Source organism: Pteropus medius, unplaced genomic scaffold, assembly GCF_902729225.1.
Source record: "Pteropus medius unplaced genomic scaffold, Ma_sr-lr_union100, whole genome shotgun sequence".
NCBI lineage: Eukaryota > Metazoa > Chordata > Mammalia > Chiroptera > Pteropodidae > Pteropus > Pteropus medius.
Genome location: NW_024342473.1, coordinates 9,253,909 through 9,398,087, shown reverse-complemented (window position 1 = coordinate 9,398,087; position 144,179 = coordinate 9,253,909). Strand labels below are relative to the sequence as shown.

The 144,179-nt window shown below is 34.4% G+C and overlaps 3 protein-coding genes, 1 non-coding gene and 2 pseudogenes across 22 annotated transcripts in view; 4 read left to right on the top strand and 2 right to left on the bottom strand.

The window, feature by feature from the left end:
* MAP4K5 (mitogen-activated protein kinase kinase kinase kinase 5) overlaps positions 1–63,748 on the bottom strand; it is a 92,817-nt gene extending 29,069 nt beyond the window's left edge. The window contains exons 1-14 of one of the 7 annotated variants that reach the window (XM_039865151.1): positions 63,548–63,748; positions 63,068–63,284; positions 42,450–42,507; positions 25,588–25,678; positions 24,931–24,995; positions 22,205–22,260; positions 17,098–17,145; positions 16,978–17,020; positions 16,116–16,188; positions 12,550–12,681; positions 10,766–10,828; positions 8,565–8,646; positions 7,656–7,772; positions 3,110–3,188 (exon numbers count right to left, since the gene is read on the bottom strand). In XM_039865151.1, the coding sequence (XP_039721085.1) occupies positions 3,110–3,188; positions 7,656–7,772; positions 8,565–8,646; positions 10,766–10,828; positions 12,550–12,681; positions 16,116–16,188; positions 16,978–17,020; positions 17,098–17,145; positions 22,205–22,260; positions 24,931–24,995; positions 25,588–25,678; positions 42,450–42,507; positions 63,068–63,175 (1,015 nt within the window). In that variant the 5' untranslated portion in view covers positions 63,176–63,284; positions 63,548–63,748. Of the gene's footprint in view, positions 1–3,109; positions 3,189–7,655; positions 7,773–8,564; positions 8,647–10,765; positions 10,829–12,549; positions 12,682–16,115; positions 16,189–16,977; positions 17,021–17,097; positions 17,146–22,204; positions 22,261–24,930; positions 24,996–25,587; positions 25,679–42,449; positions 42,508–62,369; positions 62,391–63,067; positions 63,285–63,498 lie in introns of those variants that run through there. The other 6 variants (XM_039865149.1, XM_039865148.1, XM_039865147.1 and 3 more) reach the window with 6 other exon arrangements.
* On the top strand, positions 31,604–31,734 carry LOC120604769 (small nucleolar RNA SNORA43). The gene has a single exon (XR_005653417.1). It is a non-coding gene; the product is annotated as a small nucleolar RNA SNORA43 (small nucleolar RNA).
* Positions 63,749–69,811: 6,063 nt separating the features above from the next.
* Positions 69,812–106,973, top strand: ATL1 (atlastin GTPase 1). Of its 13 annotated transcripts, none has more exons than XM_039865156.1 (15): positions 69,812–70,069; positions 79,565–79,815; positions 81,749–81,883; positions 82,343–82,447; positions 84,133–84,183; positions 85,534–85,590; positions 86,375–86,431; positions 93,172–93,264; positions 94,346–94,484; positions 99,072–99,199; positions 100,294–100,350; positions 101,244–101,315; positions 102,531–102,962; positions 104,163–104,177; positions 106,127–106,973. In XM_039865156.1, the coding sequence occupies exons 1-15, from the start codon at positions 70,036–70,038 to the stop codon at positions 106,235–106,237; spliced, it is 1,737 nt and encodes a 578-aa protein (XP_039721090.1). In that variant the 5' UTR covers positions 69,812–70,035; the 3' UTR covers positions 106,238–106,973. The 13 variants fall into 13 exon arrangements, with proteins under 13 accessions (XP_039721090.1, XP_039721091.1, XP_039721094.1 ...); XM_039865157.1 differs by having other exon boundaries at positions 69,813–70,069; positions 79,568–79,815; XM_039865154.1 differs by lacking the exon at positions 69,812–70,069 and adding an exon at positions 70,212–70,266.
* A 590-nt stretch (positions 106,974–107,563) lies between these two features.
* Positions 107,564–130,414, bottom strand: SAV1 (salvador family WW domain containing protein 1). Its single transcript, XM_039865168.1, has 5 exons — positions 129,951–130,414; positions 126,380–126,823; positions 115,864–116,134; positions 112,895–113,038; positions 107,564–108,967 (listed from the first exon to the last, which is right to left on the bottom strand). Exons 1-5 carry the CDS (start codon positions 130,042–130,044, stop codon positions 108,766–108,768), a joined length of 1,155 nt encoding a protein of 384 aa, XP_039721102.1. The 5' UTR covers positions 130,045–130,414; the 3' UTR covers positions 107,564–108,765.
* On the top strand, positions 117,290–117,408 carry LOC120604637 (uncharacterized; annotated as a pseudogene).
* On the top strand, positions 119,462–119,573 carry LOC120604718 (uncharacterized; annotated as a pseudogene).
* Positions 130,415–144,179: the final 13,765 nt, after the last annotated feature.

The window sequence follows — 144,179 nt, the reverse complement described above, 5'->3', positions numbered from 1 at the left end:
AAAAGTATAAATATAGAAAAGAAAGTCTCATTTTTTAAATAGTAAAATTATGTATCTAGCAAATTCAAGACAAAAAAATTCCTAAAGAAAATGAGTTTCATAAATTTGGATTAAAGATATAGTAAAATATGAACAACATCCAATGTATCAGTTTCAGTGACTGAAAATAAACTGAGAGATTTCATTTATACTAGTGTAAATATTTAAGATGTTTTGTTTTAACATGTAGGTAAAGTCTTCCTTAAAAAAAATCAAATTCTGACTAGCCTAAAGTTACTGTAGTCATGACTCACTGTACAGCATGCCAGAGCCTTCAATGCCATTGTTTTGTGTAGGAGACTGGACCCAAGTTGTTTTGTTTGAAAGAAAATCCTGGCAATACCTTTGGGTGCATCTCTATGGCCTATGAAAATACATAGATAGGAAGTTTTCTATCATATAATCCTCATTTATCTGCAGGTTCTAACCATAATGAGATAACAGGAATTAGGCTTACTGTTCTGCTATAAACAACTACATACATGTAACACAATAAGAGTGTGTGTGTGTGTGTGTGTGTGTGTGTGTGTGTGCAAACTATAAGAAGCGACTATTCTGAGGCAATGGATAAGGCAGATAGATACCACGAGGTTTGAGAGAAGGGAGATACATGGTGGTAAGATCCACATTTACCCTGGCTTTTTACCTAAAGGCATTTTCCAAACTAGGGCACAAGGAAGTGAAACCCAAAGAGAGAGTAACAGTCTCAGTGAGGGCCGGAAACAAAGAATGGCATTTGAGGCTCTCGGGAAGTAGGAATTTGAAGGGCAGAACACCAGAAATGAGAAAGACGAATAAAGAAGGAGCTCTAGAAATGTGCTAAGAGGTCCCCTCAAGGCTTTGGTTGAATACTAAATTGCCCATGACCAAAGCTAAGTATGGCAGAAAAGAGATTAACAGTGCTGTGAGCTAAATGCAGATCCTGGTGATCAAACGATACTAGGAAAGATACCTGGTTTTCTACTCAGAGAAAAGATCTACCTAAATATGCTAGTAAAACCCAACACACACTTCGAAATGATCAAGTTGACCTATCAGTTAACTAACTCTTTAAATACTCTTTAAATAAAGAGAACAAAATCCAGACACTCAATGTTGTATCACAATATCCAAAATACAATAAACTACTAGAGAAGAAATAGGAAAATAGAAACCATAACCAGCTGAAAAAAACAAATAGAAATAGATTCAAAGATGACACAGATGTTGAAATTAGCACACAAGGACTTTAAAACAGCTATTATAAATATGTTTAAGAATTTAAGAGAAAAGGTGGGTACAGTAAGCAGATGAAAATTCTCAATAGAGAAACAGAAACTATATATGTATGTTTATTATATATCTATACCTATATACATCAATGAAAACAGCTAAGAACTTTTTTTAACTAGTTAAGCTGATTCTTAAAAGTTCATGTAGGGAAAATACAATAGCCAAGTATCATAATAAAAAAGAACAGCAACAAGATGTGTATGTTTGTGTGTGTGTGTTGCGGGGGCGGTGGGGAGTAAAAGGAAGAATAGTCCTAACAGGTATTAGACTTTAAAAGGTATTACAAAGACATAATAATCAAAAGTATGCTTCTGGCACATGACTACACATGTTAATGCAATAGAATTTCCAGGGTCTTAAAATACATGTGGTAATTTCATATATAATAAAAGTGGCATGTCAAATCCATTATTAAAAATATTAAGTTTTTAATAGCAATGAGATGAATGGGTAGTCATTTAGAAAGAAACTGAAGTTAAATACATATTTCATACCTTCTACCAAATAAATTAACATCTTATATATGACTTAAATATTGAAAATGAACTGTAAAAATATGAAAAACAGTAGGAAAATTCTTTTATAACCTTAACATCAGGAAGGCCTTGCTAAATATAACACAAAACCCAAAAGTTATATAAGAAAAGATAAATTAGACTACATTAATTGAATACTATACAGCTGCATAAAATAAAGACAGCTATATATTAAAATATCAACTTTACTACTTTTCTGCCTGATACTTGAAGCCCAGAGAATTTGCTTGGGATTATATAAGATAGTACAAGAACATCTGCAATCTTGGACTAACAAAAAGATAAAACTTTGAATTATTGGTTTAACTATGAATAGGCCAGATTTAAATAACTGACATGGGAAGAATATTCTAACTCTCCATTGACCTACATTTCCAATGCTGTATCCAGAAAGCTAGAAATACTTAGGTTCAAGAAAACTCAGACTTAAACAAAATGCTCATCTGTAATAATTCTAATTAGCCTAAATATTTAATAAATTACCTTCCTCCATTATGGTTTATAATTTTTATTTATCTTATTTTACTGTAAACTACTTTAAATTTCTTTTGAAGCAAATATGCATTTGTCAATATACCAATATTTAAAACTCCTTTGCAAATCTATTCTTCTAAATTACTGTGGCTAAAATGACAACTATTGTTGATACACAATTTTTTATGTCGATTAATTTATTGAATAAAAATTAGTTTCTTTTTTAAAAATATGTATTTTAGAAAAAAATTCATCTTCGTGTTAACTTGACTAAAAGAACTGAAACCAATTCAAAATGGCCAACAATAGCAACTATAATATATCAACTCAATGAAAAAAGATGCAACCATCAAACATAATGGTTATAAAGGGTAGGCTAATATGTGGAAAATATTTCTGAATATGTTAAATAAAATTTTATGTCTATTACAAATCAGCCATGTAGAAATACGCATGGAAAAACATGAAGGAAATTCAGCAAAATATTATATGTGGGTTGGTATTGGGTGATGAGGTTATAGGCAATGATGATTTCCTATTTTTTTCCTCTTACAAATTTTCTGCAAAGGACATATATTACCTTTATAATTAGAAAATAAAAACTATTTATTGTAAATCAAGGGAATTTCATTACAAACCAGAAAAGCAACCTTCATTTTAAAGGTATTCTGCTATGTTAAAGTATATAGCCTCTGTTAGTTTGAGATTTCATTATTCCATAAAACCCACAAGAGCATCCAGCTTAATCCTCCAAAACCACCAATTGAAAATGCATACCAAATACATACAATTTATTTCTGAAGCTGTCCGTTCAGCTCTGGCATTCCTGTTTGTAGATCTTATGGTATGACGAATGATTGCATGGGGCTGTGGATGTAAGCATAAAAAATTTCAATGATAAAGTTAAAAGGTCAAACTTTCTCTTTTTAATTAAATGTTCACTAATTGACAAACATTACTACCTACTAATAAGGTAAATTATCGGACAAACAAAAAAATACAATGAACACTAAGATACTTTAAAAGTTTATTTATTTATTCCATGTCTATACTATATAAAATATTGAAGATTCAAAGAAAGACAGAAGTTTTATCTTCAAAGAGCTTATAGTCTAGGAAGATAAGACACACAAATACTTATAAGATTAGAAAATGGTACGTGCCATTATTAAGAAGATTACTATTAACGCCCAGAGAATGGAGAAATGACTTCCACCTGAAGGCATATAGTTCTTCATGATAGAGCTGTAATCTGATCTGGGGCCTTGAAGGACAAGTAGATGCTGGATGTGCAATAATGTGGGAAATGCATTCTTGACAGTAGAAAGGAAATAAACAAAGTGAAGGAAGAAGGAAAGGAAACTGTAGCATATTTAGGGGAATTGGAATTGGTTATTGTTTGGTTGTAGTGAAGAGATAACAAAGCTGGAAAGATAGACAGGATGAGCAAAGGCTCTGAGTGTTAGGCCAGGCCTCTCAATTCTATTTCCTTAGCAAAGGTGTTTTTTGGAGATTTTATAGAAAGGGAATGGTATCACCAGAAATGGCTTTGAGATTAATCTGATAAAAGAGCATGGAGGGGAGAAATACTGGATGCTGAGAGACTGAGGAAGAATATTATAGTAAATAAAGTGAGAGTTTTTACCCGGTTTTATAAGTTCCTGATTCTTTTGAAATTATGCCTTCAGCTCAACCCCCATCTATCAAATTTTTGATGACTCTCATTCACTGATGACTCAGACAGTGACTCATATGTTTTTTTTCTCTGCTTCAAGACCCACCATCATACCAACAGACTTATTCTAGACTTAAGTTTTCTGATCTCATCTCCAAAGACATTCTCCCATACTTCAATACACTCTCTACTCCTAAGATCACACCCTGGACCTTTTCATCAGCTCTGATACACGAATTCAAACTACACTGTAAATTTTTCATCCCTTGAGCTTACTCTTATTTATTCCCTTACACTTTTTTTAATGTTCACACTGGAATCTCAAGCCCATTGATCCATTACTTTCTCATACTCCATCAGCATTTCTCCTATCTACATTTTTCTTCCTATCCAGGTTATATCTGGTGGTCCATAATTTCAAGCAATCTCTTGCTAATACCCTAAGTTTCCTTTGCCCCACACTCCTTCAGTACACTGGCAGGCCAAAATGACAACCATGGATGAATTAAATCAGCTACTTTTGTGTTTACATCTGGGGTACCAATCACTGCTGGAGGAAAATTACACAGCAGAACATACTGAAAATTCATTTCATCTGAGACTTCAGCTTTTTCCCCACAACACTTCTCTAGTCATTTAACCCATCCAATCTCCTCAACATACCTTCTCCACTCTTCAAACCCACCTATTTTCCTTCACACTTTCAGAAAATGACTTTGCCACTTCACAGAGAAAACAGAAGTCATCAAATAGAAGAATACTGTTAGCTACACTCTCAACCACCCTCTCTAATGCAAGAGAAGTGTTTCTTTATTCTCAGATCAAGTCCCTCTTCAAAATCTAGATCTCAGCCTCTCCTTCCTCTCAGGTACTTTGCCAATTCATCTTGCTTCTTGTGATTCTTCTATCTCTATCTATTGGATCCTTTTCATAAGCATTTAATACTGTTCGAACTTTTTTGCCCCACATAGAAAACAACCATCATCAATCAATCCCCCACCAAATCATTTCTCTCCAGCTATTGATCTATCCTACCCCTCAGTTTCCCAACTAAATTTCATAAATGAATTACTATACTTTATTTTTCGAACCATTTCAATCTAGTTTCACCTCAACTATTCTAAAATTATCTTTTTAAAGTAATCAAATGCCAACACCTAAATCCAAAAATTTCTTAACTTCTACGCATTATTCTCGCTGAAATTTTTCTCCTTAATGTTCTTTATCAATCCTTTGCCATTCCCCTTAGCCTACCTGATTCTTAAATTTTGGGAGAAATCTCAGGATGCTGTCCTAGGCTCTCTTTTTTTCTCATTTTACATATACTTGTTTTTGAGTGATCATTTACCCCTTAAGATACCAACTACATCTATGTCTAATGCCTCTCAAATTTGTATCTTTAGTCCAAACTTTTCTTCCCAAGGTATAACCACATAGCTCTAACTCCTTATGAGCCTTCTCTATTTGGAAGTCCTGTGCAACATCATAATTAGCATAAATAAAACTGAACTCATCTTTCTTACCAAATCTGATTTTACTCTAGTATTCCTAACTCAATAAATGGCACTTATATATCCATCCAAATGTTCACGTCAAAATCTAGAGTAATCCTTTTCTTATCCTCCGCCCTTCATTTCTTCATCCAGTCACCAACTCTCTCATATAATTCTTGAATTAGACCACTTTTCTCTATCCTTGCTCTATCATACTAATCTAAGACACCACTGTATCTATCCTGGATAACTTCAATATCCTCTTAACAGGTTTTCTGGAATGGAATCACCATTCTGAGTCAAAGAGATCTTTGAAAAGATGCATATTTTATTAGTTAACACCTTTATTCTTTAATGAGTTACACTGCCTTAGGCTAAAGTCAAAATTTTAAACATGGTTTAAAATGGCTCATGTCTAGTCCTGTAACTTTATCTCCAACTACTTCCTTCCTTGTTTTTGCTCTACCCAGACTAACTTATCTTTTGTTCAAGTACACTGTCTTCTCTCTTATCATCAGGCTTTTACACATGAAATTATTACTGCTGCTTAAAACACCTTTTGCTAGCTCTCTTCTTCTAATTCCGATTCATCCTTCAGCTTTTCAGCTCACATACGACCTCTACAGTGAGTCCTTCCTTGCTCCTATGATATGCCTCCATAGCACCTAATATTTCCAGTCTATACTAGTTATCACACTTATAAATTATTGTTTGTATTTCTGAATCTCCTTTGAGATTATACCATAAGTTCTTTTAAGGAAAGGACAGTACCAACTCTCATACGCCATTGTAGTCCCAACTGCCTGGCACAAGGTTTTATATTTCAAAGATTAAAAGTATGGTAATATTATTAAACAGAAACAGCGAACTCAGAAGGTAGAGTGGATTTGCAAATCCCAGCAAAATGGTGTGGGGGAATAAAAGAGTTTGGTTATTTACACGACCAGTGGAAGACTAATTGGGGAATCAAGTAATAGCCTATTCTAAATTTAAGCTAAAACAATTTAAATAATTTTTTAATTTTTAGGGGATTAAAATCTATTACAAGTCTGCAATTGATGATTTAAATAGAAAAAAAATCTATGTATGGCTGCTTTATTTAACATTTTCAATTCAAATTCATTAAACATTTAATAAAATAGTCATTGAGTACATGATATTCATTTTAGTACATGATAAGACTATGCTATATACTAAGCAATGATGTTTTCAAAGATTGTTTTATGACATTTCTATTAAATGGATTAATTAAGTGAGTAGGCCTTAAAGTTAGTTTGCCTAGATCCAAATCCTGGTTAGACTACTTACTAACCATATGATTCTTTCTTCTGCATTTTATCATTTGTAAAATGAGGACAGTAATAGTACCTATTGCAAAGGACTTTTCTGAGTATTAGGTGAGTTAAATGGAAATTACTTGGCCTAATACTTGGTACACAATGACTATCCAATGAGTATTAGCAGTTTTCATGACACTTATGTGGTATAATTTAAGAACATGAAGTAGAAAATTTCCTTCAATAAGTAATAACACATAAAGTTTAGTTCTATAGTCTTGCCAGAGGTGAAGCTAGAGCTATAAAAATAAAAGCATAAAAAGAAATAGATTCAGAGAAACACAGAAATAAAAAAGAATAATAAAAGAAAAGGAAGAGACACTAGTGAAAAAAATATAGTTGTGTTATATATAGGCATAAATAGGTACCTGCCAATAAGTATTGTTAAATATGACAAATAGTCAAAAAATAATTCTACAATATTTTCAGAGATAATAATTTTCAGAGAAGGCAAGCACAGTTATGAATAGCTCTACATGTAATTATATAAGAAATATTTTGAACAAATATTGGAAAGAATAAAATTTCTATAGGAACCTCAACTTAATTTTAAAAATTATTTATATTCTGTTATTGATCATTATAATAAAGAAACTACAAATTTCTGGAAAGAACTAGGATTCAGAAATGATTATGCTATGTGTATTATGCCAAAATTTAAAAAAAAAAGCTTCAACTGGTAATTATATGCAGGATAAGTGTAGTTTACATTGCTAATTAATCTTTGTAGCCAAATCTGTGGGTTTAACTACAAGACTAACACAGAAAACAAACTCCAAGGCCACATTAAACATTTCTTTTCAAATATTAGGTTGCAAACACTCTTTACCTCAAAGTCGTCATCATCTCCTTCAGTGTAATGTGCATGGTTGTCTGGATTGTTCACTTTGTCTAATAGTTCAACAGCTAGGGCCCTGGAAAGACCTGGCTGCCCTACAAAAGTGTGCTAAATAAAAACAAAACAAAACAACTTCATGAGTATGCTTTTACATCTATGAGTTGTAGAGATGTTATTTGTACTTTTCCATTCATAACTATCAGACACAAGCTTATGGGAGCCTACTAATACAAATAAATTAGACAACAAATTAGTAAAAATATTAGAGAATTTGTAATTGTATGTTATAAAATTAAGGAAACTTTGTGGGGTAAGCTTATAACGTGAATATACTAGGCTGTAAAATTACAACCTTGGCTATAACAATGATATTTATTACGTCATTATAAGAAAAAAGCTTGTGTATTCTACATTTGCAAACATTTAATTTGGCAAAATTATATTAATTTACAGACACGAAAATTTTATGACATTTAAAAAACATTCTTAGATTGCTGTAATCATTGACTTTTCTACTATAAAAGTATTTTACAAACACACATATAGCACATTCTATAAATTCACATTAGAAGCCAAGAAAAGTAATTAATTTTAAATGACAGCAACATTTTTAAGAGTTTCTTTAAGGCAGGGGTTGGCAAACTATAGTTCATGGACAAAGTCTAGTGCACTGTTTCTTTTTGTAAATAATGGCCAAACTGAGTAGTTGGAACAGAGACTGTATGGCCCAAAAAGCTTAAAATATTTACTTTCTGATTCTTTACAGAAAGTCTGCTGACTCTTGCTGTAAGAGATCACTAACATTTTAAAATTAAAAATCCTAAATACTTTTGTTTTAGTGATATGCCTAATTAATGCACAACTATAAAAAAAAATTCCCCTATAATATCAATGACTTACAGTCAGAAGTCTTTCAGCAGTTGGTCTTTTTTTGGGGTTTTTGGTTAGTGCTATTTTGACAAAATTGTGGAATGTTGATGACCTTCAAATAAAAAGAGATATGTACAAAAATATTTCACTTATATTAGTTTTTGGTGTTAAATAAAATTAACTTACAAATAGTTAGAAAGTCTGAAACATAATTTTTTCCTTAGGCCTTTTAACTCTATATAAGCCAAAAAACTAAACCCAAAGCACGGTATATTCCTTGAAAACATGTGTCAGTTTCATCTCTTAAGTAAAACGCAATTGGTTAACAGAATAGGAATGTACAAACTCTAAAAAATACAATAAAAAGTAGAAACACGTATGCGTATCATTTATAGGATTTATAATCTTGTGTTTTAAGAATTAAACTTAGGAATTAAAATGACTTTATTGACTAATTTATATAATATGTAAAGTTTTACTATACCAAAAAAGTTGGATGGCATGGAGGTAATGTAAGAGATTATCTAAAACTCTTAAAAGGTCACTGACTCGCTTATAAACCAGGGAAAGAGTTTTTCTTAGCAACCAGAAGAGTTTTCCTGCTATCTGCATTGATGAAGTGGGGAAAATAAAAAGACATAAATTAAAGGAACCATGTTTTGATTATTAATAGCAAAGAGGGGCATTTACACTATTGCCAAGATTCTACTGGAATGGGCAAGAACCAAAGAGAATAACTTTAGTCATTACCAATGACGGTAACCATACAGCAGTTCTCTTCAGAGAAATCAAATCACTGCAGTATATTTGGTGACTTGTGGAGGAGATAACGTGCAGTCATATAGTACCTGAGACTGGGGAAGGTACTCCAATGGTCATGACTGCTTTGGAATCTGATTGTGAATTCGTGGAGGAGATAACGTGGAGTCATATAGTACCTGAGACTGGGGAAGGTACTCCAATGGTCATGACTGCTTTGGAATCTGATTGTGAATTCAGCTGTTATAGCTAACAATCATTCATTCCTGAATGAATATTCAGTCATTCCTGGCATAAAGCCCTCTAGTTTCAGTTGCTTAGGAACTTGGGGTAACAAGGAATAGGAAGAAACCCATGTCAATACAAAATAATACAGCCAGCAGTAGAATATAGTCTTTTATTTCCACAGTGTGATTTGCCTTTCACTCCTGGCATAATCCCCAGAATGGCTTGGCTCCTAAATAATACCATGCATAGACAGGCTAATAAAAAATAAAACAGTAGTTTAGAACCTGTTTTGGGAATGGGCCTCTTAGGATCTGAAATAAGATATAAACTGTCTTCTCCAAAAAATAAATATACATATATACAGAATCCTGAGGTCCATAAACCCCAAAGAGATCTATGTACTCTACACGAAGAATTACTGAATTTAAGAACTTGGAGGAATAGTGTAGCAGTTAGCACATCTGCTTTACACACAGAAGGTCCTGGGTTCGCGCCCCAGTGCAGCCACGGTCCATGGTCTATAGCCATGCCACCCTGACCAAGCCCGATGTCTGATCTCAGAAGCTAAGCAGGGTGGGGCCTGGTTAGTACTTGGATGGGACACTAGCTAGGAAGACCAGTTGCTGTAGGCATAAATAATAATAATAAATAAAAATTAAAAAAAAAAAGAACTTGGGAACTTATTTCCGTAGTTTCTTCTATAAGATATATGGGAAGACATTACCAGAAAAATTCATTTCTATTTTTATCATCCAATTAAAGATGTTTGTATGAACCACACTGCTTTACTTTGTACAAAAAAGAAGAGATTAGGATGAAAATAAGTAATAATCTTTTTGAATATTAAGGAAGTAAGGTAGAGAAAAGTCAATAAGAATTGATTTTAAGTGTCATGGTGTCTGGGAAACCTTTCCATGAAAATCAACATGTAATTAATTAAAAAAATATGACTCTCTAAAATCTTTATGTATTTACTTCCAATCCTCTCCTCACCACACCTCTTAACCAATCTGCTAACACATAAGATGATCAGAGTTTTATGAGAGCAGTACATCATAAAGGAATACCAACCAGAAAAACCTAGGTCCTTGCCATAGCTCTGCAAGTAAATTAGACGTGTAACTTCTGGTAAACTGTTTACTGCCTCTGGGCTTTAGTTTCATCATGTATAAATTATAAAATAAGAGAACTGAACCTGGGTTCCCATCAACCATAAAATTCTACAAATCTATTATTTAACTTACCATTTTGTTTTGTCCTTTAGTTTCGGTGGTTGAAAATTACTTTTTGACATTAAGAAGAGGGCCCTGAAATTAAAACTTCAGTTAAAGATCAATACCAAAATACTTTTATTACTACACCTAATAATCTGAATATTCTGTAAGAAATTTATATAAGATTACCATATATTGGAGGCACTGATAAAAACTGGTATGAAATATGGAAATTAAGTTTTTATATTTTGAATAGCCTATGGAAAATTTTCCCTGGCTGTAGAGAGGATCTTTAAATTTCAAACAAGCTCTTATTCACGAGGCAAAGCTACCAAAAGTTAGAGAAGGGTTTTATTACCATACAGTTACATAACTAGTACTATAGTTCAAGTGCAAGGCTGCATAATTGTATACTATTATTCTGTTACACACATCTAACATTAAGTTGTATGTTTAACCAAAGATCTGCCTCTACAATTATTTTGGGTATATAGGCAAATCATATCCACTTCCTAGTCTGTTTTCCTTTTTAGACAATAATTTTCCACATTCTCTGATTATGAACAATACAAAAGTCAACCTACAAGAGAACTTTCTCTATGAATCTTCTTTTGACCCATTTTCTATGGGCTATGGGGGTAGAATAATGGAGGATTTAAGAAGAAAGTTCTAAAATGCTCTGTTTATTTCCTATAAAAGCCTTTCCAGGTTTCTAAACAAACTCTTTAGTCTTTTATTTTTAATATCAAAGATATTGTCTCTTTTTAAAAATTAAATGATTCACATGTAAAGAAAAATTGAAAAAGAAAAAAAGGTCTATGTTCCTACCACCCTAAGACATTATTTAAAATTTTCTGCTCTATTTTTTAATCTTTATCTAAATGTTAACTGATTACTACATCATTGTATTAGGTAATATTATGTTCTGCTTTTTTCACTAATAATCTATTTTCCATGCTGCTTTGGTTTTTAGATATGTAATAGCTGCTCTTACTGATAATTTGCTTACCAATTCACCAAAGAGTGGACATTTAGATTTTTTCCCTGTTATCCTGAAATGGATAATTCTTAGCTTGTTTTTTTCCTTGAATTATTTCCTAAGTATAATTTCCCAAGTGGTGGAATCGCTGAAACATGGGATGGCACGTACAAATGTCTAAATTATTTTCCTAAAGGTCTGCACTTAATCTATCATTTGTTAGGGGAACAAGTTTCCCATTCTGTTGATTTTCTTTTTGACTTTACACTATTTATTTTAAAAGTTTAAATTTTAGCCCAATTTATCTTTTCCTTGAAAATATTAAAAACCCTTTCAAAAGCTCTCACGTTTTTTTTCTAAGAGACAATATATCCTAAAATGTAAATGATTACTATACAAAGCATAGCTACCTCTTCATCATCCCTAAAGTAAAAATAATAATAATAATCAAATGAGAACAGAAATGAAACCTCATCTGCATTCTATCATTTATTCATAATTCCACTTAGGACAAAAAAAGAAAAAAGTTCGATTGATGGAAAAATGAATGGAAAAACTTTAAATAAAGACTTTTAAAATGATAACTGCTATATCCTAGTATGATTATTAAGGCAAATTGTTTTCTAGAAAAGCTTCAGACAGTATAGACAATTATTCCTTGTCTTAGGAACAGCAACGTAAGAGAGAAGGTTTTAAGAGATTATCCTAAAGTCCCTTATGACACTTTTACTATTTTAACATACTTGAAAATGAGTCTGGAATACCTAAGTTATCAGTATTTCACTCTCCCAGAAGACCTTATTAATAAGTGCATAATTGTAAATAGTGAGAACACCTCATTGGATGAAGATCAAACATAGGTGGCTGAAGTTCTCCAAGTTCAATTGCTGTTATTCCCACTGCCCAGATATCACACAGTTGGTTGTAGCCACCATTCTTTTCTACTGCTGCAACTTCTGGGGCCATCCTAGAAGGAATCAGCAAATATATCATTTTTATTTTTAAAAAATGATATAAAATCTGCTACTTTTGTGATAATCACTAGACTTCTTGTGCGGGGGGGAAGAGGCTGAGAGGTGTTCACTAGGAAAGAAGACACTTTACTAGGAAAGACTTATAAAGACTACGTACATACACAGAGACACACACTCTTTAAATTCATCTTGAATCCTCTCCTCTGAATACTAGTGTTCTGAGGAAAAATCATGCTGTTTTACTTTAGTTTCTGTTCCGTGTATCTTGTTATACAATACGAGGAGGAAGGGGAGGAATAACACTTAAATCCCCATGAATGTCAAAGGAGATGAGACTTAAGAATGAATTAGCAGGGAGCTAAGGGGATGGGGAGTATGGACATTTTAGTCAGAGGAAACAAGTATAAATGCAGGGAGATAGGGAGAGAGCATAGAACACAGAGAGGTGACACGACAGTGCTACTCACTGTATGATCTACAGACTGATATGGAGCATAAATTGTTTGTTACCAGTCCGTGATAAGTATAGAAATTGAGAGTAAGCATTCACTCTCATCCAAATACACGATTTTTTTGAGTATTTTATTTTTCATTTATTTTACCAAAGTATTAGTCTACGATGGATAGGAAGTTTTAAAAAAGGTCATTCACCACAGACAGTTTGAGAGAGTCAATGGTATTTGGAAAATGAACCTCAGCGGTAGGTCTAGATAATGACGGCCTACTGATTATATAAGGAAATTCAGACTTTATCATGGAAATGAAAGATTAATTATGGTGATAAATTTGATCTGAAACTCATGGCAACACGAAAGATAGTGTGAAAAGAGGGGAAATCAGAGTTAGGCAGATGAGTCAGAAGACTATTTCAAAAGTTCAAGGGAAAAAAAATAAAGGACTTTTCAAAGGCCGTGGCAGAGGGGACAGAATAAAAGAGGGTGTTGACTATAGAGACTGATTTGAGAATAAAATGTTTATGGATATCCAAGTAGAGCTATTCTCAAACAACTGTTGAATACATACAAGACTGAAGGTCAACTGAGCAGCTGAGTTTGAGTTATCTATTTGGGAGTCAGTAGTGTATTATGATAGCATCTGAAGTTATAAAGCATAGATGATACTGCTCAGGGGAAATATTCTTTTTTTTTTTTTAATCTTTACTATTGTAAAATTAATTTATATTTATATTGACTGTAAGGCAGAAGTTGCTTTTATATGCACTTAGGTTACAAACAGTTATATCACACAATGTCTTTCAACGTAGGTGTGGTTAAGGATATAAAATACTTATACTAAAATGCCAACAAATGTACATGCTATAATGCAAGTACTAATAAATAATAACGAGTAAAGGAGCAAAGAGAAGAAAATAATCACCATGGAGCAAGATGACTGAAGGCAAGTTTCAGAGAGGAAAGAAGCTGAGCTGGAACCCAGAGATATGGGTTTCATCTCCTCTGCCCACTAGAATCGGTCAGTGGTGGCTAACTGCAGCACCAAGTTGGCCAGGGCTGTTGCACTTCCTGGCTCAACAGAAAACAGAGCTGTGACCAATCGGTCTGTCATGGGTGAAGAAAGGCAGAGTGTATGCCACTCATCAGACAGGGCAGGACTTAAGATAAACACAAAAGACAGATATACTAGGAAGTAATAAACAGTATCTGGAATAGTCAGGGTACAAAAAAACTAATAATTTTGACTAGAGAAGAGTGTTCACGCGGGAGGGGGGGGCGGAGACAGTCACAGAAAAAGACTGAGGAGGTAAATAGGCAGGCGATGAAATAAATTTTATAGGTAATCTAACTCACCTATGTTTTATTTTAACTTTATTTATGTGCTATTTATTGGGGCCTTATTTCTGTTGTTAAAAGTGATGATGTGTCGACTGAAGAGAATTGGGAATATATGAAAAAATATGGAACAAGTTAAACATTATCCTACCCGAAGAGCCACTATTTCACATATTTTCATCCATAAATTTTAAACGCACACGTATCTTCTATAAAATGGTATATTGCATATGCTACTTTTATTGTCTTATATAATTAACATTATATCACGAGCCTATCCACTGACCATTCATCTTTTACAACACAATTTTTAATACCAACAACTTATTCCATTGATTTGAATGACTATACATAACTTCCTTAAATAATTCCTGTTGTATATACATATTTTCCCTCAATTTTTCATTATTTAAGTATTCTGATAAAGCTCTTCATATAGAAATCTGTATGTCTTTCTGATAAATTAATACAAGTAGAATTGGGACTAAAGAACATAAACATTGTTTAAGGTTTTTGAAAAACATTGTTGCTAAATTATCATTCAAAATTATTCTACCAATTTTCATTTTCACTGTCAAATATTTAGTGATAGTGATAGGTATTACCCATGATTCTAAATATTTTCCAATTTGATAGAAAACAATGTCGTTGTTTACTTAATTGCATTTTTGGTCATCATTGGAGGAAACATTTTTCATATTTTACAATGTCGTATATGTATTGTTTTAATAACTCTGTTTCTAAGAAAACACTCTTATTGGTTTATTAAGAACTTAATATGAACAATATTAAAACCTAGTTTGTTATATTTTAGCCACTATTTCCTGGTTTGCTACTTGCCTTTTACTTTTTGTTTAGGATGGTGGACATACAGCAGCTTTAAATTTTTATGCAGTTGAATCTATCCATTTTTTCCTTTCATGGGTTATGCTTTTATGCCAAGAAAGGTTTATTGATCTTTAAAAGCAGACAGTCACTGATATTTTTCATTTCACTTTTATATTTAACTACAAAATTTATTTTGAAATTAGTACAAGGAGCTACTTTAAATTTCTTTCCAAGTAATAAAGAATTCAACCTTTCACACAAACTTTAAATGTCACTGTTTATAATATTCACTAAATGATTTTATATTATTAAGGTTTATTACTAGGCTTTTTATAATTTTTCAATTACCTGTCTTCATTAATGAAAGCAGTGTTTTAGGAAGATTATTTTGTCAGTAATTAGTAGGGTGCATTAAGGTGGCTGGTGAAGACTAATGGTAGGGTAGGATGTGTAAGTTTTAACAACCAGAAAGTGGAAGTCCTAGATTAACAGCAATAGCAAAAAAAAAAAAAGGTAACAAATGACAAGAGATTGTCATATGAATCTTTCTTTTGAAAATCCAGATCTATGAGTCATCTTAACACATCACGCTAGAGATAGTAGGAATTATTAGCACTTTAACACAGGGAAAGCTGACCAATGAAAATGAGTATCAAAGTTCCCTAACCCCGTCAGAACTATGATAGCCTCAAAGAGTATGCAAATCTTCAGACTTTCAGTCAAATATCAATTGTATTACTAAGTAACAATACTGAAAACTAACCTTGAAGAAATGAAAACAATAAAATTCAATGTTAATAATGTCTTACCAATAAGGTGTGCCAATGAAAGATTTTCTCTTTGCAATGGTAGCTGTTATTTTTGCAGCTACACCAAAGTCAGCTGGTGGGGGAAAAAAGAACAGAAAATTTTAGTTCTTTTTAATAAAACCAATACAATTTCTAAGTTTTACCGTTAGGCATGGCATTATTAATAATTCAGATAATAGTGTTAAGGAAATGTATGTAAATTGAATATCTAAATCTCTTCTTGCTTGGTTTACAGTATATTAATTAAAAGAAAATAATTTATTGGCACTTTACTAGAATGAAAACATACTTCATTAAGACCAAAGCTAATAAAAATATTTTTAATACAAGCACAATGAAGTTAATTTGAAAAAAAAAAGCAAAAAACAAAACATCCATCTAGATTTCTTGCATTCTAACACAACTAGGCTACTATTTGGTGCTATTTAAAACAAGTCCCTTTTTCTATGCATAAACCTTTTTATTGTTAACATGGTTGTAAAAAACTAAATACACATATAGTTCATTTTTGTCACTTAACAGACCAGGGGATTTTAGATTTTACTCTTACTCTTCTCAACTATTAATTTTGATGACTGAATAATGTTCCATAAGTGGATTTATCACAGCTTAACATTTTTTCTATTGGTAGACCTATGCTTTCATTTTTTTCTGTTATAAATAATGTTACGATCAATACTTGTGTGTATAGAATTTTCATCTTTAGGATTAATTTTTTTAAACTGAATCTAAGAAGTAAAATTACTGAGTCAAAAGATGAACGCTATTGTGGCTCTCGATATGAATAAACTTGTATAATGTTAATTCTCATTAAAAAAATTTTTTAATTTGTAAAAAATATTAGGAACTTAAAATAACATACCTAATTTTATATCGCCATGATCTGTCAATAAAATATTTGCACCCTAAAACAAAAATACAATTTAGTTAGCATCAAAAATTCCAATAAAATTATCAATTTAAATGTATTAAATAAACTTACTTTTATATCTCTATGCATTTTGCCTTTAGTATGCAAATAGGCAAGACCCTGAAGTTAAAAAAAAAGTAATATTAGAAAAACTGCAAATTGACACCTAAATGTTCTTCTTGAATTCTTATCAACTAAGAAAAATGGAAATGTCTTTTTTTTTGGAGGGCGGGGGGAGGCCTACATGAGCTTCTCTTTACTAATCAATGTTTACTATAAGATTTCAAATTCATTTTCTGGTAAAAATCTGAAATATTTTACTGTAACACCATCACCACATTCAAGATAATAAACATAATCATTGTTCCCAAAAGTTCTTCCCGCAAACACTGATCTGCTTTTTCTTCATAAAAAAAAAAAACAAAAACATTTTTATCATAGGAAACTTCACATATAAAAGCTGAGTAACAATATAATGAACCCTTATGTACCCATCTATCACCTAGACTTACCAACTGTGAAATCACGGCCAATTTTGTTTCATCTGGACTCTCACATGCCACACACTCCCCTTCCACCACCATATCATTTTGAAGTCCCAGATTTCATACAATTTCATTCACTAAGGCAGTGACTTTATAAAAAATACATAACCACAATGACATTATTATGCCCTCCTAATGAATAATTTTTTAATATTATAAAATGCCCAGTATTCGCAATTGCTTAAGTGGGATCCAAACAAGGTTTACATACTGCAATTTGTTGATGTGACTCTTACTTCTTTTAATCTGTAAGATCTTCTGCTATTATCTTATTTTTTCCTCATAAATTTTTGTTAAAGTGCTGTTTATCTTGTGCAGTCTCCCAGGATTTGGATTTTGCTAGTTACATCCTAATGATGTTGTTTAGTATGTTCCTCTGATACCCTGTATTATTACTAAATAAGCACTTAGATCTAGGGCCTTGATGAAATTCAAGATTGAATTATTTTGCAAAATTAGTTCATGGGGGTGCTATATCAGTAAGAGTCCAGTCAGGAGACTGAAACAAGAGTTTTTGAACAGTAGAACTAAAAAGGCAGAAAGAGAGCACTAAGGTATTAAAAGCAGCAGCTACTGCATGAAGCTGCTGCCAACTCTAGGACTCAGGGTTGGGGAAGGGTGGTGGGAAGAAGCTGGAATTATTAATACTTGGAAGCCTGGAAGAAGAATCCTATGCAACTGAAATTCAGACCTCTTGAAAAAGATACACTGTTTAGCTAGTACTGATGTCCATGAGGAATTACACAATGTCTGGCTGTCTTTTAGTGATATTAGCAGTCATTGATGTTGATCTGCTTTCTGTCATTATAGATCATCTTTTAATTTTCTATAGATTTTTATAAACAAAACCATACTGTGTATTCTTTTTTTGTCTGCATCTTTCATTTACAATAATTAATGTACATTTCTTTGTTAATATCAATAGTTCATTATTACTGAGTAGAAGATCCATTGTACAAATATATCAAAATTTGTTTATCCATTTACCTGTTGACAGACATTTGGAGTATTGGGCTGTTTCCAGTTTTTGGTTATTATAAGTAAAGCTGCTATAAAAATTCATGTGCAGTCGTATGATTTTTTCCTCTTGGGCAAATAAATACCCAGCAGTATAATGGCTGGATCATACAAGTTAAATTACTGGTGACTGTCAAACTATTTCCCAAAGCAGCTGTACCATTTTACACTGAAACCAGCAGTGTATGAGAATTCCAGTTGATCCACATCTTCACCAACCTTCCTAAAGTTAGTCTTCAGTCTTTTCAATTTTAGCCATTCTAATTGGTGTGTAGTGGTATGTCACTTTGGTTTTGGTTTTAATACACACTTTTCTAATAACTAATGATGTTGAAATGATTTGAAATGATTTGTGAATGTTAATCAACATTGCATTCTAAACCCAGGATAAACCCAGCTTGTTCAAGATCTATTATTTTTTTTATATAATGTTGGATTGCCTTTGTTAACTTTTTACCTCCCTTTTTAATTTCTGCATCTATGTTTATGAAGGATATTAGTTTGTAGTTTTATTATCTTGTAATGTCTGATTTTGGCTTCAGAGCATAAATGATTTGAGAGGAATTCTCTATTCTTCAATTTTCTAGAAAAATCTGTGTAGAATTAGCATTATTTCTTCTTCAAATGTTTGATAGAATTTATAATTAACATCATCTAGCTTGGAAATTTTTTTGTGAGAATAGATGTAGCCCATTCAGACAATTTCTAATTGAGTTTTGGTAGTTTGTATCTCTCAGGGAAATTGTCCATTTCATCTAAGTTGTAGTCTTTATCGGCATAAAGCTGTTCATAACATTTCTTGGGTACTGAATATCTTTGTTATCCTTTTAATAATTCTACAATTATTCTGTCAAAATATTGGTAATTTGTCTTCTCTTTTTATTTTTTCTGATCAATATGGCTAGTGGTTTATCCATTTTATTTATCTCAAAGAATCAGATTTAGGTTTCATTGATTTTCTCATGTTTTCTGCTTTCTATTTAATTCATTTCCACTCTGACATTCATTATTTTCTTTTACTTTGGGTTTAATTTGCTCATCTTTTTCTAGTTTCTTAAAGTGGAAGTTGAAGATATTGATTTCAGACTTTTCTTCCTTTCCAAAAGAGGTTAAACACCTCTTTAGTGCTATAAATTTCCTTCTAAGTACTGTCTTGCAGCATCCCAGATTTTGATGTGTTCTTATTTTCACTTTATTTGGTTCAAAGTACTTTTTAGTTTCTCTTTTGATTTATTCCTTGACCCACGGGTTACTTAACAGTGCTTTACTTAGTTTCCCCATATTTGGGACATTCCAGAAATATTTGTTAATTGATTTGTAATTTAATTGCATGTGGTAGAGAGTACAGTTTGTATTCCTTGACTCATTTTAAATGTATTGAGACATATGTGGTCTATCTTAGTAAATGCTCTGTGGGCACTTGAAAAATCACATATATCCCACTGTTGACTAAAATGTCAGTAAGGTCAGGTTGGTTGATTGTGTTATTCAAGTCTTCCATATCCTTACTGATTTTCTGCCTATTCTGCAAAATTACTGAGAGGGGTTCTGAAATATCTGACTATAATTGTGTATTAATCTATTTCTCCTTACGGTTTTTGCAGGCTTTTGTGCATTTATTTTGAAGCTGTGCTATTAGGTAGGGGGCATAAACATTTAGGGTTGTTATGTCTTTTGATGAAATGACCTTCTTTAGTAATATTCTTTGCTCTGAAGTCTACTTTCTCTGATATTAACAGGGCCAGTCTGGCTTTGTTTTGAATAGTCAGTATGGTGTATCTTTTTATTTCCTTTTATTTTTGACCTATTTGTGTCTTTATATAAGTATTTTCTTATAGGCAGCATCTAGTTGGGTCTTGCCTTTTTCCATTCTAACAATCTCTGCCCTGTTTTTTTTTTTAAAATTTTAATAAAATTATGTATATTTAAGGTGCACAACATGATGATTTGATATACATATACATAGTGAAATGATTATTTGCATCAAAGTGGTTAACAGATCATCTCCTCACATAGTTTCTATGTTTTTTCTTTTTTTTTGTGATGAGAGCACCTAAATCTATCCTCTTAACATATTTTCAGTATTCAGTACAGTATTAACTACAGTTATCATCAGTAATCAGTAAACATACATGACTTCAACTTTATACTCTTTGACCAACATCTCTCCATTTCTCTTCCCTGCCTTTACCCAGTCCCTGGTAACCACCATTCTACTTTCTGCATCTGTGAATTCAACTTTGTTAGATTCTATAATAAGTGAGATCATACAGTATTTGTCTTTCTGTGCCTGGCTTATTTCACTTAGCATAATGTCCTCCAGGTTCATCTATGTTGTCACAAATGACAGGATTCTCTTCTTTTTTATAGTTGAATAACTTTCCTGTGTGTGTGTGTGTTTGGGCGCTCATGTGTGAGCACACACGTGTCATAATTTCTTTATCCATTCATTTCTTGGCAGACACCAGATGTTGAAGTTTGTCAGCATAATAGAATTTTTAAATTAGAACTAATCTTGGAGGACATTTCTTCCAAAAAGACTCATTTTATACTTAGGGAACTAGAAGTATAGAAGACATTATAGTCATATACCAGGGCCAGAATGCAAACTCAAGTTTTTCCTTTGTTTTTTACTTCCATTCAGTACTCTATTACCTACAGAAGCAATGAACTTTGCAAACTAAGATACGAAGAAAACTAATCTGGCAATAATTATCTGCTATGAGTGTATGATTAGCTTTGTATTTTATGTGGATTCGAAGAGTAGATTTCTATCTGAATATCATAGAAATATATATATACACACATATATATGGGGGGAGAGAGGGAAGGAGAAAGGGAGATGATTTATTTTCATATAGTAAAAATAGGATTTGGCATGGTATGTCTTTTAAAGAATGTGGAAACCAACTCTTCTCAAAATGACTAGAGCTTTCTCTTACATCAGGTCAATTTCTCAGTTTCTAAAATAGGAAAGAACATATAGAATGTCAATCTCACTGCTAATCTAGGAAGTGTAGGAATAGAAGCATCAATTAATAATTATCAGTTGTAAATTACCAAAATAAAAACATAAGCACTACTACTTAATCCCTCTTACTAATTTAAATGTGTAAAGTATATGAATAAAATTGTTAACTGCTAATTTTCTCAGTAAGTAGTCTATCAGGGCACTGAAAAAATAAATTGGGAGAAATGCTGCACTCTATACTCCTATTGAAGAGTCACAACCAACTTTAACATATTAAAAGCTCTCAAAGATCTAAAATAAAGTAATCTTTGCTTAATACCATGTTTAACAAGCTTAGAAAAAAAATTTTTGCTATCAATGACTCATATTAATATCACAGAACTAGAATTTCCAGATAATATTCTGGGTTGTTATGTTAATTTATTCTCTTCTGGCGAGAAATGGCAAAAGACCATGTATACCAGATCAGCTTAAATGAATTCCTGTGACTCATTTACAAAAGAAATAACTAGGCTTACAGAATTATAATATGAGAAGTTAACAGAAAAATTTGGTTTACTCTTATTCTTTTGGGCAGATCACCATTTTATAGTATTCTATTATGAAACCAGAACTGCCTTTCTAGCTACAGCAGCAAATGTAGTACCTGTAGAGTTTCTCTGCATACATAGGCTATTTGTAATTCTGATAATGGTCCAGTAACTAGAAAGAAAAAAAGAGACCACATTGTTACACATTTTAATACAACAGATTAAAAACAGTTTACTTTTAAAATGACAAACTATTATAAAATATCTTCTATATACATCACTGGGTGACCTCATCATAAGCATAAATTCTTATAATCAGGAAACAACAAAAAAAGTAAAGATGAGAATTAGAAATATACTTTAAAACTAGAAGATTTACTCCATAACAACTTTGGTCAGTGAAAATATTAGGCACCCATTATGTGCAAAGCACGTAACTAGGAAACACAGGATGTTCTATAGAAAGCATTGGACATGCTCTCAATCCTGAACAATTTTTCAAAATAAATCTGAGAAATTAGAAAAACATGTATAATTAAATACAGCTATACGAAGAAGTAGAGAACCATAAAGAGGTCAATTGTTGAAATGTACTAAAAGGCATCATATACTTTTTAAAAGGTCAACATATTATTTCTTTAATATAATTCTTTACTGTAGCTATCAGAACAGGAAGGCTTGATCTAGTACCTTATCTAAGAATTTAAAAAGTAAGAAGGTCACTTCTGACAACCAGCTCTCTCCCTATTATGAAATATAAAATATAAGTACCCAACCAGAGGCTTTGGAAATACGTCCAATACTATGAGAGAATATTTGAAATCTGGGGTGGCTATTTACTGACAGTGAAACTAAATCAGGTAATCTTGAGAGAAATATTTTATAGCATATTTTGTTCACTCGCTCTCTATACCTACTCAGGTAGATAAAATTTTGATTCTTAGTAACTTGATGGAATAGTAGTAAAAGAAGGAAAGCCACTTATTCTATTAACAGTTTATTATAAGTGTAACTGTTCTTAATTACTATGCTATCTAACATACTATTTTCAGAAATGGATACTTCTTAGATTCAATTTAATTAAACAAATATCAGGTTTTTATAATGGAAAGTAAAAATTTCATGAAGAAATAAAATTAATGCCTTAAAACAATTAAGTTTAAAATAGGTAGTAAAAAATGCCATCTATATAGTTTTATTTATCCATATTCTTGAGTTCTAACCCTATAAAAGTGTGAATGGAGAAAAATTATAATTGTTATATAAAAGCTATATAAGAGATAATTCTTCATAAAATCATAGAAAAAACTTTTAAATCAAGTAGCAAAGAGCTATTTCCTATCAATACCTCTTTAAAATTAACAATAGAGTATAACAGAACGGTCATTCTAGTATGGTACATAAGAAAATAAAAGACAACGCAATAGAGAATAAAACTTATTTTTCTTTTAAAAAAATGAAATTAGTTCTTGCTTTAAAAACTCTAATATTTTGTATATTTGTAATATTTATATGGCATTAAATATTATTTTAAATAAAAAGAGGCAGTGACCAGAGTTTAGACATTGGTCACAATTTTTCTGTCACAGGTTATATGTTGTGACAAAATTAGATAATTATTATTTTTATTAATTTATAATTAAATGATGCAACAATACATTTTCATTATAATTCAAACTTTTATGAGTCTCACTTCAATTAATGACTTATTAATTTGATATATATCCTTTTATTTTGCTGTACATTTACATTCATAGGCATACTTTTAAAAATATAATTTTAAAAAGTCTAAGTATGATCAATTATGCTATACATATTTTTTCATGATTCATTTTTTCCATTTAAAAAAGGCCTTGGAGAGATATACCCAGGTCAATATAAATAAAACTACTTCATCTTTTTAGTGCTTCATGATATTCCATATTATAGATGCAGTGTATATTTAACTAATGCTCTATTGGTCGCCATTTAAAAAATTCAACTTCTACAAGCTATAAATATTTTTTAAACTGGAAGAGCACTTATTTTTACATCTACTATGGCTGCATTAGTAAGTTGCACTTGTAAATTTATCAACTGCATGAAATTTGATAACATTGTCAATATAAAGATTTCAGCATAGAACGTTTAAAAATACTTCTTAAATGTTTAAAAATACATAATCCTTAATACATTATACAATGCATAGTGCAATGGGAGTTTTATTATCTCATATCCAGTTAAATTAAAGGTATTTTATGGAATCTATGCTTAGTCTTATAAACTCTAGAAATTATGAAAATTGTCAACAAAACAAATTGGAAGCTAAACTGTAGAGCTAAAATAAGAACTATTTCTAAATACTATTATGAGGTAAAATCATATTCAACTCAGAAAACTGCCTAAATTAAAAGAATGCTAAATACTCCGTATTTTTAAAAATATATATTTTTTAATACAGAAATATTATAGCAACTAAATTGCTTTCCTAGTTAGGTTAAATTATTAAGATAGATACATAATTTCCTTTTATGTGAGAGTTATCCCTCTCATTCCAATTCTTATTTACAAGAAAGTTCAGACAGTTTCATTTATAGGTAAAATTCTTTCTTCCTAAAGACTACATCTATAAAATAAAATTTGGACTGTTCAAGTACTGTTGAATTTCTCAGTTCAAGCTCCAGCAAATTTAACTGAATAACCAACAAAAAATTAAATTTTGATTTCTTTTATGCAATATTCTAGAATAGAAGAATGTAAAATAGTAAATCTATCTGTTAATATCCCTGGTTAACTAGACATATCAAACAACAATCATTAAAGTCAAAGTCAGTTTTAAAATATAAAGACAAATTAACAGTACCATGATAAATATCCTGAAGTGATCCACCACCACAGTATTCCATACAAATCCATAGTTTTTCCCGACTAATACGAAAGAGAAAGAAAATTGAATTAGCTAGTAATTCTCAATCACTGACATACCCTGAAGCCTTCACTCTTCAGCATACCAAGGTTTAGGATGGATTACAGAGTGTAACAGGAAATTGCCCTGCAATCTCTTTTCAAGATATAGAAAAGCATATTAACTTCAGCTTTGTTTCCATCTTATAAGAGTTAGAATATGATCCTTTTTATAAGCTAAAAGACTTACTTGTAATGACATTCATAATATTTCATTAAGGTTGCCAGATAAGGCATAACTGCATAAATGGAAGTGTCACTATTAATATTACAGAAAACCATAAGAAACCTGAAAAATTTTAGAACTTTAGAAAATATAATTTTAAAAATTTATATGAGTCTATGGCCATGAAACCCCAAACACGCCTGTCTGAACTCGGAAGCAAGCAGGGTTGGGCCTGGTTAGTACTTGGATGGGAGATCACCTAGGAAGACCCGGTGCTGTAGGCGAGGAAAAAAAAAAATTATATGCCTCAACAGCACTGATATGAAGGGAGGGAGAGTGGTAGCAAAGAAATATAAAATACAAAGAGAGACAGATGCTTTTATTTTTTACCTGAGATAACTCCCAAAGTAGGCAACAATATTGCAATGTTTACATTCTTTAACCATAAATATTTCTTGTTGAATCAAAGAAAAATCATCTCCTGAAAAACAAAATGATAATAATTTGGTTACCATGTTACATTTTGAGTCTCTACATATGGGAAAGAAGGAAAACTTTACAATAAATATTAGATAAACATTAGAGATGAAGAATTAGATATTCTTAATACTTCAATGGGAATGAAACAGGTACATTCGTTCTATAAAGCCAGAAGCCTTAAAAATGTACAAAATCTTTGAGCTCATAATTTCATTTCAAAAAATTTTTTCTTTAGATATGCAGAGATGGATGTTCCCTAGGGTGTGACTTAATAATGAAAGAATGGTTAAATAACTTATGATACAGTTATAGATATTATAATATAGATAAAACATGTTTTAATATGAAAATATGTTCATGATATACTAAGCAAAAAGAGATATTTTATATAATTATGTAAGTATATATGTATATAGGAAAAATATATCAAAAAGTATATAATGTTTATGTCTAGGTGGTAAAATTAAAAGTAATTTTGCTTCTTTTCTTATTTGCATTTTCCAATTTGTCTATCAAAAAGCTGTTTGAGTTGTTCAACTAGAAAATCTTATATTAAAATGAAATATTGGTTATTTATGGAAATTTTATGATTATAGGAATACTACCTAAAATAGTACTGTCACCACTAAACTTCCTTTTAAATAGAAATAGTGTTTATTTCAGTAAAAGGAGCTTATGAAGTGAGGCAAAATGACTGATGTGTATTATATAAAGGCAATATAATGTAGAAGTTAAGACATACCTGGATTCAAACCTGATGCGGCCATTCACTAGCAATGTAACTTGGACAACATAACCCTTCTGAGCTACAGCTGAATCTGTTCAGTAGCATCTAGATTAATTCTACCTATTTAGTTTTCTTATCTACCACTTTCCTAAACATTCTCTACATTTTAGTAATACCAAGCTGCTGGCCATTTTTGTAACAAATTTTATGTCTCCCATGTTTCTGTTTATGTGATTTCCTCAGTTAAGAACGGTGTGAGAAAGGTAATATACATAGAGCATTGAATACAATGTTTGACACAGAATAAATGCAAGGGCAATATTACTATATGCTGGAGAGGAGAAAGATTCAAACAAAAGTGTTCCTTATTAGGACATCATTGTTAGATACTGGTTTGAAATGGTCTTTTGACCATTACAAAATGAACCTAAAGCAACTCCAGGTTCAAAACCAGTGGTGTCCAGATAGGCTCTGGCTCTAACTTAAAGTCATCTTAGAAAAACATACATGGCTAAGAAGGAAAAACTGAGAAATTAGGTCTTCAAACAAAGGTCTCATACAAATCAGAGATATTTTTTCCAATCTATATTTCCAATTTTCAATTCAGAGTCAAAATAAAGCCCTAAATATTTTCTGCATGTCATAAAATACCTTTCAAAGAATCAATCATTGATGTGGTATATATATATATATATATATATATATATATATATATATATATATATGTAGTTTAATACACAACAAATTTATAATCACTTAGGTACTCTTTTCAACAGTCCTTTCATATAAATGTTAGTTGATAATCATTCAGTTAAAGAATATAGTGTGCTAACAATTTTAAAGAATTAGATAAACCAAATAAGGGTACAATTTTCCAACAATTAAAAATCTGAGTAAAAATCACTAAGAAAATCTAGCTTTTATTTATAAATTTGGAAAACATGTTTTACATAAATGGTTACATATACCTTTAAAAGTGCACCATACTTAAAAATTTATTTCAGCATGTACCAAATAGTTTCTAAAGAGTTAGAAAAAAAATTATTTCTTAATAGTCTGCTAATGGAAGGGGATCAATGGAGATCATCCAAAACAAATGTATGCATAGTGGTATATAAAAAATATCTGGAAGGAAAGAGGAAAAAACACCTCTTTGAGTGGGAATAGGACAGGAGAACTTTCCTTAGTAAAGCCTTTGAGTGGGAATAGGTCAGGAGAACTTTCCTTAGTAAAGCCTACACATAAATCATATCTTCATTATACTCTTAAACAATAAAATAATCTTGGAATGCTTTAACTCTATTACCTTTTCCTAACTCACATGCTTTTGTAGGCCAGAATTTTAGTTCTTTTCTAGAGCCTCACAAAACGCCATCTTCATTATCATTATTAGTTCACACAGGTATGTTGTCTTTTCAAAAAGATTTATTCATAGTTATCATTTTCTTTGCTTTTCCTTACTTTTTGCAACTCAGCCTTACCATCTGGGATCACATTCCTTTTTTTGATGTTTTAGAATTTGCTTTAGTGAGGGTCTACTGGTACCATATACTATTAGTTTGTCTGAAAATGCCTTTATTTAAGCTTTAGTGAGGGTCTACTGGTACCATATACTATTAGTTTGTCTGAAAATGCCTTTATTTAAGCTTCACTACTGAAATATATTTTCATTGATAATCCTTTTCTTTCAGCTCTTTGAAAATATCTATTCACTGTATTCTTTCTTTTTATCATTTTGATAAGCCACTCTTAAGTCTTAATACATTCTTTTCTCTGTACTTAATGTCTTCTTTCTCTAGCTGTTTGAAAGATCATTTGTTTTTAGCATTCTTCATTTTCACTACTATACATACACATGTGCATTTCTTTTTATTTATTCTGGTCAGAATTCTTAAATATTCGGTTTTTCTATCAGTTCTGAAAAAATTTTCAACATAAATACTTCAAATATTGCCTTTGCCCAATTGTATCCCTACCTGATGAGATCTGTTAGATCTTTTCACTCTGTCTTCACGTATTTTATATTCTTTCATATTTTTTATCTCTTTGCTTCTCTATGCTACATTTTGCATAGTTTCTTCATTCCCTCATCAGCTATGTCTAAGTTGTTACACATACTAAATTTTAAATCTGTAACTTTCGCTTCTGGAAAATCAATTTGGTTATTTTCAAATCTGCTCATCTTTAACAGTTTCTTTTTCCTCAATAATTTCAAATCATTCTTTTATTTATCTAATCAATATATAGAACATATAATTCCAAAATCTGATATCTTCATGGGTCTGTCCTGTTGGTTCTGCTGGTTCTTGCTCAGGCACCTTTACTCCTTGTGTCTTTTGTGATTTTTGACTCTGAGCTTTTATTTCTTGGAACTTTATTTGTGGGAATTCTCTGAAATTTGAGTTAAAGGTGAGAGACTACATTAGTTTCTGCTAGGTGTACTACCTTACAACAAGGGTCCCCAGCTCCCAGGCCATGGACTGGTAGTGGTCTGTGACCTGTTAAGAACTGGGCCGCACAGCAGGAGGTGAGCAGCGGGGAAGGGAGAGAAGCCTCATTTGTATTTGCAGTCGCTCTCTCCAATGCTAGCATCACTGCCTCAGCTCCATCTCGGATCATCAGACATTAGATTCTCACAGGAGCACCAGTCCCTGCTGCCAAAAAAGTTGGGGACCACTGCCTTACAAGACATCTGCAACTAAAAAATCAAGGTTTTTAAAGTCACAAACATAGTGTGACTCCAATTCAAAACAAGCAATATTTACTGACATTGTTTGCAGATGACACAATACCATATATAGAGAACTCCACAGATTCCACCAAAAAACTCTTAGAACTAATAAATGAATTTGGTAAAGTAGCAGGATACAAAATATTCAGAAATGGGTTGCATTTTTATATATCAAAAATGAACTATCAGAAAGAGAAATTTAAAAAACAATCCCATTTACAATTGCACCAAAAAAATAAAATACCTAAGAATAAATTTAACCAAGGAAGTTAAAACTATTAAGACACTAAAGAAAGCAACTGAAAATGATACACATAAGTGGGAGGATACACCGAGCTCATGGTAGGAAGAACTAACATTGTTAAAATGTCCATACTACCAAAAGCAGTCTACAGATTCAATAAAATCCCTATCAAAATACCAATGCACTTTTCATAGAACTAGAACAAATAATCCTAAAATTTATATTGGAACCAAAAAAGACCCTAAATAGCCAAAGCAATATTGAAAAAGAACAAAATTGGAAGTATCATGTTGCCTGATAGTAAGCTATATTACAATGCTTATGAAAATAAACTCAGTATAGATTAGAGACTTAAATGTAAGACCCGAAACCATAAAACTCCTAGAAAAAAAACACAGTCGATAAACACTTCAACATTTGTCTTAACAATATTTTTTTTGAATATGTCTCCTAAGGCAAAGTCAAAAGCAAAAATAAGTAAATGGGACTATATCAAACTAAAAACCTTTTGTACCAAAAAAGAAACCATCAATACAACAAAAAAGGCAATCTACTGGATAGGAGAAAATATTTGCAAATGATACATTCAATAAGGGGTTAATATCCAAAATATATATAAAGAACTCATATAGCTCAACATAAAAAAAAAAAAATCTGATTAAAAAATGGGCAGAGCAAAGCACAGAAGAGAAAATTCTCTAACGCCAGGACAAAAGAAGGATAAATCTCATCTCACAAAGAGACAGGACAAGAACATGAACTAACTGAGAGCATGCTCCTGCTGGAATGATTTGCTAACAACTGTAAAAATTTGGAGCTATACTGGAAATTTTCACAGATAAGTTACAAGAAGGATCCCAGTTGGTGAACGGATTTGGTGGAACCGGAGGTATCTTGTGTTACTGAGTTGATTTCCAGGGAATGTAATACCAAGGAGGGGACTATGAATTTTTTGACCTTGATGACTATTAAAAATGATAGTAGACATGGGTCCAGTAAAATGTGCCTCGCCCTCCAGCATCCAACGCAAGGAGCATATTTGTGATGGAATCCAAACAGATCCCTGCCTTATAACAGAACACTTCTAGAACTTAATCCATGACCACTGGATATTGAAACAAAACAAAACAAAACAAAACAAAACCAGACCCAGCCTTTCCCTTTGGTTTATCATGGTGTCAGAGTAGAGCCTACAACTAAGTACCTGCATGCCACTTTGGACTAATTTAAACAAGAATCTCAGTTTTTACTTTTACTTAACATTGAAATTGGTTGTTTTTATATTTTGTGGAAAAAATGGCACTTTTAACATTTATACATAGAAGCAAAAATACCTTAACTGTTATAAACCTTCAAAAGTTAATAGAAATGAGATCATACAGTTTTGTTTCTTATTCTGAAGAGATAAATTAAACTGCTATATTTCACAGTGACCCATTTACATGGCATTCTCAGCTTAGATTGCATAAAAAATATATGTGGTGAAATGTTGGGGGGAAAATAGGCAAAAGAACATGAATAGACATTTCTCCAAAGAGGACATACAGAGGGCAAATAGACACATGAAAATATGTTCAACATCACTGATCATCGGAAAAATGCAAATCAAAACCACAATGAAATACACCTCACGCCTGGTCAGAATGGCTATTATCAATAAAGCAACAAATAAACAAGTGATGGCAAGGATGTGAAGAAAAGGGAACCCTCATGCACTACTGGTGGGACTGTTAATTGGTATAGCCACCATGGAAAACAGTATGGAGATTTCTCAAAAAATTAAAAATAGAACTGTCATATGACTCAGCAATTCCACTTCTGGGTATTTATTCAAAGAAATCTAAAACACTAATTTGAAAAGATATAGGCACCCCAATGTTCATGACAGTATTATTTACAATAGCCAATCTATGGAAGCAACCTAGGTGTCCATCAATAGATGAATGGATAAAGAAGCTGTGGTACATACATACAATGAAATATTACCCAGCCATAAAAAAGAATGAAATCTTGCTATTTGTGACAGCATGGATGGACTTAGAGGGCATTATTATGCTAAGTGAAATAAGTCAGAGAAACACAAACACCATATGATTTTACTTACATGTGGAATCTAAAAACAAAATAAATGGACAAGCAAAACATAAACTCATAGGTATAGAGAACAAATTGATGGGAGGGGGATTGAGAGGATGGGTTAAAAAGGTGAAAGAGATGCTCTGCAGATGCTGGACCTGCTGGCACCACAGACACAGCTGCTGTGCTGCACCTATGATATTAGGGCAAAGAAGTAGCTATTTCTACACTCAGTGCCCAGAACAGTGGGCACTAAGAATGGTCTGTAGCCTAACACTCCTCAGAAGGAAAAAAAAAAGTGAAAGAGATTAAGAAGTACAAATTGCTGGTTATAAATACAGTTACAGAGATCCAAAGTACAGCACAGGGAATACGATCGATAGTTTTATAACTACATATGGTATCTAATGGATACTAGACTTAAAGGGGTGATCACTGTGCAAGGTATATAAATGTCTAATCACCATGTTGTACACCTGAAACTAATTTAATATTGTATGTCAACTGTAACTGAAAAATGAATTTAAAAAAAAGACAAGAAATATGTTTTGTGGTCCTGGCTAGAGGATGGCAATTATATTTCTAGCTTACCCAGATAAAAATCCATTTGGGGTCCCAGCATTTTGCAGGGTGATGACTCTTCACCTAGGATGGGTCTTAGATTTTTTCTCCTATCCTTTGTGCCATATGTGAAGAACATAAAAGGCAAGTCACAATTTTATTTGGTTCAAAACAGTTTCCTCAAGATTTGAGCCTGCCTCAAGGTCCTGCCTATTTCTCTAGGTTTTAGCATTTGATTATTCCTTACTTTCTTACAAGATACCTAATCTCTTAGTTTCCTCATCTACATATGAGTATATAATAAAACTGCAGAGGATTATTTTGAGAATAAATTTAATATTTCTAAGATCATATTATGTACCATATAAGTATCTGTTATTATTATTATTTCTATTGCACTGCTGTATTTTTAAAAATTTACCACAATAAAAAATAATTTAAAATGACATGTACTAATAACGTACTAATACATTTCTAAAGTTTATGTAATCAATGCTAAAAATAGATACGAAGGGAAAACTGATTTTACTGTACAGCTAATTAGGCATTTTTCAGAAAACCAATTAGTCCAATGCTCACTATTGTCAGGTAATTTTCAAATGTCCATGAAAATATAGTGACACTATGGTAGCAATCTTGTCAATTTGACAGTTCTGGCTAGCAATTAGGAAACATGAAATTGTTCCATTAAGCAAAATAAATATAGACTGTAAATAGAACAGTCATTTCTAACAAAACATTTTCTTTCAGATGTCTATTTTAGATTCTGAAAACTCACCTATCAGTTTTAAATTAACTAATTTAGAATCTGGCATTGAAGTTCATCTTTTTTATTATATAGTAACAAAAAATATCTTAATTTCAATTTTATTTTGTGTTCAAAAGCAAATTGGCATCTAACGGAAACAAAAGACCCTAGCATTACAAGAGATTTTTTACCTATTAAATAGCAGAAAATGTCTCTTTAGCCTTTAGTTTTCTGTATCTATTATTTAAAAACAATAAAAGGACATTTTTGGTGGTGATCTGTAGAAAATTAACATTTTCTATTAAGTCAGACTTGAACTTTCCATATAGTGAAGATAGGGTGCCAATTTTTTATTTTATGGATTATTTTTAAAAAATCAAGATTATTAGATTTTTTAAACAGAAGTAAATACTGAAAAGCAAGAACATAGCACTTAACCAGAATAGCTGACATTTGTCCTATTTGGCCAAAACTCCTACTTGGGGATTTCTTTCAAGAAAATTAACAAGGCAAACTAATGGCTGTTTAAATCTTTATAGACTTCTTGACTTATTAAAAATTTACTCTACTTTCTCTGCTTATAGTTCCAGGAAACAAGATGAGGTATTACAAAACAACTGAGAAAGGTTTTACACATCTATTCAGATATTTAAAGATTCTTGCCTATTTTGAAAACTGTCTACATTAATGAAATACATTTAACTTGTTATTTTATTTAAACATACTCAACTATTTTATGAATATTTCAAGTTAGCATTTTTAAAAACAAGCAAGCAAACAAGAGTGTACTGCAAGGACTCTGATGATTTACTTTCTCAAGAATCTTGTTCCTGTTCTGCTGTCGGCTGCCACTAGCTACAGACTTGTTTGAGCAAAATGAACATCTGTAAAATGAGTTAGAAGGCAGGCTGAAATTCAGACACAGACAGGAAAACATGGTGACAAACATCATCAAAATACCTGCCTGCTTTTCTAGGGCAGTTCTGATGTCTGACAAAGAGATGGAAAATGTAACTAAAAATAAAAATGGTATCACTGATAGTTTATTTTCAATACTAATCACTGGTAAGCCAAATTATTTGAATGTCACCATTTGTAAGATGTTGCCTATATTTAATAAGTATCTACTATTAAAATGAGATAAATCATTCTTGAAAATCATTTGCCTATGTATGTGAAGAGCAACAAAAGTAGAGGGAATGTAGTTAGCATTAATATGATGGCTAAGTGGAGGGCCAGGGGAGGGAGGGAGCAACTGGGGGGATCGTTTTATGAACATTATAGATGTCTAACTAATGTACTGCATACTTGAAACTAATTTAAATAAATAAGTTTATTTAAAGAAAAGAAAAAGAATAGGGACATAGGAAAGAAAGCTGACTCATTTCTTTTTCAATTATTTTTACGGCAAATTAAAAAAAATTCTCTGTGCTAATCTATTTTTATTTTTAACTCTAATGTTTACTTTAGAATTTTTATGAGTATTAGGAAAAGCCTGAAAAGCAATTTGTTTTTCAGTAAAATTTTAAATATAATTAAATTAAATTAAATTTCCAGGGGCAAGTCGGTAAATACAGAATAAAATTCAGGACTTTAAAATTACTATAAACTTTAATAATCTATTTTTAACTCGGGTGAAAAGTATTAAGTTTACAGCTGCTATTTCATTCACTTAAAAAAAAAGTCTTGTTTATATTTTGTCAGACAAAAGGCTTTTTCTAAGTCATATTGGCAAATAATTATCTTCTCATGTTTAAATACAACTCTAAACCAGTTCATCTGTTAAATCAATACAAGGAAACACTTCTGTATCACATTGGCTTTAGTGTAATTTTTTTAAAAGCTGCAGAGTATAGTTAAGAATTCATTTCTGAAATACATCTGTCTCCAGAATTATCTGAAGTATCTGAACCAAATGTTGGAAAAATTCTTTGGCACACCATCATATTTTTGACCTAAACATTTCTTTAAGTCTGTTTCAGAAATGTGAAAAACCTCATCAACTCTGGCTTTACTGAAAATGCTAAAAATCATCATGGTATAAAAATCTATGGTCATATAGGAAAAAAAAATTTTTTAAGGCAAAAAGAGAAAAAAAGAAAAAAAAAGAAAACAAATAAAATATAATGAGACGATGCAAATGAATAAAATCAGTCACTTAATGGAGGATCAATTCCTCAAATTCTAAAGCAAAGAGGATGAAAATGAATGAAACTATTTACTGAAAAGTATATATTTAAACTATAAGAAAAACTTATTTCTTGGGTAACTAATTTTATAGTTGTTACTAGTTTTTAAAATTATAATTATTATTAACCATGAATCAAAATCTAAAGATATCATAAATATTAAGGGTTTATTTTCTGAACATCACAGCTTAGAGAAGATATGCTATATTGGTGCCGAAATCAGGCAGAAGCACCTACAAGAAGAAAATTATCAGGCCTGCCTTACAGTTTTCTCTAACAATATTCAAGGGAGTAAATGTCTATAGATTTTTTGAGAGTGGAGAAAAATGTGTGAGCAATAATTTTATACCTAGTCAATTAGTCATTCTTATTCAAAGGCATTTATAATACTCCCTTGTACAAAGAGTGCCCACTATGTGCCTATTGTGTTCCAGGTGTTAAAATATAACAGTGAAGACAAATCACTGTTATCATGGATCTTGCATTCTAGGAGAGAGAGACACACACCTTAAACAAATATACATATATATGTGTGTGTATAGAAAGTATCAGGCAGTCACATGTCCTATGCAGAGAACTAAAATAACAAGGACCTGGGTGTCTACTTTAAATTAGGTAGTTGTAAATGGGTCTCTCTAAGGACATGACATTTAGGTTGAAACCTGAATGAGCAAGAGTCTTTTGAGCAAAGATCACAAAAAACAGTACTTTAGGAAGAATGGAAAGGCTACTTTAATCTCATACTGTTTAAATAAAAAGAAAATGGAGGCAGAGAATTTGAAAAGATACACAATAAACTCAAGAGAAGTAGACAGAGCAGATCATGTAGGATTTTATAAGCAGGGTTGAAAGTCTGAATATCATCCTAAGTGGGTTTGGAAGCTCCACAAAGGTTTAAGCAGGAGAGCACTATGATTTGTGTTTCAAAAAGATCACTCTGGTAGCTTGTAGAAACTAGATGGTAGCAGATGGGAGGTATGGGAGAGGAAACGGGGACAAGAAGGGTGGAGATGGTAATAAAGAGAAGTACTTGGATGTAGGATATGTTTTGGATATGGAGTTGAAGGAACTTGCTGACTGACTCTGGAGTGCAAATAAAAGAAAGAAGTCAAGGGCAAAGCCCACCAACAGTGGGCACTGAATCTATTTAAATATAAAACTAAATCTAAATTATCTGCATAACATATATTATAATTCTTTTTTTTTTTTTACCAGACAAAATACTTTTTTAAAAATTATTACTGGGGTGGTTCCATAGAGTAGTGGTTAGCATGTCTGCTTTACGCACATAAGGTCCTGGGTTCGAGCCTTAGTGGAGCCACAGTCCATATCCCTGGTGTGCCAGGCCCCGGATGTGCTAGGCCCCGGGTGCATGCTGTGAGCGCATGGGAGGAGAAGCCCCACCTTCAGAGATCCAGTTCTTAAGAGGAAATGACAACCAGGAGTGAAAGTGGGGGGGGAAGGTGTTAAAAAAAATTGTTATCATTAGTTTCAAGTATACAGTACCTTGGTTAGACATTTATATAGTTTATAAAATGATCTCTCTGATTGCTCTTTTTCTCCTCTGGCTCTCTATCTAGCCATTACATTAATGCTGACTGAATTCCCTATGCCATACATTATAATTCTTAAAATAAAAAATATGCAGACTAACATATGTTTATGTCCCAGTACAATCAAAAAGTTCTGAGGCTAACCCCGACCCCCAAATAAACTAACAAATGTCTTTAAATTGATGAAGAGGAGCTGAAGAGGCAAGGGGAGTATAAATATGTAAGTTCAACATTTTTAAATCCTGGAAGTAAATGACTATTTCATTAAGTTAATCAATCAAAACCACAAATTTAAGTATATTATTCAAAGTCTCACAAGCCATCCTCTGATAAAATTACAGACTGTTCCTTTCAAATTATCAGTAATAAAAATAAACTTCTAGCCATAATTTTTTAAAGCTTCAAAAAACATTAAGAACAAGAAATAAAAAACCCACAAGAACAGAAGATCAAACATCTCGTTAAACTATAACATAGTGATAGACTCATCTATTAAAAAAAGAAAGATTGAGACTGGGTTATAAAATAACACTCAAATACAATTTCTTATAAGAGAAACACCTAAAAACCAATGAAGGATTTAAAAAAACAGGAAGGATTAAAATAAAATGTTAGGCCCAAGTATAGCAGCTCTCCCTATTTGTTATATGTTGCATAAATGTAAAGAAAAAAAGGTAGACTGGCAATATCAATCTTGGACAACGTTACATTCAATGCCAAAAGGAAATCAAAGAATACTGAAAGTAACAATTCTATTGGAAAAACTATGAAAAATTAACAGAAAAAACTATCAGAAAAATATGAATTCTGTAAAACTGCCAGAAAGAAAATAAATCCAATAAAATCAATGACTTACATAAATATCAACAGTAACCAATTAGAAAGTTTAAGAGGAGGGGAAAGTACCATTCACAATAGCAAAAAATATCATAAATATGAAAATTTATATGGCAAAAGTTGTATTTTCCTGAAGACCTGAATAACAAAAAAGCCTTATTATTGTCAAAATGCCAAGTCTTCCAAATTAATCTCACAAGCTTTTTTTATCTTTGATAAAAATGATTTTAAAGTTCTCTTAGAAAAAAATTATGAAAACAGAAAGGAAATAACTGAAAAATAAAAGCAATGAAGATTATAAAATGCAATGAAAAGTTAGAGTAATCAAAAACAGGATAGTACTAAATTACAAATAGAGAGAAAAAAATCACTGAAACAGAAAATAAAACTCATGCTTACACAGAAATTCAGTTTATGACAATTGGGGCATTTCAAATCTATGAATAAAAGACAGAGTTTATAGTAAACAGCTTTGGAAAACTGTCTAGCAATTTGAAAAAAGAATAGACCTAGAGCTCTTCTTCACTCCTTAGAACAAAATCATGCCTAATGGAATACTTAAAACATTTAAGTACAAAGGAAGGACAAAAAGGAAAAAACGAGAAGAAATTAGAGTTAAATAGTTTTAGAATACCCTAGCAGAAAAGGCCTAAATATGAGAAAGAGAGGAATAGACATAGGAGCAAATTTATCTAAAATGAAAAAACAAAAAAACAAAAAACTTTCAAACAGAAAAGTACCATAAGCTGAGTATGAACATAGAAGACAAACTGGGGACAACTTAAGACATATAAAGTCATTATTCTTAAAGTGCATATGGCTTTAAAAATCAATAACATAAAAGGCAAATAACCTGACAGAATTGCACAGAGCACAAGTATAGACAATTAACAGAATATAAAAATAGTCAAACACTAATATAAATCATCAAGCATTTACTAAACTTCTATGTTATTCTTTTGGGAGAAAGCTTTTAAACATTAGTCAATCCTTCTATGAGAATGAACTCTACCAAAGTCAGCAGCTTTTACAAAGCAAGGCAGTAAGAAATTCCAACCTTTCAAAGAGGCTTAATTTATGGTCCCAGAAATTAATCCTTATGTGTTAAATAATAGCATCATATAATAATTTATTTTTTATGGTTTATTGAGAATTCAGAATTGTAGGAGTTAAAAAATATACTCATTAATTCATTATATGAACTATAATCATAAGTAGGCCAGACCCTCAAGTCAAAAAAGTGAAACGGTGCTATAACAAGCCCAGTGTACTCACTGAAGGCAGAGGATAAACATCTTTGTTTCCTCTGCAAATCCAGTCCATTCCTTTTCTGGACTATAATTGTCCCTTGAACATAAGTTGAATATTTGCTCAAGTGACTCCTCCAGGAAAGCAAATGCTTGCATAGTTCTATTCCTCCTATTTGTGTTAGTGACATTTTAGAGATCATTCTACGGGGGAAAAGCAAATAAAAACTACAGTGAGGGGGTGGCTCCATAGTGTAGAGGTTAGCACGTCTGCTTTACACGCAGAAGGTCCTGGGTTCATGCCCAAGGTGGAGCCATGGACCATTCCCTGGGTGTGCCAGGGCCCCCAGGTGCGCCAAGCCCCGGACACGCCAAGTCGCCCAAGTACACCCGGGGTGCCAGGCCCCGGAGGTGCCAGGCCCAGGGTGCATGCCACAAGCATGTGAGAGGAGACGCCCCGCCTTCAGAGATCCAGTTCTTAAGGGGAAACAGCAACATTTATAGGTCAGGGGTGGAAACTGGGGCGGCGGGGGGGGAATTAAAGAGGGAGAAAAAAAAAGCTACAATGAGATACCACCCCTTCACACCCATTAGGATGGCTGCTATAACAAAACAGAAAAATAACAAGTGTTGGCAAGGATGTGAAGAAATTAGAATCCTTGAGCTCTGCTGGTAAGAATCGTAAAATTATTAGGTGGAACTTAATAAGGGGACTCTAAAAGAGTATTATTATAACAATTTCTATTATCTAGGAAAAAAGAATACTATGCTACATCAGAAAGCTTATTCTTAGAGTGTTGAAGTATATGCTACCTCAGTAGTATCTATCTAATGAATCATACACATAATGATCAAAATATTATATTTGAAATGCAAAACCATCTTAACTGCTCAGATTAAGAAATTGTTTGCCTAATTATGGTCACACAATTACTCTACATGTCTAAGTTTATAAAGCAGCAAATAAACAGATCATTAACCATTCATCTATCTGGTCAAAAATTACTACTCCTCATTCCAATGAGGAGTAGTAATTTTCTTTTGAAAACTAGAAAAACACATAATAAAATTTACATGGACTCTCAAGAGACTCTCAGCAGCCAAAAGAACCTTGAAAAAGAAGAACAAAGCTGAATTTCCTCACATTTCCTGATTTCAAAACTTACTACAGAGCTAGAGCATCACAATAGTGTGACAGTAATACAAAGACACATGTAATCGGTTAACATGTTAGAAGAGCCCAGAAAAAACCCTTGCTTAGATGGTCAAATAATTTTTGATAAAGTTGCTAAGACCATTCAAAGGAGAAAGGACAGTCTTTTTAAGGAATTGTTGAAAACTGGATATCCATAAGCAAAAGAATGAAATTGGACCCTTACCTAACACCATATAAAAATTAACTCAAAATGGATCAAAGACTTCAATGTAAGACCTAAAATGGTAACTCTTATCTTCAGTATGACACCAAAAGGACAGATAATGAAAGAAAAAAAATTAACAAATTGAACACTTCATGAAAATTTAAAAATGTTGTGAATCAAAAAACTTACCAACAACAAAAGGCAAACCACAGAATAAAATATACACAAATCACATGTCTGATAAGGGATTAATATCTAGAATATATATACAGAATTTCTAAACTCAACAACAAAAAAACAAACAATCCAATTCAAGAATGGACAAAGGACTTGAATACGCATTTCTCCAAAGCAGATATATAAATGGCCAATAAATACATGAAAAGATACTCAACATCATTAATCATTAGAAAAATGCAAATAAAACTATAAACCCAATAGGATGGCTGCTATAACAAATAAAACAGAAAAAGAACAAGTGTTGGAGAAACTAGAACCCTTGGAAACCATTGGTAGGAATGTAAAATTGTACAGCTATTGTGGAGAATAGTATGGTAACCCCTCAAAAAATTAAAAATAGAATTACCGTATGATCTAACAATTCCATTTCTAGGTATATACTCAAAGGAATGAAAGCAAGGTCTTAAAAAATGTTCATGTTTATAGTAGCAGTGTTTATAATAGCTATAATGTGGAAGCAAGTGTCTATCAACAGATGAATAAGTAAAATGTGGGATATACATACAATGGAACATTATTCAGCCTTGAAAAGGAAGGAAATTCTGATATATGTGACAACATGGACGAACCATAAGGACATTATGCTAAGTGAAATAAATCAGTCACAGAAAGACAAATACTATATATGAAGTAAGTAAAGGTCAAAATCACAAGAGATGGAAAATAGATGGTGGTTGCCAGGCACTAGGCGGAAGAGGGGAATGGAAAGTTATTGTTTACTAGATGTAGAATTTCAGTTTTACAAGATGAAAAGAGTTCTGGAGATGGATGGTGGTAATGTGGTAGCACAACATTATGAATGTATTTTATACCAGTGAGCTGTACACTTAAAAATGGTTTCAGTGGTAAATTTTGTGTTATGTGTATTTTACTACAGTAAAAAAAACTTGGAGGAAAAAAAAGCTACTACTACTCTTGTTAGAAACTTTGAGCTGCAAACTTGGAGGAAAAAAAAGCTGCTACTACTCTTGTTAGAAACTCCTTGAGGGAGTTATTAAAAGTGCAACATATCTACAGATCTGGATATGTAGAATCTAAAAAACAAACAAACAAACAAGCTCATGGATACAGAGAACAGACTGGAGGTGATGGGATGGGGAGGTGGGTAAAACGGGTGAAGAGATACAAAAGGTAGGAACTTCTTCCTATAAAATAAATAAGTCATGAGGATATAATGTATAGCATGAATATAGTTAATAATATTGTACTGCATATTTGAGAGTTGCTAAGAAAGTACACCTTAAAAGTTCTCACCATAAAGAAAAAAAACTGTAATATGCATGATGACAGATATTAACTAGACTTATTGTGATCCTTTCACAGTATATGCAAATATTGAATCATTATGTTGTATACCTGAAACTAACATAATGTTTTATGTCAATTATGCCTCAGTAAAAAAAAGAATATTTACTGACCTAGGAAATGTCCTTTATGTAATGTTGGTGGGAGACAGCATACAGTGTATGCAGTATATGTTAACTTTGTAAAATGCTTACATGTATACAGAGTAGGAAAATGGAAGGAAATACACCAAAATGCAATGATAGTTCTGAGTGGTAAAATAATGGATTTATTTCCTTCTTTACACATTTCTGAATTTTCTATTCTTTGCAGAACCTGAGCATAATATCGATTCTAATACTTTTTAAAAAAGATTCCATTATTAAGAAAAAAAAAAGAAACTTTTAGGATATCAAAATAAAATTGTTTCAAGTTTTATAGTTTTGTTTTCAAAGCAAATTACTTAGTATGTTTCAAAACAAACAGTCTTCTGACAGAAAGAAGTGTTAGAAAAATAAGCATTAGGCAAAGGCAAGAATTACTGAACCTAAATCGACCAGCCAGAGAACAGCTGAAATATAAAATATCATTATCCCAAATATTATTGAATATCCCCCCCCAAAAAATCAATGAATACTTTCCTAATCTAACTCTCAAAAAAGTTAATATTAAATTCACTATTACCTTAAAAGAAAATTTAACACTGTCAATATGTCTTCCAATTTTTGAATGTGCATATTTTAAATTTTATTTAGCAACAAAACTATTATATCAAACTTGTATTTAACTAAAAACCTCCAATGCAATTTAATCTAATCATATTTGAGATATCCTAGTGCTCTGACAACATATAAAGATTTCTTTTGAAAGAAAGGAAACAAGAAAGGAAATATATATGGTAAATGCTTTTAAGTCCTATATTTATAAACTGCACAAAAGTGTTCAAAAACTGTCTTGAGAGTTTTAATACATACCAGGCTCCAATTTGATAATTTTTACTGCAGCCAATTCTCCTGTATGTATATTTCTGGCCTAAAATGAAAATGAAAATAAAATGTTTTAAACGTTTGTTATTTATATATAACTTACTTGGTGCTATGTTAGTTAATTGCTTCTCAATCACGTTTTTAACAAAGCTAAAAAAAAAATCTTTATTTCAATAAGTATACTAATTTTTCCGTTCAAAAAATAATAGAAAAAATATACACAAAAAAAATTACCTTTAGTCCACCACTCAAAAGCAGCTACTATTTAAAACATTGGTGTACTTCCTCCGAGTCTTTTCTTATACTTGAGTTAATATTTTTAATTTAAAATAATACGATCCCTCTACTGGGTATTTACCCCAAAGACTTGAAAACCTATATCCGAAAAGGTATTTGCACACCGATGTTAATAGCAGCATTATTCACGGTGGCCAGGACATGGAAGCAAACAAAGTGCCCTACAATAGATGATTGGATAAAGAAGCTGTGGTACATATATAAAATGGAATGTGACTCAGTTATAAGAAGAGATGAAATACTGCCATGGATGGACCTCAAGATAATCATGCTAAGCAAAATAACCCAAACAGAAAAAGTTGAAAATCACATGATATCACTTTTATGTGGGATATAAACCCAAAAGCAACAAATGAACGGACAAACAAACAGAGACTCATAGACATGGACAATGGACTAGTGGTTACCAGAGGGTAAGGGGTGAGAGGGGGAGTTAGATGGGGTAAAGGGGTCAAATATGTGGTGACAGAAAAAATCTAACTATGGAAGGTGAACACAGTGTAAATACATATGTGTGTGTGTGTGTGTGATGTGTGTGTGTGTGTGTGTGTCTTATCGTTAAAAAAAAAATATGAAGAAACTAGCCTAGGAGTGGTGAGCATGCAACAGAGCATACGATGTCAAATTATAACGTACACCTGAAATTTTCATATGGTTATTAACCAATGTTACCTCAATAAATTTAAAAAAAGAAAAGCAAGGAAAATATACTCATGGTTTTTATATATTTTACAAATACAGTCATAGGTTATTAAAGGAAAATAAAAAACCAAATCATCTCTATCTTACTACCCAGAGGAAAAAAGTTAACATTTAGTGTATGTGTTTCCCTTTCTGGCCTCTGTGTGCATGTATGTGCCCACGTGTACGTGAAGGGTGTATATGTTGTAGAAGAGAATGATGCCATCGGTTTTCTACATGATTTAAATGTCATTTGATTTTCCAGTGATGGAATATATAATTTATTTAATTAATCTGCTATTGTTGGACATTTAGGGTTTTAATATTTTGTAACTATAAACACAGGGATAAATATATCTTAGCTTTTTATCTATCCACAGCCTGAATTATTTTCTTCAGATAAATTCCTAAAAGAAAAACTATTTGCCACTTAACAAAATATTATGGGCAGCCTTACTATAATCAGTGCGGCATTGATTACCATTGCAAATATTTTAGCACAATCAGTTTATCAGTAAAGGAACCTACAAGAAAAATTGTTAGGTCAAAAGGTATGTGCATTTAAAATGGATATATCGTCATATTGCTCTAAAATAAATTTTGTGAATTTACACTCTCACCAACCCTGGATATTAAATCTAAATCTGACAGGTACCATTGTAGATACAAATTTTTATTCTGTTTTTAAAGTTATGTACTTTTTCCATGCTATACATAATTTTAAATGACTACATAATAGTTCTTATAATCATCCTCCCTTACTGCTAGACATTTCCATGCAATACATAATTTTAAATGACTACATAATAGTCCTTATAATCATCCTCCCTTACTGCTAGTCCCATCTCTTTCCCAGAAGTTGCTTGTTAGAGCTGGGAGTCCAGGGTCTCTGCTCCAGGCTTTCCTGCTCCTGCCATCTGAAGTCCATGCCTTCCCTGCCACCCCTTCTCGTCTCTTACTTCCATGCTAACCCCTAAGTGCCTCTCCCCTTCTCTCACTCCAAAGCTGTCAAAGCCAGGGGCCTGGCAGAGGCAAAGACCTGAGTCATGTCCCCCATTCTCCCTCTGTCACTATGGGTACATGTCAAGCTATTCCATGGGTGTGCATAAGGGAGGGGGCAGTTTTTCATTATTTTTCATTATTTCATTATAGTTTTTTCATTATTTAAGATTTCTTTTAAGTGGTTTGTAAAGTATGAAATTACTAGTTATAGGATATGAATATGAACATTAAAGACCGTCAACACATACTGCCTAAAGAGCCTAAAAGCACTGTACCATTATTATACTGTCATTGTTGATATGAGCGCTCATTTTCACTGCACCCAGGGCACCCCATATGTAGAAACACAATTTAATAGTTTACAACATCTATCACTTACTATATTAGATTTGAATGTGAACTTTAATACTTGGCAGGAGTACATGATAAAACTGAAAAGTATGATTATATTAATTTGCTGGATTAAATAAATCATGTTACCAGAGGAAACAAGAAAAGAAAAAAGGAAAGGAATAAAAAGAAGAATGACAAAGAACGTAGGAAGACATTCTTAGATGGGATACATACAGAGGGTGAGAAAAAGAATAGAATGGGGGAGAGGAATACAGAGGTAAAGTCACAAACAGGAAGAAGAAAAAAAGGATTGTTCTACAGCAAAGGTCACATGCGAAGTTCACATTTTCCTCATCTATTCTGGTAAAAAGGGAAAAGAGAGGTCTCAGGAAGAGAGAACAGGCATTTTAATTCTCCCCACCCACAGTTACCCCTCTCCCAATCACTAAATATTTAGAGAAATGAGAACAGCCAGCCAAAAGTCTCACACCATTCCTACCCTCTCTTCTTTCTTGCGCTTGGACAAAAGAACTGTTAGCTTCAGGTCTTGTCCCAGTTGCTAAAATCTTTCAGCATTTCAACCTCTCTTGGGTTTTAAAAAGTTATATGTATATAGAGTTAGGCTGTCCACTGCTCAGTACTTCAAAAACCAGTGAGACTGACATACAGAAAACACAGCTAGAAGTTACGGAAAAGTAATAATTGACCTCCTGGGGATCTTGTTCAGTGGGTAATAAGATATGTGTTAGAAGACAAATTCTGTAACACTGATGGCAACTGTATTTGTAAAGCTTTATAGTTTGAAGGAACTTTCATATTCATTACTTAACTCTATTTATTTAAAACCATATAGTCTTAGTTTAGTGAAGTGACTTGCCCAAGGCCATTCTGCTGACAGGGGCAAGAGTCTCAGTTAGAATCCAAGAATAGAATTCTAAAGTCAAGGTTTCACTGGATCTTTCATATTAGAATTCTCTTTTTCTTTTTTTAACTGCAACAGGCTCATGTGGACATGAACTTAGTTGAGGACTTATTCAAGTCCTTATGCAATCGGTCTGCAAATTCTGTTATTCCACCAGCTAAATATCTCTTGAACCAATCTCCTCTGCTCCTCCACTGCTAGTTTTTGTAAATAAAGTTTAAAAAAATAAATGCGACAGGTACTAAAGTATTAATGCATAATATTTAACAGATCTCAGGAGTGACTTCTGTTGAAAAATAATTTACAAAGTAAAGTACTAATCACCTTTTACATTAAACAGTTATTTTCTATGATGATTTCAATGTAACAGAATGTGAACACTCACATATTTAAAGTCTTAAAGAAATAATGTCAGAGTTGAACATACCCACTTCCACCCCTAAATGTTGGTACATTTCCTGGTTTTCCCTCTTCCCCTATTCCTCTAAGTGATATTTTAAAAATTTTCACTGGAATCCTTGAAAACAGAAAAACATCTACGGACACAGTGAGGAAATTACATATTGAGAAGAAAGATTTAAGTGTAAGAGACACAGATGGCACAAGAAAGTAACATGTATGTACACTCACAAATAGTGACAGTTGAACTATTCAAGGTTCTAAAATTCAGGTAAGGAATGTAATGTTTAACTCATGTGAAAGAGAAAGATGTTGACACATCTCCATCAACAAAATATCTTCAGGTTATTCACTCATTCCAAGCAAAACAGGCATTAGGGCAATGTACTCTGCTAGTCACTGGAAAACAAAGGAAAATATGAGTCTATACTTCCCAATTATGGGTTATCAAACAAGGACCAACAACATGTAAAGATCTAATATGCTTCTCTGAGAGTTTGGAACAATTCCAGTTTCAGTCATACTAATCAGGAGCAAATGACTTGGTCTCTAGTTTGAAAACACTGTCCTCGTTCTGGTACCTTTTCCTTCCCCTGCCCTCCTCCTTGCCCCCTTAGCCTAGTTAATTTAGACCATCCTTCAGAATGCAATTTAGGTATCACCTCCTCCAAAAAGTCTTGCCTAATATCCCAAGGCTAGATTAAGTATGTTCTCTTTTTAGCTCTGGGCATAATTGGACAATTATAGGAAGGTTATTACTCTCTTTACTTAAAAAAAATAAATAAATAAAATCCTCTACAACTCAGAACTGCTATGAAACTCACAATATACTGTTTTAAATGCTCTACTAATTTTCATTTATGGTGATTCATTTTCAGTTCTTATTACTATGAATTTAAAGCATCTGAGAAAAAATTTACTTATACAAAATTACAAAATATTGTTTTTAAAAATTCAAATAATATAAGTAAAAGATGACAGTCCCCCTCTCTCCTAATCTCATCTTCCTGAGGTAATTCTTGTTAACAATATAAAGTATATCCTTCCGGACATTTAATTAGTTTGATGCTTAATCACACATATACTGATAGTTTGACAGTTTCTTACAAAGCTAAATATTCTTACCATATGATACAGCAATTTCCCACTTCCAGGTATTTACCCCATTTAGTTAAAAACTAATATCTACACAAAAACCTGCACAAGAATGTTTACAGCAGGCTTTATTCATAATTTTCCAAAATTGGAGCAATCAAGATGTCCTTCAATAGGTAAACAGATAAACTGTGGTATATCCATACAGTGAAATATTATTCAGTGATAAAAAGAAATGAGCCATCATGCCATGAAAGATATATAAGAACCCTAAATGTATATTGTTAAGAGAAAAAAGCCAGTCTGAAAAGGCTACATACTATGATTCCAATTATATGACATTCTGGAAAAGCCAAGCTACAGAGAGAGCAAAAAGAACAATGCCAGAGGTTTGAGCAGAGAATGATGAATAGGTGAAGCACAGGGAATTTCTAGGGTAGTGAAATGAAACTTTAATATGGTGAATACAAGTCATTATGTATCTGTCAAAATCTACAGAACTGTACAATACAAAGAGTGAACCTTAATGTAAACTGGACTATAATAATAATATGTCAATATTGGTTCAAGTGTAATAAACGTACCACACTAATGCAAGATGTTAATAAAAGGGGTGTGGATGAATGTAACTGTATGTACTATTTGCTCAATTATTTTGTAAATCTAATAATGTACTAAAAATTATCTATTATTTTTAATAGAATATATGTACACAATTATTTTAAGTGTATACTTTCAGATGCATTTATGATTAGAATCAATACAAATATGTCTGTTTCAATTTAATAGAATGGGAAGATGCAGGAACCAAGGACAACTTGATTTTTTTTTAGAGATTCTGAGGGGTTCGGAGAGAAACAAATCATTAGAAGATTTGAATAACAATCACAGAATATTTTGTGTTTTAAAATTCAGCTACACAGTGCAAAGGTCAAAATATATTAAATGTAGTTAAGTAAAAAGCAAAGAAAATACTATAAGCTGTAACTCCCATTGATAGGAAAAATACTTAACTGTCGGTCTCCATTTTGAAGACATAGTTCTGTTCTCTCCAAATGAAGAACTGATGGGCAAATGTTCATACTCTGTAATTTTCCAGCTGGATTTTTAAAACAGAAACCAGTACCAGGCTCTTTTATAATGAAAGGCAAAGAGGCTTTCAGAAAAAAGATCTTCTAAACAGAGACTTCACAGATCCAATTTACTGAAGAGAAATCTTTCAGAAATTTAACTATACAATTTCAACTAAAATCCAAAGCAGTCATGTGTAATATTGGTTTTTGAACCCCAACATTTCCTTGCAACAAGATAACTGTGATATTCTCAAATATTTTTATTTTTAACTGTAACATGCAAGAATTTGAAGAACTTGCATTATATGCTTACAGAAGGAACTAGTAGAAGTACCACAGCACTTCTACAAAAAGGATCTAAATATATTTCTGATTCCTATTTATTTTAGTAGGTTATTGGTATACACTAATATTTGGACTTAAGAGTATACTAAACACTCAAAATCTAACAAAATATTTTACTATAGTAAATCTCTTATTTAACTCATATTAATCGGGAATTGAAGTTAGTGGAAAAATAAACTAATAATAAATGTGGTCCATGTCACCATAAAATCCATAAAAAGCCTTTCCAGTTAAGTTTCTATTCTCATTGCCAATGCATTTCCCTTTAATCTCTTAATATTTCCAAGTCAATTTACTACTGGAGAAGTATTGTGACTCAAATTCTCCTGTCTTAGATTTTAATAGTAAAAAGTTACCTTTAGATTTCCACTTGCATCAAGAAAAAAAATTAAAGATGTTTATCTTTCTAACCAAGCCATTTTCTATTTTAACAATATTATCTAGTTGCCAGTTTTATTAGCCATGAACTTTCCTACATACTGTGAAATTTTTAATGTGACAATTAAAGGAAAAGTTTTATGTCTATACATTTCATCTACACATTTTCAACAAAGAATTGGAAGATATGACTTAATGTACAATACATCTCAGTAGCCGTGAAGTTACAAGATAATTTTTTTTAATTAGGGTAAAAAATGAAACTGGCAAGTAATGACAGTCTTTTCAAAACTATGGCAACCACAAAGATAAACAAGGTCAGCTCTTATATTCCACTTTTCTGTTCTTCACATTAGGCCCTTCATTCTATCCCCCTTTAACTTCCTTCTAGGGTCACAAAACTTTTCCGTGAAGCCAACTGGGGGCATCAACTTTAAATATGCCCCCTTCCTCCAAAAATATTCTTTAACATAACAAGAGAAAATCCAGACGTTTTAATATTTAACAAACAATCTCTAGTGGCCAGTGACTGCTCCTCTGATTCAGAATTATGCATCCCAGATTAAAGACTATGAATGTCAATATAAACGTGGCAACATAGCACCTATAAGGTCTGTAGGAATGCAAAGTAGCTGGTTTGTCCCTAAAAGAAGGGAATAGTCAATTATGTCATAGGCTGTAAAACCTCTATACCTGACTTCTTAAGGAACACTGGTTCATTCATTCAACAAATAATACCAAATACTTACTATGTGCCAGGCATTGTTGTTGATACTGAGGATGTAATGAAACAAAACAGTTCTTGTCTTCAGAGAGCTTTTATCAGTTGGAGAGACAGAGAACTGAACAGTAAATACAATATAGTGTGAGAAATATTCTCAAAGATGATACAAAACAACTTAGCAGGGTTCTGAGTCTAGTAAAGGTTAACTGGAGAAGCTTCTAGGAAGAAGTAAATCTAAACTGAGGCTTGATGAGATTTCTTGGGAGGAGTCGGGTAAGGGATAATGGCAGAATTCCATGCAAAGTAAAAAGGAGAAAACATTTTAAAGTAACGTTATCTTGTATTAGGGAACATAAGGGTGTAAGGAGGGTGGTGAGAGATAAGATTCCTGTGAAGCTCAGCACAGACTATCACCCGCCATCCTCTAGTAGCTATCACCTACTCACTCTTTGGTCACCCATCCTTGTTCATTTAAGACTTTATAGCCCCTGGCTCACAGTCTTCCTCTCCACCTCTCTCTTATCATTCTTAGAGACTTCAACATCTGGATCTCCTCTCTGACTTCTCATTCCTTGACCTACCTAAATCTTCATTTCAAACATTGTACTTCCTGATCATAACTTCCTATCTCACTTACTCTAGTCCTCCCATTCCACCAATTCTTCATCAACCCAATGCATTCCCCTATGACCACCAATTACCTCTCAATTCCTCACATCCTCCTTTAACTATTGGCGTTCCATGGTCCATCACTCAATTTATAATCACTCTTTTGCAAACATCTTTAACTTCCTTATCTCTCTTTCCCTCTATGATATTAGCCTGGCAAAATCCTAATCTGATTAAACCCAGTTATGCACTAATTCCATACTGGTATCAAATGGGGAAAAATTACAAAATCATGCTAACTGGTCTTATTTTCCAATCATAACACAAATCTCAAACTAAGCTTCTCCAGTAGGTTTGATTTTCCACTCTTCATAAGATAAGGGCTATTTTACTCCTGTCTTCGACCCCTCAATAATGCCTCAGTCTCTTTGTTACTCTCTCCTCTCTTACCTCCCTTGACTGATGATGGAATTTCATCTTTTCTTCATCCCTTAACAACCATCTCCAGGACAAATCTCTCTTCACTAAGCTCCAGACTCCTAAATCCATGGAAACGTGACAAGCATCTCAACCTTAACATAGAACGCTTGGTTATCCCCTGTTCCACAAATCCATTCATCCCCACATGTTCCCAATCTAAATAAAATTTACAGCATTTGCCCAGTTGCTTAAGTTCAAAACCCAGGGTCATTCTCCATTTCTTTCCTTCACATTCTTCAGGTTTGATATATGATCAGCAAATCTCGATGGCTTAAAAAAACCAAATCTATTCACTCCACTCTACCTCTTCTGTTATACTCTAGTCCAAGCTTGTCTCCTTTAGAAATTGGTAAACTACTTAATGTGAAATGCAAAGAAATAGCAAATAGAGGATAACCCTAGTTTTTGAATTGTACAACTGAGTAGAAAGTGTGATCCCATTCACTAAGATGACAATCATAGGAAGATGGACACATTTTATGGGGGGGGGGATGAAGAGGCATAGAAAAGGGACTCAGATTTGGACATATTTAAATTTTAGGTTCCTATGAAAAACTAACTGGTGATGTCCTATAAACCACTTAATAGACAGCTCCTGAAACTCAAAAGTTAATCTGGATTGGATAAAGATTTGGGCATCATCAACATTGTTGAATCCAGGCAGGTAGATGAGATTACTTAAGAGAGTATGTAGAGTCATAAGAAAGTCAAGAACAAAATCTTAAAAAATTACTCACATTCAAAGGATAGTGAAAATAGACAAAACTAAACTAAAACTATTCCCATGACACTCTATTAGAAGTCCAGTTTAGAGAAACTTAGGGATCATCTAATTCAATCCCCTTTCTAAAAAGCAATTCTCTTCTACTTAGTCTATAGAGATCATTTGGTCCACCTAATACATTCATTTTTAGGATAACTTTAGTTGAATAAAGGCTTTTTTTATGATAAGCAAAATCTACTTTCTCCTCAGTAGTCCTAGTTTTAGTTTGTGAGATAATATTGATTTAGTATACTCTTCCCACTGTGATAAATATCAGATACCTAAATTCATTAATTTATTCAATAAGTACTTACTAAGTTCTTATGGCAGCCAGAGGGCCTAGGTTCTAATTTTAACCCTGCTCAGATAAAATATAAAAGCTCCCTTCTAGCTATGGATGAAACACGCTACTTTCTTCAACATGCCACATACAGATTCCAGTCCCTTCCCAGTACTGTGGTTACTATTTGACTATGTGCTCAAAGTTTGAAGTCTAACAAAAATGATAGTAGTTAAAATATTAGATTCACGACATTACAGGTGGCTTTTCGTTTTTTAAATTTCTATAAAGTTATTTTTTGTAATTTAAAAATAAATGTTATAACTGTCATGTTCAAAACAGAATGCAATACTTTATCCTCTGACAAGAGAAAATTAAAGTGCTTCATTTTACTTCTATTGAAAATCCTTTTGGTGAAAAAGAAGGTTATAAACACTACATATATTACATACCATATAAGTTGTTATATAAATTTCAAGGAAACCACTTCCAATATGATTATCAAATTTATGTGAACAAAATATAATAAGGGGGAGCCACTTATGGCATACCCTCCACATGAAAAATTTAAAATAAAAGATTAGTCATTCATAATTTTAACATTTATTCATTGAGAACTTTTCATGCATCAGATACTTAAGGTATGAGCATAGTATTGGTAGAGTGACAGCAAAGAATTGCAAAGATGTACCTACCCTGTTTGAGTTTCAATGGGACAGATTTTAGATGATTATAGAAAAGTTTTAAAAAGAAACTGCTTCTAAATACAGTATGTCCTTATTAGTTAAATAAGCTAAAAGACCATTTGTCAAGGATAGGGTGAGGGATAAATGCATGTGTGGGAGGTCCTCTGTGGAGCAAGTTATTTCCCAGCTGTCTTTCAGTTACACAGGTCTGCAGAGGCACTCCCTCTTCCATGGCAGGAGGCTGTACTGCAGTTTCCCCCCACCCCCAGGCAAACATATCCAGGGCCTGAAGCCTTCCTGTTAGGGTGACCCCAAATCTGACCACGTGACACATAGCTCAGGACACACTAAAACCTTAGTCTGTTAGAAAACTTACTTCTTTCTGAAAAGAGTTTTTCTAACCCCTTCCTAACAGATTAATTTTTGTTGAAAAACAAGTTCCTTCCAGAAGATTACTTAAATTGAACTAATTATCTGGAGATCTTAATGGTGAAGGAGAGTTTGACTTAAGATTAAAAGAGGCAGGAAAGATGTGAACTCTCAATCACTATTGTGGGTTCAACTTTTGGGGAAAATAACTGGTCAAGATTCACTAAAACCTTAAAATAACTTAGAAAATTTAATTCTAGAAATTTACTTAAATAATTAAGGATATGAGAAAGGAATTTGTTCAAGGATACTGATCATATCTTTGCTTATAACAGGGAAATACTGGAAACAATCTGTTCAACAATAATGGATTAAAAATTGTACAACAATACAAGGAAATATATACAAATATTACATGTGTATATTTACTGACATGAAAAGTGATTTATATGTTGTTAAACAAAAAAGTACATTATCAAATGTATGTACTATAGAATACATATTGTATGTAAGGATTATATATGCTTATCTATAATATATATTATGATTTATGTCTATGTCCTTAATATATAGTTTTTAAAAGTCTAGAAAGATATATGCAACAACACTTATATTTTGGTAAAAGAGATACAAGTAATTTTTCATTTATTCCTATATCAAATGTTTTGAAATGAACACATATTACTTAAAACGTATTTTAAAGATAAAAGGTAGGAAAAAAGGCTATCTATGCCAAGGCAAGGAAAAGAGAGGCAAAACAGGAAGGCAAATCCTCCCCATCAATCTGTGCTACTACAGAAAGAGTAACAGGAAATTATTCCTGGGGGAGGGGGGTAGGGTGGGGACAGTAAGAGACTCAAGCATCTCCACTGTCTATTACAATTAGAATAACAGCTAAAAACCTTAAAATGCAAAAGTTATTAGTAATTTATTGAAAGTTATGTCTACTAAAATATATTGAGTCATGCTCACATTGGCTCCTCCCAACATGGGTAAGAGGAACAGTTATAAAAGAGGGGCAAGAAGGCATAGAGCACCTAAAAAACGGGATGCATGTGTGTGAGAAGTAACATACTGGTTCATAGGACAAAGGTGAAAGTCACATCCTCCTCAGGTAGTCCTTTTACCTTAAATTAGGCTGGCCAAACAGAAGAAATTAGAGAATGTTACAGAAGGCGGGCTATTCTTTCTGTCTGAAATAACTAGCATTTTGTTTACTTTAATTTATAATAGCATTACAGAATCTAGTTCATGGGACTCAGTTAATCCAGGTACCGGTAACCTTAAGTCTAAAGTTCCGACAAAATGAGAGCAACAGAAGGCACAGCAGGAAGGGTGTCCGACAACCAAGAAAAAGGACAGTTTCTCTTTTAAGTTAATTTTACTGTAGGGTGGCTACGAGCTAAGTCATTTCTGTAGTAAAGGCAAATCAAGCCTGGGCTCTGATTTGGAAATCATGAGGTTAAGAGTAATAACCAAGTGGATAACTAGAAAAAAGTGCCTCTAAAAATTGGTGCTGAGACCTGAATCTTATATGTATATTCAAATTGGTCCAAAAAAATCCCTCACTTCTCAGCAGAGGCATGAGGCTGCCAAGTCTCATCTGATCATCTGACCACAATTTGTATAGAGCTTATTATGTTCCAGGCAATGTGTTTAAGGCTGAGTATACAGCAATGAATTCAAGGATGCAGTCCTAAGGCAGCTTGTTATAGTGGAAAGAACAGAGATTACAGAGTCAGAAGGTGTGGATTCAAGTCCTCATAGTGCCATCTATTAACAGTGAGATCTAAGGCAAATAGATTCTTCTTGGGTAAACTAGAGATGATAATTTATCTGTCCCATCTACCTCATAGGATTATTGTGAGGAACAAATAATATACTGATTATGAAAGAGCTAAACAAATGTTAGTCACCCTTAGTCATTTCAATACGATTTCATTTTTATAAAAATGTTGGAAGGTGGGGCCAGTATGACTCATAAGCCCAAACACCTCAAGGACAGACCAGGCCATCAGCCTGGCTTCCCACATCATCTCAAAATCTCAGTGGGAGATTATGATATTTTACAGAAATAGAGTTATATTAGACCTAAATTCATCTTGCCCTTTTCAGAGAGTTATTTACCTTTTCTAATTTAAATAGTACTTCATATAACTGGAACGCAACAGCCTTCTAATAACACTCAAACACGTACAAATACTCAAATAATCCAAAACTGCCAAGTGAAAGTGCCTGCTCCAATTTATCTGATCTTGGACGAAGTTCTCAAATTGAAAAGAAAGCCCTGAAAACACAAGTATCATTTGTTATAATAAGCCTCATGTTTCTCTTCCTGTGGACTTGGTCTTTAAACCACAATTTAAGGTTCAGAAGTGAAACTTTTATAAATTTTGAAAGCAAAACTAGAATAAGAAATTTATGTCAATCTGCATTCTAACCCATTTGTCTCCATCAAAACCATCGTAAATGATGGTTAAAGTGAAAATGCTGAGCTTATGTAAATAAAAATAACTAGAATACTAGATGTATTATAAACCTAAGACCGAGGCTGTATCCACAGGTCAATTTGAGAACTAGAATTTATGTACCTGTACCAATGATGGCACTGTTTTATGTCTATCTTCACCAAGTTTAAATATTTTAAAGACTTCTTTTATAGTTTTCACAACATTTCTATGAAAGTAAAAAGGAATTTTTAAATAATTTGCTTCCAGCCATGATACAGAGCTTCTCATCCACCTTCAGAACCATGTTCTTTTTCTAGGCTGTCACAAAAAAAGCTTACTTCTGCACAGTAAGAAAAATACTAAATAAGAGTTTAACCAGATTATTTATGAAATAGTAAACATCTATAATAACAATTCATCCTAGTAAGAGGTTTTATTTTCACTGTAACCTTACACAATATTTAACATAACATCTAATCAAATAACATTTGATAAGATATCCACTAGCTTAATAAAAAAATGTGGGTGATGTTTTGAGATTAAATGTCAGAGAAATAACAAGTAGCTTATACATCCATTCTCTACCATCTTCAGATCTGGGGCCAGTAGGTATGCTGACAGACTTTATTTTTATTAACATAGTAGAAGCAGCTACATATCCTTTGTTTACAAAATCATGCTTTTAAAAAAATGACACAGGCAAGGGTAACCTACACCAAGCTGCTGACCTTAATTTAATTAAAATATCAATGACCTGTACTCATGCACCAGCCAATGAAATGTGATGATGACAATTACTATGTCTTAGTTCTAAATCCCGACCCTAAACTTACAAGTTAGGTGTAGATATAGGTTTCAAGTGATTCAGTAAAACAGATATTTAAGACTTCCTCTGATTACCCAGATATCCACTTGGCTAACTGCCTCACTTTCCTCAAGCTTTTGGTCAACTTTGCCCTTCTCAATGAGGCCTACCCTGACCATCCCTTCTATAATTTCCTAACCTATTTCCCCTATCCCACCCTGCCAACCTGATTGCCCTTAACCTGTTCAACTTTTTCTTCTTTCCATATCTTTATCATCTCCTAACATAGCATATAACTTATTGCTTATTATCTCTCTCCTCCCACTAGAATTATGTTTATTGCTTATTATCTCTCTACTAGAATGTAAGATTCATGACAGCAAAATCTTTCTCTACTTTCTTCGCTGATGTATCCCAAGGCCCTAGAACAGTGTCTAGCACATAAGAGGCCCTCTATAAATACTGGTTGAATGTTAAATATTCTTTTTCACCCTGTCACCCCCTGCTCCATCCCAGTTCCCCATTCATCAACATGCCTCATCCTAACTATACTCGGATGGGAACAACTGGGGCTGGAAATCATTCAATGGAGGCTCCACATCAGAGAAGTAAGGGAAAGAAGGGAGGAAAAAAGGGAAGAAATGAAGTTTTAAATTTATCCCCTATCTTGGTTCCTAACAATCCCATCCGAACTTTTTGCCTTTAATCTCCTTTCTAAATTTTCAATTCTTCCTAAATTCTTTTTCTGATTTTCTTCTCTAAACTCAGCAACACTCCTGGCCACTTGGGTGATAAGACAAATTTAAAGAATGATAACTGAAAGTTGTAATCAGTTTCAATGAAAGGAAAATACCAGAAACATTTATATCATTTCTTTTTCTCTTCACAGCTTAGGTGCTTCAGGGAGTGATCTACATTCCCTCTACTTCCTTATTTAGCAATCACACCTCAACTCTTTTGCTCTTGATAAACCATTTCAACTCCTTACTTACATGACCACTATGTTGCTCACTCCTTCAAAACACGCTTATTGAACACATACTATGCACTAGGCATTATGCAGGCTACCTGATTCAGTGGTAAACACAAGGTCCCTGTTTCTCATGCACTCTGAGTAGAGCAGAAGACTGACAGCAGCAATGATGAGTGATGAATGATGAGTATTATGGTAAGAAATCATACAGCAGATAGATATGACCTTATCTAAGGGACAGAAAAGGCCTCCCTAAAAATGTGGTGCTTAAAAAAGAACCCAAAGAATAGAAGATAAACAAATGAAAGAGAAGAGGAAGAGTATTCCAGGAAAAGGAAATAGTACCTGCAAAAACCTGAAAGATAGAGAATAGGGTGCTTATATAAAGCGCTAAAAGAAGTTCAATATGGCTAGCCTCAGGGGCTTAAAAAGGCATATTATTCTAAGATTTTATTTCATGGACAAAGAAACTAAAAGGGGAATGACATGAAACCTCAGATTTATTTTTTTTGGAACATCAATACATTTTCCTCATTGCAGTGAAAGTGGAAGGCAGCAAGAATAGATGCAGATGATAAAGATGGGCTTTTAAAATTATTTATTTATTTTAAGATGAGCTTCTGAAACTCTTGATTTCTATGAAAAGAACTTCCTCAGACCTCTTTGTTTCTTCTCAGCTGCCTTCACTATGTTATTTTCTTCTGCCACTCTAACACTACAGCCTTTCCTCGACTCTCCTACAAACTCTCCTGGATGACCTCACCTATACCTCACTGGTACCACCCCATAATGTGATGATGACTCTCAAACCTGTATCCCCAGACCAGATCCCTGAAGGCCAGAGCTGTACTTCCTACCATCTATTACAGCAGTCCCCAACCCCCAGGCTGCAGACCAGTACTGGTCTGTGGCCTTTAAGGAACCAGGCCACACAGCAGGAGCTGCTGGCAAGCAACCAAAGCTTCAGCTGCACTAGCATCACCACCTCAGCTCCACCTCAGATCATCAGGCATTAGATTTTCATAGCAGCACTGGTCCCTGATGCCAAAAAGGTTGGGGAATGCTGATCCATTAGACATATCCACCTATTCAATGCCACATGTCAAAAACCAAACATAAGATCCCAACCTCACAAATTTGGTATTTCCTAATTTTTTTGATGGCACTAATGTAGTCACTCAAGCCAGAAATTCTAAATGTCACTGATAACCTGTTTTCCCTCCGTCAATCACCAGGGAATTTTGATCATCTTCTAAACATGACTCAAATACATCCCTTCCATTCATCTCCAGTACCAGTGCCAAATTTAGGCTTGCATAAATTTTCATCTGGATCATTCAGTGGTAAACACTGGTAACTTGGTACTTTTACTTCCAAGAACATTGTCTAATTCCTCCTCTATATCATGAAAGATTTCCTCCTAAAGTGTTTCTTCAGTTTACAGAAAGAAGTCCAAATTCTCTGACATGACATGTTATCCATTATCTGGTCCTTTTATGCCAGAAAATTCCCTGTGTTCTCCATCTATGAAATCTCTGCCAGGTTTGGTAACACTGAATCTGGAATGCAGATGCAGATCCCTCAAAACTCATGATTTCTCAAGTCACCAGGTGTTTGCACACTATTCCCACAGCCCAGAATATCTTTCCCATCTTGTCTACCTGGAAATTGCCCTGCATTCTTTTAAAATCTAGTTAATGCCTCCTCCTCTGTTAATTTTCCCTGGTTCTCATGATAGTTCTCTCTCTTTTTCTCCCTTCCCCAATCTCCAATAAAGACACGGCTGGGCATTTCTTTCACTTCTACTATGGCACTTACCAAATTATGACTGTTTACATGTCTGTTTTCTTGGCTAAATTCTATGTTCCTTGTTGATGGTGTATTTTCTCATGTTTACATCCCCATATCCTAACATACAGTTGGCACTCAATAAATATTTCTTGAATGAATGCTTATGGAAGAGTTGTGATGTATCAAACTTTGTCTCTATACAATGGAATCTTGGAATATGCCTCAAAGTGCCTAAATTCATTCCAGAATTGTGACTTCTGGCTTGGGGGAGAGAACGGGGGGCCAGATATAAGAAGGATTCATTACAGTGGACCCAGTTCATCAGCATCCAGAGGAACCCATAGAATTGATAAGATTACATGGCAAAATTTTCTACACAAATTATAAGATTATTTATAATTTAAAAAAAAATTTTAATTGAAAACAAGAAATATGAAACTTAGAATGACTAAATGAGGATTTGTTCAATGGATCTTTTAAAATGATATTTTTGAAGACTATTTAATGAAGAATATTTAATTTAAATGTTGTTTATTCCAATCAAGTAGAAAAAAAGAGATACGTCATCCCAATTTTATAAAAGCCATTTTTAGAAATATATTGATTTAAAAACATTTAGGAAAAAAAGCCTGAAATAAACTATATTAAGTCATTAACAGTATTTATCTGAGTAATTTTCTACAACTAAGGTCATTCAACAAATATTTGTTGAGCATCTATCTGTCTGCTATTATACAGTGACGAGCAAGAGACACCTCTGGTCTGGTCCTCCTGGAGCTAAACATGTTATATTTTTATAAACAACTAGAAAAAGCAAAACAGATTAGGAAAAAAAAAATACATGGGATTGTCCACTTTAAATTTAGATCCCCTGAAAGGTAAAAATGGTTCTTAGAACTCTGCAATCTAGGCTGGGTACGATTTTGGTACAAATATTTGGATAAAGACCACCTAAATATCTTGTACTGATACCACAATTGTCTAGATCACTGCAGATGGAAGGTAGTAGAGACACTAAATCTCCACACTTCCTCTCCCTGTTAACACATTTAAAAATTAACAGTAATTACAAATAAAATTTGCTCGGTTGAAATTTCATCCTTCATTCATCTTCAACCAAATTTCTTCTCTGTGTTTCTTTTCATTCAACCACTTCTTGCTCTCACCCTCAATGATTTCCCCATTTATCTAAATGAATCTTTATATGCTTCTTTCAGCCAAAGAATAGCCAGTTTAAGATTGAGCTCTCTCCTCTAGGAGATTCTCAGGAAAGACAGGAGCATCAGAGGGGAATCTATGGTTTTGAAGAACATAAAAATAATTCACAAAGAATCTCAAAGCTGTAGTCCTTTTAAAGCTCCTGCTTAATAAGATATCTCAAATGTAATAAATGTAGGGATAATATCTGATTAGAACAGCAACTAATTTACCTTCATTATTCTTCACCGTAATTATTTTATTAGTTTATATCACTGATTGGAAATACTTCTAAAACTACCTAGGGTGTTCAGCTCATCAGAAACACAGTGATAAATAGCAAAATTACTCTGACTGCTCTGAGCTTAAAAACTTCAGCACTACAGCTGAATGGTACATGTTTTTAGGAATATTAAGGAGTAAATATAAAATGATGAAATTCTGTAGGAATTAATGTTGAAAATGGATATGCTATAAAATAGTTTTCCAGAAATATTTTTCCTAGAGTACTCAAATAATTGAAATGTGTAATAAAAGTACATATGTAGGTTATCATAATAGGCATTACAGGAATATAGAGTATTAAATGTTAATTTAGTGTTGTTATATCAAAAGCACATGCAAAAGTATATGCCCACAGAACTAGATGGTAGAATTATTGATATTCATTCATCACATTTTTAGAAAGCACTTACTCTGTGCCAGACACAGTTCTAGGTGCTGTTAGACATACAGCAGTGAACAAAACAGATAAACTCCTACCCTTATGTAGTATGTTAGTGGATTGGGATAGATAAAAAATAAATAAATAAATAAGTAAAACAGTATGCTAAATGGTGATAAGTGCAAAGGAAAAAATAAAATGGGGAAAAAAAGATGGAGAGGGTATAAAAGCAAGGAAAGAAGGAAGCAAGCCATGTGGCTGTCTGAGGAAAGACATTCTAAGCAAAAGGAATACCAAAAACAAAGGCCCAAAGGTGGGAAGACGCTCATTATGTTTAAGGAAGAGTAAGAAGGTCTGGCTAGAATAGAATGAAAGAAAGGGAAGAGCAGTAGATGAGGTTGGAGAGATGGCTGGGACGGGGTGTCTCGGGCTTCCTGGAGGAACATCTGAGTAAGGCTTTCATGGACAGATAGGATAGCAAAAGGTGGAAATGGGGGTGAGACGTGATTCCAAGTAATTAGAACAAGGGAAAACAGAAGACAAGGAACCAGAGTTGAAGACGTTTAGGAATCAGAGGCTGGCCTAGTGTAGAATGAGCATACGGCTAAATGTGAGGGAAGTGGGTCATGGGGAGAGGTGGTGATGACAGTGGTATATAATAAATATTCAGTCCCTAATCCTCTATTTGGGAGCTGTAGGAAAAGGAGGCACCAGAGTGAAATAAGTATTAGCTGCCCGTTTAATATAATTCTTTGCTTTCCCTGGCAAGAATAAAATCCGGCTCCAGATATCTGCTTTAGTTGTTACATTTATCAAGAAAAAAAGGTAAAGATCTTGGGATTTTTGTGGGAAAACCACTATATACATACTGAATCATAAGACAAAGGTGAGTAAAAAATAAGACTGAGAAAGTGAACAGCAATTTCAATGTTTTAAAGAGCATTTCACAAAGTGACTAATTCATGGCTAAACAGTTAAGAGTTAACTATCTCAGATTCTACATAAAGAAAAAGAGGATTCTGTTATAATTATCCACTTTGAATTCAAAAGTATACAAGGCAAGAGCTAGGACCTACCTCACAATTCAACACGCTTTTTCTAAAACAGTGCCTAGTGCAAAAGATTCGAATAGAAAGCCTACCCATTATAGTCCATCTCATGAGGATCCAACAGTGCTAGAGTTGTCATACCACCACCTTGAATTGCTAATAGGAGGATATTAAACAAAAGCAGAAAAGTAAGAAGAATGTTTTCTTCCACCTGTGCAAAACAACAGCATACCCCACAGGAATCTACTGGTTAATCCCCCTTATGACACACAAGGCCCTTTCAGCTACATGCAGGAGTTTTGTTTGGAATAATGGATATATACCATGATTAAATCCAATAAACAAAGCTGTTGCAAAATCAAGGAAATTTCTCTTAATGTACCCACGTGAGTTGCATTAATGCTCCTTTTTGGAACAGAAAACAAAAAGCATAAGGCAATCTGAAACAATCTCCTTCCTCTTGATCTTTGAAGAACTCAATGGATTTAGGGAATTGGGTTTCTTCTCTATGTTTTCTTAAATCCCAAATTAAGAATAACTCACCCTCATGATTTGTCTCAAATAATGCAAAAGAGCACAATAAAAAAGACAGCAGCTCTTATCCACTTTTAGTCATGGGATGTTATACATCTCAGCCAGAGGAACTGCTAAAAGTAGAAAAAAACCATCGACCAGATACAAATGATTAAATTTCTGCCAGGAAAAGCATCTTTCTACATAGGATAATGTTTGTCTACACGTCATTATGACCCAGGATTAGACTGTGTACAGTTAAAATTCAGAGAAAGAGTTTCATATCACTTTTTAAATCAAGTTCATCCATTTTAGGTTTTCTTTTTAAAAAATGCAAATGTCGGAATGTCAATATTCTGTCCTGTCCACATCTTCCATGAAACATTTTTTCATGCTAAGACTAGAACATCCTCAAGAGCAACTCCATAACCAGATTCGAACTCCCTTCAATATCATAAATAGCGTTAAAATGCCTTTATACCACACAAAAGTACAACGGTGGTTTGCAAAAGTGTGGTTAGTTCTGCTCCTTGGTATCGATTTGAGCAAGCAATGTACAGGGTGTTTTGAACGGAGTAAAGGAACCCTGGCCGCTTCATCTCCAAGATGCAACAATAAAAGCATCATCCCCCCTCCTTATACTTCGCCAGAAAGTGGCCCTATTTCCCGGGAGCCAGCCAACCGCAGGAAAAGAGCCCGGCTCGGGGCCAACACCCAGCTTGCCTCACCTTATAGACGTCCCCGTAGGTGCCGCTACCGACCCTCTGAACAAGCTCGTAGTCCTGCTGCGGGTTCCGCCTCAGGATGTCCGCGGCAGGCCGCAGCGGGGCCTCCATCTTCGCTCAGCGCCCGGCCCCCGCCGACTCTGCCCGCGGCACCCCGAATCCCGCTAACGAGGACGAGTGGCGCCACTTCCCAACATGGAGCCTCTGCCAGCAACTCGGCCTGCACGAGGGACAAGCAAAGGCGATTCAGCGCGGCGGGCTACGACCCCGAGCGGCCCAGCCCCTTCCCTTCCGCCCCACCGGAGAAGCGGGCCAGGAAGGGTCTCCGGCGCCCCGCAGCCCCGTTCCGGCCGCGGCCCTGCCCCGTCCCCGGCCGCCCGCGAACTGTCCGGCCCAGCCTCCCAGCCCGCGGGGGCCCGGGGCAAGCTCAGTACCTGCGCGGGGCGGCCCTGCTCTTTGTTGAGCACCGCGCCCGGGACCTACTTCCTAGCGGGCGCCTGCGTCCTACTTCCCAGCGCCCGCCCGTCGCTCCCAGCTTGGCGCCACCGCCTCCCGCTGCACCGCACGTCCTCTTGCAGGCGGCGGACGCGCGTACCGTCGCCACCGCCGCTGCCGCCGCACCACGTTCCCCAACCCGGGCTGCGTCACCGGGAAACACGTTCCCGGCCAGCGTGGGTCGGCGCCCAGCTGCCCGAGCGCGCCGGCTGCGGGACCAGAGTGCCGCCCTGAGGCCTGGTCGGGACACGACAGCCTCCCGGCCGGGCCACTACACCCACCCCTGGCAGGGTGCGCCCTTCCTTGGCCCAGGCTCTGCTACCCACTTGCACAGATTAGGGACGCCCCTGGGCATTCGTGGGCCGACCGGCCTCCGCTAAACCTCCCCCAGATTCGTCAGGTAAACTCGGTGACGGGTAAAGGGAGAAGGGTGGGCACGAGGGCGATGGCAACGCAGGCCTCCCAGTTCAATACGGAAAAGGTATGTTGAGGGCACTGGGCCAGAAGTAACCTGGCAGTGGGGCGCCAAGGAAGGAGGTGGGGGAGTGCCAAGTTAACTAAGCCGTGGCACTCCCTACTGCACCTTCCTGTTTTGCAAACCATTCCCAGTGGTACCAGTTTAAGGCTACACTGCACACCTGCACAACCTGTCTTCTACTGAGTTTCTCCGAGACATTTCTGAAAGCTTGAATTCCTAGGAAGTCTCAATGGCACTTACCCATGTTGAACACATGCGGTATCTCACCGCGGGTATTGCCGCTTTAATTGGATCAAGAGTTCTGCAGAAGCTAAAACAAAGTCAGGGACCACAACCTGGTTCTGGTTCTACCACTTCGTCAGTTTGTAATCTGGGACAAGACATCATATTTGGCAATATCTCAGTATCCTTATTTGCAACTTGAGGAGGATAAGGTTTACATTTGACATCCAAGAAAGTGTTTATAAAGCGTTTTACAGGATTATGAAGAGGGTTATCAAATATAAGAGATTTTAAAATACTTCATAATGCACAGAATATCAAACAAATTCAGGGAAGTAATGTGGCTGATATTTCACAAGCTGGTTTGCAATTTCAGTTCCAGTCTTGCTCGGAAGGTAGAAGTAAAGTTGCTGGGTTTATGTATACTGGCAAGGTTATTTCTAGAGCCCAGTAGAGGTTTTGAACAGAAAAACCAGAAACACTCAGTGCATTTAGCAACTGAAAAATCACAAAAGAGCAAGTTGCAGATGTTGACTTGAGGCTTTGAACATCCAATTCAATTCTGTTCTTGGGCAATATGCTTTTTGTTTTTGATCATTGTAATCAATTGTATGATCTAGAGGTTAAATTCACACCTTTACAGGATAGGGAATATATGTATTTTCTTGTGCTCCATGCACAAAGGGTACTTATTTAAGGAACATAAGTAAGCTCAGACTTACATGCTCTGCAGACAAAGCCTATGTGTTTGCTGCATTGAAAAAATTGTTGAAGAACAGTTCCTTCTTTCAAAGCTTCTTGGCACTTGTTTGGGTGGGCACATACTTTTGGCTTCAATGACTCAAAATCTTTTCAAATGTTCTATTGGTATCCTAGTACTTGTTTACTGTCATAGATTCTTTTTTCTTTCCTGTGACCCTACAAGCATTGATCCTTTCCCTAGTCCGAAATATATTTATTCTTACTTATTCCTGCATTATTCCAGAGAATTTGAAGTATCATATAGTTATAGAAATACTATAACACAAAACAAAAATAAGTAAATGAGGAAATAGGTATGATGTTAAATAGAGGGAAAATAGGACGCCAGAACAATATAACAAATTAGCCAAAGTAGAGGGTTTTATAGTGTTTTTGAGATCACAATGAACCAATTGATGAAAAGAGAGGCACATTTTTTTCCTGATACTAAGATTTTAGAAAAATTTACCTCATGAGGCTTCATAAAGTGGAAACTTTGAATTCTCAGTTTGAAACAAGGATAAATGTCCTTCTGATAATCCTTCTTGCATGTTATTCTTGAAACACAATTAAGCAATAAAAAATTTGAAGTCATAGGCCTCAACAAGACCCTGGAGTTCAGATATTTTATGTTGCCAGTAATGGCAGATCCATATGCCTTGACCATCAACTCAGAGGTGGATAGCATGGAAAAAATCACGATTCTACTTGGTGGTTAAAAAAACATGTCTGCTATAATCATTATTTTACTTCCACCACAATTGATGCAAAGGGGAAAGCATTCACTTTATACTAACTCCAAAAGAATCTTAAGGATTTTTTCATACTTACTGGTTGAGTTATTTTAATAAGGTTGGTAAGTCATAACTAATGGTTAAATATTACATAGTTGGTAAAGAAATTCAAATTCAGTTTTCATAAAAGAAACATACAGTGCATAAATTTAATTTTACATCCTAAACAAGTAATAGTTTCAAGGTTGGAGGTTATACAATAATAATTTTAAAAAATGTAGGTAACAGGAGAATTCCTTACAAACTACCCAATTTTATAATGATGAGGAATGGAATAAGATTAAATATAGCTTTAGAGGCCCTTCATCCAAATTTTATTATCTTATTTTCTTAGTGTCTTCATAATATCTGACATGTAAATTTATTCCAACTTTTCTTATAATTTTCATAACAATCTATAATAGTTGTTCTGGCTTTGTAGTATTTTCTCCCTTCTTTCAAAGTTCTTTAGTAAAATACTAATTGCAAGCTGTGGCCTCTGCTATAAACTTTAGCCAAGGCCGAATTTTAAAAAATTGAGTACATAAAAATTTTTAACTTCTATGTAGGGAGGGGTCACAATTTACTATTCAAGACAGAATGGCTAATTAAAACCCTCAAGTGTGAAAGAACGAAGCATGAGGACACTAATTTTAGTCTATGGAAAATATAGGTTTAAGCAATATAATCTCCTGATGAATCTTCCAACATAAACTAGTTGCAAAATGTAACTAACTGTGATTGAGTTGACTGCTCTATAGTTTTGTTAAATATAAATTAATTAAATGTCAGAAGACATCTGCCATAATTATGATTTGGATTTTCAAATGGTTAATCTTAAACTGTACTTTTTCTTACTAATTAGGTTCAGTTGTCTGTTGAGCCAAAAACCATGTTCTCAAAGTATGTATAGGAGAATGCTATTTTGTTTTGGATAGCAGTGGAACATATACCTCATTCAGAACCAGGATCAGGTCATTATCATGGGAGTTTTAAAAAGAAGAGTTGAGGAAGGCAGTGCACATTCCTGTTTTATCCAACTTGAATTGCTCTTCTGATATGTTAAAATGCTATTTCTATTACCCCGATCTCCATGACGGTTTAGAAGTGAATTTTTATCAAGATTTCTGTATTCAACTCACAAATTGGTCCTGCTTGCAAATTCAGTAACTAAGAAAAGATACAAATTACAGGTAATCTTATGTTGTTCCTTATCAATTTCCACATAACACATGGATATAATGTTCAGGAGGGGTGCCTAAAGTTTGCTCACACCTCATACAGACTAGTATTCTGAGAAACTATACTGCCTTATCCTGCAGCTACATAGCTCTTGTAGGATTCTAGTAAGTTCTTTTTCCTTACCCCTTTAAGGCAAGGATGGTAATGGCTTCCCACTGTTGCTAGTCTCAGGGTGCTTCTCTATCTCCTGTTGATTCCTTTACTCCTGTCCTCATTTTTATAAATAGTCCTTTCATTAGATTCTCTTTCTGTGCTCTCTTGCCAGAACGCTGATAGATAGGGGAATGGGAAGTAGCCTCAGGAAAGAAACCGTTGCTTTCTGGGATGGTATTCCATATGTGATGATTACTGATATAAACTACTTGCCACAGAAAATGGAACAATGGTATTCCATAGCACGGAGTAGCTCGAATAACTATCAGTAGTGGCACGTGATGGAGAACACAGCATTAGAAGATCAATCTCTAGCACTTAACTGCTTTGATAGTGATGATTACTAAAATTGTGGTGTCATTTGCTCTGATTGCTTCTGTGAAAATACATGGGAAAAAAGACAAATAGGGAGCCTTCAATTCCAAACTTAAGGCAGGAGTAGAAAATCAGAAAGCTTCTTTGGCATCTTGGAAAAAACTTATCTCTTGTAGCTGCAGGGCAAATAGGGCTGAAGATCAAGCCCAGAGCCTAATGTTAAAGCCTCTACAGTTATGATGTCAATTGAATATGAGACCTAGATCTGTGATGCTGTGGTAAGAACACTGGTAGAGATAGACTGGGACCCTGCTACATGAAATGGGGCATTTGGGCAGATATGAATGAGGTTGAGAACTCTGAACAAGAGTTAGATTTCAGCATAGTCCTGATAAAGATGAACAAGATCTGTTCTTGGAGGAGACACCTTATACACCAAAAAAATTACAGGATGTTGCCAAATATTTATGTGTGATTCAGATATGATTTATTGACTTGAGTAGCTGGTAGTCCTTCTAAACTGGTTACTAGAAGCTGGTAGTCTATATGCTGAAATGCCAGAACTTCCCTCACATACTGTAGAAGAAGGAATGTGAAGATTCATGGTGATGGGAATGTTAGACTTGCTCTATTATGTGCATCCTGCTTAGTCATGCTGTATCCATACCATCCCTAGGAGAGCCCACAAAATTTACTTTTATCAAGGCATTGAGTAAAGGGTCACAGATATCTTTGAAAAGATCTTCGGTGGATGTTCTCAGTTGGTCGGAGTTGATGATGGAATGCCACAACGAAGTCAAATCAGGATCCATGATTTCGGTGGGAATACTGAGAACCTGGTAGAGGCCAGGTGGAAGATTCTTAACTGTTAAAGACACGGTCACACAATTACCATGTTAACCTTCAGGAAGAAGTGATAATCAGGGTCTTTGACTGCATGGATCTTTGGCGGTGGCCTATGATCACCAAGTCTCTAAGAATTAATGGAACCATTAATACGTAAGCAGAAAAATTTTATATCTGATGAGCAGAAACCTAACTGAAGTCACTGTAATGGAGATTTACCTAATTCCTTTACTAAAGCCAATTCAGAAACCCAGAGTCCCTTAATTGACAAAGATGTCAGGTTCCTTTGAGGAAGGATCCTGCAGTGTGGCTAGGTATAAACAGAATTTTCCCTGAGGCAATCCCAGAGGGACTTGTGACCTTTTACCAGCGTGATTTTGAACTGAGGAATGGGGAATTCTCACACCTTCTAGAGATTAATAAATATTGGCCCTGAATACGAATCCCTCCAATCTCAGAATACTATCAGAATTCCAATTATCAGAGTTGAGACCTAGGAAAGTCAAATGCAGTCTTGATAGAGGGCCATTTCATAGTGGGTACAGTGGGTCCCAAGACCTATGTGGGATTACTTTTCCAGTCCCAAGAGGTATATGGGAATAGCTATATTGACTAGCAGAATCCCTACTTTAGGTTTATGTGGAGTAAGAGCTATTATTATTGGAAAGGCCATGTGAAACCTCCTCAGCTAAACCCTCCCCTGTGCCAAAGTAGAAAAATCAAAATTAAATTTTGTCAGTGGAGAATTACAGAAATTAGTGCCACCATTAAAGATCTGAATGATTAAGTCTTTCCCTTTTAATTCATCTGTTTGGCACATGCCAAATTAGTTTTAGAAAATGTCTACAGATTATTAAAAATTTAATCAGATGTTGATGCCAGTTATTATGTAGCTCCACATGTGGAATCTTCTCTAGAGTGAATCAACTCAGCCCTTTTGTGTAGAATTATTTCTGTGGAATCTACTGTACTCTTTTTTAATGAGATTCACCTAAAAGGGATTATCAGTCCAAATTGCTGCTAGACATTTAGTTACAGTTTATGATGAATCTTCAGCCTTCATTTATCTCGATCTTGATCTAATTTTGCTATCGTAATTTTAAAAAGCAGGCCCGTTCAGTATACCAGTACAAAAATGCATGATACCCTCTTTACTAACATGACCTTGATTTTAAAATGAAGAGAAAATGGTGCCTGGTAGATAAATGCAGATTATTTTAAGTTCCTTAGCTTTATAGATTAGATGTTGCCAGCATGTTTGTACTAATATGTAACTGCTCTAGAAAACATATTTTTTATATCCATAATAATGCAGTATATTGCTTTGTATATTTCTGTGACTAGATAATGCTGTTAAATTCTTTGAGAGTGTGTGGGAGGGGTTGCTGTTGATTTGTGTGTGTTTTTCATTGAAAATGTTGCATTACATCTTTGGCCACTGTCTTCACGCTCTGGGGGTGGGCTGAGGTAGGGAGGGTGTGACGCTGGTATTTGTGTGAACTCGGGCTTGTGATGCTGAGCTTGGTTCATCCGTTTTCTCCTCCCTTTTCCTCCCCGCTCCTTTCCACCAGCGCCACAGCAACATCCTCAGAGTCTGAGAGAACTGCGCCCAGCGCGGGCAGAGCCTCCCACTGTCAGCAACCTGCGGCCGGGTTGAAGACCGAGCGCAGTGACAGCGCCTCACCGCCACGGGTTCCTGGACCACCATGGCCAAGAACCGCAGAGACAGAAACAGTTGGGGTGAGTAGTAGTACATGGTGACTTCTGCAGCCTGCACGGGGACTGGCCCTCCACTTTCTGCTTCTGGAGACGAGGAGGGCCAAAGACTGCTCGGCGCCAGCGTCCAGGGCTGGGAGATGGCCACGGCCGAGATGCTCTCTGTTGGGCCAGAGGAACCATGGCCGAGTGGTACCCGCGTAACCGGAATCGCCCTGTGGGTGAGGGCTGCAGCTTCGCGCAGGCCGGAGCCTCCGGGTTCTTCCCCGCCCCCCCTTAGTCCGCCTCCTCCCAGCATTTGGACAGCACCCACCGCTGGCCTCCCAGGGACTCACTGGTTCCGCTTTAGCAATAGGTTGGCAGGAAGGCGACAAGGGTGGCCAGGGGGCTGTTGTTAGTCGGCCGAGAGGGGCGAGGAGTCGGGGATTCCCAACCCCCGCTTCCCGGGGAGCTGCGAGCTCGCCTGCTTGGCAGCGCGCAGGCTCCCGGAGGGGCAGGCGGTGCTGGAACAATGAGACGTAGCACGCCCGGCCCGATGGAAGCCTGGCAGACCCGAGCAACCCAGGAGAAGGGGCGCCCGCTTGGAAGTCCCCCAGCGCTGCAGTACTGATTTTAATTTGGGGGTTGGGTGGGGAATTTGGGAAGAAGGGAAGCAAAGTTGTGGTTTCCAGCCTTCTGCCCCACCCGGACCTGGTATACCCTATTCAGGCTAGCCCTATGGGTGGCATTGTTCTTTGAATTTTACCTTTTGGAGATATTAGGCTCATGATTCAGCACCAGGCCGAGGGGAGGGGAAAGGAGAGGCTAGGCCCAGTGTGTTCACGCCGCGAGTGGGTGGGCGGCGCTCACGCAGGCGGAGAAGAGAGAACACAGTGATGCAGGAGAAATCGCGGCCCCGCCCTCTCTGCTGCTTCAGACTTGGTTCAGGACAATTAGTGTGAGCAGGTTGGGCGTCTTTTTCCGCCTTGAGCTCTCAGTTTCTTCCAGTCATAGTGCTAAACTCACTACCATCTTAAGCCTTTTCCAGAATTTTATTATCTGAACCAGAGCAAAACCCAGGCTGCTGTGGCTTGGTGGGTAGAAAAATATTGTCTTCATTAGCTTTGAATTATTGTTTGGAAAGTTTAAGCCCACTAGGAGTTCAGAGTTCCTTGCTTCTCTTCCATGTCTCAGTGAGATCTTTTCTATAATTGTCTATTAGACCAAGAGGTATCAATTTTAATTTTAATTGGTTATTTCGGTTTACTTTTATTAAAAGTCTGAATTTCTCCTTGCTTCTGATTGGTCACAAGACCAACTTAACTCCCAGTAGAAAATATTTACATTTGAGAGATTATCTAAGGTTTGTGGTAGAGAGTTGTAGCAGAGAGGTCTGTTCTTATGAGAAAGGGTTTCTATTTTCTGAAATCGCCAAACCCCCATCTTTGTAGGTGTGAGTATTGCAATAACACTGTTTTCTTTGCTTCTTCTGAAATCTGAATAAGCTTTTTCAGAGTGTTTCCTTTCCACCCCTCCCCTTGGCCTTTAGAATAATTTCTTGGACACTCACAGTTAAGGTATGTATGTTCAGGTCAATTCGATCTTGATCTCCATGCATTGTTGACTCTACCCTGTTAAGAGATAGACATGTGAAAATTTTTTGAGGATTAAAATTTTTATCCTTCATGAAACTTTGGATCATTGTTCTTCAGTATTTCCTTTGGTTACAGATTTCTTGTGTAGTGGAGGTTTTTTCTCTTGGTAATGTGGTTCTAAAATGGGATTTGTGTAAAAATCGCATTGGGAATTTATGAGAAATGCAGATTCTCACATCTTCCAGCCAGAGCTTTTGAATCAATAGGTCTGAAATAGGGCCTAGGACTCTCCCTTTTAATTAGCATTTTAGAGCAATTGAGAAGCAGGTGGTGTTTGGATGCTATTTTCAGAAATACTATATTAGATTATTCATATTTGATAGAAACTTATCCCATACAGTTCACCCAGAAGTCATCAAGAGAGTTTCGACTCAAGTGATGAATTAGGAAAAGAAATACCAGGGTTAACTATATGTTCACTGGAATTTTTCACAGAAAAGACGTAGTGGAATTGCAGAGTCTTATCTTGATGTTCTATGAAAATGCTTTCCTATTCAAATTTTTCTTTGCTGTAAAGAATATATGATATAAATGCCTTAGCAAACATAGCATGTTAAGTAAGAGATAGATGTTTTGGCAAAGTGTTAGCCATATTAGCCTTGATTCCATTTTATTACCAGCACCTAGTAGAATGCTTAACGCAAGTAGGCATTTAATAATAACAATAATAGTTAACATCATTGAGCTAATATCAATGAGTTGGGTACTATAATCCTCAATTTACATATTAAAAGGTAAATGATACAGCCAGGATTTTAAACTCTGGACTTTTAAATTCAGTTTCTTTTATCGTTATGCTCTTCTATACTGCTGCTTCGTTAAATGGATAATACCTCTGCATTGTATAGAACTACAGTTTGCGGAGGCACATTCACCTACATTATTATTGCATGTGATCTTTAGCCCCTTAAGTTGGCAGGACATGTTCGCTATTTCGTAAATGAAAAAACTGAGTCTAGGTAGGTTAAATAACTTGGTGAAAGTCGCATATTTAGTAAGTTAGAGGACTAAGATTAGAACTTGAGGTCATCTTATCATTTATTTTGTATATCATGATACTATGGAATGTTTTATAAGATAATGGAAAATGGTGTAAGGGAAATGGAGAGAATAGGCCCTCAGAGATGTCAGAGGTCTCAGATACAAAAGAAACCTCAGGTGACAGTTTATAAAAGACTGACATTATCATATACCTAAATAAATATTTTTTCAGACATGCTAGAAAGCAATGGGCAGAGGGCAAGGGTAGACTCTCCAGAATTGGCATATAGAGTTATCTCCAAGAAAAGGGCAAGAGAGATATTTTAAAATCTGTACAAGAGACCTAAAATTCAGATAAGGACCCTGTAGGACATATAATAAGTATTATTATTACCTGAGTGGTCAATGACCTGTTAGGTCTTACAAGGATCCTGGAGGGTAGAAAGCAGAAAAGCATCTCTTCTAATACCCAGAGTTGGGGGTGGTATTTGAGGATCATACACAGAAATACAACTGGGAAGCAGGTCTGTGAGTAGAACTGAGAATCCCGCTACCTGTACCTAAATCTACACTGAACTAAAAGTTTGAATAAATTTAAGCATTTAGAAATCAGTTCTTTCAAAGTAGGTGTTATTATCTACTTTAATATATAAGGAATCTGAGACTCTGAGAGTGTGAGTAACTTGCTAGAGGTTCCATAATTTATCAGTTATAGACCTAGAATTTAAATTTAGGGTTATTTGCTTCCCCAGTCAATGTGATGAGGACAAGGAACTAAAATAGTATGCTAAAAGGTGCCACAACAAGCCCGTCTACGCTTAAGCTGACATAAGAAAGCAAAGCTCTATAAATTTGATCACCTTGGACTAGAAAAGAAGGCAAAGAATGTGTTAGTGTGGAAAATGAAGAGGACAGATGAATATCAGAAGCAGTAGGCCAACAAGCAGTTTTTCAGAGTTGGACTTAGAGCTTAAGTACTACCAGAAACAAAACAGAAGTGCACCCTTTTTTGTTTATTCGTTTTCGTTAATTATAGTTATTTAAAAACTTGGGATACCACATGGGAATTTGAGTTTTCTACAACATAACAGTAAATGCCAGTGCAATATTGCTTTAGAAAAATAATATTTGCTCTAAAATGTCAGCCTTTCCTGCCCTTAAAAAAAAACAAACTATCTTAGCTTCATAGTGAGTGTAGCAAATGTCTATTTTTTGAAAAGGCATTTGTTGAGAATTAATTTTTAGGTTTCTGTTTTTGTTTTTTGAGGAAAGATTAAAAACAGTATCTTTTTTCTTTTTTCCAGTTTTATTAAGAAATAATAGACATTCATCACTATAGAAGTTTAAGGTATATAGTATGATGATTTGATTTACGTATATCGTGATGATTATCACATAGGTTTAGTTATCTATCATCTCATTTAGATAAAATAAGAAAATAAAAAAATTATCCTTGTGATGCAAACTCTTGGGATCTACTCTTTTAACTTCGCTTCATATCATACAACAGTGTTAAATACAATGGTCATGTTGTATATAACATCCCTCGTACTTATTTATCTCATAACTGGAAGTTTGTACCTTTTGACCACCTTCCTCCAATTCCTCCTATTCCTACCCCTCACCTCCCACCCACAAATCTGATCTCTTTTTCTATGAATTTGCTAGTTTTATTGGTTGGTTGTTTGGTTAGATTCCACATATAAATGAGATCATATAGTATTTGTCTTTCTCTGACTTATTTCATCTAGCATAATGCCTTCAGAGTTCATCCATGTTGTTCTAAATGGTAGGATTTCCTTGTTTTCTATGGTTGAATAATATTCTATTGTGTATGTGTGTGTATGTGTATATGTGTGTGAGGATGGATAGATAGATAGATCTATAGATAGATATGCATACATATACATATATATCACAACTTTTTTATCCATTCATCCATCCATGGATACTTATGTTGTTGTTTCTATGTCTCAACTATTGTAAATAATGCTTCTGTGAACATGGGGGTGCAGGTATCTTTCTCAGGTTAGTGTTTTCATTTCCATTGGATATATTCCCAGAAGTGAAATTGTTGGATCATATTTTTAACTAGTTCTACTTTTTTAATTTTTTTGAGGAACCTCCATATTGTTTTCCATAGTGGCTGTACCAATTTACAATCTCATGACAGTGCACAGGGTTCCCTTTTCTCCATATCCATGACAGCACTGTTATCTCTTACTTTTTGATGATGGCTACTCTAACAGGTGTAAGGTGGTGTCTTATTGTTTTAATTTGCATTTTCTTAATTTCCTTAATGACTAGTGATGTTAAGCATCATCTTTTCATGTACCTGTTTGCCATTCGTTTATCTTCTTTGGAAGAATGTAAAAATAATCTTGAGTATAGTATAGTTACCTCCTGATCTTTCTTTTTATTGGATGTACTCTATTTTTCACGAAATGAGACTATTTGTTTCTTTTTACTTGCCTCAGTTTCTAAATATCTGTTGCTTCCGAAACAAAATAAAATTTCGAATGGGTCATACATGTACTTCCCTACAGACTCTCCCCTCCCCATTTTTCTACTTTAATTTGCCTTCCCTACATCTTCGTCAAATACATTCTTTTTCCTATAGATATATATGTTTTTATACTTTGTATCTGCTTATACCTTGTCTTGATGTCTCCTAGGTTATAGCTTTGCTCTATTTCAAACTCCGAAGGCTTTATTATCTTTAAAACTAGTGACTAAACTGTAAGTGGAACCCAGGATTATCAGGAAAATTATCATCAGGGAAATGATCTACTGTGAGTTACTTTTAGACATTAAAAAAGTTAGGGTATTTTTAAATTTAGAGGCTCTTGCTTTTTTATATAAAAAATTCTTATGAAAAATATCTATTTACAAAAGAATAAAACATAGATGTTGAGTTTTGAAAAGAATAGTAAGCACCTGTATCCCTCCCCCCAGCTGAAGAAATATACTTTATCAATATTTAGACATTGTTTCTGTGCCCCACCTTAGTGGCCACCTCTTCTTAATCCCTCTCCAAAGATAAATACTTTCATAAACTTGGTGTTTCTCATTTCCTGATAATTTTAAAATGTATATGTAATATGTATTTAATATTATATATAATGCATTATTTCATTTTACATTTTTAAGAACTGAATATAAATGAAGTCTAGAGTAAGCATTTTTCCACATTCTCACCTACACTTTGTATTATAATAGGCACGAAATGATATTTCATTATGGCTTAAATCTGCATTTTACCGATTACCAATTAGGTATGAGTATATTTTCATATATTTATTAGTCATTCATATTTACTAAACTGTACCTGTTTACCCTTTACCAATTTTTTATTAGGTTATCTTTTTTTTTTTGCTTTGTATAAGTTCTTAAATATTTTGATATAAGTCTTTTGTTGGTGATTTGTCTTACATATATCTTTTGCCACTTTGTGATATGACTGTTCTCTTGATGGTATAATTTAATAAACAGAAGTTTTATATTTAATGTAGTCAATTTAATATTTTCCTTTATGGTTTGTGCTCTTTATATTTTAAGAAATCTTGCCCTACCTCAAAGTTATAAAATATTTTCCTATAATATTTGATTTCAAATTTTACATGCCTCTTTTTTTCATTTTTTTTATTATGGGAAAATGCAGATAACATAAAATTTACCATCTTAACCATTTTTAAGTGTACAGTTCAGTAATATTAAGTACATCCATGTACAGCCATCACCACATCCATTCCTTAGAACTATTTTCATCTAACAAAACTTGTAAATCCATGAAACACTAAGTCCTATTCCCTCCTCCCAGTCTCTGGCAGCTGCCATTCTACTTTCTCTTTCTACAATGTTGACTGCCCTAAGTATCTAATATAAATGAAGTCATACACTACTGTATTTGTCTTTTCATAACTGTCTTAATTCACTTAGCATAATGCCCTCAGGTTAATCCACGTTTTAGCGTATGTCAGAATTTTCTTTCTTTTTGAGGTTGAATAACATTCTATAGTATGTGTATACCACATTTTGCTTATCTATTCATCTATCGATAAACAGAGCACTTACTATTTGTCAAGCTCTTTGATCTTCATTTAATGAACATTATTTCATTTAATTATCACAAAGTTTCTCTGATGTATGTACCATTTTCAATCTCATTTTTCTGATATAGGATAGTGAGCCATTGGAAGGTTAAATAATTTCCACAACTTCATATATGTGTAAGTTGTGAAGCTGGGATTTAAACAAAGGCTAACTCCAGCATCTATGACATGGCAATATAAAAGCTATTACCTATTGAATATAAAATCCATTCTTTTTAACTTTGCAGAGAGAACAACTCTGATTCATGGCTCTAGACAATGGTTCTGTTGTCTCTAGATGCTTTGTACTATTGTTCAGAAAATATTGCTATATATCTGTCTTCATTAATGAAAAACTAAATTGCACGTTAGATGTGCAATATTTAAATAGCACTAGTTTATAGATGAACAGCAATATATAAAGTTATAAATGTTACATATATATGTGTGTGTATATATATGTGTGTACATATATATATATACATATATATATATATCAGTGTGATCTGATGACTCATTTAAAAGTATACCAAGAGATACAATTGCCTTGTTTTGCTCTAGTTACAACTTAGCAAATAGACATAATGAAGAATGTCTATTTAAGTATATTTTCACAAACTTACATGAAAGGTTATTTAAGAGCCCAGTTTGTTTCAAGAATTAACATCAAGAGTTGATTTGAGGTCACTATTATTTAAGGTTAAGTCATATATCTGATCTAAGGAATTAATTGGTAAATGTTTTTACTTTCTGTTCTTTTGATACAAAATAAGCCCATTTATGTGTTGTCCAAGAGTTGTTTGATTTCCACTAAAGAGTTGGAATATTATAAATAGAAAGGTCTGGATGAAACTTAGATACCTGGGATCTATTCATAGTTACTAACTGTGTGGACTTGGCTATCTCACTTCCTAGTGGGTATGATCTTGGGGAAAGTTACTTAATCTAATTCTTAATTTTCTCATGTGTCAAAAATACAGATAATAATAAATACTTTTCTAGAATATTAAAAGGAACAGATAAATAACACAAGAAAGCATCCATGATAGATTGTCTGATACAGAAATTCTATTTCCTTTTCTTAGGCAAAATCAGTTACATCTTGGCTTTAGTTTCCTAAACCTATAATAATACTGATAGTGTTTACTATGTACCAGCTACTGTTATAAAGTGTGTTACATGCATATATTAATTAGAACAACTTTATTAGATAGACACAGAGTAGTTAAACAACTTGCCTAAGCTTACTCAACTGAGAAATGGGGAAGCCTTCATTCAAATCTCAGCAATCTGATTCCAGAGCTTGTGTTTTTAACCACTATGCTGTACTGCCTTTCTAAAGCAAGAGGCTGTAGGCTGTATCGGTTGTTTATTGCCCATTATGCTGCATGATAAACAATCACAAAATCTCAGGGGCATAGAACAATAAGCATTTATTGATCACATATTGAAATGGTTGTTAGGTTACTCTCTTCATCTTGACTTGGCTCCCTCACATGGCTGGGGGTCAGCTTGCTGTAGGGGTTGGCTAGGACTGGACAGTTTGCCCCTGTTCCAAGTGTCTCTCTTTCTGTAGCAGACTAGTCTAGGAATATTTTCATGGTGAATGGCAGAGGCATGTCTGCTAGAGCAAATCGTGTGGCTGACCCCAGAGTCAAAGTGGGAGGACATTACAAAGTTATATTACAAAGGCAGTGGATATAAGAATGTGTCACTCGACACATTGAGGTTGTTTTGTAATATAGCACAAGTGCCAAGGTGTAGGTTCCCAAATTCTTGTATATTAAGGATGAATTCTAAAAGGTGACTTCTGTCAAAAATAGCATTTCTGATAATTTTATAGAAAACTCTGAAAACATGGAAGTGCACGCACACACACACAACAAATTTTTTATAAAAAGTATGCTGAATTTTTTCCAGGAATACTTAATTCAATCAGTGGTTCCAAGGTAGTGGTGGTGATGATGACAGCGATAGCTAATCTTTATGAGCTTACTACGTGCCAAACGCTGTTCTCAGCATTTTATGTATAGAAATTCCCTTAATCTTTACAACAGCCCTATTAAATAGGTAATATCAGTAGTTTTCATTTTCCAGATGAAGAAATTGAGAGGTTTAGTAATTTCCTAGGGTCACACAGCTTTTTTGTAAGATCTTCACATAAAGTAACTTTCAAAACTTTCTTATTTTTTAATTGAATTATTTGCAGACCTCTTTTCTATAGATTTGAAGATCCTCTGTAATCTGGCCCTAACCAGTTTAATTATCTGTAACTTCCATTGCTATGAGCCATAATTTTAGACAAGAGTCTAGGATTTTTTAGATAGGAGGCATCCGTTGGAAGGATCTGGACTAGGTGCTTTAGAGATTTATTCCAAATTCAAGAATATGTGATTCTGAGTTCACTTATGTATTTCCTCCTATGTATATTCAGCTTTAAAAAGTGTTGGAAGGCCCTTTCATGTGAATAACTAAATTTATTCTTAAGAGATGAAGAAAGTGTCAACTAACGTCACTTTATTCCTCTGCTCCAAAAGTAGAGTCCTTTGCTTTGATTTTCATCGTCACTCAGTAGAGATCTCTGCACTGACTTAGAGCTTTTTTGAAAATAAAATTCTGTTTGACTTGGTCACATGATCAGAAAAAACAAATGTAAATCTTCTGAGATATTGTGCAAATGACAATATAGTTCGTTAAAATGAGTATTTCTAATTCTACTGTGCTCCTGTTTCAGATGTTTGAGAGTTGGAAAGTACATACACATTTCTTGGTATTTTGAAATGATTAGCTAAATAAATTGCTGTTGTATTCAGCAGGTGGGTTTTCAGAAAAGACATATGAATGGAGCTCAGAAGAGGAGGAGCCAGTGAAAAAGGCAGGACCAGTCCAAGTCCTCATTGTCAAAGACGACCATTCCTTTGAGTTAGATGAAACTGCACTAAATCGAATCCTTCTCTCGGAGGCTGTCAGGGACAAGGAGGTCGTTGCTGTATCTGTTGCTGGAGCATTTAGAAAAGGAAAATCATTCCTAATGGACTTTATGTTGAGATACATGTACAACCAGGTATGTAAGAGGTGCTTTAATGTTTTCTTGTTTCTATGCTTCTGTCACTTCGTGTTTTTATTTAATAGTGAACAGTATTTCCATTTCTATTATTATGTACCCTAAATATGAACTAGTTAATAAATGCTATGGTCCAATCATTCCTACTGGTACTTTGGGCACCAAACTACATAGGCCACTTTTGTCTGAAGCCATTTCACTACATTTCCTTTAGAACATAACTTTTAAAAAATTTTCTAAAGATAGATACTTTATAGTAATATGATTATAAACTTCATATTATAATGTTTAAAATGTTAAGTAACTTCTGTCATAACTTTTTTATCATAATCATTTCCCCTGATATTTATTATGACATTTTTCAAGCATGCAACAAAGTTAAAATAATTTTACAGTGAACACCTGAGTATCCACTACCTAGATTCTATCATTAATAATACTCTTGCTTTATCATTTGTGTCTCCAGCTATTCCATCCATCATTCCACCCTGCCTTTGTGGACATCAGTATACTTCCCCTGTAAATATTTCAATATGCATCATTATTAAATACTTCAGTATTTATTTAGTTTTTTCTTTTGTTGTAAAATTTACATATAGTAATATGCACAAATCTCACATGTACATTGTGTTTAGTTTTGTTTTGTTTTGTTTGAAAATGCATACACCTGTGTAGCCTCAACCCCTATCAAGTATATTTTGCCTTTATCCCAGAAAGTTCTCTCTTATCTTTTCCTACTCGGTTCTCACCCTTGCTCTACCCCCAGAAGCAACCAACAGTGCCATGACACTTGAGACAACAGTATGTCACAGAAATGAGATTTTAAAGCTACCTAGGATAAACCAAAAGCATAGGATAAATAGGAGATTAGAGTTGAGGAACAGAGGTTTGAGAGTGGAGAGCATACCAGTATTTTTTCTACTCTTTTACCCCTAGCAATTCTGATGCAAATGTGAACATAGAGGCAGAATAGACACACTATCCAAAGAAACTTTGTAGTATGTATTTCTACCATAATTCTCCATTTTAGATTGATCTTTTATAGTTGGGTTATTTTTGAACAATTTCATAATGTCAATTTTAACATCTATCTCTTGCGTCAGTTCAAACAAATCAATAACAGAACTACTAAAATACTTCAGGCTTTGAAAACAAGCAAAACTCTTATCATTATTTCTAGCATGCCAACATTAATATGCTACTTAACACAAGAAAATTGAATGAACAAAATTAGTATACATTCTTTGGGCTTATACAGTTTTAGGCATATTCATAGTTTTAACTGTTAAATAAACACTAGAGTGAAATAATAACACTTGTCATGTTGCTTGTGTTAAATAGCATTTGTTCAGATTAAAGTATAACAGATTTGTTTTGTTTTTGTTTTCTTGCACCTACTACTAGGTGCCTCTCCTACTATTCACTCCCTCCTCCCCCAATACCAAAACAGTTGTATATATTATTGTTTATATTCTGATATAATATGCTCTCTCATATCTTTTTTATTTATTTTTGGAATGCCCTCCCCAAGTTTGCTTACCTGGAAAATTTCTAAGCATCCTTCAAGTCTTAGCTCAAATATCGCCTCTCCTGTGAAGTCTTACCTGATCAAGAGTTAGTTATTTCTTTTCCTATGTTTCCATTTATGCCTAATATATACTCCTATTTTGTCATGCATATGTTGCATTTCAATGGTTTGTTAGCATGTCTGTCTCCCTGTTAGGCTATGAGCTTCCTCAAGTCTAGAATATCTTTGTGTCCCAGGACTTAGCATAAAATGTGGCAGATGGTTGCTTCTCTGTAATTACTTTTTGGATGAATAAATAAATTGTATCAATACAATAGATGTGCATATTTGTTGAAACAGAATGGATGAATGGAAAATGCTATACCACATAATCAGTTCTGTATCATAGATTTTCTTAATTTATAGGAGTCAGTTGATTGGATTGGAGATTACAATGAACCATTGACTGGTTTTTCATGGAGAGGTGGGTCTGAACGAGAGACCACGGGAATCCAGATATGGAGTGAGGTCTTCCTTATCAATAAACCTGATGGTAAAAAGGTATGATGTGAACTTCTCCAAGAAAATAGATTTTTCACTTGAAACAATTACCATTCTTCAGAACCCTCAAAAATGTTCTTCTGAAAACTAATTTTTGGCTATTTGACATGAATTTTAAAAAGAAAGTGGGTAGCATTTTATTGCATGTTCCCTATTAACCTTTCTAGTGCTCAGGGTAGGCAAAATCACAGAGACTATAGAAAAGCAGATCAGCAGGCTAACATACATACTTTGCTTCGGTGCTGTTTCTGTTATGTTGGATTACCAGTGAAAAGTAATCATTACAGTACTCGGTAGCTAATTAATATTTTTTATTTTCTGTGGTATTCATGGCACATGTAAAATATAAAGTGTTCATTATTAATGGTTTACTTTAGTTCTTATGGTGTTAATTTTGGGGTAACCCTAATACTTTACAAGTTCTATAAACTATCAATAATGCATTCTACTTGCCTGTAGGTTGCAGTGCTATTGATGGATACTCAGGGAACCTTTGATAGTCAGTCAACTTTGAGAGATTCGGCCACAGTATTTGCCCTTAGCACAATGATCAGCTCAATACAGGTATGGAATAAAATAAATCCATTTTGATAGATGTTTCTTTACCTAAAAATATGAATATGTGTATTTCTACATATGTGTGGGAGTGGAACAAACAACAGAAATGTTAAACCATATATATTATTTGGCTCAATTTGCATACCAGTGTTTATGATTGCTATAAGAGTAGAATTGTTTTTGTTACTGTAATGTAATTTCTGATCAGTTTTTAAATTGCCTACTCTCATCAGAAAGTAGATTTACAATATTATTGATAATATTTTTCTGTTTAAAGCCTGCAATAAACTTACTGGTATTAAATCTTATAATGTGTGTAGATACATTAAATTATATTTAATGAAGCAAGATTTATAAATGCAAAATTTTATTTAAATAGCTAGTAGAAACATCTTAACATACATTTAAGAAAGTAAATATCTTATAAAAATTTTTATCTTCCCTTCCTTTTTCTTTCTCTATCTTTTTTAACTGTTGTTTTTGAGGTTATTATAGACTTTAAAAGTTGTCCTGAATGTCCTTGGGAGTTTTACTATAACCGTAGAACACAAAGCATAACAGATTTAAAGACAAATTTAAAATATTTTCTTTTTACTGAAAAGAAGAGATAGTAGACAAGAAACAGACCATTAGAGAAAGGTAAGATAGTTTAAAAAGGTAGGAAAAGCAAAGTGGTTAGGATGAGTAAGTCAAGGCTGAAGTGATAAGCAAATAGAAAGAATAGAACTAGTGAACCAGCAATGGGGGCATCTTGTGTGGTTAGGACAACCGCGAGAGGGTGGATAGAAGGAAGACTGAATTTTTTTATATATAAAGGACTTTAAGATAAAATGCCATGATTATAACCTATGATTGACTGGCTTTTAACAGTATACGTTCTTAAATGAATGAGCCTTTAAAATACTGACTTAATATCTAATTTCTTCGTAAATATAAGCTCTTAATACAAGCCAGTTAAAACTAGGTTGACTTTGCCTTTTTAATATGTATTATTTACTATTTATGTTTTACCTAAAGACATTGAATATTTTCACTGAAAAATCTAAGTCCTCGGTAATGACTGTTATTATCTGAGAAGCGATGTTATTTAAATAGGTACACAAAGTATACTGTTTGTATTAGTACATAAAAATATACACATCCTCAACTTTTCTTTGATGTTACTGATATTTATCTCCCTCTAAAAATGTCACCTTAATATAGTGCTCTGTTCTCGAAGTAATAATGCATATGTATAAAGGCATGAGCATGATATTCAGAAACTAACTTCCATATGATGAAACTGTCTATAGACATAACTAAGATAATCAACTGCGAAGGAGTCAACATAATTTTTCAAGACAATTTTATGTATGAGTTATTCAAATTTAAATTGCCATTATTTTTATGTGCTTGTAAGAGGGAGTATTTTATTGACTGACTGTTAGAATAGGTTCATAAAGTAATTTTAATATCCTGCCTCTAGAGCAGGTGGCTGTTGCATTTCTAGAACAATTTTATGATCATTGTACATTGTTGTCTCTCAAGCTTTTTTTCCTCCTCTCATAAGGTCTTATAAATATCATGGCACAAGAGTGTATGTAAGAGTTCAAGTTTATGACAATTGATATTTAGAAAAGTAGAGAATGACAAAGTAAATGCTTAGGATGATGCTAATTATTTTCTCATTTTAACTTTATTTCTTAATCAAGGTATATAACTTATCTCAAAATGTCCAGGAGGATGATCTTCAGCACCTCCAGGTAATAATATTTATATTCTTTTTCAATATCTCATAATCTTTTGAGCATGTATAGCTCAAAAGTTCTGCATGTATAGCAGAACTTCAGGATTTTGTTGGGGCTTCTTTTACTTAGAAAACTTCACAATTCAGAAAGATTTGGAAACATAACCAAATGGAGGTGTCCTATTTTCAGGTTTCTTGTTCCAGCCTTATATGTTTATGTTCTTTCTAATTTAGTTTGTAAATTCCTTTGCTTCTGAAATCTACTTGCTGCCAGCCCTGTGTGTGTGAAAATATGTGGCAAATTAGAGTGGAAAAAGAATCTTAGATTTAAAAATGACCCAAAATATGAAGTTGAAGTCTTAAGGTTAGGAATTTAATAATCATTAGTATGATATTGGTTGTATGCCAGATTTTTTTCCTGTGGACCATTTTATACCTAAGAACTATGAGGGGCTACCTGACGATAGATAACTCAAAGAATTCTGTTTTAGACCTGAAAGAGACCTCAGTAACACCTAATTTATACTTCATATTTTGTACGTGAGGAAAATTTGGTAGAAAGAAATAAATGACTTGTTTAAATTTATGTGGCTAATTAGTGGTAGAGCAGGAATACAAATGTGGTCATCCGACTGGGCTTGGAGCTCCTACCCTCTAAACCATTTAAATCTCAAGTAAGTAAAAGGTTAGATACTTCTTAAAGGCAGTTCATAACTCTGTGACACTTCCTGCTTTCAATTCATGTTATGCTTGGTTACATAGCAAAAACCAATTGTTTCTCTGATAGTTTCCCTCTGTATATTTTATAGAAAATTTTGCTTTCAGTATATTATTTTATCTTGGCAATAAGAGCCACATGCAAATTTAACAGATTACAAAAGATGATAAAAGCAGGGGAGTCTGTGATATTGGATATATCATTTGAATTCACACCCAGCATTACTCTCAAATATATTTCTTGTACATCACACTGACCATTTATGACAAATAGGAAGTATGCCAAATAATTGTTAGATGTTTCTTATAATAAGTACGATTACTTCTCCAGGCTTGTGTCATAACCTAGCTAATTACTTTCCAAGTTAATGACATGGCACTGTTCAATACCAGTTTAAAGATTTCTTAAAAAGGACTGATTTTTGGACTTTGATATTGAGTAAATTATCTTTTTTGAGATCATTTACAAAATTTCCCATAAATAACAATATCCCAATTTTCCACAAAAGACTGTGAATTCAATTTATGTTAGTAAATGATTCTAATGAGAGTGTCTAATCCCTGGACCAGCTACCTTTTAGATATGATATTCCAGACTTTTATTTAATCACTTTAATAAGATGCCTAGTAATTACCCTTTGCTTTCTAGATTCCCATAGCTCCCACAGGAAAGGCAGTGTGGTACTATGGAAGCTACTCGAAACAGGTCAGGGATGCGAATCTTCTGTGTCAGCATTCTTTCCCAGCTCTGAGAAGCCACTATGGCTTGTTATTCTTGTGTATGAAGTGGCATTTTCTGTGTATGTATGGGGAAACCCACTTGGCCACTCTCAATGAAACTCTCACCAGAGGTCCAGTCACAGTCACCCCCTCAGGTCTATGTTTTCCAAAACCTTACATTTCTAGCAATACAAAAACTGCTATGGTACCTCTCAATTGGGAGCAATAAAAAATAAGAAACAGCAGTGTATTTGATTTTTCACTTTTTAATCCAAATGCCTATGTGCCTTTGTAACAATTCAGGCCATCGTGTCATCAAGATTCCTCAGGCAATAACTTTTGTAAATATATACTAAATAGTTTATGGCTCTCTGGTCTAATTATGCAGGATCTACTTTGAAAGGTCATTTAACATGTTTCTCTCTCCCCATCTTCCCTACAAAAAATTGTTCAATATTCTAGATACAAAAGGTGTTAGCTTTAAAATGGGAACTTTATTTTTTAAATATACTTCGTCATAATTTTAAAATATCTAATTACTGTAGCTCTGTTTTATCTAATACTTAGTTCCTTAAAATGTTTTAATTTTAATAATATAATATTATGTTACAGCTAGGGGAAAAATATGAATGGAAGAAAGCCCAGAAGTGAAACTTTGCAGATACTCAAGTTTTCTCTGTGTGTGTGTGTGTGTGTGTGTGCGCGTGTGTGCGCGTGTGTGCGTACATGTGTGTGTGTGCATGTGCACATTTGCATGGTTTTCCTTCTAGCTTTTCACTGAGTATGGCAGGCTGGCAATGGAAGAAACATTCCTGAAGCCATTTCAGGTGAGTTGAGGTAAAATGATTTTAAATTCTTATTAGATTTTCCTAAAGACCATATGCAGGTATTTTAATTAATTGAGAGGATCATGTTTCTTTCTCTTTTTCTTTATTTCATTTAAGAAGCATGATCGAATGTCTATTTAGTGTTACTTGATGCAAGGAGGAGATAAAAATGGAGAAAAAAAATTTAACGAATTATTTTTTTAAAAAAAGAAGTGAGAAAAATAAAAAGAATGAGATTTTGGTTTCTGCAAAAATATCAGCTTTTCTCTCTTGAACCCGACCCTAGAGATGTCACAGAGACCAAAAGAAATTGTCAAACATTAAACCTAAAAGCAAACAAACAAGACTCCTGAGACAATAGAAGATGGGTGCAAGCCATAGCAAAAGCTACTGAGCACCAGAGACAGGATATTGAGAGGGGCAAGTTTAGGGGGGTGTTCTTTTCTTCCTTACACATTGATGCTCATGAACCATTACGTGCTCCACTGAGTATCAGAAGAATAGCAACCAGCTCAGCCTTTGCTGGGGACAGCAGGATAACATCAGGGCGATATCTGAGCTCAGATTAGGTGGTATAAGCAGACAGTGGTCCCTTCTTCCCCTGTCCCTCTTTTATATCAAGAACCAAGAGATTATAACTAAGTCAAATAGCCCTTGAAAACAGTTGCCTGGAGAAGGTACAGATTTAAATGCCCAAGACTGTCCACCTGAAGCACGATGGCTTCAGCCTAGGCTTATTAGAGGGAGCTCAAACTAAGACCTATAATTTAGCCCCTCCCTGCAGATACACATCATCAGCCAAGATGAATCACCCACTGAGGGGAATTTGAGCACAGAAGGAATCCGAACAACTGATAAAAGGCAAAGTAGAATTAATGACTCAGATTGCAAATAATTTAAAATGAGCTATATTATCTATTGTCATAACGAATTATCCTAAAATATAAACATTTACTATCTTACACAGTTTTTGAGGGTCAGTAATCTGGATTGACTTAGCCTGGGTGGTTTTGGCTAAGAGTCTCATGAAGTCATGCTCAAGCAGCTGGCCAGGGAGACATTCTCTGAAGATTGAGGGTCCATTTCCACTTCCAGTCTCACTCACATGGCTGTTGGCAGGAGGCTTCAATTCCTTGTCACATGGACCTTTCCATAGGGTTGCTCACAACAGGCTTCCCTCAGAGTAAATGAGCCCATTGTACAAACCCATAGTAAGAGTGAACCTTAGGTAAACTATGGATTTTGAGTTGTTATGATGTGTTAATATAGGTTCATTCTTGGTAAAAAATGGTATCAACATCATTCTGGTGAGTGATGTTGACAAAGGGAAAGATAGCACATACCAAATCTCTGTACTTCCCTTTCAGTTTTATTGTAAACCTAAAATTGCTCTAAAAATTAGTCTTAAAAAAGCAAAACATTCAAAAGTGATAAACTTATATTTTAAAAAACAGAGGAAAGGATGTATAGACAATTCACAGAAATGAAACCTGAATGGCTCGCACATTTTAAAGGATGTCAAGTCTCATTGACAATCAGGTAAAAATTAAAATGGGATACCACTTTACACTCATTAAGTAGGCAAAAAAGTAAAACATGGGGTTAACAGCAAATGATAGCTAGGATTTGGATACATGGGAACACCAGGACTGTTGGTGAAAGTGCAGATTGGAGCAGCCATTCTGCGAAGCAGGAGAAGTCTATAAGGATATTCATTGGAGCATTGATAAAGTAGCAATGGGAACTTGGAAGCAACTTAGGTGTCCATCACTAAAAGAATGGATACTTAAAATATGGTGAAAAGCATACACTGGAATATTTTGCAATATCCAAAGGCAGTGAACCAGAAATATATAGAGTAGCATGACTAGAGTGTTAAAATTCATACTGAATTAAGCAGCAAAAACATTTGAGATCTATAACATGATATTATTTATGATTATTTAAAACATTCTACATACACAGTTGAGGAACGGAAGTGGGAATCTGGGGAAAATATGATAAAGCAAAAAGAGGCCTTTGCTTGGAGAGATAATGGTGAGTGAAGGAGTATGAATCTCTTCCCTTAAGTCTGGGCAAGGGGGTGGGGAGAGGAGGCAAGGTAGAATAAACCAGTTTCTGCTTACAATCTTCTACATAGTTTACAATGTCTACTAGATCTATCTTTTTTTTTTTTTTATAAATCATTTGTCAGGTTGATAGTTGAAGTGTTGTATGGTAATTACACTATTTGCTTTGATTTTTCTCTTCTCTGAATTTGTTACTCTTAGGACTCATTGGCATAGACTGGAGAACTCCATTGTAAATTCTGGAAAGGAATGTTCAGTCTTATCAGCAGGTGTTACTGCTTCTTTCTTTGCCAGATATACTAAAACCAAAAGAGACCAATTAGTGCTAGATAGATAGATCAGTCAATTAATAGAGTTACTGCTTTGAGTAAAACAAACAAACAAACAAACAAACCCTGAAAACAAACAATAGAAAAAACTTTAAGAGATCATTACTTGTTGGTAAACTGTTGGCATTATGAAATGTCATAATGCCAAAAAGTTTTGACTGAATGAGTCAACTGTGACTCCTAAAACAGTTTTGGACTTGTTAAATCTAAGTGTCTGAAATTGAAATATGAAACTCATTAAGTAGCAAAAGTGGTTTTCAAAGATACTTAATAATATTTAAGACTAAAGCAACCAAATTCAAACCAAAATTATTACACATCATGAAATTAAAAGATAAAATGCAAATATATTCAAATATCAGAGCATTTAAGATCCAGCAAAATGTTTCACCTTTAAATTGGAAAGAGCATAGAGAGAAAAAATTCCAAAATAAAATAACCTTTAAGTAAAAGTTCAATTAATTGAGCAAGCTTTCTTAGCAGTTAACCACTTCTACCCTCTTCCTCCAGAAAATTCACTGATACTGATGTCAACTTATGTCATCCCTATAACCAATATAAAACACATATTTATATATTCCACGTATTTGTATTATTAATAGCTATGTATTTTATTACCATATTAATATGCCATAATTTATATAGCCATTTCCCACTTGTTGAGCATGCGATATTTTTTCACTATTACTCATAGTAGTGATATAACACTCATTTTGAATAATTTTCTAACATATAGTCTCCAAAGGGAAGTTAATAAAGACTAAATCATGTTTTTCATGATTCAAAAAATATATGTGATTATTTGTAGGATATACACAGAACAGGTCCATCATTTGCTCCAGTTGCCTGATTGGATTTAATTCATTTAAAAAAATATTTATGACTTCATATATTTGTATCTGAGAAAATTAGGGTAATTCATATTCTTGATTTTTATCTCTACTCATATGTATGAATAAATCAAGATTCAGCAGTGTGGAAAACTGATGGCTTTTGAAATAAGGACTGAGATTCATAGAAATCCTTACATGATAAATGTAATACAAGCATGCAAATTATCTTGGGAGGAAATGGGGCCAGTGGGTCTGCTGAGCTAACTCATAACAGTTCATAAGAGCTAATTAATAAACATTCAAGAATTATGTAAGCCAATTATTAAACAGTTAATAACTTGAACTCAATCACAGTGGGCATATTTATACCACGGAAATTGTCAAATGCTACATATCAAGATGTTTTGTTGTTGGGAGAGCCAGTTTACCAGCATATCACTGGATGGGAGCATAAGGCAGGGAACTTGGGGATTTGACACCATAGATGGGTAGAATATAGATTGCTGTTGAAAAAATAAGACTTCATATTTGATCCTACACATGGTCCTCATGTTGACTTGAGAAGATGCCCAGTGAAAAAGACCAAGAAATGAGACTAAAATCGCCTAAGAAAAATGCAAAATATAGCCAAATCTACATACTTGGTTTCATTTATCCTGGTTCATGAACTTCTATTTTGCAAAAAATTGCTTCCTAGCTAACCTCTATTTTCAGAATACATGTTTTAGGTATAAATGTTCTGAATACAAATTATTATGTTTTATTTTGACAAAATTGTTGACAAAATTAGGCGTCTATTAAGATGGTAGATATAGGTCTTTTTATTTTATTTATTTATTTTTACCTTTATATATAGATATTTTTTATTAAACTTATTGGAGTAACATTGGTTAATACAATTATATAATTTTCAGGTGTACATTATAATTTGACATCTATATATTCTATTGTGTGATTACCACCCAAAGTCTAATTTCCTTCAGCTACCATATATTTGATCCCCTTTACCCACTTCATCCTCCCCTATCCCCCTATATTTGATCTCCTTTACCCCATACCTCCCCCCGCCTCCCCCACCTCCCTACCCTGGTCACTAGTCCATTGTCCATGTCCCTGAGTCTCTGTTTGTCCGACATAGGTATTTTTAAAATCTCTTCCTGTAGAACCTGTGTTTTTCCCACAAGACTCACACAAAAACACACACACACACACACACACACACACACATACACACACATACACATAAAGGAGGGGCTCCACCTTAGTGAAACAAAATAAGAAGTATTCACAATGCAAACTAAGAAGCATCCCTTGAGGAAAGAAGATGTTAGCCAAGGATTTTATATCCAGCAAACTTGATTTTCAAGTAGAAAGGACACAAACTGTTACCAACATGTAAGAATGCAAAAAATGTTGTTCCCATGAGCCCTTAATTAGAAATTATTGAAGAATGAGCTTCAGATAAGCAAAGATGATATAACTTCACCAAAGGAGAGCTAAAAGGACACTCTACTTCCTATAGTCTTGCCAAAGAAATAAAACCTGAGTCAAATCAAGCCTCTGTATCCAGCTGCCAATTCGCAGGAAATCCAGAGGACAAAAGAACTGCCCCATGGAAATGCAATTAGCAAGGTCCAGGTTATGGAAACTCTACAGGTCAAATTCCTAGGTTCTTCAGCAGATGCACTGTAAGGGAAGAAAACAGATGGAAGAGGAACCTGTAGATTAAAAGAGAATTAAAAGACATAACAATATTTAATGGGCAAGACTGAAAGATTCAGTTAGGAATTCAGAAGATATAAACTTAGAAAGATAATTTAAAGATAGCTAATTTCATTAAAATATTCTAATTTTTCTCAATTTCCTACATTATCTAATTTATAAAAGTATGCTTTAATCAGCCCTCAAATCGTAAACTATGTGTTTTATACTTAATTTTGGAGTACATTGCAGCAGGGATTTTGAAGTAAGACCAAAGTTTAAGTGCTAGCTAGCTCTTCCATCTCTGCCTGTGTGACTCTGGGCAAGTTACTTATGTCAGATGAGAGTGGAGGTGGTTCTTATAATCTCTTCTGAAAAGAATAATAAATTATAACCTATCTCTTGGGGCTGTTGTAGGAATGCATGAAATACCATGTGTACAATTCCTGGTATTGTGGTTGGCATATAATAGACATTCAATAGATGAAAGCTACTATTACATTGGTTTCAATGGGTCTGGGACGGGGCCCAAGAATTCTGTACTTTTAAAAGCCTCCCAAATAATTCTAATGGTTATTCTAATTTGGGAAACACAGTCCCTGAAAAAATCCTTCTGGATGTGAACAAATATCCAGCTTCAAGGATGATTATCAGTACATTTCTTAGAATTGTGGAAAAACTGGAAAACATCTAGGAGAATGGCAAAATAAACTAATGTCTATCCATGTGCTAAAATATTGAGTGGCTATTAAAATAAAAATCAAATAGCTAACAGTGCTAACTATGTGTCAGGCGCTGTTCTAAATGCCTCATATATATTAGTAGTCCTATGAGATATGTTCTATTATTATCCATATTTCACAGATGAGGAAACTAAAAATGTACATGACAATACAAATAAATTGTGAATCTGAAACATTTCTGAACTATCAATAATAAAAAAAAATTATAATAAAAATTTTGCCTTGTCAGAGGAAAGACTGAATTAGCTTTCTCACAGAAAATATTTCAAAATCATCATCTGAAGTGATCAAATCCTTTGCAGCCAAAAATTGTAGGAAAAAAAGTATTACAAAAATATGTTAGTTATTTTTCTGGACTGTGTGTGTGAAAGAGGAGTGATATTTGTCAGCTTTTCTGAATTTGTAATTTATTTTTCTCATTATAAATAAATATTCACTTTCAAACGCAGCTTTGTGTTATTTTCTTATTGAGCCCTCCCCCCCACAGATAGTATAAACTTCTGGCATCACAAAACCTGGATTCCCACCTCTCTGCATACCATGTATGCATAATGAGAGCCCCTGATGAAGAGAAAGGGACAAATGTAATAGATGAAAAATATTTAAAGAGATAATAAAAGAAAACTTTCCTCAAATAAAACTTTAATCTTCATAAAAAGCTGTTCAAAAACCACCAAGATGAATGCACCCCACCAAGTGATGAAAGACAGAGATGCCCTCAAACTGGCTGAATGGCACTATGTAACTATAGTCAGTTTTGGGGTATCTTTCTATTTTCCCTTAGTGGAAACAGGAGGATGATCTAATAGGGGAGAGACTGCTTGGAAACTTTCAAAGGTTTTATGTTTGCTTTTAATTCCATAATGTGGTAAAGAATACTATTCAAATGACAATAATAATTTTTAATTAATTTCAATTAAAAAACCGGGAGGTGGGGATCATTTTATAAATTATATAAATGTCTAACCAATGTACTGTATACTTGAAACTAAAAATAAAATTAAAAAAAAAAAAAACAAAGGCAACTTAGAGTTTCCTTATCAATCCTTTCTTCTTATTTCTTAGAGTCTGATATTTCTTGTTCGAGACTGGAGTTTCCCATATGAATTTTCATATGGATCTGATGGTGGCTCCAAATTCTTGGAAAAACGCCTCAAGGTTTGTTAGATATTTAGGTACATGAAATTTCACCAGTATTAATCTAGAATTATTTTTGTTGAATGATTTGCCGAATAGATACTCAGTATCCACAATCTCTTTTGATCCTCATAGTATCTGTATGAACAAACTAAGATAGATATTTAATAAAATACTTTTAGAATTATAATTTTCAAATATCAATTATTATGATACAGATAAAGAGTTCTTTTGTAGCTATCTATAAAACAATGATGTATTCCCCAAAACAAACTTAATTTGAAGAATTGTTCAAGACAAACAATGCAATATCTGGATTCATGTTTTAATAGAGGTTTAAAAGTTAATTTAACTGAAATACCTAATTTTGAAAGCCTCAAAGCCAATCTTAGAACATTTTTTTACTACACAGAAAGTGAAATTAGAAGACTTTCCATTTTCTGTCTCATGACAGTTCAATATTGAATGAATCGTTTACATTATCAAAAAATAACTACCAAGAAATCTGGAAAAAAAAGTGAAAAAAGTTCCTTTATAGTCAGGATCTCTGAACTTACTTTTTAAGGTTTATAGTTACTTCTAGGGTAGTTTGTACTATTAACTGTCAAATAAATGTGAAAAAAAGGGGCAATTTAGCTTATAAATAAACACCCAACCATTTAGGTGCCTTTCTAGAATTTAAATGTATACCTACTAGGTAACAAGAAGCTGTCTTGAGTTATCTACTGAAAAGAAGGTAGAAATACATTATGATCTGTTCATGTCTCCTGTGAGTACTATAAATTAAAATTGGAATTTTTAGGAACTAGCTAGAGTAAAACCCCACTAATTTGTATTAAAAAAATGGGAAGGTGTAACCGAGTTAGCATAAGAATAGAAATTTGTTCATTGTAATAATAATGTCATATGTATGCTATAGTGAGATAGGGCTGTGTGGCAGATTCACCCAAGACTTTATTCTTTCTTTAGTATCAGCCCTGTCATGTCTATTTTATCATTGTGGAACCAGACTGACATAGCAAATATAAGGTTGCCACAGAATTCTTTGGAGTTAAATTTATGTTGAAAGAAATTTAAACTTCAGAATGATCTACTACTGCAGGTCTCAGGGAACCAGCATGAAGAACTACAGAATGTTCGAAAACACATCCATTCCTGTTTCACCAAAATTTCCTGTTTTCTGCTACCTCATCCTGGCTTAAAAGTAGCTACCAACCCAAACTTTGATGGAAAACTGAAAGGTTTGTCTGTCTTTTAGTGAACATGTTTACATCACTTTAGTCTGTTTATAAAAATGTCATTTTATCCACTGGGCTTATGACTTCTGTTTTAGTTCATCAGCTGATATGAGGCTGATGATTAGAAATTGTCAGGAAAATTGGGAATCCTGGGCTGATGCTAAAGTGCTTCCTTGGTGAACTGTGGGATTCTACGGGTGCCGAGTATGTACAAATCCTGTGTTCACCTGGGAGGCAGTAACCCTCCCTCACAGAGGTTCCTGCTCATCTGTGTGCATTGAGAAAAGCTCCTTAACGTCTTCCTGTTTAATTTTTCTTATTTAAATTAAGGGGAAAATAGATGCCTATGTATTTGGGATGTCGTATTAAGTTATAGACTTAGAGATTGAAATATTGCACAGTGCTGAATACTGCTACAAAAGAATTTAATTATAAATTATTAAAAACCTCACTAAAAATGAAATTCTCTTCTGGACGAGGACCAGTTTTTTAAAAACCAAAGCATTAGAGTATTTGTTTTTCAATAGTACATATACTAAGAGTATGTAATTCTCTCTTAAACAGAGGCATGTCTAATGATTTAAGATTCCAAAGAACTCAACTTGTTAAAAAAAAAAAGAAGAAGAAGAAGAAGAGAGTGGAGGGTAGGGGTCTGGGGAAACAGAAGTTAATCTTTCCTAGTGGATAATCACCGGGTCTTTAGATATTTGCTTTGTAGTTATACAAGGTAGTATAAAGACATTTCTGACTTTTTTTTACTTGTTAGCCTAGTATTGAGTACACCACTTAGTTCAAACATTTGGTTAATTTACTGTAGCCTTTCTGCATTGTGCCAGGGGTGGTGAGACATAAACTTTTCAGCACAATTGTTCTCAAAGGTCTTTAAAGTTACATTTTAAAAAAAGGACAACATAACTTGGATCCAGTTTTATGGAATTGGTTTGAAAAGCAAAGCTAATTTTTCCTCTATATCCACACATTTATTCTCAGATACCTTATATTTAACTATGGCAGTTAGTATCATAGATTGAATTTCAAATTTCTCAATCATCAGCATTGTTTTTATACATTTTTAGATTATCTTACTCTTATATAATAGACAAATAAAAGTAGGCTATTAATACATGGATTCCAGGATCGTATCACTTACAAATTCCAACCCATTGGTGAGCACACAGACCTCTTGATACTGTGCAGTTACCTAATGGCTTCAATGTGTTTTGAGTAAATTACATAAAAAGAAGGCTCTCACAAGGCCTCTCTTTCTTCTTTGGAGTTGGGAGAGCCATAAAGAAGCAAAGGAGGGGCAGACTTTCAACAACAGCCCTTTATTAGGACAAAAAAGTAGTCTGGTGTCTATGGTCATGCCATCCTGAACAAGCCTGTTCCTGTCTGATCTTGGAAGCTAAGCAGGGTCAGCCCTGGTTAGTACTTAGATGGGAGACCACCTACAGAGACTAGGTGCTGTAGGCATAAAAAAATAGGTACTCTTGCTTCTTCCATTCCTGTAGTATACAGCTATAGTTATTAAGTTAACTGATACTTTTTGGAATGAAAGATCTCAGAAAGAGATTGTAAGACAAATCATGCAGATAGAGAATTACACTTTTTAACAAATTTGTTCCTTATCAGATTTTACTTACATCTAAACATATATTGACCTACACATTTGGTTTATAGTTACCCATAAGTTATGAGTTTACCAGAGTGGCTAACCTGAGAGAAAGAGCAATGAAAGGCAGCTTCAGTTTCCCATCAAAAGTTCCATTTTGATGAGGCTTTTTGTAGGACTGTTGCAGAATCCCTCCATGTGTGGAAATGTTCTGCATTGTCTCAGTTTCTCTGTGGGCAGTTTTGATAGTCTGTTGTCTACATTGTTTTTCCATACCATCCTGAAGCTTATAATTTGGTGTGATTTCTGTCTAGGATGTCTTGTCTACTGGCCATGCTGTTCTTCAGAGGGCTGGCATCTGAGTGCTTGCCTCTGGGGAAGAAATGTCTCTAAATAAAAAATTGTGCAAAAATTGTTTTTTGATAATAGTTTCTCGTACACTTTTTACATACTTATAGAGATAACTTTCAAGTTCTTATCAATAGTAATGATCATTATAATTACTATTTTTTCATGACTCCTCCCATTATTGAACTTATCTTACTATTTCCAGTGTTATTTAAAACTTACAATACTATGATCATATTTAATTGGTATTAATTTAATTGCTTTCCACATAGGAAATCAAAAGAATCAGAAGTACCGAATCACATCCATTCATGCTACATTCAGCCAGTTCTCACCAAGTGCTTACTGAATACCTCCCCTAGCATAGCAAATCCAATCTTTAAATTTATAAGGAGTTACCTTTTTCATGAGGTTGCTCAGTGTGACAGTGCCCCAAGTAGAACAACCAAGTAACCACACCATAAATTGTGGAGCTACATCCTTACCAGCTCCAGTTAAGACTTGAAAAAGCATAACCAAGCACCATCGCAAGGTGACTATTTTTAAAGAGCTGTTGCTAGTGATTTATCAGAGTCAAGTAATCCCAAGAAAGCATCTTCCTTGTTTAATTTACAGAGCAGCACTATACCAGTACATCTGCCCTGTGGAGTTCTTTTAAAGCATGTATCATGTTCTTGATTTTTTTGACAGATAACCACTTTGGCCTAGCCCTTGAATTCCTGGCAAGGTTTTACTCTTGTAGAAAGAAATGATGAAAACAAGACATTATCTTGAATGATCAACCACCCACACATATTAATCGGACACTTGTAGTGGGCCAGAACTGATTAGTACACTTCGACAAATTGATCTGAATGGTCTACAGATGTTCTGGGTCATGTATTTACTGTGTTCAACTAATACTGTTAGCAAGAGCTCACCATTTGTGTATGTTATGAATATATTGTTCATATTTTCTGAATCTACAATTGGAATGCCTGGCATTGGTCTCTGAGAAGAAAGTTAGACCATGGCTAATGCCATCTTCAGGACACATTTTTAACCAAATATGCAGGTTACTTTAATAATTACCACAATTACTGTTACATTAGATATTAAAGTGTATCTTGTTCCATTCCAATTTTATACTTCCATAATTCCATTTCCATCTCCTATACAAGTAGACATAAACATTGGGCGCTGAAATTTCAAAGCCGTACAAAACATGAAGCAAAATAAGTCTGATAGATGTCTAACAGCATGCTAATGCATGTCATAAAAGTAGCAAGCAAGAGAAGAGAAACATGAATTCTTATGTAAACTAGTATTTCAGTGTATATTGAGACTATAAAAACAAGCAGGGAAAGTGCAAACACAATCATAAGATTTGCATCCTTATTCTTAAGACCTCAGAAATCACCAATCCCAAAGCCTGAAAACTCAAGTGACTCTGCTGAAATTCAGATTTTTAAAAATTATAGGCAGTTACTGCATTTACTTAGCTATCAAGTCTCTGGACATATCTTACTTTTTACATGTATTATGTGTGTTTTTTGGTTTGTTTTGAAATACTGATTTAAGGAATTATCAATGTGTATATTTTAAACATATACACGTTGATATATTTTCTGTGTTACTTTGATAAATCTATAATACTATAAAATAGTATTATTTTCTGTGTTACTTTGATAAATCTGTAATACTGATGATATATTTTCTGTGTTACTTTGATAAATTTGTAATACTATAACATAGGTTATATGTAATCACTTGTGACAAACATAATAGGTAAATAATTCAGACATCCTCTGATATGCTCACTGTTAGGCCTCCATGCCTTTTCTTGCCATGCTATTTTGTGTTGCTGAGTTTCACCACTAGGGGTAGCATCATCATCATCACTATCTTTTTGAACTCGTGTTCTAGTTACCACACTTATACCGAGTTCTGCATACCTTTCACAAAGTGAGCACACCAACACAGAACAATTTGGGGATACATTTTCTGAATACATCTTTTCGGCCAGGAAATATCTGGCTTTTTCCCAATTTATGAGCCTATGTATATGAAACCACAAACAAGACTTACATCAGAATACATGAAATGGTTATGTGAATGGGGTGTAGATTATTCGTCTAACATTTAATATCAAGAAAGTGGTTTTAGTCTACGGCCATGCTACCCTGAACAAGCCCAATCCCGTCTGATCTTGGAAGTTAACAGAGTCGGGCCTGGTTAGTACTTAGATGGGAGATGACCTAGGAAAACCAGCTGCTATAGGCTTAAAAAACAAACAAACAAACAAATAAATAAATAAGGGATTGTAAGCTGACAAGGTGGGTCCTTGCAATCTGTGAGGTCAACCAAGGATTGCCTCACCTTAAAAAAAAAAGAAAAAAAAGAATGCTGTTTTATATATAGAAGATAACTGTGTAATTGAAGTGGAGATTAGAAAGACTAGCAGTAGAAGTATGGGCAATGAGGATCATTCACCCTGGGAAAAGTGGGTTTCAGGAGTTTAGTTGATGGGAAAGTGAATAATGGCTTTATCACGGATGAAGAAATGGAGGAAATCAAAGGATGTTTTATTGTACGGCATGGAAGACTGGATAGGATTTTTAAAATAATGATGAATTTGCTTTCACTTGTAGAAATAGATGATGAATTCATCAAAAACTTGAAAATACTCATTCCTTGGCTACTTAGTCCTGAGAGCCTAGATATTAAAGAGATCAATGGGAACAAAATCACCTGCCGAGGTCTGGTGGAGTACTTCAAGGTATCACTCTCATTTCTAGTGCATTTGTGAGTACTTAGATTTGACATGTTTTGGAAGGCAGTTACTACAACAAAAATTATAGACTCCATAATATGGGGACGAAGGTATGAGGACTCTATAAAAATTAAAAAATTACTAGATTCCCAAGAAAACTTACTTTCTGAAATTATTTTTTGGGAAAACTCCTTGAGGTAACTTTACTCTTCCCTTTTATCTTGAGGGAAATATATTTCGATGTATCTAAAAGTTGAAAGAGTCTATTTTTTGGAGGGGGGTGGGTGTTTCCCAAGGTCCATACCACATAGTCCTCAGTCATGACCTATACTGAATTATACCTTCATTATGAAGATTTCCAAAGGGCTATACATTGCCTTCCTACTGCAGAAATACTTCCACATTTTCCACCTTCTACACCAAGAGCCAGTTTGAAGTGGAATTACTTTAAATTTGCATTTACCTGTTTTCCTCAGGTAGCACTGAATAAAACATTTTTCTTTTTTTTAAAACTAATCCACATATATAGTGGAGAATTTCAGTTATCAATCTAATTTGTGTATTGATGCTCCAAGGACTAAAATATCAATTTTTAAAATATTCAAAATGCAGTCATATACCTCCCATGAGATTACTTACCTTCATCACTCTCAGCAATAAATGACATATTATCTAAAATTTCTTACTGTGCATAATGCTGTGGAAAAGCTTACAATTTAGTAGGAGATTCGGGACCCTTACACAGATCTGTTCCATAAAGCTTATGAAATCAGCAGGTACAAATTTCTGTGAGTAACTGAAAAAGAAAGGTTACTCCTAGCAGAGGGATCTGAGAAAGTTTTAAAGGAGGTGGAAGTGAGATAGCCTTTAAGAAGAGTAGTATTGGCAAGTGGAAATGTATGAAAAGGGCTTTTCAGGAAGAGGGAGCAAGAACTAAGGAGGAATTAAAGTATAAGAAAAAGTAGATAGTTCCTGAAACTGCCAAGACCTTATATTTTTGAACTGTCAAGACCTTAGATCTTAAAATACAGTTTAACAGAATTAGAGAAATAGTGAATGGAATTACTTGAACATGAGTCTTTTTCTTTTTTGCTTTTTAGGCTTATATAAAGATCTATCAAGGTGAAGAATTACCACATCCCAAATCCATGTTACAGGTATTTATTAATCAGGAGGCATGACATTTTAAAACTTATTAAAACTAAGCTTTCCTTAGCTTTATGCTATGCTAAGCAAAAGATCTGCTCCAATCTGGCTGTCTGAAATTAGACATATAAAAATAGTGGACAGAATGATTTATGTGTTCAGAATGTGTTCAGAATGATTTATGTGTTATGTGTTCAGCTAAACATTTTCACATACACGTATACCAGCCTCACTTGTGCTGAGATACACTTATATTATTGTTTAGAAAACAGACTCATACTATGATTTAGATTCACACATGTAACAAGTAGAAAAGCAAGCCCAGGTTTTAAACAAAAGGTCTCTCCAAATAAACACTTACAAAGGAGAAACTAGCTTTTTCCTCAATTATTTAAACATTTCTTTGTTCTTTAATACTCCCTTCTTGTTATCAGTGATACATTGTTCTATCAGTAGCAGTCCCTAAACCTGACATATTCTCTCTCCCTCCCTCCCTCTCTCTCTCTCCCATCTCTCTTCTCTTCCATATTTTATGATAGATAGATGGATAGATGGATGATGGACGGACGACAGACATAAAAATTCCACATGTGTTTGGATTTATAGATTCCCCCCCCCACATTTGATAAGAGGCTTAAAAATATTTTTAAGAGGAAAAATCTTCCAAATGAAAATTCATTTTAGAACTATAGTTTATTGAGTAAATTTATATGTATTATACATTTTGAAATTTTAGTTTTACTAAGTTTTAAAAATGTAGTGGAAATATTTCAACATTTTCAAATTATTTGATGACTGAGTTCTCGCACATTTCTTATACATGATGCTCAAAAATGAGAAATGCCTGTGGAACTTTAATAAACATGAATTCCATTTTACATCATATTTTGTACTTTATCCAAAGGCCACAGCAGAAGCTAATAACTTAGCGGCCGTGGCAACTGCCAAGGATACATACAACAAAAAAATGGAAGAGGTAAGAAATAATATTTTAAATGATGTTTTAAATAAAATCAGTATTTCTTCCATGAACTCATTCTTTTTTTCTTCTAAGTTATGTAGTATACATATGCAAAGAGGTGGCTTTGACTTCTTTCTCGGCCTGTGTATATCATATTTATATTTATTGTCTTCCTAAAATATTTTAAAAACAACACTATGTATGCACAACTTTAAATATTTTAAATGTTATCTCTAATAGACACATTTTTTATTTATTTTTGCCAGATCTTCCCACCAGTTTAAGATCTATTGGCTAACATAACATAAGCTGCCTCTCCACTATACCTCCCTACATTCCACAATTCCAATATTTCTATCTTAAATTTAAAAATGTTAGGAAAAACAAATTAAATCTCAAAGGCCAATTTAATTAGGATGCATCTCATAATTATTATATATATCCACTAATGTGTGATAGGACCTTTTTTCCCCCCTGAAAATGTTACAAAATAAAAATTACATTCAAAATTGATGGACCGTTAGAATCAAGGGAAATATAGTGTATGAAATGATGTTTATGACATAACTAAAGGGTAGTTAGAATAAGAGTATCCTTTATGTAGTTAAATAACCGAAGCGAATGGTATAAGTAACTGAGAATTCCCTTGTAACTTCTGAAAAAAAAAATGAAAATGTGGTCCAGGAACATTTAGTTTCCATTTAGTCTTTTGAAGAAAATACTGAATGGGCTCCATTGAAACAAAAATCAGTGAAACTGCCAAAGAAAATGTTTTTAACAATTTTACTTTAGAGCTTTATAGCATCGCTTATTGTTTTAAACGTCATTGGTCAAACTTACTTCAGTGCAGTTAGAAAAAATTTCATAGGTGGACTAGCTTTCTTGAATTTGGATTCATTCTGTAAATGAACTCAGTTTGCAGTTCACTTTGTGTCATGCCTTTTCGCCTTGAGGAACTTGAATTGTTGGGATATTCTTTCTCGTGTCAAAAAGAAAATAAAAATTAAGAATGACTTTATGTAAGTCAACTGTAAAGTACCAGTCCCATTTATAGTCATGCCTGATAAATTGATAAATATGAACTATGGAAAGATGTGGGTTGATAAAAGATATATGCAGGTTCCTTCTGATTATCAATGTATGCTAACAAATTTAGCTAAGTGAAAAATTTTGATACAGTTCCTAATTTTCCTTTGCACTGCAAAAATAATACTTCTCCATCTGATACAGATTTGTGGTGGTGACAAACCATTTCTGGCCCCTAATGACCTTCAAACTAAACATCTGGAGCTTAAGGAAGAATCTGTGAAGCTATTCCGAGGGGTGAAGAAGATGGGTGGGGAGGAATTTAGCCGGCGTTACCTGCAGCAGTTGGAGACTGAAATAGATGAACTTTACATCCAGTATATCAAGCACAACGATAGCAAAAACATCTTCCATGCAGCTCGTACTCCAGCCACACTGTTTGTGGTCATCTTTATCACATATGTGATTGCTGGTGTGACAGGATTCATTGGTTTGGACATCATAGCTAGCCTATGTAATATGATAATGGGACTGACCCTTATCACCCTGTGCACCTGGGCATATATCCGGTACTCCGGAGAATATCGAGAGCTGGGAGCTGTAATAGACCAGGTGGCTGCAGCCCTGTGGGACCAGGTAGGAACACTTTTAATTCTCTCCAACTAAATTCAGCACACATTTGAATGCCATCTATGTACCAGACACTATGTAGATGTTTAGAAATATACAAATGAACATATTTGGGGCCCAGTTTTCAAGAACTTCAGAATCCGTCAAGATGGCCAGATACAACTAACTGTAAAACAGTATATGAAGTCCTGCACAACTCTTTTCCAGTAAACATTTCAATATTTTTCAAAATACATGGATTAGGCAGTGTTTTTACTTTTCTTATCCTAAAAGTTAAAGCCGTTAAGTGTAAGAAACAACAGTTTTTATTTAGCTGATTGTAACTCGATTATATGTTAACCTGACTTAATACTTATAACCTATCATCTGACTAGCATTGGTTTGGGGTAGCATATACAAACTGGTATCATAAGTCGTTGTATCATTGTCTCTTTTAGTATAAACTCCTAAAAGCAGTATCTGATTGCTTCAGATTATCTCTATTTGAACCAGACATTTACATCAGGCCATGAGTCCAGGTCAGTTTCTAGATCAGCTGCACATGGGTCAGCTGTACTTTATGGTCCAATTAACTATAACCTAGGGAGTCAGGGTCACCATGGTCCACTGTTCAAATAATTGATTATGGACAGGGGAGACAAGTAGAAACACACCTAGACCGATAATTACCTATGTCATTCTAGAAGTGTCTTCAGTTACCTTATGAAAATTTCGGGGAATTTCGTGAAGTTAAAGTTGAGATTCTTCACAAAATTTTGGAGTTAAGACTTTTGAACATTATGGTCTGAGGTATCAAATAATAGCTACAATTCTCTTTAAAACATAATTGTAATGGTAAATCGATTTACCATGTGCCTTTGAGATAAACTAATGGTAGCACTATAGGAAACAAATGAATTAAAAATTGGATCCTTTGAGCTACTGTCTCAAATAGCCCCTCAACCTCAAAAGATTTAAGGAGGGTTACTTGAGGTAAATCCCAAAGCTCTCCTAGAATATGATGCTGAAACCTATAAGGGATATATAGTTGGGCTCTTCAAAATGTTCATATAAAATATGTAATCTAAACAGAAAAAATATCTATAGGAGTACTGGTTCTTAAATGCGCACAAATTAATATTGTAAACAAAGCTGAATATCATAATGCCATTACTGAAGCAGGATATATACGTTTCTTTTCTCCCTTTTAAATTGCCTTTGCCACAGGGAAGTACAAATGAGGTAAGTTAAATTTTTTAAATTAAGAATTCTATTTATAAACATTATTTTTATAAACATTATATTCTTATTTTATAAACATTATATTTATAAACATTCATAAACATTATATTCTTATTTATAAACATTATATTATTTTATAAGCCGACCAGCCATTAAAGGTTGTATAAATGTAGATTAGAAAATCTTTAGTGACTACTGTGCCTGTGCTCTCCTAGCATTTGCGATTTTAATTGTAAATTTTTAATGATTTTTAAAATATTTTATTCCAGACATCATGTGATTTGATCTGAATATGAAACACAAGAACTGAATATCATGAATATTTTATCTATTGTTTCCTAAATGTGTAGAAAAATTCATAATTCTTAAGCTCTAACATTGTGCATTTTGCTCTACTGAAGAGTGAAACAAGTAGTTATAAACCTTGTGAAAACATAACTACTGGAGAGTATTTAAATGACACTAAAACCTTTCAAAGTTGTTTTTAACTTGGGCTTTTGAGTAACAGTTACCTGTACACTTAGGGGATCCAGTCCAGTATGCAGTGTAACTTTCTGGGCATGCTTCAGACATGACCTGTAAATTGGTATTCATTTCTCTTACCATTCTATCACTTTCCACATGTGCGGATCTCTGTATCTGAGGAAACAATCTGAGCTTCCAGGAAGGAAGCATTTGTTACATAAGAAAAATTATCTCTGGAGGTAATTTAGGCCATTGTCCTCAGGAAGCAGAACTGATCTTGAAGAACATAATTTTTTCTTCAGTGTCTGCTGTTACATGTAACTGGATTATGTCTTCTAATTGAATACTATGATACATTTAATATTTACAAGTTAATAAGGAATTGCTTTATGTAAAATTCAGTAAAACAAATTCACTAAAGTAAAAACAAATTTCAACTTTGCAAATCAAACATTAGAAAATATCGAAGATTTTAAAAGAACAGTGTTAAACTGAATGTTAGAATCAGAATATAAATAGAACTAAGATAATACCATGTTACACCAATATGCATTCATAGAAATGGTGGTACCAAACTTAAGAAAATCAAGAGAGCCAATGGACTCAAAAAGATGAAAATTTATGGTATTTCCTGAGAATCAATTACTATTTAAAGAATATCCAGCTTTTAAAAATATTCAGACTTTTTACAGACTCCAGAATTACCTAAGTTGGTCTTAACTAAGTGTTCATTTTGTGAACGTCAGAGAAGGGAATGAATCTTAGACATTAGCTAAGGGAGGAAAAAAGAACATGAAAATATTTATGAACACTAATACAAAGCAGTATGTAAAAATTTCTATGATTCAGACACAAAGAACGAGGGAGTTTTAATGAGGAAAGGCTTTCTGAGGTAATGTTTCTGAATAAGGTTTTGCAAGATATGAACTAATTAATGGAAATAAGGTAAGAGAATATTTAAGTGAGGGATCCCCAGTGTGACGGGACAACATATGTACTCATTTGCATGACCATATCAGGAAATAATGGAGAATAAAAGTGGTCTCATTCTGAAAAACCTATGAAGACCTGATAACAAGTAGTCTAACTATGTATAATAAAGTAGCTATTGGTGTCAAAAGTTACGAGCTCCTGTAATTCCTTTAAAACTGGTAATATTCACAATATGTGTTCTCAACACAGTCCTGGAGCTTAGTGGTTAGGAAGCTCTGCTCCAAGAGGTGTGCAAGGTAAAAGGAAATGTGGTCTGAGAATAAAATGTCTACCACAAAGATCAATCCACAAAAGTAGTAATACACACTGGAAAGTTGAAAATATTTTTGAGTTCTAAGATGTTAGTTCTTCATTTATATGCTATATAATGATATAGATTCCAAATTTAGCATGCTAAATTTTATATCATACTATAAACTAATTATACTAAAAGGAAAAATTTTACACGTGTTTAGTAAAATGTTTCATAATCTGGATTCTTGCATTTCTAGGCTTTATACAAGCTTTACAGTGCAGCAGCAACCCACAGACATCTGTATCATCAAGCTTTTCCTGCACCAAAGTCAGAATCTACTGAACAATCAGAAAAGAAGAAAATTTAATCCAGATTTTAAAAAATACAGGTGCATGACCGTCAGTTAAATATTGTTTTATGTCTCCATGCAAACATTCAAAGTGCTTCCATCAGAACAGAGTAAAATACCAAACACTTCTGAAGACTGCTAAAGGGTTTAGTTCTTTTACTTCGGTGTTTAAGATGTACGTGTATGCATGGTTATATCATTTTGTTAACATGTACAGTTTCCTGACTTTGTCCTTCAAATATGCTGTTATAATTTAAAGTATTTGTCTATTTATGATGACAGTACATGTGTTCTGCTTGAATTTACTAAATTCTACTACTGGGTTATAATTAAACCATGTAGTAATATTACTCCATGTTGGATATGCTCATTTAATTTCTACAGAAGAATTTTAAAATTATTTCACAGTCGTTTGTTAAAGTATAGCATCATAACTCAACAGGCTTGATTCAATCTATATCATCTCACATATACCATGAGCTCTTATTTTTAAAGATAGTCAAGAGTTTTTCAGTTGCTTTATCAAAAACTATATATTGCTTCTTTTATATTATGATTTAATATAGAATATAAACCTCAATCAAAAATGCACAAAAAAATCACTTTGTATATGTATTTGAGTTTCATCGCATTGTATATTTTCTCATTTGGTACACAAAGAAATGTATCATTCATAGGTTTATTCTTTTAACATGTAAACTATTAAAAGTTTACTCTGGTTCCTATGATTAAAGACAAATGCTTACTGAATTTGGAACTGTTTGGGAGATATTGATATATAAGTGATAAAGGTTATTTTTTTTTTTAATTCAAAATGCATTTTCTTTAATGCCCACCCCCATTACAAATTTTGGTTTCCATTTTAAAAAATGTATGTTAATCCCTTCTAGGTACCTTCCAGTCATCTTAAACCAGTGAATCTATATTGTATTTCTAATTACTAAAATCTCAAGTGGAATTTCACTGAGCATACCTTTAAGAGAAAAAAAAGTGTGGTAATGAAAAAAGAAAAGTAATGCTTCTTGTTTGGGAACTCTAAAACAGTTATTTCTAACTTTCTTAGAAATAGCTATACCTTACAGTCATATAAAATAACTAGTAACAGAAAAGAATAATTAAGATAGAAGAGTATATGAGTTCATAAAATATGTAAACCTTAAATCTTAGAAAAGTTTGATCATATATCTTGCAAAATAACTTTCCTCTCTGATAAAATTCTACTAGCTTATTTTCATTTTTCAGTACCCCTTTTATTATACTGCTTCCTTTGCCTATGTATCTTCTGAATGGAAAAATAGAGTATTGATAGCACTATGTATAAAACATGGACTCAAACACGACACATTTAGTTTCCACAAAAATATATTTAATAAGCTTATTGTATAAAATCAAACATTTAAGATTTCCAACATTTTATCAACAATGCAAATTCGCCGTTATCTAACTGGGAGTGCTTTGTATTCTGGAAGATTACCTAAACTAAAAGTGTATTTACATATTTACAAGACATGTAAATATAACTAAAGAGCTACTTCAACTAATGTTGAAGTTCACAGAATTCTAGAGATTTATAGGCTAGAAATGCCAAAGATTTGTCTGCAATCAAATGTACTATACCAATTATGAACAATGTCTTAATAACCATAAAACCAAAAGGAAAAAAATTGGGATGGAAATACTGGGTTTTACAATTCTGGGACAAACTCCTATACGATAAAAGATATGTAAAATCAATTTATTGGCAAGATGTCTTAATGAATCCCTGATTGTCATTTTTGGCAGCTCAACCCAGTTTGTTAGGACGGCAGCATGCTATGCTGTCATGAACCCTCTACTGTCTCAATAGAGCCATGATCATACATGCTGTAAGAGCTCTGGCTGAATGTAAGGGTGTAAGGTTAGCAACTTTGAGTGCTGTGCCTTATGCCTAAATTTATTCTTGAAAGATTACAGGCCTTTCACCCTTTCATACCATAAAATACTTTCTCAACACATTTTAAAGGGTTCTTTACATTTTGGGGGAGAAGGGAACCCCATAAATTATATATAAAAAATTATCACAAATAAGGTCCCAAATCTTATTTTATGTTTTGAACTATACACAATAGTAAAAATTTAAACCATCTGATTCCAGACAATGTTCCACACTAAAGCAGTAAACATCTTTTCTTAAATACTGCATAGGTTATCTCTCATTCTGTTTTTTAAAGAAAGGTACTGCTATTGTAAGAGTTTACCAAGTGATCATTTCCTATTTTAATATCTGGTTATTAAATAGGAAATTGCTGCATTTGTCTCCACTGAGAATATTCAAAGCAGTTCCTAACATGCAGCATCTAAAAGTGTTTGCCATGATGGCTCTTAAAATGATACTCATTTTTTTTTTGCTCAATAAGAGTATTTTTGATAACAAAATACATGTAAAATTAGAATTTTATTATTTCCAAAAAGTAAGCTGCCTTTATTAACCAAAGAACTTGTTTGCGGCCTTTTTCTGTGAAAATATTTTAAAGCCCTTATAAAACTTAAATTTTATTTTTTAAAAATTAAAAATTCTTGCCATGTTGCTGGGCATACCACTGTTGCCTCTGCTTGCGGTTTTCCAACTCTGTGAGAAGAGCCTGTCTGTATGCTTCATACATTTTGACAATCTGTTCCAGTTCTTTCATGAAAAGCAACTTCAGCATTCCCTGGTATGTATCCAGGTCAGCTAGCTGGAAGAGTTCCCACTTCAGAATGTGGTCATATCTGTTTTAAAACACAATCATACAAATGTTCAGAACACACATATAAATATGTATTTATAGCAATAAACTGGTCTATTTTTATAAATATCAAGTTATAATTAAAAATGATTGAGTTATTAAGTGCTGTTCAAATATATTATTTTTTAGGGAAAGGAGAAAACTGCTAATATTACTTTCAATTTAAGTTAAAAAAATACCCATTTCTTTTAAGCATCAATTATTCTAATATTAACTCTAGACAACAATAAAAAAAGATTTCAAACCACTGTGGTTCTATAATTTCGGAAGATACATTGTATGCTATTCATAAGTACATCCAAAGTTAACTGTCAGGAACTTAATACTTTAGACCGCATCATACCTGCAAACAATACATAAAAATGGGCAAGGTCATTTGTGTTATTAGTGTTGATAGAGCTTTTTGAGGAATGCTGTTCCTTACAGCAAACAAGGAAGTAAACAGAAAGAGGAATGAAGAGGAACCATCATTCATGGGTTGAGCTTTTCTGAGGCTGGGTATACAGTATTAAAAAAAAAGCAGAAAGGAAAGAATGAGCTCTTTTCAAAATGAGAAAAAGTGGAGTGTAGAAGACTCCACAATGTGGGAAAAGACCCATATAAAATCATAGATGTATCTGAGAAGGCCTTCTTCAATGGTAGAGAGATCACATACTGAGTATGCCACAAACTACTAAAGCAGTAATTTACTCTTTGAACTGAAAGACACCTGAAGACAGCACTCTAATCCAATTTTCTCATTTTGCAGCTGAAAAAACTAAGGCTATATATCTGTTGCAAAATTGTTTAGTAACTAAAATATCAAAAAGACAGAGAACTATGGACCAAGATGCTTCAAAGTAATAGTTTTGAATGTTACTATCTACTAAGACTAGATATAGTACCTGAACTAGAGCAAGGTATACATCTATATGATATTGAAGTTATTCTTCTCAAATTGCAGAGAAGACATAGTAAGAAGCTTTGATTATAAATTCTAATAAATTTATTTTTAATGATTATTTATCTTAACCAAAGGTCCTTTGTTTGATAATTCATTTATCGTCTTATTCCAAAAGGATCACTTGTCTAATATAAATTTTAAAAGGTTTTTAAGAAAAGGAAACAGTAAACAAATACTGAGCAGCCAGTATGGGCCACATACTCTGCTTGGCACACTGATGTACATTTCTGTATAACTTTGGTATATGTACCAGAAATATCAGGAGCACAATACGCAAAACTATAAGGTAAACCTATTTTGTTGGATCTCAATTTTACTCATTTAATTACTGAATGAGTGCTGCAAATATACTAATAGCTATACTTGATAGCTTTATATTCTCTTCAGTGGGAAACTGCAACCGCTTGCCAACATAAATTGGGGAAATACTGCAAGAAATATACTCAATTAGACTCCACAAAGAAACAGCTGTAAGGTATATTCTAGAACCTCATGTTAAGCCATTCATGTAGCTTAAGATTTTACTTATTGCTTGAAACAAATTCATAATTCCTAACGAAAAAATCTTAATCTTCCAGAGTCTAAATTCCACAGCTAAGGAGCATTTCAGCGATGTCTACTGACTCAAGATGCTTAAATTTATGCCAGGGGGTAAACTAGAAGAATATTAAAGCTCATTTATCACCTGTGTACACTCTAATAAAGAAAAACAGAAGAATAAATTGGCAAATATCACACTAGTTTTTAAAACAAATATTCTGTATAAGCATTCAAGTTTTTTAAAAAAGGAAGAGAAAAAGCTACAGATAATTTTCTCACTTCCCAATCACAGCATTTAGCATCAAGAACAGAATGATGATAGAAGCAACAAAACCAGAATAATTAGAAAAAATCCTTTGGGAAGAAAAAGCACTATAAGAAACACCACAGATGAGAAGTATGCAATGCATCAATTCCCATTCCAAATTCTTGCCCCTGCTGTTTCTATACAGTTACTTCTCTTTTGCCTATAATACATTCCAATATGCCTGCTTTTCTTTAAAATTTCATTCTTCACATATTCAATGAATAATCTGCTTTAGAGTTCTTTTAAGCCACTCTGCTCTAAAATTATACAGAATTAAAACATTTATTTCAGAAAATAAAGCTGCATGAAAAACCACTCAGTGGCTTCATGTATAGCATCTCTTCTGCTGTTTTTCCTAGGGCAGTATTCTATTCAAACACTACTTACAAATAACCCACCTATGCCAACAGCAACTCTGTAATGCTACCAAAAAATGTGTTCATACCCCAGTGGATGCTGTCTTAGAAGCCAAAAGTGCTGCTTTTCTCAGCTCCAGTCCCCTATACCTGCCCCCTATAAAAGTATGCCCACTCTTTCTTGCCACCTACATGCAGAGCTAGGTCAAGGACACTGCAGATCACCAAGCCACAGGAATAAAATAGAATCCACACCACAGTGCTCTGGGGCTCTGGGGGACTGGCAAACTTATAACCATCTTTAACCCTTTTCCCATTTAGAAAAAAAAAATGCGGCACGTTGCCAGCATTAATTTTACATAAACACATGCTCTTCGAGGCTGAAGCAAATGAGACAAGTTTTCAGTGTGAAAATAAAAATAAAAACTATTCTTGGAGTTATTTCTAAACAGAACTTGTCTCCAATCCTAATGTAACAGAAATGTATACATAAATCAGATTCATTAAATGAATCTTCAGCTAACAACTATTCAAGAACGAAGTAACGATGTGAACATCATGCATAGGAATGCTACATTTTCTAGGATTTGACATTTTCAGCGAGATCGAGAATTACTACTTTGTAAATGGGAATACCACTACTAAAAACAATGCTATAAATAGAACGATGTCATTTGTTTCCGAGGATTATCGATATACTAGAGTATAAAAGTGAGATATTTTGTGGCATACTCTGGGAATAAGGTTAGGACTATAATCCGTGAGTTATAGTGAGGTAAAATGCTGCAGCCACAAGTACCGCCGGCCTGTATTATTGAGGGAAATGGGTTAAAAACTATTGCATGTATTTTCCTCTCAGGTGCAGCTTGTCTTGCTCTCCTTGTGATAATAAGAAACCATTACTAAGGGCTTATACATGGCAGCGACAGCGCCATATGCTTTAAAATGCATGATCACTTTTAAGTCTCATCACACCAAGAAAGGCAGGTAAGATTATTATCTCCATGTTTCAAGAGAGGAAAAACACAATGTCTAAATTCAGTAACTTGCACAAGGTTATTCAGTAGGTAGGTGACAGAGCCAAAGATCACACTCAGTTTCCTTCCTGAATGATCTTAACCACTATTCTATACTTCCATCCCCAATAACAATAATCATGTACTAAGCTCTGTCAATATGCAAAGCACTGTGATAAATACTTTAGATGCATTATTTTATTGAATTCTTAATAACCTTAAGAGTAGGTATTATTATAACCCCCAATTTACAGAAGACAAAACTAAGTTAAACAACCTGCCCAGGGTCACACAGCTAAAACGTATCAGTAAATATAGGTCATCTTATCCCAGAAGTTGCAGATAATACCTGTACAATTTCCTCAACACCGTTCTGTCCTGCCTTGTTTCATCCTGAACCTAGGTCCTCATTTTTATCACAAGGCGTTGTATCATTGATTTACAACTCATTCTCCCCCTATGAGAATGTAAGCTTCTTATTGTTTCCCTAATATAGTTACATGTCTGCACACGAAGTAAAGATTCAATAAATGTTTACAGAATATATTTCTAATCAATGATTTTCAAACTTTAAAAGCTATGATTTCCTTTCTTCAAATAAAATATTATTTAGAAAAATATATATATATTTTAGAAGCCCAATATTATTAAGAGAAAAACATGGTGCTGGATGGATGAAGCAGCCCAGAGACTCCATTCAGTTTTCCACTCAACACTCAACTAAAATTTGTACTGTAAATTCACTTACTTCACAGGAGCTCGAGCATAAACCTGAAGCCAGTCAGGAATTTCTGCAGTATGATACGGATTTGCAGGTACCAGAAGGGACTGATTTCTCTCAGCTTGCTGTGGCTGGTATGTGACAGGAGGAGGTTGATCATACCGAGGTACACTAAGAAGAAAGAACCAACATTCATTAGGATAAAGGCCCTAAATCTAAACAAGAAATTATAAAGAACAAATAATATTTAAGCATTTTCCAACCTTAATTCCTTCTACCACCTAAAAAACTATAAAGGTCTAGCTTTTATTTTTTAAATCATACTGTAAAATGATTTAAAAAATAAAAGCTTGCCCAGCCTTAATTCCTTCTACCACCTAAAAAACCATAAAGGTCTAGCTTTTATTTTTTAAATCATACTGTAGGGGAATTAAAATCTACTTTCTCTTGGAAATTAGTAGGTCACTAGTGATGAATATAAACTTAAGCTAAATCTTTACATATTTTTAAGAGGTTTCTTCTGGCTGGTATTTATTCTTTTCAAGGATGACTTCAAAGGAGGCTATAAAAAAGTTGGAGCTAAGTTGTAACCTTTATACAGAGGCTTAAAACTAGAACCACAAATTCTAGTATTTACTAGCAATTACTTGTAAATTTATGTTGGAAAGATTGAGTTTCTCTCAAAATGACAATGGATATTTTCTTCCTCCTTAAGGCTGAAAAGGGGGTTTAGAATATGTAATACAGTAGGAATGATTGTGCTTGAAATATCCACATTAATTTTAATTGTAGTATTTCCTTTTTGTTTTTACCACCTTAAGAGAGTATATGTGATTAGAAGTGATCAGAACCTATTTTAAATAGACTTAAAAAAAAAAAAAACCATATAATTAACTCTAATAGCGTGTATCTGTTGGGGTGTGGGGGAGGGAGAGAATAGCAAAGCAGGAAGGGGCCGTTATATGGGAAAATGGTAAGGAGAGCACTGAACCACCTGAAGGCTAAAGACTGAATTCTAGGAGGCCAAAATGGTCTATTCCAGTCTTGGAAGCAAAACAGGAAGGGCCTGCCTTCCACATTAAGATTTCTGTGTGTATCATAAAAGGTCATTGCAATACTAAACTGGAATTAAAATAAGTATTAGACTGTGGTTAACGATTTAAAAATCAAAGTGTAAATGGCATTGAATTTTATCTTCAATTCTTCTTTCATAATAAGTAGGTGCAAAGTAAAATATTCCCTGATAGCACAATTAGAGGTAGGGAGAAACTGAGGTTTTGAAGATTATGCCTGGGGGGTTTTAACCTCAGTTTGGCCACTTAGAAATTGTATGAATGTAGGCAAAACTGCTTTACTTCTCTAAGCCTCAGCCACCTTATTTGTAAAATGGAATAAATTCATACCAAAGATGACTGTTCTCAGGATTAAATGAGCTAATATAAATCAAGAGTTCTGTATATGGATTAACATAATACAGAAAATCAAAACAGATATTAATACTACCTAACTATATGAATTTAAAGAAGGTGTTTATTTTCTCGTTTAATGTCTACAGATTTGCTGAGAAAACAAATTATGAAAATGCTTTGTAAACTATAAAAATTCTGTAATAATGTAGGGTTAATGATGATGAACAGAAAAGCAAGCTCAACATACTCTCAAATCTGGTTGTCTAGACTACAAAGTCTTCTGCCACCTCTGTAGACACATTTTACCCCCATCATTCATTCATTCGAAAAACATCTGCTATGTTCTCACTATGTGCCCAACTCTGTGTTGGGTGCTGGGGACCCAGCAGTAATAAGTGAGACTCATTCTTGTTCTGGAGTGGGGATCATGACTTGATGGGGAGGGGGATTCTGAATTATCCTCATGTCACAGTCCTGAAAATGGAGGCCAAGGAGGCATTGGCTTGCCAGAGATGGTACAGAATAGGTGAAGGGGCCAGAGCCCACCATAGGCAGAGCAGTTGGTTTGGTTCTTTTGCAGGGATGTGAACCTCAATTTTTCAATAAACACTGTCACTAAATGGAATCACTGGAAAAAAACTGCTTTTCAAAGTTGAATTAATCCAAATATATAAAATGATTAAAACAATACAATAGGTGATATTATAATGTATTTTTATAATGATTTTAATGATTAAAAATGCCAATGTCTACTATAACCCAAGATTTGTATTATGTTAGATGATAATAAAGATCAATTAACATGCTGATAATATTCTATCCATTTTTAATCTTATGGTTCAGTTCTTGAAATCTCAAATGTAGTTAGCTGTAAACATTTGCAACTTTATTACTAAACTACTAGATTTTTTATGAACTTTGAAATCCAGTGTTTATTTCACATTTACAGCACATCTCAATTTGGATTAATCACATTTCAAGTGCTCAATAGCCACATGTGACAATTAGCTACAGTATCCAGGGGGCTAGAAGTCTGGCTGTAAGTGAGATCTATTGATAAGCCCAGCATCAATCAAAGTAACTCAAAGGATCACTAGCTACATTTATTAAACAGATCTGGGATGTTTTGTGCAGTTCCAATTTTTACTTTCTTGCCTGGCAACAGTAAGAAATAGAACATAAAATGTCTGAAATTGAATAAAAACACCAAGATGTTACAATTCGAAAGTATATTTTGACATTTTAGGAAGTAGGTCTATGTTACTTATAGGAATTTAAATGTAAAGAGACAGGTGTTTTATTTATTTCAATATTTAGGTATCTATAATGGAAACATCCTGGCACATTAAAGCAAAAACTGATCATAAGAATACTACCCTGTTTTTGAGGTTTAAAGAGAGATTTTTTTTTTAAATTATAAAGTGATCCATTACTAAATATAAGTCCACAGAAAAGTATCATAAATTTTGAAAAATACAGCTCTCAAATATCAAACTTCAGGATGCCTTTCTCTTTGATGAAAATATGAGCTCAAAATCTAACATCGGACAATCTCAAAACAAAAAGTTGAAAAAAAAAAGTCTATACCTAGGAGCACAGGGATGCCGATATTGAGCCTTCTTATTTGTGTGGTCTACATAATAGGTTCCAAATTCTGATGACTCAACTCGTTCCCATCCTGGAGGAAGTCCTTCTCGCTCAAGAGGATGGCTCCAATGAGTTGTATTTGTGTTGTGATCTATATAATATTTTCTCCCTCTCATTGTCCAGTCCACAGACCAGCCAGGAGGAAGGGGTAAATCTTCAGAACCATGGCTGGTTAAATTTCCTAAAGATGTAGCAGCAACTCTTCCAATACCTGAGGAGAAAAAGAGAAACAGAACAATTATTCAAAACTAAAATAATGCTATTTGAGAAACAGTTATAAAATTAACTATCCTGATCATACTCTTGTTAAAATTCATGATTTTATCATTATAAATAAAATGTCATAAAACTAGCTAGTATTACTATTGTTTAATTACAAAAAGAGGGAAAAAGTAGTCTCTCTCTTTAAAATTAGGGTTTTTGGTTGAGGCCTCCATCATCAGGCCATACATTTAACTACCAGTAAAGCTACTTAAGTAGGTATACTGCTAAAAGAAAAGTGAGGAAAAGAAAATTTCACCTCATTCAAGATTTAAGATTTGACATTTCTTCTAAAACAGCAAAAATGAATTTGCAAAACTATTCCCAGTTTACAATTTCTTAAAAATAGGCTGGCTGTATCCTAGTACTACTAAGTACATTTATCAAGGTGGCAGGGTATAAGGTTAACATACAAAAATTCAGTATCTATATACTAACAACAATTGAAAACATTTAACTACTTATACCACTTTTAATGGTTCCAAAATAATCAAACATTTACAAATAAGTCTAACAAAATACATGCAAGATCTGTATGCTGAAAACTATAAAACATCGATGAAAAAAAATGAAAGATGCCCTACTATGTTTATGGATTGGAAGATTCAAAATAGTTAAGATGTCAATTCTTCCTGAAATGATTTTTAGGTTTAAGGTAATTCCAATCAAATGCCATCAAAGTTTTATGTAGATATAGCCAAGCAAATTCTATAATGTACATGAAAAGGCAAAAGAACCAGAAAAGCCAAAACAAAATAAATAAGAGCAAGGTTGGAGGACTCATGCTACGTGATTTTAAGACCTACTATAAAGATATAAAATCAAGACAGTGTCGTATTGTCAAAAGACAAACAGATCAATAGAATAGAGAATTGAGAAATACACCTACACACATATGGTTAACTGATTTTTTGACAACGGTGAAAAAGCAACTCAATGGAGAAAAGACAGTTTTATCAACAAATGATACTGGAACAACTGGACATCCGTATGTAAAAAAATTACTCACAACTTATACTTCCCACCTTATATAAAAATGAACTCAAGCTGGATCATGTATCACATGTAAAACATAAAACTATAAAATTTTTAAAAGAAAAAGTAAGTCTACGGCCATGCCACCCTGAATGCGCCCAATCTCGTCTGATCTGGGAAGCTAAGCAGAGTCAGGGCTGGTTAGTACTTGGATGGGAGACCACCCAGGAATACCAGGTGCTGTAGGCTTTAAAAAAAAAAAAGGAAAGAAAGAAGTAAGATAAATTCTTGTGACCTTTTGTTAGGCAAACAGTTCTTAACCAAGATACTGAAAGTGTAGCCCATAAAAGTATTGACAAACAACTTCATATGAATTAAAAACATTTGTTCTGTGAAAGACAATGTTAAGAGAAAGAAAATCAAGCTATAGACTGGGAGAAAATATTTGCAAATCACATGACAGACAAAGGACTTTAGAATACATAAAGAACTCTCAAAATTCAACATTAAGAAAACTGAATTTTTTAAAAAATGGGCGCAAGATTTAAATAGGCACTTCACCAAAAAAGATACATAGATAGTAAATGAGCACATTAAAAAATGCTCAATATCATATTAACGATCAGGAAAATGCAAATTAAAACTACATGAAATGATAGTACATATCTATGCAAATGGCCAAAAAAAGAAAAAACAACCCTAAGAATACAAGTTTTGGTGAGGATTTAGAGCAACTGGAACTCTCATACGCTGCTGGTGGGAATGCAAAATGTTACAACCACTCTGGAAAACAGTTCAGCAGTGTCTTATAAAGTCAAACATATGCTTTCCATAAGATGCAGCAATTCTATTCCCAAGTATTAAACCTAGAGAAATGAAAATTCTTCTTCACACAAAAACCTGCATGTGGATGTTTACAGTGGCTGTATTCATAACTGCCCAAAAGTGGAAACACGTCATCTTGAAGAGAATAAACTAGTGTATAACCATATAATAGAATCCACCCAGTAATAAAAAGGAACTGATTATTGATACATGCAACAACATGGATGAATCTCAAAGGCATTATATTATGCTGAGTAAAAGGAGCTAGTCTCAAATGGCTATGAATTGTTTAAGTTCATTAATACAAAATTACTGCAAAGGCAAAACTACTTGGACAGAAAATTGTAGTTGGCAGGAATTAGAGTTGAGGGTAGGGGTTGACTACAAAGAAACAGTAAGGAGGGCATTTGGTGGATGATGGAAACGTTCTATAAACTAATTGTGCTGGCATGACATGCATCTATACATACATTTAAATTCATAGAACTCTATCTTTTAAAAAAAGTTGTTTACCATACGTTATTTGGGGGGGGAGGGGAAACGTTGGCTGTGTATTTTTAGTCCCCAAACTCATAGCTTAAAACAAGATTTAGTTACAAGTCTATAGTTTAATGATAAGCTGAGCTCAGTATGAGCTTTTCCTTGTTGCTTTAACAAGAGATAACTGATATGAAGCCCTATGATGAGCAGCTCTCCATTTCTCTCTGAATTAAGCTGCTACTTTTCTATCCCTACAGTCTACTCCATTCCAACTATGCGGGCCTCCTTGCAAACATGGCAGGCACTGGTTATTCATTCTCCCTAGAACATTCTTCTTTCAGATATCTGCTTGGCTCACTACTCCACCCCTTTTCAAGTCTCTTCTCAATCATTTCAATGAAACTTCTTTCTCTTACTACAAACTGCTATCTACATCTCCCCAGATTCCACTTACACTATTCTACTTTTTCTGGCGTCATTTAACCTTCAAATTTACTATATTATATTTTTTGCTTATCATCTTTCTTATTCCACAAGAATGGAAGGCGCACGCAAAACAGCAATCTTTGTTTTGCTCACAAACATCTGTAGCAGTGTCTGTACAACAAAGCACACAGTTAAGTGTTCAGTAAATAAGCTACATTATGAAGGCAGTGTGCTATTAGTGGAGGAAAGATGCATAGATCAATGAAACTGCACAGAGAACGTAGAAATAGACTCATACAAATGCTTAACTAATGTGAGACAAAAGTGCAAAAGTAACTCAATGGAGGAAATGGCCTTTTCAACAAAGGGTGCTGGTACAACTGGACATCCATAGGCAAAAAAATAAATAAATAAACCTTGACCTAAACTTCACACCATATGTAAGAATTGACTCAAATGGATTACACATAAATACAAAACATAAAACTACAAAACTGTTTAAAAAGAGAAAATCTTTGGGATCTAAGACTAGGCCAAGAGTGCTTAGACTTGATACTAAAAGCACAATCCAGTCTACAGCCATGCCACCCTTCTGATCCCGTCTGATCTCAGAAGCTAAGCAGAGTCGGGCCTGGTTAGTACTTGGATGGGAGACCACCTAGGAAGACCAGGTGCTGTAATTGTAAAAAATAAAATAAAGTAAATAAATAAATAGTAAGAAAGTAAGTAAAAAATAAGGGATTGTAAGCTAACAAGGTCCTTGCAATCTGTGAGGTCAACCAAGGGTTGCCTCGCCTAAAACAAAACAAAACAAACACAATCCAAAAAAAGGAAAAATTTATAAAATGCATCTTAGCAAAGTTAAACATTTTTGCTCTTAAAGTCCATGTGAAGATAATGAAAAGACAAGCTACAGACTGGGAGAAAATATGTGCAAACCACATATCCAACAAAGGACTAGTATCCAGAATTTATAAAAAACATTCGAAACTAAACAATGAAAACACAATTCAATTAGAAAATGGGTAAAAGACAGACATATCACCAAATAGAATATATAAATGACAAATAAGTTTATAAAAAGAAGTCTGACATCATTAGCTACCAGGAAAAATCAAATGAAAACAATGAACTATCACTACACATGTTAACAGAATGGCTAAAATAACAGTGATAATACCAAATGCTAGTGATGATGTAAAGAAGCCTCATCACTCATACACTGCTGTTAGGAAAGTAAAATGATACAATCACTCTGAAAAACAATGAGTGGTTTCCTATAAAACTAAACACGCGATTACCATACAACCCAACAAGTACACTCTTAGGCACTTATCCCAGAGAAATAAAAACATATGTTCACACGAAAAAATATACACAAATGTTCACAGCAGCTTTATTTACAATAGCCCCAAACTGGAAACAGTTTAGACCTTCAACCAATGAATGGGTTAAACATGGTAAATACATACCATGGAATATTATTCAGCAATAGAAAAAAGAGGAACTACTTATAAAACAACTTGTATGAATCTCTGGGGAATTCTGCTGAGTGAAATAAGCCAATCTATTTCACAAGGTTACATACTGTATGATTCCACCTAAAAAATAGTTTTGAAATGACAAAATTTTAGAAATGGAGAAAAGATTAGTGGTTGCTTGCCAAGGTTGGGAAGGGAAGTGGATGTGGTTGTAAGAGGGCAACAGAAAGGATTCTTGTGGTGTTAGAACTGTTCAGTGTCTTAACTGTCATGGTATAGACATAACTTTATGTGATAAAGTATAAAACAATACACACACACATAAATGAGTCCGAGTAAAACGGAAATCTGAATGTGAAGGGTGGCTTTTATCAATGTTAATACAGTTTTGCAAAATGTTACCAATGGAGGGAACTGAGGAAAGTGTATAGGGGATCTCTGCATTATTTCTTACAACTGCATTTGAATTTACAATTATCTCAATAAAAATTTCAAATGAAAAACGGAGAGTAGTATAATTCCTAGGTCTAATATACATGTAAGAATTGTAAAAAGTAGCTGAGAACAGCAAAGAATGGAGTGAAAATAAGAACAGAGCACTGTGAAAAACTAGCTAGCCCCAAATACTACCCTGGTAATTTATTTTTCCTTCCTCAACCCCCTACTCTCCAGAAACCACAGGAGCCAATTTCAAATAACTATCACAGGAAAACCCAATTTACTCAATAATGCGTAATAAGAACAGCATAACATTAATTCTATAAAAAAAATTAAAGAAGCAAAAGGTATAGAATTTATCAAAGAAAACATGCAGAAAAATGTTGCCCAAAGCAGAGAAAACGCAACTAAATATTCTGCCATAAATTAAGAGAGAAAAAAGAATGAAGCAATCGACTCTCTGAAGGACCACAAAAAGCAAGTAACCAAAAGACGAGATGATAAGACAATAGAGATAATAAAAATGAAGACAAAAACTGGAAAGACAAAAATGCAGTCCTCAAAACTGTCAAGGTCATGAAAAACAAGAAAAGACTAAGAAATTGTCATAAACCAAAGAACACTAAGGAGACATAACTAAAATCAATGTGGTACTCTGGATTGCATCCTGGAACAGAACATGGACATTAATGAAAAAATTGATGAAATCCAAATAAAGTTAGGGTTTAGTTTTTGAAAAATCCCTGAGTTCATAAAGATAATAAAACATAAACTCACTGGTTACCTTAGGTGGTGGCTGGGGTATCAATTCATTATTCTGAAACAAAAAGTAAACAAAAGGAAAGATCTAGCATTTATTCTCTTATATGAACAGCAACCAAGTAACTGATAAAGAAAAGTTCTTCATTACAGAATTCCAACTAATAAAAAAGAAATGACAGTATTAGAGTATCATCATTTGCAACACCTAATGAAATACTGGGTCTAGCTAATGATCATTAATGGCTGCCAAATCAATAAGTAAAAGGCTGAAAGAGAACTTCATGATGGAGGAACGAGGCTGACGTCTAATCTCATGATCAATTTAAACATCACAAGAGAAATCAGTCATTATATGTCTCTGGAACTGATGCAATATAATGTTCACAACACCACCTATAAAGTATTCTGATAAAAAGGAAAATGCAAAAAAGAAAACAAAATCACTCTTGCTCAAGTACCCTTTGGGAAGAAAGAGATACATTTCTAAAACAGATGAACACTAACAATTATGTGTCTACTCCATCCCTGGCCCTTTCCATATGCACTATGTCATAGTCAAAACAGCTTTTATGAGGTAACAGAATCACTACCAATATACGGATGAGGAGACCAAGGTTCAAGTAAGTCATTTTACCAAAGGCCACACAGATGGTATAAGGTCGAATAACAATATTACTAACCATGTAATCTTAGCAACAAAAGAGCATCTGTAATTCTTCAAAGAAAAATATGACTGCTACTAATTAAGAAAAAGCAAGCTACCAATTTTAAACTCAATCAGTGGAAAATTAGAACTTGTTTCTGAGTCAAAATAACTTCCATTTGCAGGAACTAAATGCACACCTTCCATTTATATAAAATAAAGTAAAATATTCATAAGCTAAACACATAATTTCTCAAAGACACGGCAAAAAGTATTATTTTGTCTACCAAGCTTTCACTAGATATGCCTCCAAAGAACTTAATCTCATATAACCAGGCAGATATCTGTGAGATCTGCCCTTACAGACAAAGCTCAAAAATTCTAGTTTCCTAATTTTGTAGTGGCTACAGAGACCAAAATGGAATCTGGACCTCTAATAAAGGTCTACAAAGGTAATACTAAACAATTATAGCCCATGTTATAATCGAGATATTGATTGAGAGGTCTAACTATTGAAGCAAGCCAACTGCCTCCTTGGCAACATAATTACAAATAAAGTTGTATCCCTAAAGATTATTAACTCAAAGATTATTAACCCATCCTCAAAAGATGATTAAATATTTATGCATATCCTGGAATAAACGAACTTTTTTTAACTCCACTTTTTTTTTAAGCCTGACACTTTCCATTTTAAGTTTTATAACTTGACGTCTTTGTCTTTAAAAATGAGTTTTCAAAGTATGTTGCTTAAAACTGTATAAAACTAAGTTACTTAAGTGCAGAACAAAGGAATTCAATCTGCCTTTAGTATTCTAACTAAAGACTTCCTGTTAACAGCAGGATTCCCTTCCTCTGGCACATACAGTTAAGTGCCTGGCTGATAAGTAGGCCAAAATATTAAAGGTCAAATTTCACGGTTAAAGGTAGAACTTGCTAGACCCTAAAACCCTTTGAGATATAATACAATTTGTCTTTGTGCTTCTGCCAAATACAATAAGATGAAGTTAACCCCTGAGATAGGTGTTTCTGGAAAGTCTAAATAATAATAGGCAGGAATTACTAACTTCATTAACTCATTACAAAACCATTTCCTTCCATACCTTTTTTACGCTTATTACATTAGTAACAGCAATCAAAATTTAAAGCTCCTGAAAATAAATCTGTCTATAGTACATCCTTACCCTCCCACATACTTATTTTTTCCTTTCAATTCATTCAACATCCTTGAACTCTCTCTAGCATAAACCTTAAAAATATAATAAGTCCCAAATCTTTTCAAAATGAATTCAAGAAGCTTTTTGCTATTGTCTCACATTCAGATTTTTTCCCTCTGGAAAAGACAATTGTTAGGCTTTTCTGTTTGGTTAATAATTGGTTATTAATTCTTCTCTGCAACCTAAGAGACTCCTTCAAAGCAGGTTTTTCCTAAAAGGTCAAATATTAAATCTTATTGTCCCAATATAAATCGATGTTGAGTAAAATTTCTCAAGTATGTATAACCTCTGTAATAAAAGCAAATCTTTTTAAAATGGCATTCTTTAATTTGAAAAAAGTATCCAATTAACTTATATTTATTTCTAAATAGTGATTGGAAAATTGCTTTAAAGTCTGCATTAGACTTACAAAAACTGTCGGATTGCTCCTAATAGAACAGGAGAAATTTAGTTCTTGAAGTATTTTCTCAATGATATTTTGCAAATCAGAAATTTAAAACAGGATTTCAACATATTATTAATTCTTCATACTTATATTCAGGCAGAAAAGTGTTAATGAGCTATCAGTGATGTTTGTGATATAAACATACATGGGAAAAGTGAGCGCAAAGAACAATCTGTATTAATCGTGAACAGATTGTTATGTTATAAGCTATTCCTGCTACCCTTCAGCTACCAAAACCCTCTTAAGACTTCAGACTTGATATCTCTGGATTCATCCACTTAATCAACCATTTATTTTTGGAGCTCCTCCTATCTAGCCAGGTGCTGTGCTAATCCTATATGACTCCTCTTTTCCTCATCCTTCAAACCCCATTAGGCCAAGTCTCATCAATGCAGATGTGTACCACTTCTCCCCTTTTCCAATGTCCCCAACCTAGGTCATGACGGTCCTCATTAACATATAAAATATTAACCATCGAACATGAACCAAATGAAAGATTAGAGTCACGGAAACTACGCATAAATATCGTATTATATTAAGAAACTAATTCAAGTAAAATGCAGGGATATGAAACTTCACAGATTTCAATTACAATAATATTAAAAAAAGAATGTTGTGGAAAAAAGATGAAGGAAATAACTAAAATATTAAGAATCTCTGCTATGATGGGTACTTGTCTGCATTTTGAAAATTTCCTATAATAAGCAGATACTACACTAAAAGAATATAAATGAGTTAAACTTAATATCTTGGTTGGAAAACAATTTCTGAGGTTTAAAACAAGATATTAGAAATAGCCAAAATAAACACTGATGTATATAATTATCTAATCCTTTAACCTAGAAGTTTTTTAAAAATTAAAGACACTCACCCATGCTCATTACAGTTATTTCTATGCCTAGAAAACCTTTCCTCTACAATGTCCCAATGAGACTCCAACGTCGACTTTCACAAAATAAGCTGCTCTTACCATCTATTTAACGCTATTCCTCAATTTTAAAAACTTTAGTGATTTACTCTCCCAAACCCATAATTCTCATTTTTCCTTCAAAAATGTCATAGATTTTCCCTTTCCTTTCCAATAAAACCAGTACCTGCAGTCCTCTTTTCTCTGGGAATATACCCTGAGTACAACTAGTAAACTAATCTCTAAACAGTGCTTTCATAAAATGACTTGTCTTTTTTTTTTTTTTTTTTTTGAAATCTACAATGGTTTTACTTAATTCAAATTTCAATCCTACAGCTTGTTGCTGGACCACAAATCTCCATTCCACTTTACATCTTATTTCTTCAAACTAGGCAGAACTATACAGTTCCTTGGATTTACAACATGTCTACTGTTTTCAATGGGCTATTCCCAATCTTCCACCTAAAATGCCCTTCTCTGTCCCGTTAAAGTCCAAGCTCAAAGCACAGTGAAGTCCTACCTCGTCCACAAATCATTCTCTAAGTATTCCAGCTTACCCTATCTCTCTTCTGATTCCCTATTAAACTTACAGTTAATATCACAAAGTATACAAACTATTCTGTGATTATTTTGTATACATTGGTTTTGTTCCCCCAAATAAGGTACCAGAAAGGAGTACCAAGAATGTGAGGGAAAATGCTAGCCATATGATTCACACTAAATGTTTTCTACACTCAAAATACTCATGCTCCAATTGGTTTTGTCATCTTATTTGAAATTTTGAGAGCTAAAATGTAAATGTCTCATGTATTTTTTTATTTTAATCTGCCAAAATTTAAAGCCTATAATTTACAGGAAAAAATAATCTAATGAAAAAGTTTAATTTTCAGCTTGCTTCAGTGTATCTGGTGTATTCTGGTACTTCAGGAATAGAGCAGAACTGTACTGCTCCTCTCTCTTCTCCAACTTGTACAAGAATCTCCAAGTCAGCAAATATGGAAAGCAGATTTTAAAAAATTATATGGCTAATGTTTTTGCCCATTCCAAAATAGAATAAAAAGACATGTTTAACATGCAATTAATCATTTCACAATAAGTCTTTTTGATCAAATTGGGAACTAATTATTGAACTATGATTTGTTAAGAGAAATTGCAGGTTCTAGCTAAGTAATGGTGTAGCTGCCCATAGTATCACCTACCATGCCCAATTCTTTCTTATATGCCTTGCCTTTCCTAGGTTTAAATCCAGGTTCTCTGAAACCCTAACCTTTCCATTCTACCAAACCTAAACTTAGGTTCAATCCAACCACAGACATTAAATTATCTAGGTTTTCAAGGTTCATAGTATTAACAGTCAAGATAACCTTCAGGTAAGTACCAAGTTTTTATAAAATGAGTTAAAATTAATGGACACAAAATTCTTTCACTCAGTGTAGGTTAATGATTATTTGCAAGCTGGCTTAGCAAGCCTGGCAAAATAGAGAAGTATTTCTCTAGGAATATCTGTTGGCTTCCCGAGAAAATCTAGAAAAGATTTTATACTTTTAAATTAAGTATGAAAGAATCTAAACTAATGTAATAGCTCTAATTTTAAGTTACCTGAAGCATGCCTCCCCTGATTCTGTGACATTCTTTGGAAGAGCTCGTGGTTGTATTCATAATATCTATAGTCTTCATGTGTACGATCTCCAAGTGGGCGCCTTCTCTGACCATCAAAATAATTATCTGAATAATAATATCGGGAACCAGAGTCTCCATTTTCAACAGCAAAATTAACTTCTGTTAAAAATGACTGAGAAGAGCCATATTCCCTAGGGACATCTGCTAGACTCCTGGCAAGATAAGAAGGTGCAGATAATCTGTTGCTTTCTCTTCTCATTATTTCATGAGGTGTTCTTTGAATTGGAGTTCTAAGGAAACTGTGGTTTCTTGAAACTATTCCATCTCCAGAAGCTGAAAAGGCATTAGGGTTTGACTCTGGAAGACAGATATCAGTTCGTCTTGGAATGGTTGGACCGTGCCGGATGAATGAAGGCATGAGATCTATAATAAAACAAAGAATAAAATGACTTTAGTAATTATTAAATATGCTTTTTAAAAGTTGTTCACATATCTATCGCTCCAAAATACAAAATTTCAATAGACTTAAGAAAACACAATTAAAACTTTTGATTTAAGATAGTACTTGGGCATTTTAAAGTTGAGGTTGATTAATATTTTCCCATTCAAATGCATTTATAATGTGTACAAACATGTAGAATCAAATGTATTCCACATATTACCATACATAATATGATGAAACATTAATAAACTTAAATATGAAATACATATTAATAAGATATTCATGATTAAATGTAAAAATAGGAAACAATCTAATAGCTACCAACATAATTTAAGATTATAGTTTTGTTGATTTCACTTCATTTTCAAAATTCCCCCAAATCCTTCTTCAAGCAAACACAATTTCAAAAATAAAAACAACATAATGCTATTCCCAAACATGTAAAGGTAGATTTCCTTAAAAAGATTTTTAAATTATTAACCTGGTCTTCCTACTCCTGGAATTATGGAGCACTAGTACAGTGATCAAAAAAGCTGGAAAGCCAAAAATTTAGCTATGTAAATGAAAAAAATTAAAAGATCTCATTTTACAAAGGCACACAAATGTTGAATTAGTTCAAAAAACACCAAGCCTGTCAACAACGAAAAAAGCAAACAATCCAATTTACAAATGAGCAGAAGACTTGAACAGATATTTCTCCAAAGAGGAAATACAGATGGCCAGTAGACATATGAAAAGATGCTCAAGGTCACTAATCATCAGAAAAATGCAAATTAAAACCACAAGGAGATATCACCTAACATGTGTTAGAATGACTATCATCAGTAAATCAAAGAACAAGTGTTGGTGAGGATTAGGAGAAAAGGGAACCCTCATACACTGTTGGTGGGATTGTAAATTAGTACAGCCACTATGGAAAACAGTTTGGACGTTTCTCAAAAAATTAAAAATGGATATACTTTTTGACCCAGGAATTGTGCTTCTGGGTATTTATCCAAAGAAAACCAAAACAATAATTCATAAAGATCTATGCACCCCTATATTCATGGCAGCACAATTTACAATAGCCAAGATATGGAAGCAATCTAAATGCCCATCAACAGATGATCAGATAAAGAAGTTATGGTTCATATATGCAATGGAATATTACTCAGCCATTAAAAAAATGAAATCTTATCATTTGCAACAACGTGGATGGACCTAGAGGTTATTATGCTGAGTGAAATAAGTCAGAGAAAGATAAATATCATATGATTTCACTTATATGTGTAATCTAAGGAACAAAAAGCACAAGCTAATCAAAAACAGTCTTACAAATATAGAGGACAATCTGGTGACAGACAGAGGGGTGGGGGTGGGGGACTGGGAGAATGAGGTGAAGAGTTAGAGAAGTATAAATTAGTAGTTGATAGATGGTCATGGGGATGAGGGGCATGGCATAAGGAATGCTGTTAGTATTAATGTATTGGCTAGGTATAGAGCCAGAGGAGAAAAAGAGCAATTAGGCGGATCATTTTATAAACTATATAAATATTTAACCAATGTACTGCATACTTGAAATTAATAAAATTAAAAAAAATAACCTCCAAGCCTGAAACTATGGCTCCTTTAAGAACAAGTAATTATAATTCGAAACAGAACAGTAGAACAATGCAGTTCAGGATATAGTACTTCGGAATACAGAATTTAAACAGCTTAGACATTCCTGGTTAGAAAGCAAAAATACCCTTAAAAAATGAAAACTGGATTTGGAGACTATTTTCATTAATTAAGTAAACAATATAAGAGAACACTCATATTAATAACCTGCAAAAGCAAACTTTAGACAGAAATTAATATTCAAATAAACAAGGCTCAACATTTGAGGAAACTAGAAGAAAATACCATATCAAGTTATTTGCTTAAAAGTAAGGCAAACATATTTCATGATTTCAAGCAATGTTTAATAACTTTATTTGCAGCAAACTGCAAAAATCACAAACTTAGCCAAAAACATAAGAGACTGTGTAACTAAAAAATGAACTGTTAATAAAAGGTTTAAAAATCAAGTTTCAGGTTACTGATGTACTCATCTATTTTGCTGTTCTATAAGAAAGCACTTCAAATACAAGGATAAATGTGGAAGGCTGATTATGTGGTTATAATGGAAAAACATGCTCTCCACCCCTTTCTGTGTGATCTTGGACAAATACTAGGAATCCCTATGAGCAGCTTTCCCAATTATAACATGAGGTAATGCTTAAGTCACAAGGTTACTACAAGCTTCCAAGAAGGAAACTTACACAAAGAGCCAGTAGGCAGTACGAGTACCAAAATATCAGTTCCTTACCTCACAAATGATCTGAACACACAGCAAGAATTAAAAATTCAAAATATTCAGCTGGAAAACCAGAGTCAAATACTTAAACTCAATAGAAGAAAAAGTGCGGGGATGGGGGGTAGAAATACATCTTATTGTAGTTAAAAAATTGTTTTCTGTAATTCCCCCTAAAATATGATAGAAATCATTTTGAGTGCTTTGTCTTTTTGGAATCTTCAAAGATCTTATTTGAAGAAATTCTCATGAATACGGCCAAATACAGAAGATTTGGGGTTCTTTACTCTGAGATCTAAGACTGATGAGGCTTTGGGTAGCCGCTACAATAGCCAAAGTCAGCTTTCATCTCCTCGTGTCTGCATCCAGCAGCAGAGCTAAGGGATTCTATCCAAGAATTCGCACAACTTTGAGCACAGACGAGTGACACACTCAATGTCTGCAAATACAAGGTATACCTCGACGTGCTAGAAGAGGAAAAAGTGTGCCCTAATCTAATCACTTTTACTCCTACAGCATCAGGGAATCAGGAGTTTGTTTCCTAAAGAGCCTCTTTATTCCAGTAAAACCAACAACAATGCCATAAAGAGATAGGGAAGTTTGTTGTTATTTTTAGGGGGCCCACAGGGAGAAGGGGGGGCTAATATAAGTTTCTTTCTCTTAATCGCTTTTCAATATCAAACAAGAGTTCAGACATAATGAAATTTTAAATTTCAGAGACCAATAGGAATGAAAAGGCGCGGGGAGCGGCGGCCGCCCGAGACAGGTATGGGTGCGCCCCGCCCGACACTTACTCCGCAGCAGAGGCGAAGTCTCCTTCTTCACGTACTTGCCCTGCACCTCGGCAGGCTTAGACACTTCGTTTTTGGTTTTCTTTCGGGACAGCATCCTGGTCGACGAGGCCCCAGGCCGCGCCAAGCAGCCTCCCTAGGGCTCCGCGCCGGGCGCCGGCAGTCCCCGCCGCCACCTCCGCCGGCGCCGCCGCCTCCTTTCCTCCCGAGCCGCCGCCGCCGCCGCCGCCTCCTTCCCTCCAGAGCCGCCGCTGCCGCCTCTCCGCAGCCCGGGGTCGCCCGCAGGGACTGCTGCATGTTCGGGGCGCTAAGCGCGCCGACCGCCGCTCCGTCGCTTGTCAGTTCCTTCCCGGAAGTCTTCCCAGTCCGCGACGCTGCCCGAGGACTCCGTGAGGAGAGGCCGGGGACGCCGGGCCAGGGCCATGGTAAGCCGCGGGCCGCCTAGTAACCGCTACCGCTACCGCCGCAGCCCCCGCCGCCGCCTACGTCCCGTAAACTTTCGCCGCGGCCGCTGGGAATTCTGGGAAACTCGACGCCTCGCGAGCGCTGCCGCCGCCCCTCCCCCACCCCGGCTCCGGGGCGCGGCTCTGGCTGCGGGACGCGGCGCTGGGCTCCCGGCTAACAGTCTGCCCCGAGGAGCAGCGGACCCTTCGCGCTTCCTCGGCGGGAGGCAAGTTCCGAGGACGGGGAACCGCAAGAATAAAGCCTGCCAGACTGAGCTCGGGAGTCGTCGCGAGCTCACTCAGTGGGGTCCCTTCTTCCCACTAATTTTTTTCCCTCAGGACTTTGAGGGAGCCGCTGACGCTCCCCGAGACGCGTTCCCGTCATCATCTTGAGTGCGGACGTCCGTCCCTCTTAGAGTTTCTTGGGCTGGTAATTCAGGTCCCTTGAAATGCAGAATGCTTCGAGTTGAACGACCTCAATCCCCACCTAAGCTAGTGCAGCACCAAAAAAATCTAGATGCTTCTGTTGAAAACATCCATCTGCCCAATACTAATTAAACAAATATAAATCTATAATCTCCTGTGTGCCAGGGAGTGCGTCCTTCTGATGAAGGGGGGAAAAACGGAGGAAGAAAAACAAAATAGAGTTTCTACCACCTCTTCAATTTGATGTTGGCATATTTAATCACTCTCGTTAAACTTAGTAGCCACATACTTTCTCTTGGATTTAAATATTACAGTCTTGCTTTTTTGAGCATTAAAAAGCAAGAGCTGGAATTTTAAATCTAAAATACACCTTATATCTATATAACTTAGAGCTGTCAAATGTAAAGGGTAAGATTTGGAAAATAAGATGAGATCCAGCCTTAGTGACAAGTCTTTCATAATGGAGAATGCTTTCCCTGAGATCAAAACATCTTATAAGAGGTGTCAAACTAACAAGCAAGGAATTTTTTACTACACAAGATTACGATGATGGTCAAATTTTCTTTCGCTGTGAATAAACAAGACATTTTATTTCATGTCTGTCTCCATCTTTGCATCCCTAGGTACAGAGTTCTCACAATCATTCAATAACCAACAAAAATTTACTGAGCACCTATTATGCTAGGCACTGTTTTGGGTGCTTGGGGTATAGCAATAAACAAAACACAAGAATCCTTACTCTTGTGGGAAGAACAACAATGAAGAAGGAAAATAAGTAAAATATACTATGTCACATAGTGATAAGTGCTGAAGTGAAAATACAGCAAGAAAAAGAGAGCTTGTGATTTTAGGCAGTGCGATAGAATGACCAGAGGAGACTGGAGTTAAGTGACAAAATGAGAAAATTGACAATGCAGCTATCTGGAGGAAGAATATTTCAGGCAGAAGAAACAGCAAGTGCAAAGTCACTGTAAGTCACCATATTTTTAGCAGCCTGGAAGTAAAGAAGGTCTTTGTAGCTAGAGCAGAGGAGAGTAGTGGGAAATGAAGATGGATAGGTAACAATGGCTAGGGCATCTAGGGCTCTGTAGGTCATTGTAAGAAATTTCACTATGAGCACAATCTAACTTAATGTTTTAATAGGGTCACGCTGGATGCTGTGTTGAGAACAGACTGGGAACAACGGTAAAAGAAAGATCAGTCAGAAGCTATTTCTGGGTGGACCAGGGTAATAGCAGTGGAGATGATCAGAAGTGGTCAGATTTTGGACACATTATAAAGACAGCCAACAGCATCTGCTGACAGATTGAATACGGAGTGTGAGAGAGAACTCAAGGATGAGCGTGCGTATGTAAGTCTTAACAATAGAACAGAATGGAGTTCAATAGAATAGCAGATTTGTACTTTGAAAGGAATATAGAAAAGCAGTTACTTGTTCCTATGGTTCAGATACTAAACTGTCGGGAGTGTGGATGGAGAACAAAGAAAAATGAAATATAAATGAAGAGACAATAAGATTTTGTTACACAAAAGGTATGAAAGCAGGAGATGGAGGGAAGGAGGTGCCAACAAAGTGCCAGGTTTCTGCCCAGGGTTTACCTCACAAGGATAAGAAAACAAAAGGATACTAGGATGTTAAATAAAGCCAGCTCTTCACACCTGGGGGTTTCCCACAGACTGAAATACAAGATACCTTTCCCATTCATGGGGGAAAGAATCATAGAATTTTATAGTTGAAAAAGAATTCTGAGGTCAGCTAGGCTAACCTCATTTTATTGATGTGGAAACAAAACTAGAAAAAGTAAATGTTTGCCTCAGATTATATTTCTAGTTAGCAGACTAGTCTCAGAACTGGAGTGTTCTATTTGCATTTTGGGCCTTTTTCTGCTACGGCACATTAAGAATTCTACTAATGTGAGTCCAGAGTGTTTCTAACACAGTTGTTTTGAAAGCCATCCATGTTCCATGTAAAGTACTCCCCTTTTCAATGCTATTTTAATTCTTTGAATTACAGCAGAGAGACAGCCTCAATTAGGTGCTCTTTTTAAGAGCTATAATCTGCCTTTTTATCAAGGAGGGTGCATTCCAGAATCAACAATCTGCAGGCAGCATCAGCAGTAGCAGTGTATAGCAATGTGTGAACTTTGAATCCAAATCCTTACATATAGATGCTTTGAATTCACATCTGTTTTCTAGAAATTTCTGGACTTCTGGGAGTTTTTATTAAGGAATCCAGATTTTTGTAGCTATAATTCTCCAGACATTGCTCTTGGTAAGGCTAATAGTGTATTACATAATAGATACTTTGTTCCCCTTGCAGTTGCATCCTCAGTGAAGAAAATTAACCATTAGGGAGTTACTCATGTCTTATCAACAACTTTTTTTTTTAATTTAACATTAAAATTTTTTTTAAAGGAAGCAATAAAGTGTTAATCTGTGCTAACCTCATAACTCTCTGGGTCTTAGGTTTCTCATCTGAAAATAAAGATATTGGACTATTTGAATTCCAAAGTGTCTTTCAGCCCTACAGTGTTGTATCACATAGGCGGAAGGAAATACACAAAAATAAGTTACCCTAGTAGGATAATTGACATATAGGTGATTTCCTTTCTTTAAAAATATTTATCTTTATTGCTATGTTTTCACTAAAAAAACTGTTAAAGAAAGTGTTAACATATTAGCATTATATAAAGTCATCATTAGGATAAAATAAAATTTCATGCCTGATTGCTGCTTTCAAAGAGAGCCAAGGTTCTTATGCCATTTTTACTTTCTCTAGCAAGAGTCATGTAAAATTTTAATGGCCAAGTTATCTAATAAAGGATTGTTCAAGAAATAACCCTATGTACGGAGCTTCTTCAAAAAAATAAAAATAAAAAGGAGATAAGCTTCTATTCTCCAATGCACTCTTTTTGGTCATGTAACGACAAACTTTTTTGTCTCAGGAGGAAATAATAATTGTGGTAGAATCTAGGGCTCTTCAAGCCTCCAAAGTTTTGCTCTTAAAATCTGGAGGATACAATCCTCAGTGTCCTTTTAGGTAGAAGCTTTAGTTGTTTCCTAAGAAGGAAAAGGATGTGTGATGTGTACACAGCTCTGAAAATACAAATGCTTAATATTAACAAATAAGGTGGATTACCAAACTTCTCTATGAATTATCCCTACGTAACATAGATTACGTAGTAATGTAGAGAAATAGTATCACAAGTCCAATCAAAAGGAGTCAAGCTGGGAAACTTGTCCCTAAGCTTAGCTCTTCTTCCTATATACTGTTATTGCCAAAATTTGGAGGTCCTCTGAGACCTTGACAGCTAGCCAGAGTCTTTTATTCTTGGCAATGCTAGCCTTTGACTTCAGTTGGCTATACTTATAGATCTTTCTGTATCTTTGTCTCCCTGGCCCTAGAAACTTTTACCTTTCTTCCAAAATTGGACTTTGCCTTTAGACACTTTTAACTTAACTTTTAACTACTCTTTGCAATTATCAATTTTTACTTGGTTTATGGTTAGATTTTTTTTTCCCGAGTACTCAGTAAAAATTTACCGAGGGCTCTCATTATATCTGATGTATATCTAATGTGGAAATGCCTGCATCCCTTCTACACCACATGGGAGCCAAAGAATCCTCAGAAACATCACCTCTACTCCATCTTCCTAAATAAGCCATGCCACTATTTCTCTTTTGCTGTGGCTAATCCATGCTGATGCAGAGGCCCTCTGCAAAGATGATCTTTAAGAATCCCTAATGAGAATTGGGATAAAAAATTCTCAATAATTCCGAAAAAGCTTCTCAATAGCTGTTAGGATGGATTTCACAAGCCTTTTAACTCTTACTCCAGCCTGGGATCTACTCTCTCTGCTCAGTGTTTCTTCTCCCTGCCAAAACTCTCTACTTCCAGGTCATGTCTTCTGGGAACTTACTCCATATCATCTCTTCTCTATCTTTCGGACTGCTTTCTTGAAGGCTCTACTTGATTTAGGGAGGAGGTATGAGAACTGGATGTTAAACCAAGCTGTATTCAGAGCCTCTGATGTGCTGTCAGAAATCTAAAGAACAAAGGAAGATTCCTGCTGGGATTACTAACAAACCATATACCCATACCGATACTGTGAAGGGAAAACATTATTTAAGTTGCACCCTATGCAAAATAAACTCAATCATTCATTCTCTGTGGACAGAATGTAGGGAACCTTTAGAACAGAGGTTGGAATTGATGGTATGCCTTTAAAACTGCATACCCATGTCTTTCACACTACATACCCATACTATCAAAGGGAAATAGGTAAACAAACTCTTTAAACTGTAATTCATAGAAACTAAGAAGGACATATAAACTGAATTCAATAAACTTTCCTTTGACTCTAATTCTAGCATGCACTTGAATTCTTTCTTGAGCACAGTCAAGGACCCGCCCTGGGTGCAGGACTTGAGTCCCCACTCAGGGAGATTCGCTCCATCCTGCATCATCTTTCCTGACTAACCACAAAGACATCAAAAGACAAATTGGTCCAGCCAAGTACGCCATGGCTCCCCTATTTTTAGAAGGTGGGAAATTTATCCCAAGCATTGTAGATCAAGCGGCCTTGGGCAACTGTTGAACAGCGTTCCAGGGATCTGGTAGAGCCCAGCCCTCTGATTGAGCAGGAGTCTACCAGCCCTGTCTGTCTTACCTACCTCTCTTCCTCTAACTTCCTAGAAACTTGGCACCTCCATCGGAATGACGAAGAAGACCTGCTGAGGAATGCCGCCCGTACTCCAAATTAAGACTGTGTAGCAACAGAACTGGTGAGCCCCCAAGGAGTCTTTCTTCCCTTCCTTTCAGCCCCTTGCTTTCATTTTCCCTGGGGTCACTTGGGAGCTGTGGGCGGGAGCGTAGCTCAAGCTAACGCCTAGCCCTTTCCTTGACTCCTCCCCTCTGTAGCGGAAACTAGTAACCAGGGAAGGGGGCGGGGGGTAACAAGTAGACGCCCAGGCTAAACTCTCCAACCTCATCGTTGCCTGTCTGTCCTATTCTCATCTCTGGATTGGCTCTAGGACGCCATTACAATTTCCAGAGAAAACCTTAATGGCTTGGAGCTGGGCTGGGCCACCGCCTGACTGCATTGAGTTTCCTCTGTCTTCGTCCCAAGCAGTGCGGGGACTTAAAGGTAGGTTTTACCCCAGAGAAGCTAGCCTTCTTTTTCCCTTCCTCCCTCTCTATTGTAGCATGGCAGTGGGGCCCTGCACCTTTTGTGTTGGGCTTGAACCGTGATGGGCTTGCATGCGATCGTCCTTTTGCTGGCAGAGGGCCACACCCTCAGTCTAGACCTTCTGGCTAAGCCCGCACTGCCACCTCCCTGTCAGCAACCCAGAGGTCACCGCTTGGAGTCTCCTGTGGGTATGGGCGCCCTCCTCCTCCCTTCCACTTTTTCCCAGCAGCTAGTACACACACCAGACCAGCCAGAGTCCACTAAGAAGGCAGGGTCTGGGGCCCAGCTGTTCAGACAACACTGAAGCAGCTCTTCACTCCGTGCAGGACTTGAGTCCTTACTTGGGGGGATTCACCCTGTCCTGCATCAAATTGACCCCTTCATCCGAGACAATAAGCTTTTAGCCTTAGGATGCAAGGTAAACGTGATTTAAGGAGAAGGAAATGAAAAATATATTTGTTTGAAATACTTTCAAGACAGCAGTTTAGAGTTCTTTCAGTTAGAACTAATGTAGGGAGGAGGCAACAGAACTAAAATGTTAAATCAAGCTATATTCAGAGACCGAAATATGCTGATCAGCCCTGCAGCCAGGCTAGGAGGAAACCTGCAGAACAAAGGAAGATTTCTGCTGGGATTGCTAACAATCCATTTCCCATACCTGTGAAGTGGAAACAGGAAAAACAGAGTCTTTAAGTGACTGCCCTATACAAAATAAAATCATTCATTTCCTGTGGCTAAAACCACAGGGAACCTGTGGATTAAAGGCTGGAAATTGCCAGCAGGCTTTTCACACTACATGTTCTTACCCTTTCACACTACATACCCTTTCCCTTCCCCTTCCTCACTGTATGCCCACATCAAAGGAAATGGGTAAACAAAGTCTTTATAACTCACAGAAACTGAAGAATGATATATAAACTAGATTCCCCCCCACATCCCCATGCACACACACAGTCTCAGGGATTTTTTTCCTTGTTTTGGGTTTTTGTCTTAACTTTCTCTAGTCTGCATTTTCCCTTCTTTAATAAACTTTCCTTTTGACCCTAACTTTGGTGGGTGTGTTGAATTCTTTCTACACTCACCAAAGGAGCCTCTTCTCTCAGTGCAAGGCTTGGTCTCCCCTCATGTGGGGAAACTTGCCCTGTCTTGCATCAGAACCAGAATGCAAAGGATTAAGGAGGGAAAAGGAAATGTCTTGTTCTATATGGAGAGTGGCCATGTAAATTTATCTCCTCTCTCTCCTGGAACCCCATTTAATTGACAATGGAAAATAAACAGAGAATAAGCTCACAATTATGAGATCAAAATATGGGCCAGTCAATAGACATGACATCAGTGAATTCCAACTAGAGAGTGATGGGATTTAGGTGAGGTGGAAAGGAGTTGAAGAGAGCTGATGAAGCAGCACAGAGGAAGCCACAGCCTAAAATACTTGAGAAAGCACATACAGCCAAAGACCTAGGAGAGACACAGGGCTGACAAGTATCTGGTTTAGTTAAGGAAGGTAGGAAAGAAATATGGAGTTGAAAGTAGGCATTAATTATAACTCAAAACTCTACTATTCTCCTGCCCCCCAGAATTTCAGGCAGCTAGGTACCTATCCTCCAAAAAGGGGGCATTAGTGTTCTTTTCTGGAGAAATCAAATGGCCTTAAAACAAAGGTCTTAGCATTCTAATATTTGTAGGTCCTGGAACAAAACAACCAACTCATCATGGGGAAGTCTGCCAGGCAATGGGCCCTGATCCCTCACATAGACTCTCAAGTAGTGGTTTTTGTTTTTGTTTTTGTTTTTTAATGTGACATTCTTACATATAAATATGCAACCAAGAATCGCTAGGAATTTTAGGAAAAATTACAACATGAGAGATAACAAACAGAAAAATAGACCCCAAAGAAATAATTCAGAAGATAGATGAATACTTTAAGCAACAACATTTATTACTATCAACAGATATATTTGAGAGAAGATATTGCATCCATAAGTCAACAAAGGGATGCTATGAAAAAGATACAATCAGAAAGCCATAAAGAGCTCCTGGAAATTAAAGATAGAGGTTGCCAAATAAAATATTCGGAAGAAAGGAAAGTTGAGCAAATCTCCCAGAAAACAGAACAGAAAGACAGAGATGATATGAAATATAAGATCATCATCAAGAAGTAATGCAAGATATTTTTTCAAAGATGAAGGAAAGGAATTTCTCAGTTGAAAGGATATCTCAAGTGCCCCTCAAAATTAATGAAGAAAGATCCATGTTTCAATATGGCATTGTGAAATTTCAGATCAAGGCTAAAGGGAAGATCATAAAACCTTCCCTTTAAGTGCAGGACAGGGCAAATTTCCCCTTGTGAGAGAAGACCAAGCCCTGCACTGAGAGAAGAAGAGGGTTCTTCGGCAGAGTGTAGAAAGACTTCAACACACACGCCAAAGTTAGAGTCAAAAGGAAAGTTTATTATAAAAGGTGAAACACTCCACAGACAGAGTGTGGTCTCCTCTCAGAGGCAGAGAGTGAGAGAGCCTAAGAGAGCCATGGACAGTGAGAAAGACAGAGTAAAGAGTAAAGAATACTGAGAGAAAGACACTGAGAGGGACTGTGAGAGTGAAGGCCCTGAGAGGGACCCCCAGTGTTCCTGGAATTTGGTTTATGTATCATTCTTTAGTTCTTGTGAATTATAGTTTAAAGACTTTGTTTACCCATTTCCTTTGATATGGACATACAGTGGGGAAGAGGATGGGAAGAATATGTAGCGTGAAAGGCCTACCAGCAGTTCCCAGCTAAGTTCCCCATGATTTCAGCCATGAGAAATGAACGATTTTATTTTGTGTAGGGCAGCTACTTAAAGACTGCTTTTCCTGTTTCCCTTTCACAGGTGTGGGGAATGGGTCGTTAACGATCCCAGCAGAAATCTTCCTTTGTTCTGCAAGTGTCCTCCTGGCCTGGCTGCAGAGCTGAATAGCATATTTCAGTCTCTGAATATGGCTTGATTTAACATTTTAGTTCTCTTGCCTCCTCCCTACATTAAAAGCAAAGGCCCATTATAAAGGAATAAGAATCAGACTAGCATCAAATTTTTCATTATCAACAAGGACTGCTTATAAGATAACAGAACAATGCCTTCAAATAAATTAAGGAAATCAGTTTCATTTTACAATTCCATATCCACCCAAACTATCAACAAAAAGCAAGGGGAGAAGAGATATTTTCGGATATGAAGGAACTCAGAAAGTATACTTCCCACACGTCTTGTTCTAGTAAATTATTGGAATATAAATTCTAACAAAATGAGATAAAAAATTCTTACACACAAAGAACAAACTAAAAGAGGAAAATAGGGATTAAAGAAATAATGTAACTCAGGAGAGTAATGGATTTAAGTTTCAGTACCACAGCTGTATAGCTGGAATTCAGTCATATTGGAATTGGATTTAAGAAGGAAGTACCTAGGAAAAGATGGAATTTAAGAAATCTGTACAATTTGGAACAAATTAGGATGATAAAGGCTAAAGACTCATGGGAAAATGAAAGGCAATGAAACAGGAAAAACTTGAGAGACTACGGCATTGTAGGCCTTTCTGAAAATATATACTTTAGGATACAATCCAACAAGCCAGAGATTAGTCAAAATTTAAAACTCGGGATTGGAGGAGTAGTCAAAATGGACTGGTGGTAAGCATTAAATACATTTGAATACAGAAAAGTCTAAACAATTGCGAGAATTAGGTTTTTAAAGAACTTGGACTTTGCCTTGTGTTTTTCCATGACATTACAACTTGAAAAGTTTTTACTTTAAAGAGCTTAATATCTTTAAAAACTTAACCCAAATCATGCTTTTAGTCAAGGCAGGTCTGAACAGGATATTAAATATCCAGATTCTTTGTCTTTGGCTGGTGATGCTGTTTATCTTATACTGATCAAGACTGAGGAACTAGAAATAACTATGTAGACAAAGAACAGATTCAGTGGAGTGAGGAAATGGGAGGGCAGGAACTGGAGGTTGTGGTCAGAGAGGAATTTCAAGAGTTTTAAATGATAAATTACCAGGTGAGACCACATTCAACAGTAGTAGAGTAGAAGTGGAAGTGGTGGAATTAAGGAAGTAATGTGAAGGTGGCATGTCAGAAGACATGGAATATGGTAAGAAAAAAAAACTATGGGTCATCGAAAAGGATAAAAGGAATGTCCCAGAAATCGGTAGAAAAGGAAGTGGAATGGATAATAATAAGAGGCATAAAAATAACAGATTTCTTATGATTCATGAATTACTCGGAGACATCTGAATTGCTAGAACTTCTGCTGAAAAGTTCTATTTGGAACTTCTATTCCAAATCACTTGGTAGTAACATTCAAATATTGTATTTTGCTGATGTGCTTTACTGTTAAAGTCTTAGAGCTAATAAGCCTCTAAACAAATTTATGCTCAGCGTTTCCATAATAGACTACTCCAAATTTAGAGCATGTATAGACTTGCATGCTATGGCATGGATATCGCATATATTAGTTAATAGAACTGAATAATCATACCTGGTAATCAAGAAAATTTTCTTAATTATAGTATCATTGATCTTTCCAGTGACAACTTTGATGATATTTCTGATTTGGGATTACGATGACTGAGAATGTAGGAAAATAAAAAGGAATTTTAACCTACTTTCTTTACTGTCTCTCACATAAAAACTGCTCCCATCTAATCTCAAATTTGTTGAATTCTAATGGTAATATTAATAATATTTGAACCACTGACACTACTGAATGTAATATGAAGATCCATGGATAGGCTGGTCCAGATAATGGAGAAGCATTGTGAATACAGTAACATGGTAAAAAGGACTTTGCATATGTGATTAAGTTGAGAATCTCAAGATGGGGAGATTATTTTGGATTGTTCCAGGTGGGTCCAATGTGATCACAAGAGTCCTTATAAGAATAGGCTTTATGATGATAGAAGCAAGAGTTTGCCGTGACGTGAAGAAGGAGCCATGAGTTAATGAATGCAGGTAGCTTCCAGAAGCTGAAAAAGTCAAGGACAATTTCCCTTCAGAGCTTCCAGAAGTAACCAGTTCTGCTGACATCTGGACTTAAGTCCAGTATGACTGATTTTAAACTTCTAAATTCCAGAAATGTAAGTAATAAATTTGTGTTGTTTTATACTACTAAATTTGTGGTAATTTGTTACATCAGGAAATTAACACCAAGAATCTACAAGTAGATTACCAAATTTCCCATTAGCAGTATATGAATGTCTCTGTTTAATCTCTACTTTTTAATGTCTATATCCTTTTTCATATAGTCTCTTAACTTTTCTAGGCTATAAAATATGTACTCTATCTCTGTTTTCATTTCACATAGCCTGAACCTGATAGATCCACAAAAGTATATAGTAACAATGTTGATGAATTTCAGTTAAAGGCACTGAAGAATAACTTTACCGATTTTTTTAAAAGAAATATTTAAATTCCACTCTGAGCCCTCTGAGTTAGATTGAGTATCACATGTGTTTTGGAGTTAAAAAATGAAAAGCATCAAGCAGTAGGTGTAAAGATATCAGGAATCTCCTATAGCTAATGCTAAAAGAGCAATCCACTATTCAATTTTGTTACCAAAATGAGAGAAGCAACTGGAAAAAAAGTTATAGGAAAGGAATAAGAATATCATACTATACAGATTAATATGCAGACACTTTAACACAGATCATGATTAACACATTCTTCCTCATTCTTTTTCCACCTGCGTTCTAATGCAAATTTCCATCAGGTTACCCTTTCATTTTTTTCTTAATGGCTTTACTGAGGTAAAATTGTTTTCCAATAAAATGCACCTATTTGAAGTATACAATTTCATAAGTTTTGACATTATAAAACCTGAGAAACCATCGCCACAATCAGAATAATTAACATAGCAATCACCAAAAAAATTTTCCTTGTTTCCTTTTGTATTTCCCCTTTCTACTCATTCCACATTTCCATCTTGTCTGTTTTATATCACTATAGATTCCTTTCCAGGTGCTTGAAGTTTAAGTAAATGAAATTATACAGTATGTACTTTTATTCTGTTGTTTCTTTTACTCAAAATAATTATTTTGAGACTCATCCATGTTGTTGTATGTTCAATAACATGGTCCTTTTCATTGGAATAGTATAGCTATGCCACGATTTGTTTATCCATTCATCGGTTGATGGATGTTTGGGTTGTTTTCAGTTTTTGGTCATTATTAATAAGGCTACATAAACACTCACGTACATGCCTTTGTATGAACAAGTGCTTTTATGTCTCTTGGTTAAATACTTAGGAAAGCAATGACTGGGTAATGTGGTAGGTATATTTTTAACTTTGTAAGAAACTGAAAAAATGTTTTCCAAAGTAGCTGCACCATTTTACAGTCTCACCATCCTCACCCATGCTTGCTTTGTTCAGTTGTTTCTTATTAGCCATTCTAATAGGTACGTAATGGTATCTCATTGTGGTTTTAATTAGCTTTTCTCTAATAACTAATGATGTTGAACTTTTTTTCATGGGCTTATTTCCATTCTTTTATTTGGTACTCGTTCAAATTTCTGGGTTTATTTAACATTGAGTTTTGAGAGTTCGTCTTATTTGGTAAAATCCCTTTAAAAGAGAATGTATTTTATATTACTTGAATCCTTTTAAATGTACTGAGACTTGTTTTATGGCCCAGAACTTGGTCTATGTTGGTAAATGTTTCATGTGCATTTGGTAGTGTTCAAGTCTTCTATATCTGTGGTAGACAGACTAATAGTCCCTCAAAGATGTCCATGTCTTAATCATCAGAATTTGTGAATGTTACTTTCCATGTGCAAAAGGAACTCTGAAAACATGATTGGTTTAAGGATATTGAGATGGGTAAAGTATCCTGGATTATTCAGGTAGGCCCAATTTAATCACAGAAGTCCTTAACAGCAGACAGCTTTTTTCCAGCTGTAACCAGAGGAAGATGTGAGTATGGAGAAAGAGTCAGAGAAATTAAATGTTGCCTGCTTTGAAGATGAAAGAGTAGGGCCATGAGCCAAAAAATGTTGGTGACCTCTATAAGCTGGAAAAGATAAACAGATTCTCTCCTAAAGATTCTAGAAAGGAATGCACCCTGCCTATATCTTGATTTTAGCCCAGTGAGAACTGCATTAGATTTCTGACTTACAAAACTGTAAGATAAATTTGTATTGTTAAAGCTACTAAATTTGCCACCAAGAGAAAAGAAAATACATTTGCCCATGTAGTTAGCATTTTCAGTGCTCTTTATTGTTTTTGTTTAGATCCAGATTTCTTTTCTAATTAGTATCATTTTCTACCTTTGTAAACAATTTCCTTTAACATTTCTTACAGTGCTGCTTTACTAGTGCTGTACTATTAAAGCTTGCTTATGTCTGGAAAAGTCCTTATTTCACCTTTTGGGGTTTTTTTAAAACAATTTTTTTGTTTTTATTTCATTGGATAAAGAATTCTAGGCTAGCAGTTTTATTATATTTCAGTACATTTTTATTTTATTTTTATTTTTTTACTAAGTTTATTGGGGTAACATTGGTTAATACAATCATATAATTTTCAGGTGTACATTATCATTTGACATTTGTATATTCTATTGTGATCACCACCCAAAGTCCAGTTTCCTTCAGCTACCATATATTTGATCCCCATATTTCAGTACTTTATAGATGTTATTCTAATATCTTCTTGCTTGCAGTCTTTCTGGTGGTGAAAATCTGTTGTCATCCTTACTTTTTTCCTCTCTATGTGATATGTATTTTCTCTGGCTGCAGAAATATTAACAATGGCTACCACTGGGTGGTAGGATTTGGGGTAATGTTTACTTTTTTTATATGCTCTTTTTAAAAATCTTAGTCTTTTAAAATATGTATCTTTGAATTTAGAAAGATGCAAAATTATCTCTGTTTGGGGAGAAAATTATAATGGATTGTTTTTAAGTGGCCCTAGCCCATGACTACCTCCATTTTAAACTACATGTCTAATGAACAGGAGTATAGAAATAAAGTATAGAAATAAAGAGACTTGGTTTTCTTTTATCATTAGATTGTTAGGTTCAAGCAGGTGGGTGACAGTTTATTGAAGGAAGACATTTAAATCATGTCAAGCACAAACCTAGAGGCAGAAGCTTACCCCACTACATGCAATCAGATCATGAACCAGATTTTAAGTTTTTG

Coding starts and splice junctions, on each gene's coding strand:
- ATL1 (XM_039865154.1), top strand. CDS start 70,227: ATGGCCGAGTGGTACCCGCGTAACCGGAATCGCCCTGTGG. Junction 79,816..81,748: donor TGAGATACATGTACAACCAG/GTATGTAAGAGG, acceptor CTTAATTTATAG/GAGTCAGTTGATTGGATTGG. Junction 101,316..102,530: donor ACAACAAAAAAATGGAAGAG/GTAAGAAATAAT, acceptor CATCTGATACAG/ATTTGTGGTGGTGACAAACC.
- SAV1 (XM_039865168.1), bottom strand. CDS start 130,044: ATGCTGTCCCGAAAGAAAACCAAAAACGAAGTGTCTAAGCCTGCCGAG. Junction 116,135..126,379: donor TCAGGGGAGGCATGCTTCAG/GTAACTTAAAAT, acceptor TTTTCTCCTCAG/GTATTGGAAGAGTTGCTGCT. Junction 113,039..115,863: donor CGGCATCCCTGTGCTCCTAG/GTATAGACTTTT, acceptor CTTTCTTCTTAG/TGTACCTCGGTATGATCAAC.